At 41.2% G+C, this 127,657-nt stretch overlaps 4 protein-coding genes across 8 annotated transcripts; 3 read left to right on the top strand and 1 right to left on the bottom strand.

Annotated features, from left to right (window-relative positions):
• Positions 1 to 10,342: 10,342 nt before the first annotated feature.
• On the top strand, positions 10,343 to 89,941 carry LOC309703486 (protein NLRC3-like). 5 transcript variants are annotated; one of them, XM_082528345.1, is made up of 12 exons: positions 45,362 to 45,394; positions 65,511 to 65,613; positions 67,560 to 67,662; positions 68,679 to 68,816; positions 68,891 to 68,992; positions 70,647 to 70,725; positions 71,346 to 71,574; positions 74,157 to 75,960; positions 80,241 to 80,402; positions 84,655 to 84,828; positions 87,883 to 87,929; positions 88,105 to 89,941. In XM_082528345.1, exons 4-12 carry the CDS (start codon positions 68,728 to 68,730, stop codon positions 88,671 to 88,673), a joined length of 3,255 nt encoding a protein of 1,084 aa, XP_082384471.1. In that variant the 5' UTR covers positions 45,362 to 45,394; positions 65,511 to 65,613; positions 67,560 to 67,662; positions 68,679 to 68,727; the 3' UTR covers positions 88,674 to 89,941. The 5 variants fall into 5 exon arrangements, with proteins under 5 accessions (XP_082384475.1, XP_082384472.1, XP_082384471.1 ...); XM_082528346.1 differs by lacking the exon at positions 65,511 to 65,613 and having other exon boundaries at positions 45,321 to 45,394; XM_082528347.1 differs by lacking the exon at positions 67,560 to 67,662.
• Positions 19,048 to 122,920, top strand: LOC309703204 (NACHT, LRR and PYD domains-containing protein 3-like; the record flags this gene model as incomplete). Its single annotated transcript, XM_082527916.1, has 7 exons — positions 19,048 to 19,108; positions 21,885 to 23,673; positions 110,473 to 110,649; positions 117,599 to 117,772; positions 119,627 to 119,800; positions 121,583 to 121,759; positions 122,316 to 122,920. The coding sequence occupies 7 exons, from the start codon at positions 19,048 to 19,050 to the stop codon at positions 122,329 to 122,331; spliced, it is 2,568 nt and encodes an 855-aa protein (XP_082384042.1). The 3' UTR covers positions 122,332 to 122,920.
• Positions 51,391 to 61,555, top strand: LOC309703538 (protein NLRC3-like). Its single transcript, XM_082528443.1, has 3 exons — positions 51,391 to 52,556; positions 60,550 to 60,596; positions 60,745 to 61,555. The coding sequence occupies exons 1-3, from the start codon at positions 51,469 to 51,471 to the stop codon at positions 61,272 to 61,274; spliced, it is 1,665 nt and encodes a 554-aa protein (XP_082384569.1). The 5' UTR covers positions 51,391 to 51,468; the 3' UTR covers positions 61,275 to 61,555.
• An 856-nt stretch (positions 122,921 to 123,776) lies between the features above and the next one.
• LOC309703928 (macrophage mannose receptor 1-like) lies at positions 123,777 to 126,493 on the bottom strand. The gene is made up of 5 exons (XM_082528837.1): positions 126,484 to 126,493; positions 126,182 to 126,304; positions 125,622 to 125,993; positions 125,315 to 125,377; positions 123,777 to 124,570 (listed from the first exon to the last, which is right to left on the bottom strand). Exons 2-5 carry the CDS (start codon positions 126,249 to 126,251, stop codon positions 124,224 to 124,226), a joined length of 852 nt encoding a protein of 283 aa, XP_082384963.1. The 5' UTR covers positions 126,252 to 126,304; positions 126,484 to 126,493; the 3' UTR covers positions 123,777 to 124,223.
• Positions 126,494 to 127,657: the final 1,164 nt, after the last annotated feature.

The following is a 127,657-nucleotide window of genomic DNA, read 5'->3' as shown; positions in this document are numbered from 1 at the left end:
GGCCATCTGCTGCGACCGGTTGGGGTGAGAGAAGGAAGACAGGATAAAGACATGCTGTGGAAGAGAGACAGAGGTTAATAACAGATATGATTCAATGCAGAGAGGTCTATTAATACATAGTGAGTGAGAAAGGTGACTGGAAAGGAAAAACTCAATGCATCATGGGAATCCCCCGGCAGCCTACATCTATTGCAGCATAACAAAGGGAGGATTCAGGGTCACCTGGTCCAGCCCTAACTATATGCTTTAGAAAAAAGGAAAGTTTTAAGCCTAATCTTAAAAGTAGAGATAGTGTCTGTCTCCCGAATCCAAACTGGAAGCTGGTTCCACAGAAGAGGGGCCTGAAAACTGAAGGCTCTCCCTCCCATTCTACTTTTAAATACTCTAGGAACAACAAGTAGGCCTGCAGAGCGAGAGCGGAGCGCTCTAATAGGGTGATATGGTACTACAAGGTCATTAAGATAAGATGGGGCCTGATTATTTAAGACCTTGTATGTGAGGAGCAGGATTTTGAATTCAATTCTGGATTTAACAGGAAGCCAATGAAGGGAAGCCAAAACAGGAGAAATGTGCTCTCTCTTTCTAGTCCCTGTCAGGACTCTTGCTGCAGCATTTTGGATTAGCTGAAGGCTTTTCAGTGAGTTTTTTGGACATCCTGATAATAATGAATTACAGTAGTCCAGCCTGGAAGTAATAAATGCATGAACTAGTTTTTCAGCGTCACTCTGAGACAGGATATTTCTAATCACAGCAGTCACACATGTGTCCACTGTACCATCTGGAACTCTTCTTGTTTACACTCGTAATAACACAAACACTAAATCCTGCTTCTCTGGTGCTGTTGTGTAGCAGTGTGTACAGCTGAGACTGTCACCTGTCTGTCTGTCCTGCACTCTCTCTCTGTTTCTTTCTCTCTGATTGTGGAATAAAAGTATGAACATGTGTTTATGTGTGTAATAGTCACCTGCACACACAGATATCCCCCTAAAATAGCTAAAACTAAAAACAAACTAAAAACTACTTCCAAAAACATTCAGCTTTGATATTAATGAGTTTTTTTGGGTTCATTGAGAACATGGTTGTTGTTCAATAATAAAATTATTCCTCAAAAATACAACTTGCCTAATAATTCTGCACTCCCTGTATATTCTACGAGGATGTTATGTGTTTGTATACTTTGTGCCCAGTTTGACCCATTTAGCAGAAGTCAGCCTGTTTAAGGCTCTGATATCTATTCTGTATGCCTTAAAGCAGTTATGACATGGTATGATTTTCTCACCCAATAAAGGAATATTTAATATATCAGTCTACTCTCCATTCTATCAGAAACAGTTATCACAGCTTGTACATTTGCTTTTTACACATATATGTAAGCATTGAGCCAAGTTTAGCAATGCCAACATAATAAAAGAACAATATTTGTCTCTTATATATGATACATCTATATATTGACTGTTAAATATACTTGTCTTTGAGTGAAGACTTAAGTTTATAGGAAATATAAATAACTGCAACTTGACTCTTTACTGAAGCTTATTTGACACAGAGTTCAAGCTCACTGCTGATAAATATAATACTAACTACAATATTAGCCATATTTACGTTACCAAAGTGAGATGACTTTAGTCTCATGGATAGCATTAGCTAATTGTTATTTGCTACCTACTCTTAAAATGACTGTTCAGTACAGAAATGAGGCCCAACAATCATGTTTTTACAGTCCCGTGATCTTAGCCGCAGATACTCAACCAATTAAAGTGATGTCATGAAAAAAAATGAATGAACAAAACATTTTTTCTCCTTCATTTTTGTCAAACAATGCTGTATGAAACGTTTCTTGCGGTTAGATCCATGGTTGCTAGGCAACCTGAGCAGCGCGACGAAGGCTAGATTGCCCCATTTCACAAGCCTCTCACTTCCACACTTCTCGTACTTTCTAATACATGCCGTACGTAGTACGCGAACTGAGCGTAATCCGAAGCGTGTGGTCGCTGAATTAGGACACAGCCTCAGACAGTCTTCTCATGTCTATTCACACACAATAATGTTGCAGGTGAACATCCCAACTTATGATTGGGCTCTACATCGGGACACAGCAGCTAGAAGAATCTGAGAAATTCACCTACCTCGGTAGCGTGATTTCCCATGACGGCGATGCGGAGGTGGACGTCAAATGCCACAGTGAAAAGGCAGCTGCAGTATTTCAGAGGATGAACAGGATCTCGTCCTCCCCCACCATCTTCCTCAAGATCAAACTCCATTTGCTTAATTCAATCGTGATCCCAACTGCCATTTATGCCAGCAAGACTTGGAAGGTGTCGGCCTGCATCAACACCAAGCTTGACGTCTTTCAGCAACTATGTCTTCGCCAGATTCTTAGGATCTGCTACACCGACCACGTCACCAACGAGGAGATCCTGCGAAGGAGTGGCACAGTTAAACTTCACAACATCGTTGCACGCAAAAGGCTCCAACTGGCCGGCCATATCCTTTTCATTTCATTTCATTTACTTATTTATTTCACACTTGGTACAACAGTTTCCACAGTTAGTTCTTTCAGACAAACCAACTACACTTTCTATCAGTAAAGCACTGCAACCATGTGTGAAAAGGAGCAGGAAGAAGAATATATTCTTTTTAAACCCTGGCCCTATCTACAATCCAACTTATATTGCAAGTGTGCACCAAAAGTCAAGGAACAAACCAACATTAACATTTATCTCCAGTCCTAACTCAAACCAAACAACAAATTTACAATCAGAATATACCACTCCACATAGTAACAAGGAGAAAAGACAAGTAAATAAAATTAATGAAGTAAAAAATAAAAATAAATAATGGATCCTTTTTCAATTAATTTCATTCACATTCTCCATGTTGGGTTATCGTTTTAGACATGTAACACTTTTTAAAACAATGTAAATTTATACAATTCTTTAAATTATAATAAAGAGAGTTCCACAGTCGTATACCCCTAACTGTTGGACTCATTCATCTTTGTGTAGTCCTAGCTAGCTGATGCTTAAAATAAAATTTCTTTCTACTGTCTTCTGCTCCCGAACACATTAAAAATACTCGCATCTTCAACAGATCCCTGGAGCTGTGTGAAGTTCCCTCCTGCTTCAAACGCTCTACCACCATCCCTATTACCAAGAAACACACCATAACAGGAATGAATGACTACAGACCTGTCGCCTTGACGTCTGTGGTCATGAAATCCTTCGAACGACTGGTGTCAGCCCATCTGAAGGACATTATAGGCCACCATTAACATTAGACAATAACACAAACATTACAAACAGGACTGTTTGTGGACTTTAGTTTGGCTTTTTGTTCAGCGGCTGGTACTCTGGTGCAGTCAGCACAATCTGGAGCTGAACACTCTTAAAACTGTAGAGATGACAGTGGACTTCAGGAGACATGCCTCAACTCTGCCCTCCCTCACCATATCTGGCATTTTGTCTTTCGGGTGAACCAAAACACAGACTTAACAATGTGGTGTATGCTGTACAGTGCAGCGAGGAATGCCCAGACCTCTACATTGGAGAGACCAAACAGCCACTTCACAAGCGCATGGCACAACATAGAAGAGCCACCTCCACAGGACAAGACTCAGCAGTCCATCTGCATCTTAAGGATAAAGGACACTCTTTCGAGGATGCCAATGTTCACATTTTGGAAAGAGAGGACAGATGGTTTGAAAGAGGAGTGAAAGAAGCCATCTATGTCCACTGTGAGCGACCATCTTTGAACAGAGGCGGGGGTTTACGACACCAACTCTCTGCCATCTATAATCCAGTTTTGAGATCCCTTCCCAGACGCCTTAACGCCCACTCACATCCTGGGCCATCTGATCTCAGGAATTCGCATGATAAGGTGGGGCCAGGTTTCACAATGAACTCACCCGAAACTCTGGCTGATTGGGACCCACACCCAGTTTCACACCTTGGCTCAGGCGATTAGAGGATCATCAGGGGGTCCTTTTGTCTCTCTGTGGGGGGTTACTCCCACTAGGTTTATATCTGGGACTCTCTACCATTTGACCTTAGAACTGAAGAAGCTTCTCGGATGAGAGGTGAAACGTCTTCAAGTAACTTAAAGAAGTCCAGACGCTTTTCTTTGCAAGCTCCTTTGACTCACATGCATTATGATATCTGGATATGTCTGGAGTTTTGATCTCCTCCATACCTGCTTCATGCTCTGGAGGACGGGGCTGTGGCCCCCCCACACCCTCTAGCAGATCATTACATGAAGGAACCTTTTAAAAACAAGCGTGTTCATGCTCACAGGTGTACACACGGGTGCTCACAAACACAAACCACCCTTTTTGGCTCCTACCTCAAAGCACACTGTGCGCTGTCGATCTTACTTGCTGCACAATAATGTTCAATGTTTAGTATTTACTGTTATATCCCCATAGATCATCGTGATGTTGTTTATTATGTTGCTCTTTTTTTTTCTTCTGCTTGTTTTCTCTTTTTTCTTTCTCAACAGGTGATCCAGGTGATTGATATATGCATTTTTTGTCGGCTTATTTTGTTGGTTTTTGTTTTTTACCCTTTATCCCCATCCCTCTTCCCTTCTGTTTTTCTTTCCCTCTTTCTTTCTCCGCTTTCTTCTCCCCAGCCAAGTCTGTCCCGTATTTAGCAAGTGAAAATAAAATAAAATAAACAATAAAAGGTGAATCAAATGGACCATTACGGCAAGGCTGGGCTGGTCTATTTGGTAAAGTAAAACCGTTGGGCATCTTTCTTCACCTTTAGACAATAATTCTGATGGCAAAAGAGCCAAACGGGACAGGCAAAAAAAAAGAATGAAGAGCGGATTCTCACCCCTGCCACTTCACCAGCTCCAGTGCGAACTAGAGGCCATCAGTCATGGCTGCAGCCATGTTACGTTTCGGTGTTGTCAGTGTTTTGTTTTTTGCGTGACTGTCATGTATTTCCTGCTTTACTTTGAAAGTCTGTGTTATCTTAGTGTGTTCAGGTTACGTTTCCTTGTCTCGTCAGGTCTAATTTGCCCCAGCTGTGTTTCCCTCCTGTGGTCCATTCCCTAATTGCTCCTTCTATCTATTTAAGCCCTGTGTTTCCGTATGTCATGGTTGCGATCTCCCCCCGTGTTGTAAATAAAAAGTTTGTTGTAAATAGCTGTAAATGGGTTTTGTCAATACTTTCGTTTTGAGACACTTCTGTTTTGGGGATTTTGGTGGAGAGCCTTAGTGGGGGGTTTTTTTCGTGTGTTTTTTCCTTATTTATATTTTCCTGCATTGCACGCCGGTTGCCTAGGCCGGGGTGTAACAAGCCACCATTTAACTATGCCCAGAAATTCTAGTGATGGCCAAATGAAGCTTTCTGAAGCTTGTATTGAAAAACGGTTCATTACTCGAAGCTTTTCAACACAGTCCTCTCCGGTGACATCTGGTGGTGAAAATTTTGAAGAGCAGCTTGAATCTGCAAAATAAAACGGACTGCTCAATTATCACTGCTCACTCAAGAGTGGAGTTCTCTCTGATATTGGGCCACCGTTCCGTTGCTTTGAACATGTAATTGGTTTTGTTTTCTCGATTGGGGGGCTGAAAGAAATGTAATGCGTATTTGCGTAATACATTTTGATCAATAAACTTTCCCTATTTAAACATGCACTATGGTGGCCTTTCTTTGCTCATAACTCCTTGATGTTGGTAAATACAATAAGTGAGCAATATATATAATATACATATGATAATGCACAGCACATTATGGAGTATGCCCCTGCTGTGAAGTCCTGCCTCCATCTACTTGTCGTTTAATCACTGGACAGCTGGACAGGTTCATACAAAATATTAGATTAGGCCAATTGTCCTATACATATTTTTGACCTAGGGGTGGGATTGATTGTGAACTGGAAAGGGAAAATGCTTAGGAAGCTGAGTACGGCTGCATCGTCACTGATTTGTAGAATCATTTTGATTCGATACAGGATCCGATTCAATTTAATTGGAATCTGGAAAGTTTTGCCTCAGTCAGAAATATTACAATTCTGGTCATGTATCAGTATATATCCATAATTTCGTATCTATTAAAAGAAAGCTGACACATGTGAGACTTAATTAGAGATGTAAACAGAGAGTTATGAAACCTGCAGCTGCAGAAGCCAGCGAAAAAAAAAGAGGCAAACACAGCGCGGACCCGCCGACACATCAAAATCTGACTCTGACGCGTCGGGTCCGCGCTCTGTGTTCACGTTTGTATGCAGAATCCGTAAACCTGCTCCCAGTTACTGTTTTAGCTGCATGGTGTTTGACGACATGTTGTGAGGTTTAACCTGAGATGCTGGCGTTTCAGGCATAATAACGTTAATTTACAAATCGACACAGGATTGTAATGAATCAATATCACTTTATTCAATTTAGCATGGATTGTAATCAGAAAAGCGATAATCAAAACCCACCCCTAATCAAGAACTTGCAAAGTAAAAACATGATCAATGTAAGGTAGCCCTTTTGTTATTTACAGTTAACAAGAGGATTAGTGTTACTGTGCGCTGGCTGAGTCTGTTTCTTTTCTTAGAAATAGTTTCTCCTGCCCTGGAGAAAATCCACTTGCATGGAACAGAAGAGGCTGTGGAGTGCAGGAACTACACTGCAAGCTGGTAGATATGCAGGTATTCCTGGGTCCTGCAGACTATCACCTAAAAACAATAAACAAAATGATTTTCTAAACTGTGTAGCAATGTAATGTACGTATAGTGTCAAATACATTTTTGTAGTCTTCATCAGCTTTAATTCACATGGAAGTGTTCCTAAAGTCATATGCTGTAATGATATTTACATTATGAAAACATGATTTTGGACATTTCAAGTTGTTCACTTCGGCAGATAAAATGAATTGAGCAAAATCAACTCAAAATATTCCCACACGCCAGAACGTCCTCTCTTCCTCGCTGGCTCCATATCTGTCAGTGGAATGATCACCTCGTCGCTATCTGTCACCATCAACACACTCCACGAATCCCGTGGATGATTCACTTCCTTATATCTGTTTGAATCAGGTACCGAAGCAGTTACATGCGTAATGAAGCTTCGGACGTCACTGGTCACGTGACTTTTGCCAAACGAAGCAAGCCTCGACACAGTGCTTCTGAACCAGTGTGTTGTTTTTTTCGACACACGCTCCGGAGCGTCAGCTTCAAGCGGGCCATCACTAAGAAATTCTCTCACTGAAAATTATGAACAGAATCAGTGACTAAGAGCAGCCAACCTTGAATGAGTATGACTTATTGCTGGTTATGCAGAACAACCTCTTGCAAAGGTTGTATAAAGATCAGTTTTTTTCCCTGTTAGCTGTTATAAACTTAATCACTTCTCACACCCAAATAAGCTCCACCTCCATCTCATGTGTGGCACGTCAACAGAGCTCTTATGCCAGAAAAGTGGAGTTGTCTTTGTCTTTCTGGAATACACGGATTTCACAAAAGGCAAATGATATATTTGATACAATATATTAATGCTGATTAGTGATCTACAGTTTATTACTGAGATACATACTAATGGAGACAAAATGTCTGTACTTCTGACTAAGGGACCATCGATGTTAGAACCTGTAAATGCTAAAGCAAAGTAGTCAATTGTGTTACACAATGGAAGAGACTGGAACACGATATTATATGTATGCAGGAAGTCTGAGAAAAGGGTGAAAGAGAAGTCTGGCCTACATATTAGATGATTAAATGAGGATAGAAGTGATGCAACAGGAGAATCTAACTTTTAGAGAAATCAAGTCAAAGAATGTCAGAAGCTTCAAGTATCTTGGATACACTATTTCAAAATCTGAACCTACCTCATCCTCTATCTATGGACAAACTGAAGCACGTTATAGAACATTCCATTTCAACTAACAAAATCTTAGCTGGAACTTTAAGATAGCTAATACACAACTACAAAATATAACCGAAACAGTCCCAATTTATGACTTTTGTTGTTTAAAACAACTGAAATACATAGATCATATATGCTGACTGAAAATTAAGATATGGAACAGAGTGGAAAAGTTGTTAAACACTGATGTACAGCAGATCAGAATACAGAATCAACTTTATGTAACTGCTGGATAACATATTAAATCAGGAGCACCACAAAACCAGGTGAAATGTGCATAGAGAGAAAAGATGATGACCATTTGTTGAAGGTTAACTATTAATCTAAAGTCCCATAAGAGAGCAGCAGCTGAGCTTTGACCTGTGAGCTACAACTTCAGATTCTTTTATAGTGTGAAGTGTTTAATGTGTAAAGGGTTCAAGCTTGAAGTAACACCCATACACAGGTTATGTTTTTGAAAATTATTTGCAAATTGCTATAAAGAGTGAGGATGTTATATTAGAGTGTGGCAGTTGAGCTTTGACCTGTGAGCTGCGTCATAAGACTGTTCTATGGTGTTTTTTAATGTGTCGGCAGCCTGCAAACACAGAGGACTGACGGAATAGAAGCAGATTTTCTCTCTTTCAACACAGACCTTGTGCAGACAGCAGAGCGCTGCAGAGTGAAGAAGTTGATGGGAAGAAGCTGAGTAAGTGCAACTTTGATTCATTCCTCTTCATCACAGAGCAGCTGTTTGTTAGCTGCTGTGTTTGTTAGCGTTAGCATATTTCTGCAGAGAACACATGGAGACTTGTTTCATCTCTGGCGTCTGGTGTTGGATAAAGACTCCAAAGCAACAACAAAGTCTCCAACATCCAGACCAGAGCCTTTCAAACAGAGTGTGCAGTTACAGATTTGTTCTCCTCACATCATCACGTCAGACTAACAGTCTGTGTGGGTCTTCATCAGACTGTGCTGCAGGTCGGTACCAACATCATGAAACGTTCCTCACACATCTTCCACTGCTTGATCCTCTTTAACAGAGGAAGTGTGATTGTGCTGCGATGTTCAGTCACACTCAGTCTTCATGTGGACTCTGAACAGGCTCACAGTCAAACTGTAAAATGCTGGACTCCACTTGTTTAATGAATGATAATGACAGTCATGTCTGTTTAATGTGGAACCCCGCAAGGGACACGGGAAAAAAAATAACTTAAGATGAACTTTTGCGAGGTCTCGCAAAATAGGAATTCCAACAATGGCAGCAGCTACTTAGTTGTAATATTACTCTTTCTGGGTCACAAAATAAACTTTTGCGTTATATTTTGAGACGTGAATGTAGCTGTGTAAATGCTTGGCTTACAAGACATCACATATTTGCAAAAGTGCTCCGATGTTTTCAGAGATGCATGACACACACCATCTCGAAGCTAAAGGGAGGTCGAGACCTACTACAGTCGGTAGGAACATTGTACCTCGATCTTCTGGTCGGCTTCGAGCTGGCGGCCTCCGAAGAATGCGGCCAAAACTTTTGCGAGATACCGAATTAGATTTGCGAGATCTCGCAAAACTTCAGCTTAATTTTTTTTTCTCAAATCTCCCTCCGTACTTCAATGTTCTCCTGAAATCATGGAAAATATTTAACAGGACCTGGTGAGCGCCCCCTGCTGGTTCCTTATTAGTGCTGCTCTCAGACTCCAGTGATCCTGTTGGATGGATTTATGGAGGCTTTAAGGGATTACCTGCAGTCCCACTGTAGTTAGTCCCTCACAGCTACACTTATATGTTTTGCGTCAAGCTCAGTGTCATCTGTGCAGCAACATTTCTCATATATGAGTTTTCCTCTGCAAAGTGCTGTAAAGTGCTGCTACATGTCCTACACTTGGACGTGTAGCAGCACATGGCAGGAACCAGAAGGTGTGATAAGATCCACAACGTTATACAAGATCAGACTGAGCAAGATAGTGATGTAACTGTGCTGAAAAAAATCCACCCACTGTCAAAGAGTGGATGGAGATGGACAGATGACAGGAACACAGTGGTTCCCTCTGTTTATGGTGGATGTTGTAGTCAGCCAGAAACCAACCTATGAAAAAGAAATGAAAGGCGGAGATGCTCAGAAGATGGAAGCATGGTGTTTAATCAGCCAATCACAGCTTTAGAAACAAAGTGTCTGCCAAGGGAGATAACTAAAAAAAAAGCTGATAGAAGCAGTTAGCAGTTAGAGTATGAACATTGTGTAAGCAGTCAGCTTGGTCATGGACATTGTAACAACAATAAAGCTGCTCTCTGCCATTTCAACAGTCATGTCTGACCTGCTGCTTTGTAGGACTACAGTAATGGAGGGATTCAGTGGCTGAAATCGGGTCTTTGAGACACTTCTTGTAGTGAACTGATGTAAGCTGTGTCTCAGACGGAGTTGATGTTAGTACAATAACATGAGACATGACCTCTGCAGCACCTATTTGATGTGCACATGAATGATTTGTGTTTCCCCTTTAGGTGAAGGTAGAAAGTGTGTGTGAGCTGATGTGTATGTGAATTCAGCAGCATGGATCAGTGTGAGGACAGAGAGGAGGGAGTCCCTCCCTCTAAAACCACTCAGAGGTGAGATGACCATCTCTAGCTGTCCATGACTCTTCTCCATGTCACAGCTCAGCACTCACATCACGTCTCCATCATTACTCACAGGGACCGACGTAGACCGGAATTCAGCTATGAGAGGAACCGAGTGAAAGATTTCATTAACACATTTGAACAAAAACAGTCATCTGCGAAAGAGTGAGTTCATGTCAATAATATCAGTTTATATGTGATGAGGCTATCATTGATGATTTGAACTTTTTCAGGAAACACCAGAGACTCAAACCTGGAACTGAGCCCAGCTGCGTGTCATTAATGAGTGACCGGTCTAAAGATGCAGTCACGGGTTTTAAAAGCCAGCAGGCATCTGCTACAGAGAGGTGAGCAGTTAGTAACATCAACCTGGGGCTTAGGTTTGTGTCTGATTTCTCAGACTTTTTATCTGATTTAGTGCTCAGCTCAGATAAAATAATTATTGTGGGTGATTTTAACATCCATGTAGATGCTAAAAATGACAGCCTCAACATGGCATTTATTAAACTCTATTGGCTTCTCTCAAACTTTAAAAGAACCCACCCACCACTTTAATCACATTTTAGATCTTGTTTTAACATATGGCATAGAAACTGAACATTTAACAGTGTTTCCTGAAAACCCTCTGCTGTCTGATCATTTCCTGATAACATTTACGTTTACAATAATTGATTACACAGTGGTGGAGAGTAGACTTTATCACAGTAGATGTCTTTCTGAAAGCGCTGTAACTAAGTTTATGAGTATAATCCACCCACTGTTATCATCTTCAATGCCCTGTACCAACACAGAGCAGAGCAGCTACCTGAATGCTACCCCAACAGAGGTCGATTATCTTGTTAATAACTTTACCTCCTCACTACGTACGACTCTGGATACTGTAGCTCCTGTGAAAAATAAGACCTCAAATCAGAAGTACCTGACTCCGTGGTATAATTCTCAAACACACTGCCTAAAGCAAAAAACTCATAAGATGGAGAGGAAATGGCATGTCACAAATTTAGAAGATGATTATTTAACCTGGAGAAATAGTTTCTTGCTTTATAAGAAAGCCCTCTGCAAAGTTAGAAGATCTTACTAAATAAGAACAACCCCAGGTTTCTCTTCAGCACTGTAGCCAGGCTGACAAAAATTCAGAGCTCTATCGAGCCAACAATGCCTTTAACGTTAACTAGTAATGACTTCATGAACTTCTTCACAAATAAAATTTTAACAGTGAGAGAAAAAATAAATATCTTGTGATCATCTCACATATTTAATAATATGATACAGCTACGATCAGAACCATCAATATATATATTTAGAGTCTTTTTCACCACTGGAATTTAATTTAATTTATACAAATCACAACAACTGTCGCCTCAAGGTGCTTTATATTACACAGCAGACCCTACAATAATACATCCAGAGAAAAACCCAACCCCTATGACCCCCTATGAACATGCACTTTGGTGACAATGGAATGAAAAACTCCCTTTAAACAGGAAGAAACCTCCAGCAGAACCAGGCTCAGGGAGGGGCGGGGCCATCTGCTGCGACCGGTTAAGCTGGGCACACACAGTGCGATTGTTTCAGTCACGTTATCCAGCTTCTGCTCAAACTGTACGATTGACTTGCAGGGGTTAGAAGTTCGTAGGTCACGATGCAGGGTCTCACACTATACGGCCCAATGCTTTGATGCTACCTGAGTGCTCAAACTGGGGCGTTTTGCATTGTTTACAATTTGTACACTTTGTACAATTTGTACACTCCGTGCTTATTGTCCCTAGGGGTTTGCCGTAGTGGCAATGGGGTGAGTATGATTACGGAAGTGGAGGTGTGTCATAGATATACAGAATGAGCAGCAATAAAGAATAATGGTGGCTCATGAAGCAGTTTAAGAAGATGTTCTTTATAATAGTTAAGATTAGAATTACATAGGGGCCACCTGCAGTGACCGGTTGGGGTGAGAGAAGGAAAACAGGATAAAAGACATGCTGTCGAAGAGAGCCAGAGATTGATATCCAGTATGACTGAATGCAGAGGTCTATTAACACATAGTGAGTGAGAAAGGTGACTGAAGAAAAAAAAACCCTCAATGCATCATGGGAATCTCCCAGCAGCCTACAGCTGTTGCAGCATAACTGAGAGAGGATTCAGGGTCACCTGATCCAGCCCTAACCTTAAAAGTGAAGATAGTGTGCAAGAAGTGTCTCTCTCCTGAATACACACACACACACACACACACACACACACACACACACACACACACACACACACACACACACACACACACACACACATACTACTTTTAAATACTCTACGAACAACAAGTAACCCTGCAGTGCGAGAGTGAAGTGCTCTAATGGGGTGGTATGGTACTACAAGGTCATTAAGATAAAATGGGGCCTGATTATTATTTTGAATTCAGTTCTGGATCCTAGGTTTGTACGTCTACGTTTGGGCCTCGAAGTTTCCTTCTGCTCATGCTCAGCGTGCAAATCTGTTTCTCTTTGAGATCAGGAAGGTATTCTGTCTTCATCAGCTTCTGTGGCTGCAAATGAAAAACACAGTTTTCTTCTCTAACAGGATCTATGGGAGACCTGCTGAACCTGGACCCAGCTGCATTTCTTTAAAGAGTGACCGGTCTAAAGATGCAGTCACTGGTTTTAAAGGCCAGCAGACATCTGCCGCAAAGAGGTGAGCTGTGAATAGCATGAACTCTTTATTAGCAATCGCTTCGGTGTCTGACTTGAATGTTGATTTTTTTTGTTTTGTTTTTGTTTCATGGATTCTAAAATACAACTCTGTAGGACAGGTGTAGGCAACTGCAGGCCTTGAGGGCTGATGTCCTGCAGGTTTGAGACCACTGTGCCGGAGCTCATAGGTGTGTCGTGAGAAAATGATCAGGTGTCATGGAAAATTATCTGGTTCCAACTGATTAGCACTCTACACGACAGGTGCGAGTAACAAGCAGAACAATTACATTCTCTTCCATTAGAGGGCAGTACAATTACCCGCTCTAATTAAATGAGTTGCCAACTGCCAATAAAACAGAAGAAGACAGGGAAGAAATTACATAATAGTCATTCTGGAAGTGAGACAAAGCAGCAGGTGAGATGGAGAAAATTCTGACTGAGATCAAGTCATGGGCAGTTGTCCGATAAAAGCAAAAAATGTATAATGGGGACAAAACGAGCCAATTCCTCTATCCCTGGTGCACGGGGAAAAGTTATCAATGTGCTTTTTGTGACATTTTTGATTGGTGGTGTGCTGTTATTTTTCTAACTTATAGTATGTGCCGTACCTTAAAAATGTTGGGAAACACTGATGTAGAAAGTAGTAAAATAAAGGCAAACCATTAAATACACATGTACACATGCACACTGACTGACACTGTACACCTCCATTGCAATCAAACTAACAGCAAGTTTCCAGAACTGCTGGCACTTCAACACAGAACAAAGTAACTGTGGAGACTCTCACAGAGGTGATCTATTCAATGAAGTTCTCTTCCTGATCCCTAGAGATTCCTACAGGAAGTTTATGAATCCCTACATTTTGTCTGTCATTAATTCTCCACTTCTGATTGGTTATGCCCTTGGTTAGTTAGAAAATCAATCAATAATATTAATAATAATATTCAGTAATTAACTGGATGAATTTGTATCCATTCAAATTACATTAAGATATTATAGCTTAGTGGACTCGTTGTAATCAGAGTTTGAAATGCAGCTGAAGATATCTAGGTGAACCCTAAAGGTACCAATGCAGACTAACTTGCAGTTGACACAGCTCTGGATTAAACCTAAACCTTATTTTTTATTTTTTATTTTTTTTTGGCGGGTGTTTGTAGTTCAAACTGTCTGTTTTTTAGGGCATCCAGTTAGAAAATGCCTGTCTAGGTTTAGTTTTTGAAGTTTCCTTCTGCTTATGCTCAGCCTGCAATCCAGGTTCTCTTTGGGATGATGAAGGTATTCTAAGTCTTCCTCAGCTTCTGTGGCAGCAAATGGAAAGCACATTTTCTTCTCTAACAGGATCTATGGGAGAGCTGCTGGACCTGAACCTGAAAGTAGACCAGAACCTGGACCCAGCTGTGTGTCATTAAAGAGTGACCGGTCGAAAGATGCAGTCACAGGTTTTAAAGTGCAGCCGGTGTCTGCTGTAGAGAGGTGAGCTGTTAATAACATGAATTCTTTGAGAGCTTATTTAATTGCTTGATGTTATTGGATAAAAACTGCAGTGCAAACACGTCATTCCCAATTAAACTGTCTCTTACTGTCCTGGAATAGATCATGTTAGAATAGAAACAAATCTCTGCTTTGTAAACACCAAATAAAGTCATTAATGACTTTAAATCAGTCCTCTGTTCTCCTGATGTGTGTTTAAACATTGTTGTGACTCAGTGTTTGTAAATAAATCCTCCATCATGTTTAACGACAGCTCAGCTCTTTTTCACACAAATATCTATTTTCATATGTGAAGCGGTGTGTGTTGGAGTGTTTCCACAAACACAGCAGTCAGAGTGTAAAGAATGGATGTTTTAGGTGTTAGGCTGAGTGTCTCTAGGACTCCAGCTGCTCCAGCAGGTGTCTTCTTTGTACTTTGCTTCAAACACAGTGTAGGGAGGAACTTCCACTCAGGTGTTTTTCCAGAATAAACTGAAAAAAAAAATCTAAATATAAAAATACAATGGTGGTAATTATCAATTAACAGTGGCAGGATACCTGAGTATAATTTGAATGATAATTTTTGCTCTCTTGGGAAAACCTCTAAAAATACAATACAATAAGATAAGCATAAAAAACCTTTTAGTAAATTTAAACAACCAAACTGGCCACATTTATTGCAAATGTGTTTTTTCCATTTTTGAGCAGATTGTAAGTCTGGTACAGTGACAACCAATTCTTCATAATTCCTCTACAGTGTTGACCAGGAGAGCTCAGAGGTTCCCAGTAGTGATGCTGCTGGGCAGACAGAAACACACCTGGACTCCATATTTATGGTTTGTACATAAACAACAACTGCTTTTTATAATACATTTTATTCATAGTAACCTTTCAAAATACCGAAGAATATTGTACACTAGATGAACAAAAAAAAAGTGAAGATAGAAATATAAAAAAGGTTAAAATTTGGTTTGAGGTAATTTAAGTGTAAACTAGTGTCCAGAAAAGGAAACATCTGTTTTTAAAGGGAGTTAAAATACCATGTGGAAACCAGCTCTTCAAAGGTGGAGAACTCGTGAATGTCCATGAGGTAGTCGATGCTAGAGGACAGATAATTAAGATCGATGTCCTTACTTTTGCAGAATGAAAGATGATGGAGTTTGGTAATAAAGAATGAGTTTAACATTTAAGAAAAAGAAAGTGACCAGTTGTATGCAGTTCGTGTGCTGTATAATCAACAGGTGTTGGTTTTACATAAGTGATGGCAGATCACTCAGACAGACACTGTTGCAGTGAAAGGGGTTTATTTACAGTGAGGACAAATATCCAGCATAACACTGAGATGAGAAAGCACAATGAATAGGAAACTTGAAATATATAGAGGGAGAAGAGGAGAGAATGAAGTTAACGACTGATAGAAGCATAGTTCAGGAGATACAAAAATGTTCACAAGGAATTCGTTAGAGAGTTTGCTTGCTTTGATAACTCCAGACTGAGGGCGGCTGGTCAGAGAGCGTCATGAACTTGCAGGAAGCAGAGGAGGAGGAAGTCCTTGATTATCAAATTGGTAAATAAAAGATGGTTGATTAATTCCAACTTGAGGCTGAGACAACAATCCAACACCCAAGAGCTGCCACGCTGCTCCTTAAGTACTCCAACTGATGAGGTTGGAGTACAGATGCGTTGGAGAAACCCTGATGAACACAGCTACTCCCGCCACATTTAGTCTGGCTTTATGGGAGAACTACGAATGCCTTTTCTATAATCACAAGCAACTTTGTTTTGTCTTCAGTTAAACCAGAGCTGAGAAGTCACACTCACAGAGGTAGGCAGTGCTGAATGGTAGGAGGGCTTTTCCTGCTCGAGTGGCAAGGGAAGAAAACTTGCTCATCACAGAACTGAGAGATGCTTACCTCTTTGAATTACTTTTTCAGTGTGGGGTCAGCTCCATAAAAAGTCAAAAAGGTCCCCTACCCGTTCATTATATGTCCTATTCTCGGGAAAATCATCTTTAATGGTAAATGGCCTGATGAACATTCTGTTCATCATTTTTATGGACAGGATTTCTAGGCGTGGCCTCAGAATCTCATCTCTGCTTTTTGCAGATGATGTGGTTCTGTTGGCTTCATCTGGTGGAGGCCTCCAGCTCTCACTGGAATGGTTCGCTGCCGAGTGTGAAGCAGCGGGAATGAGGATCAGCACCTGCAAATCTGAGGCCATGGTTCTCAGCCGGAAAAGGGTGGAGTGCCCACTCCACGTCGGGGATGAGTTCCTGCCCCAAGTGGAGGAGTTCAAGTATCTCGGAGTCTTGTTTGCGAGTGATGGGAGAAGGGAGCCGGAGATCAACAGACGGATTGGGGCTGCAGCTGCAGTAATGCAGACGCTGCACCGGTCCGTCGTGGTGAAGAGGGAGCTGAGTGTAAAAGCGAAGCTCTCAATTTACCGGTCGATCTACGTCCCTACCCTCACCTATGGTCACGAGCTGTGGGTAGTGACCGAAAAAACGAGATCGCGGATACAAGCGGCGGAAATGAGCTTCCCCCGAAGGGTGGCTGGCCTCTCCCTTACAGATAGGGTGAGAAGTTCGGCCATCCGGGAGGGGCTCAGAGTAGAGCCGCTGCTCCTCCACATCGAAAGGAGCCAGCTGAGGTGGTTCGGGCATCTGACAAGGATGCCTCCTAGGCACCTCCTGGGGTTGGTGTTCCAGGCATGTCCCACTGGGCGAGGCCCCGGGGCAGACCCAGGACACGCTGGAGAGATTACATCTCTCGGCTAGCCTGCGAACGCCTTGGTGTTCCCCCGGATAAGCTGGAGGAGGTGGCTGGGGAGAGGGAGGCCTGGTATTCTCTGCTTAGGCTGCTGCCACCGCGACCCGGCCTCGGATAAAGCGGATGAAGATGGATGGATGGATGGAAAGTAGGATAAATAAAAAGAGAGGATGAAAACTTTAGCTTGACTGCTGAGTGATTAATGATGGTGTCAAATTCAGGCCCAATGAGAAAGAGAGGGCATTTATTCCTCACGGGGAATCTCATTCAATCCCCTGTAATAAATGCATGGACAGAGGTATCTGGCTTTTATAGCCACAAATAAAAAACAAACAGCACGTAACGGGGATGAAAACTGACAGATGTTACCAGCTGCCAGGGACTCCTGGATGTACTTCTCCATGGTGTCCCTCTCTGGCTGGTGTAACATGGGTTATATTCAGAGGTTGAGAAGAGGCGGCAGAAACTCTCAGTTCAATTCATTTCAAATTCAATTCAATTTTATTTATATAGCGCCAAATCACAACAACATTCACCTCAAGGCAGGACAATTAAAAACTCATGATCACATTGGCACTGGGAATTCTACAATGCTTGTCCTTTAATAATTACACTTTTCACCAACCTTACAAGGCTCAGTTGAACGGCTGCTGTCTTGTCATACATGAAGCAAGCAGTGTTCAAACAACACATAATGTTACTTTGAGTTAGGGAGGTAAAAATATGAGGTCCATCTCAGTGCACCCAACCATGTGCAAGCATGTTTCTCCCACATTCTACAGTCGTGGCCAAAGGTTTTGAGAATGACACAAATATTAGTTTTCACAAAGTTTGCTGCTAAACTGCTTTTAGATCTTTGTTGCATTTGTTTCTGTGATGTACTGAAATATAATTACAAACACTTCATACGTTTCAAAGGCTTTTATTGACAATTACATGACATTTATGCAAAGAGCCATTGGCCCTTCTTTTTCAGGACCTCTGCAATTTGACTGGGCATGCTCTCAATCAACTTCTGGGCCAAATCCTGACTGATAGCAACCCATTCTGTCATAATGCCTTCTTGGAGTTTGTCAGAATTAGTGGGTTTTTGTTTGTTCACCCACCTCTTGAGAATTGACCACAGTTCTCAATGGGATTAAGATCTGGGGAGTTTCCAGGCCATGTACCCAAAATTTCAGCGTTTTTTTTCCTCAAGCCACTTATTTATCGCTTTTGCCTTATGGCACGGTGCTCCATCGTGCTGGAAAATGCATTGTTCTTCACCAAACAACAGTTTGGTGAAGAACAATAGCGGCAGAGGTAAAATATGCCTCAGCCAATGCAAGCACCTTTCCCATCAGCATGCCCACAAGAGATGTTTTGACACCGTCATCTGGAAAAGAGCGGAGAGAATGGTCAGACACTAGGTAGCATTGGAAAAGGAACCCCCAACTTACTGTAGAAGAGCTCAGGTGCCAGGGAGATCACATTTCTTAAAAAAGGCAAAAGAAGAAGCAATGCGGTGGAGCTCCTTTGACAGCCGATGGGGCAGCTGGCATCAGCATGTGTTATGGAAACCATAACACATGCTGCATCGGCTTTGGGCTCACAAGAGATGGACCCAAAAGCAGACAATAGCCAGACAGAAATCAATTCTCACAGTTTTTATTTAGAGCACAGATAACAACACGTAGCTGACATGAACTCATACTGGGCACACTGGAGTGTCTCTACACAGGCTCAGGCAGGGATGCACAGGGGTGAGCTACGGTGGTCTGGCAGAGTGAGCGGCAGGCAGATAAACAATGAAGTTCCCTGACCTGAGGAGGTGGTGAACTGAAGGAAGCAGAAAGGCAGGCAAGTAAAGTGTGGGTAATCCATATTTTCCAGAGGAGGTGAGTGACAGGCTGGCACGAGGCTTTAAAAAGTCACGAGGGTGTGAGTTAGAGCAGCGCAAGCTGCGACCATAAGGAGACGAGGTAAGTACCCAATTGAGGAAGCGTTAATCACAAAAACTGAGGCCATATTGTACTGTACGTAGCTGATGGACTGGCGAAGAAGAGATGGTCACGGTGGACTTAAATGCATCCGCACTTATTACAGCTGATTAGCAGCAGGTGGGTATGAGTGGACCTGGCTCTGCTCGGTAAGGGATCCACACACACCAGCTGCTCACTTGAACCATTACACCAGTATGTCTTTCCACCTGTTGTGATAGATTATTGCAAGGTCCCCGGCCAGTTCCAAAGGGCTGATAGATGGAAAAAAAACAGGAGGAGTGAATTAATTTAATTGAGATAAGTCATGGGGTTGTTACCATTTCTCAGTTACGCAGAGAAAGTCAAACTTGCAGTCAGTGAAGAGATGCTGGAAGAGATGCCCCTCACTTGTAAAAGAGATTATATCTAGGAGATTGAAGTTGACAGTGGTGGTACCACAATTGGCAGGATGGTCAAGAACCGCACCACTACTGAGTGCTGAGCATTGAGCGTGGAGCCAGCTATATCTGACTATATACTCTTTTATATCCATTCTGTTCACAGTAATCTCTATCCTGCACTTTGTGAACCAATGGATTGTCAGTGTGTCCAACATGGATCTGATGTTTGGCTCCATGACATCAGTCTGATTGGGTCATTCATAAGCTATTCTGTTGCAGCTGCTGGAGAACAACATCATCACTTTTGTGAAGAACGAACTGAAGAAGATCCAGAAGGTTCTCAGTTCAGACTACCCAGAATGCTTAAAGAATCAGAGGGAGGATGATGAGAAGACGAGGAGCAGCAGAGAGGCATTTCTAAAGATAACACTAAACTTCCTGAGGAGAATGAAGCAGGAAAAGCTTGCTGACCAACTGCAGAGCAGTAAGGGATTTCTCTAAAGATTCAAGCTACACAGCAAATCCAGCATGTCCAAATTAACACTGTCGGATTTGATTTCAACACTATTAAAGTGTCTATATGGGTCCACACCAGAGAGTGTTAATTTAACTCTTTTTGGAGAGTTGGTACGTTAACTCTGATTTAGTGTTAAACACCAAATCTGTCTGGAGTTGATAATTTAACACTTGGTGTTAAGAGTTTATATATTAACTCTCAAAGAGTATTTTAGTTTAACTACGTAAGAGTTATCTTCTAATTAATTCTAAAAAGCGGGAATTTTACTGTTCTGAACTTCTAGAAATTTCTTTTGGAAATAAACATTTACTAAAAAGACGCAATGGTTTTTGAAAAAACATTTATTCTGAACTGTGCACCACAATTTCAAAACATTTTCTGAAAGATGTAACACTATACATATTCCCACTTTCATTAGAATTGTGTTTATCAAAAGGTCTGACATAGGTGAGCTGGTAAATGCAAATAACAGCATTCTCAACACTTATTTCTTTAATACAATATGCATGTCCTTCATTCATCCCTTTGTGGAACTTCAACGCACTTCTGCTCTCCCCCATATTCCTCTTAACAAGCGTATCCTGTGTGGATATTGAATAAAAATTAGTTGACACTAATTAATGGCACAAATAATCCAGTAAACAATTGCAGCACAGTAAAAAAAAGGAATCCTCTTTGAGCCATTACTTGTCTAAAGTATTTTCCCAAAAGACTAGGACACAGGCAACAGGTAATACTGAACTAAATGTAAAACCTCAACCTTTTTAACTTTTACCTAAACCGTGTGCACAAAACTCTGGAGGGATCTATGCTAACGTAGAATCCAGTCAGGACGTCTGCTACTGCTGTTTGCTCGTTTTGTTTTTATGGGCGATCGTTTTCAGGCTTCAAGTAGCACCATTATACCAACGTTTCACATTCTACACATTGTTTTAGGTGTATTTGACCAAAAGTTTGACTGAAAATTCACATGCAAGCTTTTTTCAAGGCTGTGGTATTTGCCTGCAAACAATACCTTTCAGCTAGCTAAAACAGAATATTATGCTATCACCGAGCAACATGGCTAATGCCTTTCACACAGCTTTGTCTCAACTCCAAAGAGCCACAGAAGTAAAAGCTAATAAAAATAATTGAAACAATCTTTGAAAAAATGACTTACCAAGCATGGCAAAAAACTCAAATATGTAGAGCAAAATGTTCTGAAACGGCTTCACTTCAGCTTCGATTCGAGCCGTGCTGGGGGCGGAGTCTGTGAATTTACTCTGTTGGTGTCATAGCCCCTGTAGGAGTTCAGAGTTAAGAGGTCAAGAGTTAATGTTTCCATTGTAACACCTTCAGATTTGACATAGAAACACTCATTTTTAACACTCGATTTTAACTACTATCATTTTACAGCTCAGAGTTACATTAAAAGAATGTGACTCTACTTAGAGTAAAATTAACTCTACTTTTGCAAGAAGACTATTAACACCAAAACATTTAACACTTTTGAATTTGCTGTGTACTTGATAAATGAAACGTTTACTAATGAAGATGAAAAAACTTGTATACAGTCATTACTATGTGGGATGGAAATTTTTGTGCCCACTTTTAAAAACATTACTTAATTGTTGATGTGTTTTTAATGTTTACTATTCAGGAATTCCTGCTTCAGTTTGTCAGCGTGAACTTAAATCTAAGATAAAGAAAAAGTTCCAGTGTGTGTTTGAGGGGATCGCTAAAGCAGGAAACCCAACCCTTCTGAATCAGATTTACACAGAGCTCTACATCACAGAGGGAAGGACTGCAGAGGTCAATGATGAACATGAGGTCAGACAGATTGAAACAGCATCCATGAAACCAGACAGACCAGAAACAACAATCAGACAAGAGGACATCTTTAAAGCCTCACCTGGAAGAGATGAACCAATCAGAACAGTGCTGACAAAAGGATGGGCTGGCATCGGGAAAACAGTCTTAACACAGAAATACACCCTGGACTGGGCTGAAGACAAAGCCAACTGGGACATCCAGTTCATATTTCCATTCACTTTCAGAGAGCTGAATGTGCTGAAAGACCAAAAGTTCAGTTTGGTGGAACTTGTTCATTACTTCTTTACTGAAACCAAAGAAGCAGGAATCTGCAGCTTTGAAGACTTCCAGGTTGTGTTCATCTTTGATGGTCTGGATGAGTGTCGACTTCCTCTGGACTTCCACAAAACTACAATCCTAACTGACCCTAGAAAGTCCACCTCAGTGGATGAGCTGCTGATAAATCTCATTATGGGGAACCTGCTTCCCTCTGCTCGCCTCTGGATAACCACACGACCTGCAGCAGCCAATCAGATTCCTCCTGGCTGTGTCGGCTTGGTGACAGAGGTCAGAGGGTTCACTGACCCACAGAAAGTGAAGTATTTCAGGAAGAAATTCAGAGATAAGGAGCAGGCCAACAGGATCATCTCCCACATCAAGACATCACGAAACCTTCACATCATGTGCCACATCCCAGTCTTCTGCTGGATCACTGCTACAGTTCTGGAGGATGTGCTGAAAACCAGAGAGGGAGGACAGCTGCCCAAGACCCTGACTGAGATGTACATCCACTTCCTCGTGGTTCAGGCCAAAGTGAAGAAGGTCAAGTATGATGGAGGAGCTGAGACAGATCCACACTGGAGTCCGGAGAGCAGAAAGATGATTGAGTCACTGGGAAAACTGGCCTTTGATCAGCTGCAGAAAAGAAACCTGATCTTCTATGAATCAGACCTGACAGATTGTGGCATCGATATCAGAGCAGCCTCAGTGTACTCAGGAGTGTTCACACAGATCTTTAAAGAAGAGAGAGGACTGTACCGGGACAAGGTGTTCTGCTTCATCCATCTGAGTGTTCAGGAGTTTCTGGCTGCTCTTCATGTCCATTTGACTTTCATCAATTCTGAAGTCAATCTAATGAAAAACCAAACAACCACCCAGAAGTGTGAAACAAAAGAATCTGCAGAGAAACATTTCTACCAGACTGCTGTGGATAAGACCTTACAGAGTTCAAATGGACACCTGGACTTGTTCCTCCGCTTTCTTCTGGGTCTTTCATTGGAGACCAATCAGATTCTCCTACGAGGTCTTCTGACACAGAGAGGAAGTAGCTCACAGACCAAGCAGGAAACAGTCCAGTACATCAAGAAGAAACTTAATGAGAATCTGTCTGCAGAGAAAAGCATCAATCTGTTCCACTGTCTGAATGAACTGAGTGATCGTTCTCTAGTGGATCAAATCCAACAGCATATGACATTAGGACTTCTCTCTTCACTGTCTCCTGCTCAGTGGTCAGCTCTGGTCTTCATCTTACTGTCATCAGAAAAAGATCTGGATGTGTTTGACCTGAAGAAATACTCTGCTTCAGAGGAGGCTCTTCTGAGGCTGCTGCCAGTGGTCAAAGCCTCAAACAAAGCTCTGTAAGTAAACATGTGTTCAGGCTTTTATTTATAACATAAACAGTGTAACCTGTGATGGCTTAAAAACTTAAATATATTTTATTAAATGATCATCAGCACTATGTGAAGTATATTATACTTGACGTTTTATAATCAACTCCTCAAAACTAAATACAAAAACAATGAAAAAAAAAATCTGTGACATTTTTTATTCATACCAAAATCACATGAGATGATCCAATGGGTGTGTGTGTAGGTCGGTCAAGATATGACCCTGTGAACGCCTCCTGAAAAACCTTCGCCAGGAGTCCAGCAGTCCACTTAAACAAAGGGCTCTTATACTCAAACAGTTACAGATACATCCTAAAATATCACTCTGACACAACTTTTTCACTTTGGTACTAGCCAGACCCACTAGTTTATTTCTTTTTTAAATTATTTTTTATGATTCACACTGTGTGATGATGCTCCTGCTTTATATTATTCAGCAGTTTATAGCAGGGTCCTAGATGCTAACAGGCAACTAGCATACAAACAATTTGAACACATGCTAATAAAAAATTCACACTGTTAAGGGCAGATCATGCATTTTAATCCAGGAACCTTCATCTTGTGATGCAACAGTGCTGATCACTGTGCCACCATGTAGTTGTAATAATGCGGAAAAAAAACCCACAAAGAAGATTTTCATGCTAGATTGAGCAAACTGACAATTTTTACCACAAAAACAAAAATGTCAGTACATGGTCTTGTCTGAGTAGACCAAAAATCTGGATTTTCCAGAAAGTATTCTAATTAGAACAGAGAAAACAATGCTGTTAAATATATGCTTTTATCTTGAATAGTTTTTAAGGAATTTAATGTTGGCATCAAAATTCATATTGTGAATACATATGCTGTAAGTTGGTTGATGGATATAAAATATTTAAAACACAAAGCAACAATTTCACATTACCATGAGATGAAAATCATAAATGGTTCAGCAGCAAGCACATAATAACTTGAGATGGAATCACCAACGACTGAAACAGGTGAATATTTAGAGGCTGCAGCAATTGCAGTTATATATTATTATTATATATACATTATATGTATAATATATATATTATTAATATATATTATTATATATTATATATGTTATAAATGAGGATTAGAACCTTGAACCTTGATTATGCAGAATAATTGCCGATCTTTATATTTGGAAACTAATCTACCAGCTCCTCGCCTGTTTCTGTTTAGGAGTATAATTGTTTTAATGAGCCAATTCCAAGTCTTTAATATTTTTTGTTTCTGTAATATACACTGACATTTGTTTTTCTTGTGAAGGTTCAACATACGAAATTATTTAATTTGATAACAAAGTTTTTATTTTGTTTATTTTTTAGGCTGAACGTCCCTTATCTCTCAGAGACAGGCTGTGAAACTCTTTTCTCAGGCCTCAGTTCTCAGTCCTCTAGACTCAGAGAGCTGGACCTGGGTATGAACAACCTGCATGAATCAGGGATGAGGCTTCTGTCAGCTACAGTGGACAGTCCACAGTGTACACTGGAAACAATCAGGTCAGATAAAGTAATATTTTGGATTCTTTATGAATTTACACAAGTAGTCAGATTTATCCAGTGTTATTTAAGTCTTTAGTTCTTCTTCTTGTTATTGTTATTGTTATTATTATTATTATTATTATTATTATTATTATTATTATTATTATCATTATTGTTGTTACTATTATTGTTATTATTCCTAAGCTATGGTAAGCTGCCACATTTCTAACCTCTTTAACATAAAAAAACAAAGATTCATAAAAATGTTTTTTTCCCCCCAGACTGAGTCTCTGTAACCTCTCAGAGAGAAGCTATGAATCTCTGTCCTCCGTTCTCAGCTCTCAGTCCTCTACTCTAAGAAAATTGGACCTGAGTAACTCTGATCTGCAGGATTCACCAGTGAAGCTTCTGTCTGTTGGACTGAGGAGTCCACACTGTAAACTGAATACTCTGAGGTCAGTGCAAGTGATATTCTGCTTTTTGTCAATTGTCAGAATTAACCAATAATAATATATGTCTTGATGCATGCTCAATCATCAGGAACTGGGGAACTGACCTCACAGCCCATTATTAATCCAGTGTGCTGGTTTCAGTTATTGTGTAAATATACTGTTTATAAGGTTGTGGAAACATGCACTGACCTGAGACTTAAAAAATTACTTGGATGAAAACAAAATGTTTCTCCCACTGAAAATGCTACTTCCACATGAACAGAATCAATCTTTTGGGCAATAAGAATACACTACTCGAAAAAACAAAGACATAAAATAGAGAAAGATTTTTTTAATCAGAATAAAGCATCATCAGTTAAACATCTCCAATAGTTTTCTGATCTTTTTAGTAGCAGAGAGAGTAATTAATGAATTTCAGCTGCAGTCAGCGTCACTACTGGTAGCCTGGGGCAATACCTGGACCCTACAGAGGTTGCACACTTAGTCCAACTTATCAAGGATGTTATCAATATATGCATCACTGGAAGGTTTTGAGTGTCTCCCAGAACAATCTCGACAGCATGGAGGAGATTCCAGCGAACAGTCAGTTACTCTAAGAGAGCTGGACAGGGCTGTATAGCTGAATGGGTATCTGCTCCTTTGTGTAAACAAAATGAACACAGCCAGAGCAAAATTACCTCCAGCAGGCCAGGTCTGACCAAACAATTAGAAACATGCATAATGAGGGTAGTCTGAGGGCACAACATCCTCTTGTGAGTCCTGAATCCACTGCCTGCCATGTGGACCTGGATTGGCATTTACCATAGAATACCATAATTGATCCACAACTATACTGAGAACCTTTTTTAAAAATGTTGTTTGTATTTTATGGAGCAGTGCATTTTACCTAGTAAATGTCAATGTTATTCATTTGTTGTTGTACCTTGTTTAGGAAGTAAGGATTACTGGAAAAAAAACACCATTAAATATTCTAAATCGAATAACTCTTCAGTGCACCCCCACTGCACTTTAACAAACGTGTTTGTTTAATATTGTATCTTTCATTTTTCAGACTGAGTCACTGCAAGTTCTCAGAGAGAGGCTATGAAGCTCTGTTCTCAGCTCTCAGCTCTCAGTCCTCTAGTCTGAGAGAGCTGGACCTGAGTAACTCTGACATGCAGGATTCAGCAGTCAATCTTCTGTCTGCTGGACTGAGGAGTCCACAATGCAAAATGGAAACTCTCAGGTCAGAATTAAAACATTTCCACTGATGATCATTTAAAACCGGATTTATATTGCTGCATAAAGAGTAACTTGATAAAAATTTCTTAACATAAATAGTAAGTTGAAACCACAATCAATCTCCATCGCACCAGCATCATCAGCTTCATGTTCAAGAGCCTGGATGGATAGTGATTCTTTCAATGGTGGGACATTAAGAGCAGAAGTAAAACAGAAATGAGAAATGAGAGACTCTATGAATCTGCAAATGACAAAATATAAATGAGGATTAAGATCCAGCAATGATTATTGAAGTCATTGAGTCACTGATGGAACATTTGCGGTTATATAAATTGAAAACAGAATGAACCATAATAGAATGAACCATAATAGAAGGTGAAATGTCAGCTACCCAAAGGCAAAGGTATTCAGTTTAATTTTTAAAATGGAAGATGGAACAACACTTTAAGCTACTGGACTAATTCAACATATCATGTTCTCCTCATAGAACCTGGATACATAAGCCCCTTTTCCATTAGTATCTACTTGGATCGACTTACCACAAATCAATTCAGATGAACTAGTTTTCCATTGCAATCGTACTATCTATCAAGCCAAGTCAAGTCAAGTTGGTAGCAGGCAGTAGGTAGGGACACTGTTGGGCCTTCTTAATTATGGAGCTGGTATTGAGGAACCACGAGAGGTTCTCTCTCAGGTGGACACCAAGGAATTTGGTGCTCTTAACGACCTCTACAGAGGATTAAGTGGACAGCGATCACTCTTCTGAAGTTGACAACTCATCTCTTTTGTTTTGTCCATGTTAAGAGAAAGATGTCTCCGCTGTCCTGGAAGTGGCTTTGGATTCTTCTGCCATGAACATGTTTGCTGCTCTGACAAAAAATGACAATAAACATTCCATCGGGGTGTGATTTCTACAGCTTGCTGATTGCTCCTTACTGCTCCCAGAATGCCTCTGTAGTGCTAGCACTGGGTGGGATGTACACTGCTATAACAAGCACAGCAGTGAATTCCTAAAGTAAATAAAAAAAGATCTGCATCTAACATTCATAAACTCGATGAGCAGTAATTAGAAACTAATAGATTTCTTGCACCATTTCATGTTGATGTGGGCACAAAAGCCACCACCACGAATCTTACCACACAGAGCTGCATTTCTGTTGGTAGAAAGTGAGGTGAGCTTTGTGTAGCTGAATGGTTGTGTCCAGAACTCTGTTACTAAGCCATGGTTCTGTAAAAACAAAGATGCAACAGTCCCTAAATTCCCGCTGTTTGGTTCACTGGAGTCAGATGTATTCCAGTTTATTGTCCAGTGAGCAAATGTTTGAGAGCAGGATGAATGGGACAGCTGGCCGGCTTGGATTTGCTCTTACCATAGCACAGACCCCTGCATGTTTATTGTGCTTCTGCTTCCTCGCACACTGCTTTTGGTGACCTGTCCCCCGGCCACCAGCATCAGGTGATGACGAGGACTGGAGGCCTGGGCTTTGCAGTAACTTGAGGCACTTGCAGCAGTTCCTGGTCAATATTTTTATAATGCTTCTAATTTAGGAGTGTTTTGGCGTTGGTAAAACTGAACACCGCTTGTTCTGGTTGTGTCAAGTTGTGTCAGGACAATTTACTATTTATGCACAATAAACAAAGGAGCATAGCGCGACAATTTTTGTTCAGCGCCAGACTTGCTTGTAACCTATATCACCAATTATGTTAAGAAAAATGAGGCATTAACTACAACAGCAGAATGACCTTTGTGGGAATGTCTGGAGCAGACTAACCTGTGAGCTGGAGTGTTCTGGGACGTTATATTTTGTCTTTGAATGGCTGCAATCCAGTCGCCTTTGTTACTTCGGAAACATGGCTCGAACAATTTCTCTTCAACGACGTAATCCGATAACAACCGATCTCTTTACCCGTCGGCTTTCCGTGGCTGTCATGTGACCGGCTATTGCAGTTAAGAATACAACAGCTTCTTGCCATTTTTTGTGTTTCTTTTTATCGCTGTATAACTGATTTCAATTGAAAGCCTGCGTGCGCTAGTACCTCTTGCCACGAGTTCCCAGAATTCTTTGCAGTTTTACCCCTGAGTGAAGTCACATTTTCAATCTCTATACAAAAAAAGCCTGGCAATGTTGAACTTGTTGTGGAAGCCACTCCCAGTTTAAGTTCAGGAGACAGACACCTTCTCTACTTTCAAGATCAGCTTCAAACTTTCCTTTTTGTTAAAACTCACAGTTAGAGCTGGCTTAGGTGATTTTGTTCATTGTTCACAAATGGTTGTTTTTTTGCGCATCTGCAGTCTGTCAGGCTGTCTGATCACAGAAGAAAGCTGTACTTCTCTAACCTCAGCTGTGAGCTCCAACCCTTCCCATCTGAGAGAGCTGGACCTGAGCTACAATGATCCAGGAGACTCAGGAATGAAGCTGTTGTCGGCTGGACTGAACGATCCATGCTGGGGACTGGACACACTCAGGTATGGAGAGAATGTCTGATATTTGCTTCATGCACGTGACACGAACTGATCAACAAGCAATATATATGTATGAGGTGTCTAGTGAGAGCATTTCCAGAAACAATTGGTAAATATCTCAATATATTTACAGCAAAAATTATATTAATATATGAATAGAGAGGCACAGGACATACTTATCCTAGATTAAAACAACTATTGGAACCTTTTGAAACTGTTAGCCTCACTTCATTTATTTATGGCAAATGGCCTGAATTTGTATAGCACTTTAGGCAAGGCAAGGCAAGTTTATTTGTATAGTACAGTTCAACAACAAGGTGATTCAAAGTGCTTTACAGAGACATTAGAAACACAAACAGATAAAAAGCATGATTTAAAATTGATTAAAACAAGCAAACAAACAAACAAACAAACAAACAAACAAACAAAACAGTATATAAAATCAAAACAGATAAAATCAGAACAGTAGATAAAATCAATAGTTAAAATGTAAGTTTTGAAATTTAAGCTTAAGTGCGCATTTGGTGCTTTATTCAAATGCAGCTGAGAGCAGGTGAGTCTTCAACCTGGATTTAAATAAACTGAGTGTTTCAGCTGATCTGAGGCTTTCTGGGAGTTTGTCCCAGATATAAGGAGCATAAAAGCTGAATGCAGCTTCTCCGTGTCTGGTTCTGACTCTGGGAACTGATAAAAGACCAGATCCAGATGACCTGAGGGATCTGGAAGGTTCATACTGGGTCAGGAGGTCACTGATGTATTTTGGTCCTAAATTCAATTCAATTCAATTCAATTCAATTCAATTTTATTTATATAGCGCCAAATCACAACAAAAGTCGCCTCAAGAGCTTTATAGACCAGCATTAGAACTTTAAAGTCTATCCTCTGACGGACAGGCAGCCAGTGTAAAGACCTCAGAGCTGGACTGATGTGGTCCACTTTTTTGGTCTTAGTGAGGACTCGAGCAGCAGAGTTCTGAATGAGCTGTAGTTGTCTGACTGATTTTTTAGGTAGACCTGTAAAGATGCTGTTACAGTAATCAAGCCTACTAAAGATGAATGCATGGACTAGTTTTTCCCGGTCCTGTTGAGACATCAGATCTTATCCTTGAAATATTCTTGAGGTGATAGTAAGCTGATTTTGTTATTGTGTTAATGTGTTTTTCTAAGTTTAGGTCTGCATCCATCATTACACCCAAATTTCTCGCCTGGTTTGTGGTTTTTAGGTGTATAGATTGAAGTTCTCTGGTGACCTGTAATCGTTTTTCTTTGGTGCCAAAGACTATTACCTCAGTTTTGTTTTTGTTTAGCTGGAGAAAATTGTGGCACAACCAGTCATTGATTTCCTCAATGCATTTACCAAGCGCCTGTACAGGGCCTCGGTCTCCTGGTGACACTGTGATATATATTTGTGTGTCATCTGCATAGCTGTGGTAGTTTATTTTGTTGTTCTTTATAATCTGTGCCAGTGGGAGCATGTAAATGTTAAACAGAAAGGGTCCCAAGATGGAACCTTGGGGAACTCCACATGTGATACTTGTCTGCTCAGATGTGAAGTTACCTATTGATACAAAGTATTTCCTGTTTTCTAAGTATGTTTTGAACCAGTTTAGTACAGTTCCTGAAAGACCTGTCCAGTTCTCCAGTCGTTTGAGTAATATGTTGTGGTCAACTGTATCAAATGCTGCACTGAGATCCAGTAAAACTAAGACTGACATTTTTCCACTGTCTGTATTCAGACATATGTCATTAAACACTTTGGTCAGAGAGGTTTCAGTGCTGTGGTTCTGTCTAAAACCTGACTGGAAGGCATCGTAGCAGTTATTCTGTTTTAAGAAGTAACTGAGTTGTTGAAAAACTGCTTTTTCAATGATCTTACTTAAAAATGGGAGATTTGAGATCGGCCTGTAGTTGTTCATTTGTGTCTTGTCAAGATTGTCCTTTTTCAGTGTAGGTTTTATTATAGCAGTTTTTAGTGATTCTGGAAACACACCTGATAATAAAGAAAAGTTGACGATCTGTAACAGGTCTGACTCTAAAGTCTTTGAGACCTTTTTGAAAAAAACTTTTTGGCAGGACATCTAAACAGCAAGAGGAGGAGTTCAGTTGACCTAAGATGTCCTCCAGGTCTTTGCTGTTAATCGGGTGAAACTGTTTCATGGTGTTTAAACAGTTTTTCGGTGGACACAGTACATATCCTGGATCTGCTGTTGATGTACCAACTGCTTGTCTAATCTTTTGGATTTTTCCTGTGAAGAATTTGGCAAAGTCATTGCAGGCCATAGTCGAATGAAGTTCAGCTGCCACTGACACAGGAGGGTTTGTTAGCCTGTCAGCTGTAGAAAATAAGACCCGAGCATTATGGCTTTTTTTAGTGATGATGTCAGAGAAGTAGGACCTTCTTGCACTCCTCAGTCGTAAATTATAATTGTGAAGTTTCTCTTTATAGATGTCATAGTGAACCTGGAGGTTTGTTTTCCTCCATCTGCGCTCAGCTTTCCTACACTCTCTTTTTTCATTTTTCACCAGTGTGGAGTTTCTCCATGGAGACTTTTTTCTTCCAGAGATAACCTTCACCTTAATGGGAGCAATTGTATCCATTACATTTAACATTTTAGCATTGAAGCTATTGACGAGCTCATTGACTGAACCTCTGGACCCTAAGCGCTTTACACATTCAGTCATCCACCCATTCACACACTGGTGATGGCAAGCTACATTGTAGTCACAGCCACCTGGGGCGCACTGACAGAGGCGAGGCTGCCGGACACTGGCATCACCAGGCCCTCTGACCACCACCAGTAGGCAACGGGTGAAGTGTCTTGCCCAAGGACATAGCGACCGAAACTGTCGGAGCCGGGGCTCGAACTGCCAACTCTTGAGCTACGATCGCCCACATTTATTTAGATAAACTTTTATATTGACAGCTGTGATAGAAGCTGACAACTATGGCATGCTCTCTATATATTTAAAGGTAGAAAAGCCAAATGGCTGCTCTCCGGGAGTTTAAGTAAGCAGCAGTGCAGAAATGCATGTATGTGTTTCTAGTGCTCCTCATAGACAAAAGTTGAAATTTGTTTTGAAAAGCCAATATGCAAAATCATAGAACTGAAAACAATGCAATAAAGAAATATAGTTAGAATAGAATAGAATAGAATTCAACTTTATTGTCATTGCACATGCACAGGTACAGGGCAACGAAATGCAGTTTGCATCCATCCAGAAGTGCTTTAGTGATATAGATATTACAATATATATTAGCAATAGTATAGATATGTAAGTATATTACAGAAATGGGTCTATTATGGTATGTTATAATGTACACAGTATGAAGTATGTTGTGAATATTCTATAACTAAGTATGTACAGGCTGTAGTGAGTACAAGCTATGTACAGGCTATGAACAGGATATAAATATGAAAAACTATACAGAAATCTGAGATATACAGCTATACAGAAATGGGAACTATGCAAGTTGTAAACAGTTGTAGGATTAAAGATTATTGAATGTAGAGAATGATTATTTACACAGAGCTATACAGTAGTGCAGTTAAGATAAGTGAGGGTGTAGATAGTTTCTACAGAGGTTATATAAAGTGTTAGTGGTTGTGAGTGGTGGTTCACTCCATGTTATTATTGTGTGTTTGAGGGTACAGTTGTCCATTGTGGGGGTGTGTATGTTCAGTCCATGAGTTTAACGTGGGTCAGATGTCAGGAGGCAGAGTTCAGGAGTCTGACAGCTGTGGGGAAGAAGCTGTTCCGGTACCTGGTGGTCTTAGTCCGGAGGCTCCTGTGGCGCCTCCCAGAGGGCAGGAGGGTGAAGAGTCCATGTGATGGGTGACTGGGGTCTTTGATGATTTTCCCAGCCCTTTTCAGACACCGCTTCCTGTAGATGTCTTTTATGGCAGGAAGTGGTGCTCCGGCGATGCGCTGGGCAGTTTTCACGACCCTCTGCAACGCCTTCCGGTCCGAGGCAGAGCAGTTCCCGTACCAGACTGTTATACAGTTGGTCAGGATGCTCTCGATGGTGCAACAATAGAAGTTCACCAGGATGTCTGAGGACAGGTGGTTCTTCCTCAGAGTCCTCAAGAAGAAGAGGCGCTGGTGAGCCTTCTTGACCAGCTTGGAGCAGTTGGTCGTCCAGGTGAGATCCTCGGAGATGTGGACTCCCAGGAACTTGAAGCTGCTCACACGCTCCACAGCCGTCCCCTTAATGTGGATGGGGGATGTGGGTCAGCATTCCTCCTGTAGTCCACGATGAGCTCCTTGGTCTTCTCGGTGTTAAGCAGCAGGTTGTTTGTGTCGCACCGCTCAGCCAGACGATCCACCTCCTCCCTGTAGGCGGCCTCATCGTTGTCACTGATGAGGCCAATCACCGTGGTGTCATCTACAAACTTAATGATGGTGTTGGAACCATCAGCAGGTCTGCAGTCGTGGGTGAAGAGGGAGTAGAGGAAAGGGCTCATCACACAGCCTTGTGGTTCATTGTGATGGTAGATGAGCAGTGGTTATCCAGCCGGACATGTTGGGGGCGGTTGGTCAGGAAGTCCAGTAACCATTTGCAGATGAGGGAACTGATGCCCAGGTCTGTCAGTTTCCTGATGAGTTGTGAGGGGTGGATTGTATTGAATGCTGAACTGAAGTCTATAAACAGCATTCTGGCGTAGGTGTTGTTGTTGTCCAGGTGTGAAAGGACAGAGTGCAGTGCGATGGAGACTGCATCCTCTGTGCTCCTGTTCTGGCGGTATGCGAATTGGTGGGGGTCCAGGGTGGGGGGGAGACAGGATTTGAAGTGTGCTAGGACCAGCTGCTCTAAGCACTTAGTGATGATGGGGGTGAGTGCTACTGGGCGGTAGTCATTGAGGCAAGATGGGTTGGAGTTTTTGGGTATCGGGATGATGGAGGTGGATTTGAAGCAGGCCGGTACCACAGCGTGGGCCAAGGACAGATTGAATATGTCTGTGCGCACTCCTGCAAGCACCCCAGAACACGCTCTGAGAACACGTCCGGGGATGCCATCAGGACCTGCAGCCTTGTGGACATTGATCCTGCTCAGCACCGCTCCTACATCGGTGGGGGAGAGAGTCAGAGGTTGGTGGTCTGGCGTCATGTCTGCTTTGGTTGTGGTTGTGGGGTTCCCTCGCTCAAAACGAGCATAAAAGTTGTTGAGCTCGTTGAGGAAGGAGACATCAGAGGATGCGGGGGAGGGTTTGGTGGTCCTGTAGTCTGTAATGGTCTGGAGTCCTTGCCATATGCGTCGGGGGTTGGAGTTGGAGAAGTGTTCGTCTACCTTCTTCTTGTAATGGTGTTTGGCTTTTTTGATGCCCTTCTTTAGATTAGCCCTGGCTGTGCTGTAGGCGTGTGCATCTCCTGACCTAAAGGCGGTGTTGCGGGCCTTCAGGAGGAGACGAACATCCCGGTTCATCCAAGGCTTCTGGTTGGGGTACATGGTGATCCGTTTCTGGGTGGTGACACTGTCTGTGGTTTCGGAGATGTAATCCAGTACAGATGAGGTGTACTGGTCCAGGTCTGTGTGGGTGAACATATTCCAGTCTGTGTTTTTAAATCTGTCCTGGAGCACTGCGTCTGTCCCCTCTGGCCACACTTTAATTGTCCTCACAGCAGATTTCACACGTTGGATGAGTGGTGAATACCTAGGTGCGAGGAACAGGGAGAGATGGTCCGATTGTCCAATGTGGGGGAGGGGTGTGGGTGAAACGACCCAGGTGGAAGATACAGAGGCAGGAAGGAAGTGATAAAAAAGGAGCTTTCATTGTTCGAAATGCAAAACTGTAAAATGATGAAACACAAAGTCCATCAAACAGAAATCCAAAGCAGGCGCAGGAAAAGACGACAGTATATACACTGGGAGCTACCTGCAAACACAAAGACAGGTGGGAGCATAGCACAGGTGCAGATGAGAGAGTTTGGCTGGTGAGAGATGAGCTGATTGGATTATGTGTATGTGTCGGGAATGGTGGCTTTTTGAATTGTTACTGGATGTTATTGCTGATGGTAATTATTCTCAGATTAAGGATTTGGTTTGAGAATTAAAAACTTTGGATTTGTGAAGGAACAGTGGTAGGGCTACTGACTGAAAGCATGTAGCCCTACACACTACACACTACAAAGAAGCATAAACAGAAGAGAAATATAAAGATAATGATGGTCACAGTTTGAATTTAATTCAATACAGGGTGTACTGACAGATCCAGGATCAGTCCAAATCATCAGCAGTTTGATCCATGTATGGATTGAAGTGAATTTGTGAAAATCTGTTGGTCTGTTATCAGTGTCTAACAGTATGTGTATGAGAGCCATGTAATGTCCATGTGTGCATGCTGACTGTGCTGCTCTGACCCCCCTCCTCAGGGTGGAGCCTGCTGGAGTCCGATGGTTGAGACCAGGTCTGAGGAAGTGTAAGTGTGTTTTTAATGGGATTCATGAAAACAAAGCAGCACACATTCAACCATCTTCATCATGTCAGGAGTCATCATCAAAGTGTCAATCAATGAACAGATGATGGATCAATAACTGCAGCTGGATTGTGTTTGTTCTCTCATCAGATTCCTGTCAACTCACAATTGACACAAACACAGTTCACACAAACATCAAACTGTCTGATGACAACAACAAGAAGGTGACACGTGTGAAGGAGGTTCAGTCATATCCTGATCATCCAGACAGATTTGATGTTCATTACCAGCTGCTGTGTAGAAATGGTCTGACTGGTCGCTGTTACTGGGAGGTCGAGTGGAGAGGAGACGTTTATATATCAGTGAGTTACAGAAGAATCAGAAGGAAAGGAGACAGTGAAGACTGCTTGTTTGGATACAACAATCAGTCCTGGAGTCTCAGCTGCTCTGATGATGATGGTCCTCGTTCTGTGTGGAACAATAACAGACAAACATCCATCTCCTCCTCCACCTCCTCCTCTTTCTCTAACAGAGTAGCAGTGTATGTGGACTGTCCTGCTGGCACTCTGTCCTTCTACAGAGTCTCCTCTGACACTTTGATCCACCTCCACACCTTCAACACCACATTCACTGAAACTCTTTATCCTGGGTTTAGTCTCCGGTCTCCTGGTTCCTCAGTGAGTCTGTGCTGAGTTGAGTGTAAAGAGTGTCCTTCAGTTAGAGAAACGCTCTGACAGTTGAGCAGATAGTTCAGTCTGTACATGTTTGTCTCTTTCACACGTTTTCAGATTCATGGATTCAATCAGTTGATGTTTTAAACTGTTCTAAATTATTCATTGTAAACTTCTTCCTCTTCTGTCCTTTAAAGATGGAAGCTTCACAGTGAATATCAGTATGTTGTGTTTCTCTGAAGCTCAGTTCATAACCAGCTCCTCTGCATTTTCAACAAGTCTGAGCTCAATAAAATGAATTGAAATATTTGATTTCTCTTTTTGATAGGATTTTTCCAATGTAATGGGAAAATTCTAGTTAACCCTCACATTTAGATTTACGTTGTTAGAACTTCACTGTATGATTTTTGTATAACCTTTGCATGCATGCAACCCACACATTCTTGCGTTCACCAACAGCCTGGGTTGGAGAAAAGACTGTTGTAACTGAAAAGACACATAGAGTTTGTGTGATGTTATAAAAGGGGCACTGCGACGCCCCGAGGTTGGAATGCTCATTACTATGAACCTGTTATACTTTGATGTGTGCGTGTTCTCTTGCACGCAGTGATAAATTGTTTGACTCTTTCCGTCTTGCAGACTTTATTTACAAAATTCTACGACACCAAGCTTTCTACATGCTCTTATTGTTTCAATCAATTTAAAAAATGTTTCAGATATATAAGCTGAGAATACTGGATCAGTAGTTTTTAATAGAGTTATAACCATGATATGTTTTGTATTGTGATATCATAATGCATGTGACTAATCTAATAAATGGCAAAGAGTGCATTAAACATGTGAAATTGGTCTTGTTATAAGTATGTAAATATTTCTGTATAGCACTGCATATATTGTGTATTTGCTTAGTTCATATGAAACATGAAAACTATCACAAAGGGTAATGGTGATAATGGTGTCATGGTCCCCGTGTCTCTCCAGCTGGCTAATGTTGGGCCGTAGTTTTGTTTTTGTGTGTGTCTCTCTCTTTCTTTTTAACATCGCTGCCTTCTACCTGCCTGGGCAGAGCTCATTACTGGGCTCTCGCTTTTGGCCCACCCACCTGCCACTGATTTGTTCCTATGTTTTGTGGCTACTATTTGATGTGGTGGCTCAGAGCAGCTCGTCGCTGGAACGGTGAATGCCCTGTGTTCGTAAAGCCCCGGCTAGTATCAAACTTATGTTTGTAATTTCTGGATGTAGAATTACTTCTTGCTTCCTGGACCTGTTAGTCTGTTTTTCCCTGGATCCCAGTCAATGTTCCCTCATTTCATATGTCTGAGCGAACACACAAACTCCCTGAGCGGTCCCTTGGACCACTGTGAGCAACATTAGATGTGTGCACTGTGGTCACGCCAGCATCGAATCCATCCAAGTTACATGGTTTATTAAAATAATCAAATTACAGCATTTACATTTATGTTAGACTATTTTTAATTAACTGCTTTGGCACTTACAATGAAAATTTAAAATCTTGTTGATGACCTTGTGTAGTATGTCAACACTATTGGAAGTAAAATAACTTGAACTTCCAATTTTGAAAACACAACTTTCTTTTTATTTTTAATAAAGCTCTTGTGACTTGTATTATGAGTCTGAGTCTGTGTTCTGGGAGAGAGTCTGTAACTCTGTCTGCAAAATACAGTATATATGGACCAATGTTGGGCATTTAATTATATAGTTACTTCTTCAAAAAAGTAACTGAGTTATGCAAACAACAAAGTTTTTTGCAGCTGTTTACCTAAAAATGCAGCAAAGGCGTTTTCTTAAATAAACGTTTCAAACTATTTACAGCACAATCAGCTGTTCTGCATCAAATTTGATGCCACACAAATTATTTGTGCCACTCCAAAAAACAATTTCAGTCCACTATGAGATAAAGCAGAACATCAGCCTGATACCTGCAGGCCTGACAACAGGAGATGTATCACTGCTGTAACACCTGTAACATTCAGCCGTCGCCTCATTGTTCTGGCACACACAACAAAACTATTGACTACACTACACACTAACTACACACTAACTACACAAGATTTGCGCTAAACGTCTCACATCTCTCACATCATTTTTATATATTTTATTTTATTTTTACTCTATTTAATTTGTAAAAATGTGTATATACACACACACACACACACACACACACACACACACACACACACGTAGAAAACATTTAGTATACACATCCAGAAATGCATACACTATTATATATTGTACATATATTTATTAGTTTCAGATGTAGCCATTCTTGTATTTTGCTTGTTTACGTTATTGTATTTTGCACAACTCTGTTGCTTGTGAAGCTCGCACACAAGAATTTCACTCACATGTGCTGTACCAATGTACCTGCACATGTGATGTGACAATAAAAGTGATTTGATTTGATTTGATTTGACATCTCAAAACACTGCCGTCACTCCTAAAACTTCCCCCTTCCTAAACAATAAATGCCATGTTGCCAGATCATTTTTTGATTGGTCCACATGGTACATTTTTCGACTAATAGGAATGGGTGGGGGTGTTTTGGTTTTGTCTTTGCTCACAGGCTTTCGAGCGTTTTCCTTAAAAAACGCCGTTTTTACCGTTTCTTCCTGCAGTAAATATAAACAACGACAGTATTCAGGAAAACAACCAAACATTGCAGATATTTTTTATGATAACTCCGGTTTTACGTGGCCGATCAACACAATTTAAAAACTGGTATAAAGACCACACTTTTCCCGTCAATTGTTCCGTCTGTCCTGCTCACATCTCCAATGGTTGTACACGTTGTCATTAACGTGGCTTCACTCCACATCAGCCGCTTTACTAGCTAAAACACCGGTGTCGGCACATAAGGACGCTGTCATAGCCTGTCAACCACGTTGATTAGCTGCGTATATACGAATGTGAATCGCATCATTGGCTGGACTGTGGGATAAGGTGGCATCGTTGTAATCCCATACTGGAGCAGCCAGTCACTGACTAACACTGCCAAACAGAATTGTTAAAGTATTAATTTTAATTTCAATTCAGCTTGGATTTTTTTTTTGTGCGCAACACAGATTTTCTCTGCGCAGAGACCGTGCCAGTAGTGCACAATTGCACACGTGCACAGCTTAGAGGGAACATTGATCGCAGTGTGCAGCTGTGTGGACTGGAGCAAGACAGTGAAAAGCGTGAGTGGCAGAAGAGGATTCATGGCAGACTGAGGAGCGTGTCGTGGAGTGCTTCTGAATGGAGAAGAGAGTAGACGAGCTCGCACTGAAGATTTGAGTATGTGGATTAACCCCCCTGTTGTGGAAGTTTTCCATTAAATAAAGCCTGCAGACGAGCGGTGAGCGGTAGCTAACATTCTTTAATCAAAAACAAAGAACAGACAAACCAAATTTCTGGAGAGCCTGCATGATCGCGGGGCAGATGGTCAGCAGAGTCTCTCTGAGCCTAGCATGGCTCTCAGTTAAATACCTTTCACAGGAACAAAAGGCAGTACACAGCTGTCTCACACTCCCTTGCTACCTCCCAGAGTCCTCGAAGAGACAAAAGACTTCCTGTGGAGCTGTCTGCTTCCCCCAACTTCCTTACTAGACCCCCACCATTTGTCTTACTGTATGAGTGTGAGACATGTTAAAATCCAGTGGCACCAAGGCATTATACAATAAAATAATGTGAATGATACATAAATAAAAGAAATTCCTTTCCTATCCCCCCCCCCCCGGATCCCTGGATCCTGCTCGTCACTTGTATTTACAGTTGCACTTTGGTGATTTGTGCGAATAAACTGTGAACTCTTGTTTTTCAGGCTGGGTCTGCACTTAAATCCATTCAGTCTTGCTTGACACCTGCTAGCGAATCTGGTGGATTTGGTGACAGATTTGTTTTGATGTAGAATATTTAGAAGCTGTGTCATTGTTGTGAAGAACTGTGAAGGTTCTCAGTCATCCAGGTCATCGTAGTCAAAGGAGCTTGCAAAGAAAAGCGTCTGGACTTCCTTAAGTTACTTGAAGACGTTTCACCTCTCATCCGAGAAGCTTCTTCAGTTCTAAGGTCAAATGGTGGAGAGTCCCAGATATAAACCTAGTGGGAGTGACCCCCACAGAGGGACAAAAGGACCCCCTGATGATCCTCTAATCGCCTGAGCCAAGGTGTGAAACTGGGTGTGGGTCCCAATCAGCCAGAGTTTCGGGTGAGTTCATTGTGAAACCTGGCCCCACCTTATCATGCGAATTCCTGAGGTCAGATGGCCCAGGATGTGAGTGGGCGTTAAGGCGTCTGGGAAGGGATCTCAAAACTGGATTATAGATGGCAGAGAGTTGGTGTCGGAAACCCCCGCCTCTGTTCAAAGATGGTCGCTCACAGTGGACATAGATGCTTCTTTCACTCCTCTTTCAAACCATCTGTCCTCTCTGTCCAAAATGTGAACATTGGCATCCTCGAAAGAGTGACCTTTATCCTTAAGATGCAGATGGACTGCTGAGTCTTGTCCTGTGGAGGTGGCTCTTCTATGTTGTGCCATGCGCTTGTGAAGTGGCTGTTTGGTCTCTCCAATGTAGAGGTCTGGGCATTCTTCACTACACTGTACAGCATACACCACATTGTTAAGTCTGTGCGCCAAAACGCCAAAACGGGATGGAGGATACAACACAGTGAAACAAACACATGTATTAAGGTGAATGTAGTTCTTGTTTTTGCTGCCATGCACACACTGGTAAAAACAAACACATATAGTGCACTTAACATGACCTATAATAACTCTGCCTATTTGGGGTTTTTTTTTACCAGCAGGGGGGTTTGTGTACACATGAAGCCCTCAACATTTGAACCTCCTTGAGGCAGTTAGCTGAAAGGCTTCAAACCCTGATGAAACTTTATCTTGCCATTACTAGGGAAACACAAACTAACACACAATGAACACAGTGTTTCTAGACTGCTGCCTAATTATTTATTACTGTAACACAGAGTATGCACTGCTCTGGTTTCACAATACTGCCCAGCCAGCTGGTGTTTCCTTTTGCAGTGTCTCTACTGTCAGCTTCACTCTCCTTCTGACACAAAAACCCTCAGTCCCAGAACACTGCTGTGAAATCAGAGGGATACAATGAAAGCTTTGAGCTTTTTCAGCATTTCCCTGCAGCTAAGCACTCATGTTTTAAGACTAAGACTCTGAGGAAGGAGAGAAGGACAAAGAAGGTGGGGACAAGGGACTGATGGAAGGAAAGAAGTAAAAGAAGGAGACAACCAAGGAAAATGAGTTGGTGAGATGGAGGGAGGAAAGGAGAGAATAGGAAGTAAAAGGGAGAATGGGAGGACTGAGAAGACGATGAAGGAGTAAAGGAAAGAGGAGAAAGTAAAGGTGTAAGGAGGTATGAAGCAGGGGCTCCTCTTAATGGAAGCATGGCGTTCAGATATTCCTGTCCTGCATCTCACAGGAACATCTGCTTCTCTTTAAAGTGGAGAAACACCTCTGAGCTTCCTCTGAACTGGGGACTCTCATAGAGGAGCGCCGGCTGAGCATGAACCTCAGCCTTCCTCAACTACTACACTGCTGTCAGACAGGCAACGTGAGTTGTATATGGAGCTGGCTCGTTTCTGGTCTGCTTGTTGTCACCTCAAGCCTCCAATTGAATGGAAAAACGTGCGCCATGGTAGAAAATAATCCTCATCAAAATCAAAAGAAATGGAGCTGTCACATCACGGCTGTGACGGCAGCAGCATCAACAAACTAAACTCGGAAAACTTATGAGAGCTTGTCACATTGAGAAATGTGGGAAGTGGAAAGGGGTCCTCTGTAGTGATGGGATTTCCGGCTCTTTTTAGAGAATCGGCTCTTTCGGCTCGGCTCACTAAAAAGACCCGGCTCTTTCAGCTCTGAACCGGCTCTTCAGGTTGTTTTGTTGCTTAATTAATTTATTATTAACAATAATATAAAATTATGCACAAAAGGAATTACTAATGTAAAAAAAAGTGGTTTTATTCATATATGTTTATATATAAATATATGCGGTGGCCCCTAGTGACGAAGCACGTACAAACTCCAAAAAGCACGTACAAATTCCAAAGCACATTTCTAGCGTTAACTGAACATCCAAAACAGTGCCTAATTACTATACCTTTCTAATGTGATGTTGTTGTCCCTGGCTCTCTTTCTCTCTCTTTCCCTCCTGCTCTGTTCCTGTGCTACTGCGAGTAGTGATGTGGGGATCGATCCTGAAATATCGATTCCTCTGATACCAATCATTTATGTTGTAGAATCGATTCTCATATTAAAATATTGATAGTTTAGTAATTTAGGGTAAATTTGTAGTTTATCATTAACAGGAACACAGTGGAAAGAAACTATAACATTCGGATTGTCTACATTCAAAGGAACTATTTCCTCTTCCGCCTTTCATAGTCATGTGCGAAACACGGCTGTATAAATGTCTCGCAGCCCCTTTGGTGTGCGCACTCACAACACTGGCTGAGCGTAATTGTGCGGATGTATTTTACCTCCACAAACAGCTGAGACGTAGTTTGTGATACATGTGGCAAAAAAGTGAAGTGCCATACTTGCCAACCTTGAGACCTCAGAATTAGGGAGACATTCAAAAGGGCTGTTGGGGGTGATAAATACATTTTACAGTGTTTATTTATCGGATAAAATACGTTAAATGTCACCCGGAAACAGCGGGGGTGTCCAAATTCAGAGGCTGCTTCCACCTGAGGACCAGGCCTTCGTGGTCTAAAGAAAGCCGGGTAGTACGTCACGAGCTCCCTCGGTGGAGTGAAACTCGGCCGTCTGCTCCTTGGTATCTAAAATATAACCCCGCGCTGGAGCAAACTCTCGACCGTCTCACACTTTGTTTAATGAGTTTTCTGTTTGACGTTTATTCAGCTGTGTGAAAACCCCGGAGGAACCCTCCCGATGGATTAATAAAGTAAAATTTAATTTAATCTAATCTAATAACTTTAATCTCAGTCAAACCGATTTACTCACAAACAAATGAAAAAGCCAAACAATAACATAGAGTTGTGACATTTCCTAAATTTTAGAAACATCAAAGTTCTTCACAAACCATCTTCATCTTTAAAAGAGGAAATTGGGGATGTGGAGTTGACTTTAAGAAGCTGAAGAGTTTCTTCTTCAGAGGAAACACTAATGCTCACATCTCCTCCACAGCTGTAGCTGTAATAAACATTTGTCCTCCATCTACAGGAGCAGTCAGCAGACTATTTGTAAGTTATGATGTTTGATATTCAGGCTGATGAAAGTGTTTGAATTTAAAATAGTTGTAATGTTGGAGCTGTGAGCTGAAACAAATTCAGTCTGATGTGTGGAAACCATCACCTGCAGTTTATTCATCGACTCATTTTCTGCAGACAGAGGTTGTGTCAGATAACATCAGTCCATCTCCTTATTCTACAGCTCAAAATACATCAGTCCTCCTGGAACACGTGCTCTTATTGTGAAAATCCACCTTCTTTCTCAATCAGAGGTGGAGCCCTGACACCTTCCAGGTAGCAGCTCACCTGTCTCTCTGTGCAGCAGGTTTGGACTTGGTTGGTTTGAAGCTGAATTTCAGTGAGGAGCTCAGACTTGTGAGACAAGAGGACTCACTTAAAAGGTTTTTTCATGGAAGTCATTCAGGACCCACAGTGGGCCCACAGACTACGAAGCCTTTGGTTTATTATTTATTGCTGCAGTCAGTGGAACATTTATATAATGTAATATACTATAATATATTATGCATTTACAGCAGTAAAATTATTTAAATGTTCAGACTGTCAAATGTGAAGTTTAGAACAGAACTCACTTACAGTTCATTAAGTTGTAACTGTACTTTTATGTTAATTTGAGCCTGGATTTTTCCATTTGGATCCATGTAGTTAATGACACTTGAAAATCAGGACTTTAATTAGTGATGGGCGATACCACTAATTTCCTTTCCGATCGAATACCAAGTAAAATTCAGGGCGGTATCGACGATACTGATCCGATACCGATACTTTGTACAAAAACTTTAATCTTTTATTATATCTCAAATTATAGCGTCATAATGATTACAGGACATCAGATTACTTGTTCTTATCACTTAATAATGCAGAATTCATCGTACAGGAATTTTAAAAAAAACTGAAGTTGTGGCTATTTGAACACCTTGCATGCCTGCAACACTAAAGGACTCCGTGAGAGACGTCTGTCTCGCGCTAGCAGCACTTGTCCCTGTCCACTCCTCCTCTTCAGTTCGCCTCAACATACACTTGTCATATTCTGTGATATGATTTACTCTGATGTGTTTGACAAAGTTAGTGGTGTTGCCACAACACCTCACTTTCTTGCCACATGTATCGCAAACCACGTCTTGGCTGTTTGTGGATGTAAAATACGTCCGCACATAACTACCATTACGCTCAGCCAGTGTTGTGAGTGCGCACGCCAAGGGACACATTTATACAGCCGTATTTCACACATGACTATGAAAGGCGGAAGAGTAAGTAGTTCCTTCCAATGTAGACAATCCGAACGATATAGTGTCTTTCCACTGTAATCCTGTTAACTATAAACTACAAATTTATCCTAAGTTATTAAAATATCGATATTTTAATGTGAGAATCGATTCTAGAACATAAATGACTGGTATCGGAGGAATCGATATTTCAGGATCGATCCGCACATCACTAACTGTAATCCACAGTGAGAACGTCTTCCATCAACATTTTTCTGAATCCTCTAAATTCCTGATTGTGATAGATTTAAGTCCAATCTGACCACATAAAGTTACACAACCACAAATTATCAGTGTGAAATTAAGTTCATTGAAAAACAAAGAGCTCTTACTGTGAAAATCTGCCTCCTTGCCCCTCCCACCTGCCATGCCTCAGTTAGAGTCCCGCCTCCTTCCAGGAAGCAGCTCACCTGTGTGTCTGTGTTTAGTGTCCAGGTGTGGAGTGGAGCTTGTTGTTGGTGTGTGTTTGAAGAAACTGTAAGTTTGCTTTATTTCCTTCTTTAATAGTTTATCTTTATGAACTTTACTGTTTGTTCTGCTCATGTTTGATTTCTTCATACAACAAACTGGTTTTATTTCCGTTCTCTCCAGTTTGTAATGTTTTCCTGGCTAACATCAGCTGTGTGCAGCTTAGTTCCTGCACAAACAGCACAAATCTGCCGCTCCATAGTTCACGGTAACGGACTCACAGCTGGACCAACGAGGCCGAGTGTGTCCGCCGTTTTGAGCTACGTTCGTGTTTGTGTACATATGTATAATTTGTACTTTGTTTGTACTTATAGTTTGTACTTTGTGAGTTAGCCTTTACCATCACTGTGATTAATATTTACAAACGAGACACCTGCCAGAGCTTGAACGCTAAGGTAGCCAGACAGCATCCTAATGCTAAGAGCTCTGAAAGACACAAGTTAAAAATCTATTTGAGCGCTTTGTGAATGAGAGCAGCAGAGTTAGTTAATGGTCAGATGGTTACAGAAAAAGCAGCAGACTTTGTAAATTATGATTTATTCTAGCTGTAACTTAAACATGACATGACAGGAAGTGATGCCTTAACGTTCAGCTGTCTTTGGATTTTCTTCAGGAAATTTAGTTGCAGCTGTGAAATAAGGCCGACTGTGAGGAGGAAGTGTAATATGAAACAGGAAGCCTGTAAAAGCTGAAGTCACAGTGTCAACATGTCAGCAGAAAACCTCACCCATGACTGCTTCATCAACATGGAGCTCTGAGTGTTTATTAAAGGATCATTGTGTGAAAGACGCTTTAACACAGCTTACTGCAGCCTTTAGCTGTGAGCACACAGTGTCTCACGTTCACATTCACTTTACTGTTAAATACACTCATTAACTTTAAACAGCTGCTGTTATCAAGTGAAAATAGCAAAGATGTCAGGACTGGGCTGAGTCCCAGTGTTTCAACATCCTAGTAACTTCTCAGACAGTCAAAACTCATCAGAGCTTCTCATTATCATCAGGACAGATTTGGGTCAATATCATTTCACATTTCTGTGTCATCATCCATCAAATGTTGACACATAGTGGGTTTGTCATTCTCTTAGCTGACACTGAGATGAAGCAGGAAAGAAGCAGCTGATATTTGGACAGCACACAGTTGATGTGCACATGAATGATTTGTGTTTCCTCTGCAGGTGAAGGTAGAACGTGTGTGTGTGAGCTGATGTGGATGTGAATTCAGAAGCATGGATCAGTGTGAGGACAGAGAGGAGGGAGTCCCTCCCTCTAAAACCATTCAGAGGTGAGATGACCATCTCTAACTGTCCATGACTCTTCTCCATGTCACAGCTCAGCACTCACATCACTGCACATCACTCACAGGGACCAACCTGGACCTCCACCCATTTGTGTGTCCTTAAAGAGTGATCCATCTAAAAATGAAGCCATTAGATTTAAAGTCCAGCCTGTGTCTGCAGCAGAGAGGTGAGCTGTTACTAACACAAACTATTTGATGTCAGTTTGGTGTCTGATTTAAATCAACTGCTTGTCTTTGTTTCCCGGTTTCTAAACTGGATCTCAAGGGAAGTCACTGAGCGAGGAATTCCTTTATTCTCTAAAACATGTGCAACATGTACATTTAAACTCCTGCTGCTCACAGTAAGCCCATCAATAGTCCTGCACAGTGTTAATGACTGTGTTTACCTCTGGGTGGCGTTATGTTCTTACACTGCCAACACTAGCTTGGCATTTCCTTCTGCTCAAGCTCAGTGTGCAAACCACTTTGTCTTTGGGATGAGGAAGGTCCAACGGACCGTGGATACACTGTTCTTTCAATTGTGTAACAGTTTTTATTGATTGTGCACTTGTATCAAATTCTCTTGTTCAGCACACATGCCAGCCAGCTTTCCATCTGACTGCACACTCCTCTCATGTCGACCTCACTATAGGAACGGACCACACCTCCACCACAGAAGGTATTCTAAGTCTTTATCAGCTTTTTTTTTTCTTCTAACAGGATCCATACGACACCCGCTGGACCTGAACCTGATCCCAGCTGTGTGTCCCTAAACAGTGGCTGGTCTGCAGATCGTCCCATTAATTTTAAATTTGAGCAGACATCTGTTGCAGAGAGGTGAGCTATTCGTAACTTGAACTCTTTGAGAGCTGATGTAACCGCTTGATGTTGTTGTATATACACTGCAGTGCAAAGACATCATTCAATCACTCAATCCCATTAAAACTGTCTCTTAAAAATAAGTCTTTGGTTTCCAAGCAACTAAAAATCCACTTTGGCGAACAGGAAGTGATCAGAGGGTCTGTCCCACCACCTGTCAGTCTCACCAAACATTGACCATAGATATTATTAATTAGATTAAATACAGTAAATAATAGTCTTATTTGGACACTATTGAAAGGGAATACTGTATAATACAAATTTTGGAATAAATGACATATATGATTGCAAAAAAATCTAAAAAAAAAAGAAAGAAAAACACATCTTAGAATAGGATCTTAATGCATATAAATGAATATTTGATTAACCCATTAATTAAATGCATAATTAATACATTGATATAGTTAATTAAATATGTGAACTATTGTTAATATAGTGACAAGTTCTTGACACCAAACTACATACTAGTTTCATTAATAAACCAAGCTCTTCGCATGAGGTTTTGAAACTGCTCAGAAAAGACTTCCTTAGCAGGGACAGTGAATTTATTTACAAATGCAGAAACATTGTAACCAACAGTTCCAAAAATGTGATGTCCACTAATCCCAGCTCCCAGTGCAGTGTTCCAAATGCAAAACACACTGCACAGATTCTCCTGCACTATTTACAAAAAGTTTCTTGAGCTCTCTCTAATTCCGATGGTTTCTTGGATTTAAAGCAAAACATAGGTAAGTACACTTCACACAATGAGGTCTTAATTTACGAGCTGGGTTTAAACTGACTGGTTGTCACACAACAATCCAGCATCAACTGAAGCTAAACAGAAAATAACTAAACAGAAATCATATTTATTGATCAGCTCTCCTATAAACCTGAAACTTGCTGAATGAAAAACTGCTGGAATCAGATGTTATCTGCCAAACAACAACTGCATCATGCAGACACACTCAGCTCCGTCAGTTTGCTGCCCTGGTCAGATTTTCTCCTGCTACATACCACAGCTCCTTAAAACTATTCACAGTGAAACTCTGACATCTGTCAGCATCACAGCTTACCTCTGCAGCCAGCGTCTATTGTTCTGTTGTCTCAGCATGTTCTGTGGATTTATGGGCTGGTGTTGCTGGCCAGATGTCCTCGTACAGGGGAGAAAATAAATTATTCTAACACCATCTCAACATTTCTGTTATGTTATATATTATTATGTCAGCAGATGGCATTCTTGTACTGCTGATGATCCACTGAGTTATAAAAGCTGCAGGTTCAGACATGCACAGCTCAAAAATAAATGAGCTCTACAGGAAAGATGCTAATTTTGTCTCCACCGATCAATCAGTTTTATACGTTTTATAGATCTGCTCAACAGCCTGCGAACTTCTGTTGGTCCAGATTGTGGTTCAGACTGTGCTTGAAAAATGAAGTTATCGTGAGACATTTATTCATATTCATGATTTGTTACATTGATGATCTGGATGGAGCATAAAAGTATTCTGCTAGAAACTCAACAATAAATATTGTGTGAATCTCAGATCTTCTAGAAGCTGACCTGGTCATCTCCTGAGTCCAATTCTTTAATTACAAAGTGTGTTTAAAAACTTTATCAGCCAAATCTGATACTAAACCTAACTTTGCTTTGACTAGAAGGAATATTATTTACATTAATATCAGTACTTTCTATCACATTTTCAAAACGCGCTTGCTACTTTTTATTTGACAGTCAGAGGAGCTATCGTTTGATGTCATTGTGCTCCTTCAAACAGCAAAGTAGTTTAGCCTTAACAGTAACACATGAAAGGGAATCATAATACTGCATTAATCACCAACGGTTATCACATATAGAGAGATGAGGCTGAAGAGTCTAAACCAGGCAGTGTCTGCAAGATTGAAAGCTAAATTTAGTTAGAGATGGGGACAAATGTAAGACAGACAGGACAGGAGAGGAAGAACAGAGGTTGTAGTTACAGGTAGGACTGCATTTGATGGAAACAGGAAGTTTAAAGGGAAAAGGATGGAGTGCCCACTACAGGTCAGGGACGAGTTCTTGCCCCAGTGGAAGAGTTCAAGTATCTCAGGTCACGGTTGGCTTACATCAGGTGTAGCAGATATTCATATGAATTTTAGCTGATGATGCTGAGATTCATTGACTGAATTCCACCTTTATCCCAAGTTTAAACCATCTAGAAAACCGACAGGATAAACAGTGTACTGTGAGTGTAGAGGATTAAATCAGCCAGAACAACTCATAAAGCATCTGCTTACAGCTGGTTGAATTCAGTTGTTTACATCCACAAAGAGCAGCAGGTCAGCTGATCACAGCCTGTTCACTAAGAAAATCTACCGGAGCTCTCAATAGAATTTATTGCAAGTTATGATTCTTTTCCCCGCATTGAGCCATACCAACCAATTTTAGGTTCCCCCACCTTCTGAATCCACTTTAACCTCTGACTGTGCTCATTTTCCATTTTAGGTGGGGACGCAACAGAAAATAGCTTTTTTCTCTCTCTGTTGATGTTCAATAACCCAGCGGTGGGTTCCTGCAACAGCCTCTGATGTTAATTGGCAGCCTTTTATACACTGCTGATAATTGGCCCTAGAGCCATTCCATTATCTTCGCTTACATACTAAACTAAACTACACACAATTCTGATGTAATAGCTTTTCTTAATGTCAAGCCAAAACTGTAGACATAATTACAAGAATTACTGTTTATTGAATAACATATTTTCCCACTTGGCTTACCGACAACAATCAACAATAAAACTAAAATGGCTATTCAATCCCCTCTTTGATCACTTGGTGCCACAAGGAACCTTAAAAGGATGTTCAGGATTCCTTGGGACTATTATGGCTGATAGGCAGAAAACTTCTTGATCTGTTCTGTGCTTGAAGTAATTCTTTATGATTCCTCCACAGTTTGGACCAGGAGAGTTCAGAGGTTCCCAGTGATCAGTCTGCCCAGCACCATCAAACACACATGGACTCCATATTTATGGTCTGTACATGTACAACAACTACTTTCACATCTATTCTGTTCACAGTCATCTCCATGATGCTCTTTGTAGACCAGTGGATTGTCAGTGTGCCCAACATGGATCTGATGTTTGGCTCCATGACTTCAGTCTAATTGGGTCATACATAAAGTATTCTGTTTCAGCTGCTGCTTACTTTTGTGAAAGACGAGCTGAAGAAGATCCAGAAGGTTCTGACTACAGATTACCCAGAATGTTTAGAGAGTCAGAGGGAGGATGATGAGCAGAGGAGGAGCAGCAGAGAGGCATTTGTGAAAATCACACTAAACTTCCTGAGGACAATAAGGCAGGTGGAGCTGGCTGACCGTCTCCAGAGCAGTAAGACAATTTCTATGAAGATTTAAGCTGCTGGATAAGTGAAACATTTGCTAATGTCTAAAAATATGTATTCAAAAAATATTCATATTGACTTTTTAAAGATGAACCAATATTTTTTATTTTATTTAGAACTTTATGGTGCAGTTTGTCAACATAATCTCAAGTCTGTCTTGAAGAAGAAGTTCCAGTGTGTGTTTGAGGGGATTGCTAAAGCAGGAAACTCAACCCTTCTGAATCAGATCTACACAGAGCTCTACATCACAGAGGGAGGGACTGCAGAGGTCAATGATGTGCATGAGGTCAGACAGATTGAAACAGCAAACAGGACACCAGACAAACCAGAAACAACAATCAGACAAGAAGACATCTTTAAAGCCTCACCAGTGTGTGAATGTGTGTGTGAATGGGTGGATGACTGGATATGTAAAGCGCTTTGGGGTCCTTAGGGACTAGTAAAGCGCTATATAAATACAGGCCATTTACCATTTAAATCTCATCAGGGGGAGAATGCTTCCCTCTGCTCGCCTGTGGATAACCACATGACCTGCAGCGGCCAATCAGATCCCTCCTTACTGTGTTGACATGGTGACAGAGGTCAGAGGGTTCACTGATCCACAGAAGGAGGAGTACTTCAGGAAGAGATTCAGAGATGAGGAGCAGGCTAGCAGGATCATCTCCCACATCAAGACATCGCGAAGTCTCCACATCATGTGCCACATCCCAGTCTTCTGCTGGATCACTGCTACAGTTCTGGAGGATGTGCTGAAAACCAGAGAGGGGGGACAGCTGCCCAAGACCCTGACTGAGATGTACATCCACTTCCTGGTGGTTCAGGTCAAAGTGAAGAAGATCAAGTATGATGGAGGAGCTGAGACAGATCCACACTGGAGTCTGGAGAGCAGGAAGATGATTGAATCTCTGGGAAAACTGGCCTTTGATCAGCTGCAGAAAGGAAACCTGATCTTCTATGAATCAGACCTGACAGAGTGTGGTGTCGAAATCAGAGCAGCTTCAGTGTACTCAGGAGTGTTCACACAGATCTTTAAAGAGGAGAGAGGACTGTACCAGGACAAGGTGTTCTGCTTCATCCATCTGAGTGTTCAGGAGTTTCTGGCTGCTCTTCATGTCCATCTGACCTTCATCAATTCTGGAGTAAACCTGCTGGAAGATCAAACAACCTTGAAAAAGTACAAATTCTTTAACAAACCAAACCTTCAATCTCTCCACCAGAGTGCTGTGGACAAGGCCTTACAGAGTCCAAACGGACACCTGGACTTGTTCCTCCGCTTCCTCCTTGGTCTTTCACTGCAGACCAATCAGACTCTCCTACGAGGCCTGCTGACACAGACAGGAAGTAGCACACAGACCAATAAGGAAACAGTCCAGTACATCAAGAAGAAGCTCAGTAAGAACTTGTCTGCAGAGAAAAGCATCAATTTGTTCCACTGTCTGAATGAACTGAATGATTGTTCTCTAGTGGAGGAGATCCAACAGTCCCTGAGTTCAGGAAGTCTCTCAACTGAACTGTCTCCTGCTCAGTGGTCAGCTCTGGTCTTCATTTTACTGTCATCAGAAAAAGATCTGGATGTGTTTGACATGAAGAAATATTCTACTTCAGAGGAGGCTCTTCTGAAGTTGTTGCCAGTGGTCAAAGCTTCCAACAAAGCTCTGTAAGCTGTATGTTACTTTATTGAGAGGTACCTTAGGGTTCTGTTGATCCCTGCAGACAAAGTGGTTGCTGGGATCAGTTAGCGCAGTTGTTTCCAAACTTCTTTTTCCTAGCCCCCCCTTTGTTTTACAAGAACCCCACCCTTGCCCGCTTCCCACCAAAAAAACACGAACACATCAACACACCCGTCCATATTTTGCAACTCCATTGCTGTTTATTTGACACCTCCAACCTTTTGTAAACAATGAAACAAATAAAAGTAAACCGACATAGGTTACATGTTGCAATAAAAAAACGTCTACCTATTTTTAAATAACAGAAAAACAAACCATGTTTGTGGTGTAATTATTCCATGTGTAGTTGTTTGTTTGTTTTTTATGTGTAATTATATTCAACATTGCTATCAGTATATTTTTCAAAAAATGCCTCTCTGTGCAAAATGGGTTTGAAAGCAGAAAACAACTATGGGATACTGTTTATCTGTGATTTGGACAGCCCATAGAATGCTCCCGATGCAGGGGAAACCAATTCTGTTGGGGATATCTAACTTGGTATTAGGGCTGGGGGTATCGTCACTGATTTCTATAATTAACTGGATTTCGATTTAATTCAAGGACAAACCACAGAAAAGCATAAAGGAGATATTCCTGTCCTGGCTTTTAATAGGAGATAACCTTAAAAATATTCTGCAGTAGAACAAAAACTGAAGAAAACCATGAATAAACATTTGAAAATTACCTGATGCTGCTGAAGTGAAGCAGAGCAAAGCTGTAGAGATTTTATTAGGGATACAGTGAAGGGTTTTGCAATTTTGCCTCATTTGAAAAAGTAAAACTTTCTTCAGTGTTGAACAGCAGAGATGTGGCTTTTTTTTTTTTATCAGAGGTCATTTAAAACAAACAAATAAACAAAAAACAGCAGTGGCCAACAGCTCTGAAGACAACTGTAGACTTGTGCATAATACGCAAGCAAATAGTGCAAATAAATAGAGATTTTGAGATTTAGGAAACTTTTCCTCAGGAAATGAAATGACTTTTTTGAGAGTGTCACAATCTGCAGCCATTGAGTCAGCCAATGTGCTATTGAGTCTAGACAGACCAAGTGATGAATGGGAGCTATGCCCTATTTACCCAGCATAGCATAGCACAGGTTGATCCTCTTCCTAATCACATTTTCAAAACCTTGGCTCACGTGATTAGGTAGAGGATCATTAGGCGGTCCATTGTCCCTCTCGGTACGTTACTCCCACAGGGCTTAAATTTGGGACTCTCCACCATTTGACCCTAGAACTGAAGAAGCTTCTCGAATGAGAGGTGAAACATCTTCAAGCAACTTAAAGAAGTCCAGACGCTTTTCTTTCCAGGCTACTTAGACTTGATGCAAAGTTGTTTCTTTGGTTTAACCCTGTGGGGTCTAGGGTATAATTGACAATTTTTGACTACTTTTGATTTTACCTTTATATTTCATCCTTAAAAACTGTTCAGCTTGCTTTGTTTGATATAATTATATTCAGCAAAACCTCAAATATCTGAATTTGGAGTTATTTTTTCATTTTGACATACTGTATTAACACATTTAAATTCAGACAAAAAACATAAAATCTGGGCAGAAAGAAGTTATAGTTTTTTCTGTAAAAGCCACAAACATGTTTATTGAATCATTTTAATAACTTGAAATGCAAATAGAAATTGTACATTTTTTAAAATTGTGCATAAGATTTGCAAACAATTAAGTTATATGGTACTATTTACCTAAAAATGCAGCCAAGGTCTCAAGCGTTTTTATATAACCATTTAAAACTATCTACAGAACCATCAGGTGTTCTTCATCAAATAAGAAAAAGACAAAATATTTATGCAACTCCAAAAAATTGTTTCTCTCCACTATAAGACATGGGAGACCACCACAGGCCAAAATCCTAGATGTCTGACACCAGGAGGTGTATCACACCTCCCATTTTCTAGCTGGAGACAGGGCTTACACTGCAGTTTGTCTTTGGTGGCTTTTTTGCACAGTCACAACTGTGACATTCAGCAGTATAACTGGCACACAAAACAAAACAACAACACTACATACTAACTATAGCCTCCAAACACACTGAATGTCTCTAATCTCTCACGTGTGAAAACTTGCTGTCTTTCGCTCGCTTGCTCTAGCTCACCGGAGCCACTCCTAAAACTTTCCCCTCTTCCTTTTTTTTTTTTTTTTTTTTTTTTAAGTTTTTTCCCCTCTTCCTAAACAACCAAATGCCAAATGTTGCCATATAATTTTTTTATTGGTTGACATGAAACACTTTAACACCAATAGTGAAGGAAAGGGTGTTTAAAAAAATAAATAAATAAATAAATAAATAAATATATATATATATATATATATATATAAATATATATATATATATATATATATATATATATATATATATATATATATATATATATATATATATATATTGTTTTTTTTACTCACAAGCGGAGCATGTTTGCTAGCGCTGTCTCTAGAAAACGCTGTTTTTTACCATTTCTTCCTGCTGTAAACCTTACTGTTTCATTCAGAAAAAAAACATTGCGTGTATTTTTCATCATAACTCTTGTTTTATCTGGCATCATGATGGCAACATGATTTAAAAACTGGTATATAGTTTGAAATCTGGACTTTTCACACAAGTTGTGTCGCTGCATATTGTTGCTGTGCCGTCTTTAATGGGTCATATGATTTTGACGTGCCGGCGCATTTGTCGACTTCAGAGGGTTAAGTATAAAGTAGATGATTAGTAGAAAAATGAATTCACTGATATCTTCTGGAATAAGAAATAATGTCCTCTTACTTCCTATCATTGTTTTTTCAGACTTAATGTCTGTAACCTCTCAGAGAGAAGCTGTGAAGCTCTGTCCTCAGTTCTCAGTTCCCAGTCATCTAGTCTAAGAGAGCTGGACCTGAGTAACAACAACCTACAAGATTCAGGAGTGAAGATTCTGTCCATTGGGGTGAAGAGTCCACACTGTAAACTAAAAAGTCTCAGGTCAGATGAATATATATGGAATATGTATGATATGGAATTGCTTTTTCTGTTAATTAAAAAGAATCACTATGAAATTGAGCTTCATATACAGGTGAAACTCAAAAAATTAAATATCGTGCAAAAGTTCATTTATTTCAGCAATTAAGCTTAAAACGTGAAACAAATGTAAGATATAGACTCGTGTAATATGCAAATTTTCCAAGATTTTACATTTGGGGTTTTCACAAGCTATAAGCCATAATTAGAAAAATTCTAAGTAACAAAATCTTTAAATATTTTGGTTTGGCTTTGATGAGTGTATGTCCTCTATTAGTTTCACCTTTTAAGTTGAATTACTGAAATAGATAAACTTTTGCATGATATTCAAATTTATTGAGTTTCACCTTTATGTGTTGTTTTATTTTTTTGTTTCGAACTTGGCTGGTATCCTTATATTAAATAATCAAGTGAGAAGTGAAGTCAGAAAACAATTCCTGTTACCAAATCTAGTAACTCCTCTATATACCATGAAGACACTTTAACACCAGCGTTGTGTGTCTCTGTGGTTTTTCAGACTTAATGTCTGTAACCTCTCAGAGAGAAGCTGTGAGTCTCTGTCCTCAGTTTTCACCTCCCAATCATCTAGTCTGAAAGAGCTGGACCTGAGTAACAACAACTTACAAGATTCAGGAGTGAAGATTCTGTCTGTTGGGGTCAAGAGTCCACACTGTAAACTAGAAACTCTCAGGTGAATTTAAGCATTAGATGTGTGTTGTTTAATGTTTTGTGTATTAGTGTATATTTCTAATTTTCTGACTTGACTGTAAATTTTACTTTTCACTTATGTTAAATAATCAAATGAGAATTGAATTCAGAAAAATACATATTGCCAAATCTATTAACTCCTCACTTATAGCTCCTCACTGCATCATGAAAGCACTTTTATAAAAATGTTATTTTATAATTTCACAATGGGTTTTATAATTGTCCAGACTAAGTGGCTGTAAACTCTCAGAAAGAAGCTGTGAAGATGTGTCCTCAGTTCTCAGCTCCCAGTTCTGTAGTCTGACAGAGCTGGACCTGAGTAACAACAACCTCAATGATTCAGGAGTGAAAATGCTGAAGAGTCCAAACTCCACAATTATCAGGTCAGAAATGCCATCATGCTTTCAGATCATCATTAGTACTCCTGAGATGTCTCAATGAGCAAGTCAAGCATTTTCATCTATTATATATGTGTGTGTGTGTGTGTGTGTGTGTGTGTGTGTGTATGTATGTATGTATGTATGTATATATGTATGTATATATATATGTATATATATATATATATATGGATATGTATATATATATATATATATATATATGTGTATATATATATATATATGTATATATATATATATATGTATATATATATATATATATATATATATATATATATATATATATATATATGTGTGTGTGTGTGTGTGTATATATATATATATAGGAGTTACATCATGAGTAGTGCACAGGTGTACCTCAGACTGCCCACAACAAATGACCTTAACGCCAAAGCCAAAGTCCTAGCAGCATCCCTGACTAACGTTTGCTTCGCGTCCATGTGATATTTTAAGCTGGAAGTGCTTTGATGAAAAGAAAATTTCTTCCTCAATAACGTGCATGTCACTTTATGTCTGCTGACTGTTCCGTTTTGTTATTTTTTTAATACTCAAATTTCCCATCGAGAGGGCCAGTGTATATTTATGTGCGATGATAACCCTACGTGGACAAACTGCCCAAAATGCGTTGACAGAAACATTTAAGGGATTTTGAGTCTGTCTGCGCTCCAGATGTGTTAATTGCGTTAAAAATTTTTAATCATGCTCACCGTGATGGCTGATTAATTTTGAGTGCTCTGATATAAATATATATATGTTTATAATGTCTTATGAATATAAATAATTTCTTTTAGGCACATCAGTTTATTTGTTGGCAGTTTTCTTTCTGTTATATTGTTCACATGCAAAGTAAAAAAAAATAGTTAAATAATACATGCCCACCATGTACACACACGCAGAAGCACACATGTACATACATACACCCATGTATATCTACCCATATATCAAAACAAAAGGAACAGTCAGTGCTGAAAAACAGGTACAATGCAGTGAGAAAATTGGTTTTAAGTTCATCAGGGCTGCAGGCTGGAGTTCTTTTTCCAAAGATTCCAAATAGAAGTCAGAGAGGCATCAAATAATATGGCATAGTAATAAGCTCTGTCCTTTTCTCTTCAGTCTTAGATAATTTGACATCCACATTCCACATTTCCAATTTCTTACTATTTTTGAAGAGTCTTGTATATTTGGGTTCGTTAGGCTTTTTTTTTAATATAACAAAAGGATCAGTCCAAATTATGAGCCGTTTGATCCACATATGGATTGAAAAGGTTGGGCTGTTCCTTTATGGGGTGGCTGTAGCTCAGGTGGCAGAGCAGGTCAGCCACTAATCAGAAGGTCGGTGGTTCGATCCCAGGCTGCATCCTGGCTGCATGCTAAATATCCTTGGGCAAGATACTAACCCCATGTTTGCCTACTGGTGGTGGTCAGAGGGCCCGGTGGCGCCAGTGTCCAGCAGCCTCTGTCAGTGCGCCCCAGGGCAGCTGTGGCTACAATGTAGCTTGCTATCGCCAGTGTGTGAATGTGTGTGTGAATGGGTGGATCACTGAATGTAGTGTAAAGCGCTTTGGGGTCCTATGGACTAGAAAAGCACTATACAAATGCAGGCCATTTACCATGTATCAGTATCTAACAGTGGTGGTGTCCAAATTAATAGGCTGCATCCTCCTGAGAACACGGCCTTCGGGGTCTAAGTTTACCGGGTCTTCAGAAGTCCAGGTAGGCCGGAAGTGAGTGGCTGTGAAATAGGACAGTCTAACCTTCAGATTTGCGCCACCAGCTGTCTTGGTGGAGTTTAATGAACTCAGCCATCTCCTACTTGCTTTCTAAAATATAACACGATGCTGGCGTAAATTCTCGATCATGCCACACTTATGTTTTATCAGTTTTCCGTTTGACATTTATTCAGCTGTAATCGCAGCAAAACTGATTTACTCACAAACAAATAAAACAGTGAAAAAAGCCAAACAATAACATTTTTAAGTTATCTAAGTGCTTTATACACTCAACAAAAATATAAACGCAACACCTTTGTTACTGCTCCCATTCCCCATGGGATGGACGTAGAGACCTAAAATTCATCCCAGATACACAATATAACCATCCCTCCCAAACAGTGGTCACAAATCAGTCCAAATGTGTGGTAGTGGGCACATCTGCCATATTGAGATAATCCATCCCACCTCACAGGTGTGCCACATCAGGATGCTGATCTGACATCATGAGTAGTGCACAGGTGTACCTCAGACTGCCCACAACAAAAGGCCACCCTGGAATGTGCAGTTTTGTCTCACAGCAAAATGCCACAGATGCCACAAGCAATGAGGGAGCGTGCAATTGGCATGCTGACAGCAGGAATGTCAACCAGATCTGTCGCCCGTGCATTGAATGTTCATTTCTCAACCATAAGTCGTCTCCACAGGCGTTTCAGAGAATATGGCAGCACATACAACCGGCCTCACAACCGCAGACCTCGTGTAACCACACCAGCCCAGGACCTCCACATCCAGCAGGTTCACCTCCAAGATCGTCTGAGACCAGCCACCCAGACAGCTGCTGGAACAATTGGTTTGCACAACCAAACAATTTCTGCACAAACTGTCAGAAACCGTCTCAGGGACGCTCAACTGCATGCCCGTCGTCCTCATCGGGGTCTTGACCTGACTCCAGCTCGTCGCCGTAACAGACTTGTGTGGGCAAATGCTCACATTCGATGGCGTCTGGCACGTTGGAGAGGTGTGCGCTTCACGGATGAATCATGGTTCACATTGTTCAGGGCAGATGGCAGCTGAGAATGTCCCAGTTCTTGCATGGCCAGCATACTCACCGGACATGTCACCCATTGAGCATGTTCGGGATGTGCTTGACCGGCGTATACAACAGCATGTACCAGTTCCCACGAATATCCAACAACCTCGCACAGCCATTGAAGTGGAGTGGACCAACATTCCACAGGCCACAATTGACAATCTGATAGACTCCATGCGACGATGTGTTGCACTGCATGAGGCAAATGGTGGTCACACCAGATACTGACCGGTTCTGGGTCCCCAGACCCCCAATAGCGCAAAAAACTGCACATTCCAGGGTGGCCTTTTGTTGTGGGCAGTCTGAGGTACACCTGTGCACTACTCATGATGTCAGATCAGCATCCTGATGTGGCACACCTGTGAGGTGGGATGGATTATCTCAATATAGCAGATGTGCCCACTACCACACATTTGGACTGATTTGTGACCACTGTTTGGGAGGGATGGTTATATTGTGTATCTGGGATGAATTTTAGGTCTCTACGTCCATCCCATGGGGAATGGGAGCAGTAACAAAGGTGTTGCGTTTATATTTTTGTTGAGTGTATATCATGTTTAACCTTAGTAGCAAAACACAGGGGTTTGAAAACAATGTGCCGGTAGTTTGCTGTTCTCGCCGGCTCTACTGAGCTATCGAGCTGGTGGGTAAAAGACGTCTCTGAAAATGTCAGAGCAACTTTGTAAATATATGATGTGTTCATAAACCGAGCAGATATTTGAAGTTTACTAAATTCTCGCCTGAAAATATCTTAAAAGTTTATTTTGTGACCCAGAAAGTGAAATGAGAGTAATATTAAAACTAGTTTGCTACCGCCATTGTTGGAAGCTGGAATTGTCAGGGCTACGCTATGAATTCTGGGATATGGTAGGCTACGAAGGATACACCTGACCCATCCTTCAAATCTGGGGAAAAGGAGACGTAATTGGCCTACAAATGCGGCCTCAGGAGGATGGAGCCTATGAATTTGGACACCCCTAACACGTGTATGAAAGCGAGAGACTGTGCTGGTCTGACCCTCCTCCTCTTTTCAGGGTGGAGCCTGCTGGAGTCCGATGGTTGAGACCAGGTCTGAGGAAGTGTAAGTGTGTTTTTAATGGGATTCATGAAAACAAAGCAGCACACATTCAACCATCTTCATCATGTCAGGAGTCATCATCAAAGTGTCAATCAATGAACAGATGATGGATCAATAATTGCAGCTGGATTGTGTTTGTTCTCTCCATCAGATTCCTGTCAACTCACAATCGACACAAACACAGTTCACACAAAGCTCCAACTGTCTGACAACAACAGGAAGGTGACACATGTGAAGGACGTTCAGTCATATCCTGATCATCCAGACAGATTTGATCATTATCATCAGCTACTGTGTAGAAATGGTCTGACTGGTCGCCGTTACTGGGAGGTCGAGTGGAGCGGATATGTTTATATATCATTGAGTTACAGAAGAACCAGAAGGAAAGGACGCAGTAGAGACTATGTGTTTGGGCACAATGATCAGTCCTGGAGTCTAGACTGCTCTGATGATGGTCCTCAGTGTGTCTGGCACAATAACGGACAAATTTCCATCTCCTCGTCCTCCTATGTCTCTAACAGAGTAGCAGTGTATGTGGACTGTCCTGCTGGCACGCTGTCCTTCTACAGAGTCTCCTCTGACACTCTGATCCACCTCCACACCTTCAACACCGCATTCACTGAAACTCTTTATCCTGGATTTAGACTTTGGTCTCCTGGTGCCTCAGTGACTCTGTGCTGAGTTGAGTGTAAAGAGTGTCCTCTGGTTAGAGAAACACTCTGACTGTTGAACTGTACATGTCTGTCTCTTTCACTCAGAAACACATTGTCAGATTCATGGATTCAGTTAGTTGATGTTTTAAACTGTTCTACATGTTGTTTTTCTGTCTTTTTCCACTCAAAGCTTCACAGTGAGAATCATTATGTTGTATCTTTCTGAAGCCCAGTTCACAACCAGCTCCTCTGCATTTTCAACCAGTCTGAGTGCATTAAAATGAATCCAAACTTTCCACATGCTTTTACTGTTTCACTCATTGTTGAAAATGTTTCCGACATATAAGATGAAAATGTTGGCGCAATAGTTTTTAATGGAGTTTGTTTGTTTTGTGATAACGCATGTGACTTGTCTAATGACTAGCAAAGTCTGCATTAAACATGTAAAACTAGTCTTGTCTTTGATAGTGTCATTTATCTCTGTCATGTCTTTTGAAAATTACCAGTGTGTTGTGCTGGTGCTCTATTAGAGACCCCAACAGAGCCACCAGATGTCCTTACTGTAGTGTAGTGAAGTAGATTTTGGGGTAGGATTTTACGTGATGTCTGCAAATGCAGCACTAACATCCACACCTTCCCAGCTGATAATTAGTGGCCTTATAAGAAACAGCTGCGCTTCACTACTACACAAAGGCATTTGGCAGTCTTTTTCCATCCAAGCTGAGTGCGTTAGGCAACTAAGCACTGCAGATCTCCTCAGGAAAGATGCTCATTTTAGTATTGCCCTTTAGATAGTGGTAAATGTGATGGCATATATTAGGGTGGACCTTGACGACTGTTTCCCTCTTTTGTTACAGGATCATGCCATACTGCTGCTGTCTTGTTTTATTCCGTTCTGTAGTGATGGTGAGATGAAGCCTCGTGATGAACTGAAGCTTTCCACCCAATTGGTCGACTCGTGGTTTGAAGCATTGTGATGATTCATTTGCTCTACTGCGCCATCAAGTGGACAATTCAAGTGAAGCGGGCTCTGTGATTATAATGATGTGTAAACCTCTAAACTGAATAAATAAATTGTTTTCATGGTTATTTCTCCCGAATATTGTCACAGTGTGTGTGATACAAAAGAGAAAGTGGAAACTATCAGGACAGAGTTTTGGTATGATTGTGTAACTGTTAGCCTTAGACAGTCAGTCAGTAGTATAATTCAGATCATAGATCAGTACATTTGCATATTTTTATAACTATAAAAATAAAGCTGACACTTTCGAGACTTTATCTATCAGCAGATGCCGTAAACGTAGCTGAGGCTAAAACAGAAAAACGATTATAAAAAAAGTAATCAGCAGTAGATCAAAAACAAAAGAAAACCATTAATCAACAAATGAACATTACCTGATGCTGCTGAATTAAAGCAGAGCAAATTACAGAGGTTTTATTAGAGACACACCTTGTGTGACGAGAAATAAAACCTGCAGCTTCAGAATCAGCGCAAAAAATGCGTAAACACGAAGCACGGACCCGCCGATGGATCAGAATCAGTGAGCTTTCGGCTTTCAGCCCCAACCGTGTCCGTGCCGTCTGGTGAGAAAGCCGACATCTCACTGATTCTGATGCGTCAGCGGGTCCACGCTTTGTGTTTACGTCTTTATGCAGAATCGTGTACCTGCTCTCATTTACTGTTTTAGCTGTTTGGTGGTTGTTGAAATGTAGTAATATTTATATTAAAAATCGATTCAGCATTTTAATGAATCGATATCACGTTATCCAAGCTAGAATCGATTTTAATCGATAATCAAATCCCGCTCCTAGTAACTGTGTAATTATGCTTATGTACATCTGGATAATGACACAAACTAGTGTTTGGTGCTTCACTTTTTAATAAGCTAAAATCAGACAGTTGCCAATTGACCAGACAGAAATCAGATTATAGAATCTGTAGTGTTGTTTATTTATATTATGGCGCTTATCATTTGTGATATTTATTACTGTGTGCACACTTTATTAGGAGAGATGAAATTAAAAAAATCTCTTCCTTGCTGGTTCCATCGAAGAAGAAATGCTCAAGTAACTATGTAACACGTACGTAATCCAATTCCACAACACAATGTGAAATCAGCTTCGTTTTGCTGCCCATTTTATTTCGAATCTGGTGCGAACCGGTGAACCGGTCCCTGAATCAGTCACGTGGTACGGACTGCCCGCGAGGCCTCGAGCGTCACTGCATACGTAATCAAAGCAAGCCTCGATACGCGCTTCACAAAAACGCCCCCGAGATTACCCGACACACAATTCGACGCTTCGACACACAGGACACATCACTACCATTCTGTCCTGTTTTGTTTTATTCTGTCTTGTTGTGGCCTGTTATCTTACAACCGTTTATGGACTGGCCTCGACTGACTCCTGGTTTTATGGGGTTTTTTTACTCTGAATTGTTTTATACATTTTAAACATGCTTTCATGAAGAACTGTAACTTAAGGTGTATTTGTTTTATTTATCTCTTTTAATATTTTTTTTTACTGGTTTATGCTTTGTTTTATTGCTTTAGTGAAAGGTTCTGCTTTTTCCTTTAATTTGTCACAGAGTGTCAGAGAAGCCGAGGCTCTCTGTCAGTCGTTTGAAGGAGACGGTCCCAGATGTGACTAAACCAGGTGTGGGCCACTCCAGGCCTCAATGTCCTGTGTCCTGCAGGTTTTAGCTGTGTCCTTGATCCAACACAGCTGATTTAAATGGTTAAATTACCTCCTCAACATTTCTTGACCTTATCCAGAGGCCTGGTAATGAGCTAATCATTTTATTCAGGTGTGTTGACCCAGGGTGAGATATAAAACTTGCAGGATACCAGCTCTCGAGGCCTAGAGTTTCACACTCCTGCTGTTGTGTGTAAAATGTGATGCCAATGAGACGTTTGAAGTGAGCAGGGAAACTGGAAAAGATCCTGCAGTGTCACAAACAGCTCACAGCCAATGAGCTCTGCACTTTATATCCTCCTTCAGGCGGCCGTGCCGATCAATAATTGGACGGATGCTTTCAGCTCTGCTCTCACTGCTAGCATTGTTTCTGGATGTGTGTTTAAAGCCAGCTGTCTCTGTCATCAGTGAGCTGTAGGCTGCAGCAGAGTATAGATGTATGATATTCATGAGTGTCTGAAAGAAACTGAGGACATTTATAGATCCTAAGGCCCATTTAGAGTCTCCTCAACATGAAATCCAGCTTCTTGTTTATATTTCATCAAAGCAGGAAGTGCTGAGCTCAGCAAATCCATTTATTATTGACCTGGTTAGAATCCCAATGAGGAGAGCAACATTTATTATGTTGATTATCAGCAGAAAGGAAGAACCAATCATTCCTCAGATTCATGTTTATCCACATTATCAATAAAAGCCAGAAGCATAAAAAGACATTTATCAATAAATATTCTGAACATTTGATTACAATGAGCAGAATTAAAGAGCTTTTTATACGTTTCACTTTTTTAGGTTCACAGAGTCAAATTTAGCTTGAAAGTCAAAACAAAGAAATCCCAGATTTCCATCTTAATGAATGAAATGACTTAAAGTCAGTCAGCTGTTTTCTGCTTTATACTTTTACTTGTTGTGTTAGTAAAGTAAATTCAAAAGTTACTGCACCAATGCGCTATGAATACTACTGTTACTACTGTTACGACTGCAGGGTGTTCAGAATGTTGCTGCTAGGCTTCTGACAAAGCATCACAAACACTCCCATGCCACTCCCCTGCTGATTCAGCAGCACTGGCTCCCTGTCAAGTTCAGGGCCCATTTTAAGATCATAATCATGACTTATAGGGCCCTGCACGGTGTAGCTCCAACTTACATAAGTGATCTTCTTCTTCCTTATCACCCCAGCAGGTCCCTGAGGTCTTGTGACCAGGGGTTGCTGGTTGTCCAGCATACAAGGTCAAAAAACAAAAGGTGACAGAGCGTTTGTATCAGTGGCTCCCAGACTCTGGAACTCGCTCCCTTTGAGTTTGAGATCTGTGGACTCACTCATGTCTTTTAAAAAGCAGTTAAAAACCTATTTGTTTAAACTTGGTTTTGGTTGATTTTGTTTTGTTTGAGATTTTAATGTCTGTTTTCTGCCTCTGTAAAGCACTTTGTGATTTTATCTTGAAAGGTGCTATATGAATAAAATTTTACTTTTTACTTTACTTTACTCAGCGTCACCCTGAGCCAGTCTGAGCAGTCAGACAACATATTTTGAGCCCAGCACATGAAGGTGTGGCTCTCTCACACTTTTCAGGTAGAGTCCCGCCTCCTTCCAGGAAGCAGCTCACCTGTTTGTCTGTGTTTAGTGTCCAGGTGTGGAGTGGAGCTTGTTGTTCGTGTCTCTGTGTGAAGAAACTGTAAGTTTGCTTTGTTTCCTCCTTTAACAGTTTGAATGTTGGTTTCTGCTCTGTGATGTTTGGACCAGATGTTCAGCTCTTCTTTCAGGATAAACTTTAATCACTCTTGTGTTTGAAGACAAATCCACATGATTATGGATTATTGATATTCAGTAACTCTGTACTGAAACATTTGTTACTGTGAACAACAATTTTAATCATCAGTCTGTGTGGAACACTGATCAGTAATCTGATGTAACATTGACCTTCCTTTAAATAAAATAATTTTGTTCTTAAGAAGTTGATATTTACGTTTTACTGAAGTGACATAAAAAACCCCACAATGAGTATTTAGGCATGTTTAAAATCCTACTATCCTACTGATAATATCTGCATGTGGAGGTTTACATGCATAATGTGCAGAAAACTCTCTGAGAAAAAACGTGTTTGAACTTTTTATTGTGTTCCATTGTTTTCATGCTCACTTTGTACTCAGTTCTCCTGGATTTGGTTCCAAACCTTTTCCAACTAATGCCTTGAATCTTATCTTAAATACAATTACAAAGTTCCATAATGGTATGTCAAGATGAATTGATACATGTTAAACTCAGTTCGTTGTAATTAAGTACTCTTAGTGAGTCATAAAGTTAAAGTTAAAGTTTCACAGCCTGAAATACATTTATAGCTCCATACACCTCACACATTCTTGTGTGAGGTGTATGGTTCAGAACCCTGATTCTATTTAAATTTGTTGAAAGGTAAATACACATTAACTTTTAAAGAAGGTTATTTTTGTTCCCTTTAAGAAAATTTATTCCACGGATAAGAGGAGATTCATTTAACCCTTTGTCTGTGCTCTGTAGCAACTTCATTATTCTATAAAAAATACATTTTTAGAGTAGGTATATGTAAAGGTTAACATCACCACACAGGACACAATGAGAAACACAAATAATCACAAATGAACATTACTCAGTGCTGTTATCTGCTATCAGAGTCCTTATGTATCAGGGACTCAGTGAACTCTGTCTCTTGTAACTTAGTTGGAAATGTTCAGGTGTGAAGGCCTAAACCACTTTAACAGAATCGGACGGATGTGTCCAGATGATCAGGTCTGAGACCTGGTTGTCTCCTGGTCAGCAGAGTTGAGGACCTATAAAGCAGGAAGCAGCCTGTTGATGTTTTCATGTAACAAGGACTCAGATTTTTTAATAACAAACAGAAGGAAGGATTAAAAAACGGAAAGAACAGAGTGGAATATCATTTTAATAACCTCATCAATAGTCAGACACTCTCAGACATGAGGAAATGTTCAGGTAAACAATCCCCTGCTGGCAGCTGATGATTGAGGCGTCACAGAAACTGTTGGAACAGAAAGAGCAGAACAGGACATGAGACATTTTTATTTGCTTTACCTACATAAAACAAATCTGATGTATGATTTAACATATAAATCAAATATACTAATATGTGTTAGTGTTCAAACAGGCCTGTTAAATAACATGTTGTTACTGTTGGTGCCTCACAAAGATCAGCTGTGCTGCAAACTGAAACTATGCTGTGTGCAGTTACCAGTTTTTCTAGTTTAAACTTCAATGAAAATTATTACCTTGGCTGAAAACACCAAACATCATAAAAAGTAGTTTTGTTTCTTACAAATATGGAAAACAAAGGAGGGAAATAATGCTGACTTGGAAAGTTTTTTGTTTGTATCACTTTGAAAGACAGCCATTAAAAGTTAAAAAAATTAAATGTTGTTTTACCACTACCAAGCTATGTTAATTTTAACAATGATGTATTTTTCAAAGAACTTTACTCATAATTATAATTTTGGAGAAAGACACAAAGTCATTTCCTTATGTTAATAAAATGAAGCCACTTAGAGAGAAGAAATTTAAATCTGACATAAATGATCAGAAATTTATCTTAAAATCTGCTTCCTCTTCCTTGCACCTCTCCTGCTTCAGGTTGAGTCCCGCCTCCTTCCAGGAAGCAGCTCACCTGTGTGTCCGTGTTTAGTGTCCAGGTGTGGAGTGGAGCTTGTTGTTCATGTGTGTGTTTGAAGAAACTGTAAGTTTGCTATGTTTGCTCTGTAAAACAGTTTGTCTTTAGTAGTGCAACAGGCAGTGAGACATTTCTGTTTACTTCACATAACGTAAATCTGATTTATGATCTGAATTAATGTGTAAATGAAATAAACTGATGTGTTAGTCTTCATATAATTAATAAACAGAAAAACAAATATCCAAAATCTGCACCAGATGTGATCAGAGAGCTGCTGAACATGTTTTCATGTTAGTATCTGTATCATCCATGGAAAAAGTACTGATTCAGTTCACCAACAAGGTTCAGGGGAATGGCTGCAATATTTCCCAAACAGAGCCATCCAATAACAAAAGAGAGAATTATTTCTCTTTTTGAATTTGTTTCTGCTTAATTAGCAATCAATAATTGAACATAAGTATACACTCAAGTAGGTAATAAAGCCATCAACCTAAATTTACAAAATTAAACACCATCAAACAAAAATAGAATTAAATGAGTGTTTGCACAATAAAAGCAATGGTTTTATGTTAAACTAGAGCTATGTACTTATGTATGTATGTATGTATGTATATATATGTATATATTGTACTATTCTTAGTTAGTGTATTGTCTGTCTTGTCTTAATGTTGGTTTAAAATGGAGCACTGTAACAAAAAATAATTTCCCCCAGGGATCAATAAAGTATTCTGATTCTGATTCTGAACACCAATGAGATTGAGCAGGTTTTTAAAAGTTTTTAAATTAATGAGAAATTGGGCTGCTCATATGATAAGGGGCAGGTTAAAGGTCAGAAGCCAACACCAAAAAGACTCTATCAAAATAAAAACAAAGTCTTCTTATTTTGAAAATTTCTGCACACATTATTCCTGAATTTACATAGACAAAATGTCACTTCTTATTTATCTCATTAGCAGTAAATTGGAGTGTGTGTTGTTCTCTGCACATTCAACAGGAATAATCAGTGTGTGTCAGTGAATGCATCTTGTGTGCTTCATGATTTCAGTTGATGTGCACATGAATGATTTGTGTTTTCTCTGCAGGTGAAGGTAGAAAGTGTGTGTAAGCTGATGTGGATGTGAATTGAGCAGCATGGATCAGTGTGAGGACAGAGAGGAGGGAGTCCCTCCCTCTAAAAGCACTCTGTGTGGGGAACATGAGAGCCAGACCAAAGCTCAGAGGTGAGACGACCATCTCTAACCATTCTCCATGTCACAGCTCAGCACTCACATCACTGCTCCATCATTATTCACAGGAACCAACCTGGACCTACACCTAGCTGTGTGTCCTTACAGAGCAGCAACTCTAAATATCACTACGTTGATTTTAAAGCCCAGCAAGCGTCTGCTGCAGAGAGGTGAGCTCTTTAAGTTCAATAAATAGTACAATAAATAGTTCATGTACAATAAATAAATAAAACAACTGACTGTGGATTATCAAACTGTACAAAGCCTGGTTACCTCTGTACAGAAGTCCCTGAGCCTCTGATCCTTAGGATATTATCACGATAGGTTAATGAAAACTTATTTAAGCCAGTGGTAAGCAGGGTTCCCCAACACATACTACCTCGCCTGAATGGTTCCCCCTGAAGTAAGGGGGAAGATACAATCAACAGCCATCTTCATTAATGGTAGGAGCAACAACTGAGCACAAGATTGATAAATTACATTGAATTTCAGAGAGGATACATTATAATTTAATTTAGCAAGGGCAACGCAAACAGCACAATCAGTTAAAAATAATCAAATCATTGTGAAATTGGGGTGGTGCCCAGAGTACAACGTCCTGTTCCTGCATACTGTGGTGTTTTTATGTAGCTTATCTGAAAAAAAATTATATAAACAGCGTTTATATAACTTCTTATTTCATTGTGTATTCCTTACGTATCCAAAGTGTCTTTAGGGTTTCGCCAGCTTAGTTTATCTCATAGCCGACTTGCTAACAGCATGGCCTCTTCAACTGTCCCCCTACACTTTCATGCTCATTGTGTCGGATATTTAGTTACTCCTCTGCCTTCTTTAGCAGTATTGATACTTGTAATAAATGTAGCCTATTTACAGCTCTGGAGACAGGAACACTGAACTGGACACTCGGCTTCGCACACCCTGAAAAACCTGTAGCTAGCCAGGCCCCTGTAGTAGGTACAGCTGAAAATAGAATAGGCCCCACTAGCTGTCCCTAGGGATACACTCCCCAAGTGACCAGGGAAACAGGATGGCTGGGGGACAGTGAGGCAGAAGCATAGTCTTAAACAGAAGCCTTCTAGGGGGATCTACATAGATGCTAAAAATGACAGCCTCAACATGGCATTTAATCTGTTATTAGACTCAATTGGCTTTTCTCAAAATGTAAAAGAACCCACCCACCACTTTAACGACACTCTAGATCTTGTTTTAACATATGGACATTTAACAGTGCTTCCTGAAAACCCTCTTCTGTCTGATCATTTCCTTATAACATTTAAATTTACAATAATCGATTACACAGCAGTCGGGAGTAGACTTCTTCACAGTAGATGTCTTTCTGAAAGTGCTGTAACTAAGTTAAAGAATATAATCCACCCACTGTTATCATGAAGTCCAACACAGAGCAGAGCAGCCACCTGGACATTTCTCCAACAATAAACATGGCCAACACTATTGCTGTTGTGTGTGTCACCCATGATACTCGTTTCCTTCGCTGTCTCTTAGTTCATAGTTTCCATTTTAAATTTTATTTTATTTTCTTGTTTGTTTTGTTTTGGGTTTTCTGCATCAATAAAGCTGCCGTTTTCAGTTACCTCCTGTGTGTTCAAGTCATGTGTTTGTGCCCAACCTTTGCCTGCCACACATCACATTCATGAGAGTTTGATTATGATTTCATTTCCACTTGATTCTGCGCTATTCTGCATTAAATGTTCAGTGTAACTGAGTTCTGACTGATTTTTCTAATAATAATAACATTAAAATAATGTCTTGTCTTGTTGTTATAATGCCTCATTATGTTAATCTTATTCTTCCTTATTCCTCCAGAGTTGACCGGGAGAGCTCAAAGATTCCCAGCGGTCAGTCTTCCCAGCAGCATCAAACAGATCTGAACCCTATATTTATGGTATGTACAACAACTACTTTTTTTTTTCTTTTTTAATGTTGTGGCTCGGGAAGTACAGCCACTTTTCCATCAAACACAAGGTTGGTGGTAAAACCTTTGGTTTTTATTTATTCTGTAGTACTGGAAATGAGCCAAGGCAAGGCAAAGTGAGGCAAATTGGGAATCCAGTTCTGCACCATTTAAAGAAAATGATACATTCTGGCAGCTGGGCATGCCCGAACAATTTGACAGTATGTCTTATTATATGTACCATTTACTAATTTGACCAATCTTGACCTCAGCAGCTGCATTTTACCCATAAACTGTTTGCTGTATTCTGATTGTCCAGCGTTAGGTCTAGTGTCTAGCATTAGGCTCCAAACATTCCTTTTTGATAAAGCTAATACTTAAGGATGGATCAGGTGATCTGTCTATCTGTCTATCTCTAAAGAGACAGATATCTGTAGATAGAGAGTGAGAGATAGATATCTCTTTACTGTGTGCATCTTCCATTTCCCGTTTTATTTTTTTTGTGTTTGTCATTCTTGATCTCCCTGTTTTCCTGTCTTGTCTTTCACCAGCCATTGAGTCAGTATTATTGGGTGACTGTGACATTCACATGGTGTTCTGTTCTGTTCAAGGTCCTGCAGGACAACATCATCACTTTTGTGAGAAACGAACTGGAGAGGATACAAAAGGTTCTAAGCTCAGATAACTCAGAATACTTGCAATGTCAAGGGGGTTGTGCGGATGTTTTGGAAGATGAGGATGAAGAGCAGAGGAGGAGCACCAAAGAGGCATTTGTGAAGATCACACTGCACTTCTTAAGGAGAATGAAGCAGGAGAAGCTGGCAGCCAATCTAAAGACCAGTAAGGGGATATTTCCAAAAAAGCAGGCATTTCCAAAGTCAAGATAACTGCGGCCAACTTAAAAACTAGAAAATCCAGCGGCACTACCCAATCTTAAATCTTCACCATTATAAAAATACAATAGAAAATGATGTATTTCTTCGGAATTGCATTTAGAAAAATGATAAACCACACAGGATATTGACTATGAATTGCTAATGCAACCCAGCACTCTGCAAAGTGTTAAGCCAATGTGTGACCCACCTCCCGCTAGGACAGGTTAAATACAAGAGCAGTATATTTAGACAAGAGTAATATTGTTTGAACTCACTTTATATATATATATATATACATCTAAAAACATTTAGATATATACATTTAGTATATAGAACTACCGTATTTTCACGACCATAAGACGCACTGTACTAAAAGGCGCAGTCTCAGTTATGTGTGCCATTACTGTATTTAACACACACATAAGGCGCACTGGATTATAGGGAGCATACAAGTGTGCGTATTTAAAAATAAAGCAGGAGCAAAACAAAGTTTGGTACTCACATTTTTATCATCAATCAAACCCATCGAAGTCCTCATCCTCTGTGTCTGAATTGAACAGCTGCGCTAAATCTCCATCAAACATTCCAGGTTCACTTTCTTCACCGTCAGAGTCACTTTCCGTGCCGTGCGGCTCCTCGGAAATGATGCCGGCTTTTGCAAAAGCTCGAACAACAGTGCCAGCAGACATGTTAGCCCAAGCATCTACAATCCATTGGCAAATTGTGGCGTAACTCGCCCGGCGCTGCCTTCCACTCTTGGTGAAACTGTGGTCTCCATCGGTCATCCATCGCTCCCAGGCCGCTCGCAGCCTTACTTTGAACGGGTGGTTCACACCGATGTCCAGCGGTTGGAGTTCCTTTGTCAGGCCTCCCGGAATGACAGCAAGCTCACAGTTCATTTGTTTCACTAGTTTTTTCACATTGGCTGTGAGATGGGCACGCATAGAGTCACAGATTAAGAGCGATAGTGATGCGTGGAAAAAACCACCTGGTCTCCTTACATACACCTCCCTCAGCCACTCTTTCATCATTTCCTCATCCATCCAACCCTTTTCATTTGCCTTAATGATGATTCCTGTTGGAAACTTCTCTTTAGGCAAAGTCTTTCGCTTAAAAATCACCATAGGCGGCAGTTTCTGTCCATTAGCATGGCAGCCAAGCACAACAGTAAAAGAAGACTTTTCGTGCCCCGTTGTGCGTATCGCTACCGTGCTGGTCCCCTTCTTCTCCACAGTGTGACTCACTGGGATGTCAAAAGTGAGCGGGACCTCGTCCATGTTTCTGATGTGGCTGGGCTGGATGTTTTTGTCGCCAATGTGTTTGCTGCAGTAGGAGCGGAAGATGGCCAGCTTTTCATTATAATCCGCTGGAAGTTGCTGCGCTACCGTAGTCCTGGTCTGGATGGAAAAATGGCACCGTTTCATAAAAAGTGAAAGTGAAACTGCTTTTAGCCGAATGGTGACCGTCGAAACGCTTCTCCCGCTCGTTCTTTGCTCGATGATCCACCGCTCGAGTCTTTCCTCCAACTCGGGCCACCTCGCCTTATGTCCGCGGAAACTCAGCTGCATTTTCTTGACCTGCCGGAGCTTGTTTTCTAGCTTCCTCCATTTGCGAACCATCGATTCGTTAATCTTAAATTCTCTCGCCGCTGCTCGATTTCCATGTTCCTCCGCGTAGCTGATGGCCTTAAGTTTAAACTGTGCTTCGTAAGCGTGTCTCTTTGCCATTTTCAGGGTTGTTAAAACAATGATGTCCTGCATAACGCACATACCTGTTCTTTTATACAGGTATGTGCGATAAAGTCAACGTCCACACTTCACCCTTTAGCGTTCTCATGGTGTTCTCTACTACGTCCTCATTACAACACACAGGGCGCACTGCGCTATAGGGCGCGCCATACTTTTTGAAGAAAATCTAAGACTTTTAAGTGCGCCTTATGGTCGTGAAAATACAGTAACAGTTGTAGTTCAAAAACATTTAGTGGGGCCCACTATGGAGCCCCAGCCTACACTTTAGGAATTACTCTTCTAAAGATATAAGCACATTGATAAATTGGGCATTTACTAATGCAGTGTTTTCCAACCACTGTGCCACAGCACATAGGTGTGGTGTGAGAAGTGATCAAGTGTGTTATACTCTAATTAAAGGTGTTGTCAACTGACAGTAAAAAGAAGTCGAAGAAGAAATTACATGGTCATGCTGAGACAACGCAGAGTATAATTGCAACAGATAAATATCTGAAAAGTAGTTAACCGGTCCCTGAGAAAGTTCTGACCCAGATGAAGGCCCTAGCATGAGTAGTGGTCAGAAGAAAGATTAAAAAAAAGATATACTGGGAACAATTCCGCTATACCTGGTGTGCAGGAAAAAATTATTAATGTGTGATATTTTGGTTTGGTGGTGTGCTGTGGGATTTTTCTAAAGTGAAATATGTACCATAGCTAAAAAATGTTGGGAAACATTGTACTAACGTTTCATGAAATTGAAACGTCATACCTTCAACTGACTCTATCACTGATTTTTTTGGTTTGTTTGTTTTTTGTTTAGGAACTTCCATTAGGAACTGGCATTGGAGTCAGCATGAACTTAAGTCAAACCTGAAGAAGAAGTTCCAGTGTGTGTTTGAGGGGATTGCTAAAGCAGGAAATCCAACCCTTCTGAATCAGATCTACACAGAGCTCTACATCACAGAGGGAGGGACTGCAGAGGTCAATGATGTGCATGAGGTCAGACAGATTGAAACAGCAAACAGGACACCAGACAAACCAGAAACAACAATCAGACAAGAAGACATCTTTAAAGCCTCACCTGAAAGAAATAAACCAATGAGAACAGTGCTGACAAAGGGAGTGGCTGGCATTGGGAAAACAGTCTTAACACAGAAATACACCCTGGACTGGGCTGAAGACAAAGCCAACCAGGACATCCAGTTCATATTTCCATTCACTTTCAGAGAGCTGAATGTGCTGAAAGACCAAAGGTTCAGTTTGGTGGAACTTGTTCATCACTTCTTTCCTGAAACCAAAGAAGCAGGAATCTGCAGCTTTGAAGACTTCCAGGTTGTGTTCATCTTTGATGGTCTGGATGAGTGTCGACTTCCGCTGGACTTCCACAAAACTACAATCCTAACTGACCCTAGAAAGTCCACCTCAGTGGATGAGCTGCTGATAAATCTCATTATAGGGAACCTGCTTCCCTCTGCTCACCTCTGGATAACCACACGACCTGCAGCAGCCAATCAGATCCCTCCTTACTCTGTTGACATGGTGACAGAGGTCAGAGGGTTCACTGATCCACAGAAGGAGGAGTACTTCAAGAAGAAATACAGAAATAAGAGGCAGGCCAGCAGGATCATCTCCCACATCAAGACATCACAAAGCCTCCACATCATGTGCCACATCCCAGTCTTCTGCTGGATCACTGCTACAGTTCTGGAGGATGTGCTGAAAACCAGAGAGGGAGGACAGCTGCCCAAGACCCTGACTGAGATGTACATCCACTTCCTCGTGGTTCAGGCCAAAGTGAAGAAGGCCAAGTATGATGGAGGAGCTGAGACAGATCCACACTGGAGTCCAGAGAGCAGGAAGATGATTGAGTCTCTGGGAAAACTGGCCTTTGATCAGCTGCAGAAAGGAAACCTGATCTTCTATGAATCAGACCTGACAGAGTGTGGCATCGATATCAGAGCAGCCTCAGTGTACTCAGGAGTGTTCACACAGATCTTTAAAGAAGAGAGAGGACTGTACCGGGACAAGGTGTTCTGCTTCATCCATCTGAGTGTTCAGGAGTTTCTGGCTGCTCTTCATGTCCATCTGACTTTCATCGACTCTGGACTCAATCTGCAGGAAGAACAACAAACAACCTCCCAGAAGTCTGAAACAAGAGAATCTGCAGAGAAACACTTCTACCAGAGTGCTGTTGACAAGGCCTTACAGAGTACAAATGGACACCTGGACTTGTTCCTGCGCTTCCTCCTTGGTCTTTCACTGCAGACCAATCAGACTCTCCTACAAGGTCTGCTTACACTGGCAAGAAGTAGCTCACAGACCAATCAGAAAACAGTTGACTACATCAAGGAGAAGCTCAGTGAGAATCTGTCTGCAGAGAAAAGCATCAATCTGTTCCACTGTCTGAATGAACTGAATGATTGTTCTCTAGTGGATGAAATCCAACAGTCCCTGAGATCAGGAAGTCTCTCCGATGAACTTTCTCCTGCTCAGTGGTCAGCTCTGGTCTTCATCTTACTGTCATCAGAAAAAGATCTGGATGTGTTTGACCTGAAGAAATACTCTCCTTCAGAGGAGGCTCTTTTTAGGCTGCTCCCATTGGTCAAAGCCTCTAACAAAGCTCTGTAAGTAGTCAAGTCAAGTCAACTTTATTTATATAGCACATTTAAAGGACATCAAGTGACGGCCAAAGTGCTGAACAGAGGGATAATATAAACAAATAAAAATAATTAAAATAGATAAGATGAAAACGTTATAGAAAACATTGTGAGACATCCATATATCTTTGTAAAAATATATGTGTACATGCAAATATGCACATATCTATACATTAAAAGGGGAATCATAGTTTCTCCATTTGATCACAAAGCCAAGTTAAACTGCGTTAGCCAGCATGCCACTGGGGCACGATTTACAGTCCAGTGCCAGAAAAGTAGCTGTGATTACCTACCTGGCACTGTGCACACCGTCGACAGCTTTAGAAGACAGATACTTGAATGCGGTTGTCAGGGTTCCTGGGTTGTATTTTCAGTTTGTTCATGTTCGTTCACATTTCCTGCCTTGTTGTGCCAGTTCCTTTCCTGTGTGATGTTAGTTTGATTAAGTTCAGCTGTGTACTCACCGGTCTCTCATTATCATCCTCATCAGTGCATTTAAGTCCTCAGTTTCCACTCGCTCACTGTCTTGTCATTGATGTTGTTTGTTTTCAGTTCAGTCAGTCAGTCAGTCAGTCCAGTTGAGTTCAGTTGAGTTGAGTTCAGTTCAGTCCAGTCCAGTCCAGTCCAGTCCAGTCCAGTCAGCCAGCCATTCATCTCCTGCTCTCGTTGTGTCATCCTTTCCGATAAACACCATTATCCTGCACCGTGAGTCCTGCGTTTGGGTCCTCTTCTTCTCATCCACACACAAGACCCTGACAGCGGTGACAGGCCAAACAGTAGTACATGCAGAGGGCAGCAAGGGCTCGCGTTAGGCTGGTAAGTCAGGTCCCCAGGAGAGTCAATCACAGGAAAAACGATAAGATTCAGTTTTTCCAGGGTCAAATAAAAAAGCCATGCTCTAAGGCTAAAACAGTAAAATTAAATACTAATTTTAATATGATAATCTAGATCAGATCTCTAATCCTTAAACCTAACCAAGGAAGAAAAAATGGCAGATTAGACTGAAAGTTTAGGCACATAACGATGTGTGCTACTGGGAAAGTTTCTGGGCTGCCTTTCCTTTTAACAGCCTTCCTTCATTGAAAGCAATGCATTATTAGGGACTGTAACATCTAGTCCTTTTTACTGAAACTTTAGCGAAAAATTAAAATGGAGCTAAACAGGGAGAACACACACATGGAGAGCAGCGGCAGACAGACACGCCAGCATACGCTCACCCGGAAGTCTAGCCCACAGCTTGTGTGTATAAGACATAACACATAAGTCCATTTTTCTTTTTTAAAATTGTTTATTAAAAAAAAAGATAATCAGGTACACAATATTTAAAACCGACACAATGTAATTTCTATAGGCCCCTCAAAACATTGGCAGCACTCATCAAGTATATGATACTTTCTTTTAGTTATTTCATAGCTGCAGAAATTGTCACAATTTCTAGAACATTTTAGTGTGACCCTTATCAAATGACCAATATTGCCCACCTTATGATAATCAATAACTTTTCAAACATGAAAAAAAAATCCTTACCAATTTTTTTTCATATCAAAAGCATGTAGACTTATCCGATGTTCTCTTCAATTCAGTTTGTCTCGGATGTTTGAAAAATGTCATAATCAGTGTTCTTATTGCAGAAGTATTATGCCTTACCACCCTAACCAGTTTACGCTCTCTACAGGGTGGGCCATTTATATGGATACACTGTAATAAAATGGGAATGGTTCTTTTTCTTGTGACATTACCAATAAGTTTTGATGTGTCACATAGCCCTCTTCCTATTGAAAAAACAAAAGTTGTGTCCAAGATGGCCGACTTCTAAATGGCCACCATGGTCACAAACTATCTTGAGGAGTTTGCCCCCTCACATATACTGATCTGCCACAAACAGAACTTTAATATCACCAACCATTCCCATTTTATTACGGTGTATCCATATACACCAATGGCCCACCCTGTATAATTATTCAGCTTTTATTACCAAGCAGTCAGCGTATCCATTTTACCAAATTAAGAACATAGGACATAGGACTTAGGTTTACCAGCCTCAGGTTTCTAACACAGATTTCTTATATTTATTTTTTTTCTGGCTGTCAGTTGGTTTGTAACTTACTGTTAGTTTTTTTTTTCTTTTTCTTTTACATCTCTGATATGGCAATCATCATGAAATCCAAGTTAAAGGAAAACTTGGACTTCACCTTATTGGTCATTTAAGTTTTGAAGGTTTTCCAAGTGTGTTCAAAAGTGGGCTGCTAGGTATCAGAAAATTACAGCAAAGTAATAAAAATTATGTCTTCCTTGAAGGCTTCCATAATTGGAGTTCCCACTGAATTACATTTTACTCATTGCTTTTTTGGTATTTTAGAGCAAATGTTTTACAATTAATTCATAACATTTTAGTTTCTCTCACATTGAAAGGAGTGTTTGCAGGCTGCAATTATATCCTACACTAAGCAAAATATTATCGTACTGTTTCCCAAACAAATGCCCTGGTGCAATATTTGTGTTTGTTTTCACTCCCTCCTGTCATATTTTTTAAATCCATCCATCCGTCCATCTTCATCCGCTTTATCCGAGGCTGGATTTTTTAAATCATGTTCTAAAATATATATAATTGTTTCTGAAGAAATTAGCTTTCCAATAATAAGGCAGATTTCTTTTAGTATGGTTACAGTTTTTACTAACCTCTAAACCATAAGTCATGGAAAGTGGATTTTACAAGAACTGAGGGCTTTCCTTAACCATACTTAAACAGCTTATTTTAAATAAAAGATGAGCTGATTGTCTATAGCATTGTTCGGTATGTTATTATAAAAAAAAAAAGATTATTTTGAACTGTATCAAGGAACAATACTCACAGATTTTAAAATTAGGAAAGTGATCAGCAGTACTATATGACTGTACCTGCAGGTACTGAACTAAATTGGTAAATGGTAAATCGCCTGTATTTATACAGCGCTTTACTAGTCCCTAAGGACCCCAAAGCGCTTTACACATCCAGTCATCCACCCATTCACGCACACATTCGCACACTGGTGATGGCAAGCTACATTGTAGCCACAGCCACCCTGGGACGCACTGACAGAGTGCTAGACTAGAATCGCTAAATCTAACAAGTCCTTACTGGTTTCCATTTAAATAATGTGGTATATCTGTGTTTTAATGAGGAAATGTAATATATATGTATTTTAAGTTATTTTGTTATGCATTAGGTGTAGGGATGGGTATTGATAAGATTTTCACAATTCCGATTCCATTTTCGATTCTGTTTAATGATTCGATTCTTTATCGATTCTCTTATCGATTCTTTTTAAAAAAGGAGAACACTAAGGTCGATTAGCTTAGAACTTTGTTTTATATCTTCTCTTTGAACAAGATAGAAATTTAGGAGTAACATGGCCTTACAAACCCAGCAGTGAGATCTTAAGAGATCCAGCCTACGGCTCTTCAATGTGGTGTCACAGGGACCCCGGGGAAAAAAATTGTAAATGTAAAATAATAAAATAAATATTCTTCTGTAGCAATAACAAAGTATAACATAAATTATTCTGTAGCAATTACACAAGAATATCCAGTAATGTCCCTGCCTACAATTAAACACATTCACTTACCGATCGGGGGCATCTGCTGTGGCAAATGGGTGCAAGCCTTTTACCATAAGCTTAGTCACTGCTCGGTAACATTAGTCTATCCTGGCTTGAAAGGAGACGCTACCGGTAGACTGCAGCAAGAACTGCCAGCGAGCGCCAGCCAGACTCTGTCTGTGTCTCTCATCATGGTCACCTAAACGCACAGTAATGGCAGTAATGGCAGATAAGGCAGATCGCGCTAACATAATATGCACTGTTAGTTGATTATTTACCTGCCGCATTAACGGGAGAGGACGTGCAAACGTTACCGCTGCTGCTGGGTTGAGATTCACGAGTCCGGAGCGGAATTAAAAACACGACATTCATTTAAGGTTATCACGTGTTTTGTGAGCAAATGCTTTTGCATATTCGTAGTGTTTCCTGCCAGGTAAATTACGCTCCGCAACGTAGTGACGTCATTCAGGGCGACTGGAATCGATAAGGGAATCGTTTGCAAAAATGGCAAACAATTCCAAGGAATTGAAACAGTGGGAACCGGTTCTCAAATAGAACCGGTTTTCGATACCCATCCCTAATTAGGTGCATATTAAACTTTTTATCTTTCTTGTTTGGGTTGAACACTTAAATTGGTTTCATTTGATCCTAAATACCTTTGTTTTTCAGACTGTCTGGCTGTAACCTTTTGGAGAGAAGCTGTGAAGCGCTGTCCTCAGTTCTCAGTTCAATGAGAATGGTGGACCTGAGTAACAACAACCTGCGGGATTCAGGCGTTAAGCTTCTGTCTGTTGGACTAAAGAGTCCACACTGTACACTGGAAGCTCTCAGGTCAGGATCCAAACTTTTCCAAAAATTATTAATTCAATTATATTCGTGTAATTAAACCCTTATGAAGGTAACATCGAGGGAACAGTTTACCCTGCCCGGGATAGGGTTACCGGGGCCCCGCCCTGGAGCCAGGCCTGGGGAGGGTGCCCGAGGGCGAGCGTCTGGTGGCCACCACCCGCAGGAGGCGCCATAGGGGTCGGCTGCATTGTGTGTCGGGCGACGGACAGGAGAGGAGGCCCTGGCGGACTGATCCCCAGCTGCCAAGACTGGCAATTGGGACATGGAATGTCACCTCTCTGGTGGGGAAGGAGCCTGAGTTAGTGCGTGAGGTTGAGAGGTACGGGCTAGATATAGTCGGGCTCACCTATACGCATGGCTTGGGCTCTGGAACCAGTCTCCTGGAGAGGGGCTGGACTCTGTCTCAGTCTGGAGTTGCCCCTGGTGAGAGGCGGCGGACTGGGTTGGGTATTTTAATATCCCCTCGGCTTGCTGCCGGTACGTTGGGGTTTTTCCCGGTGGATGAGAGGGTTTGTTCCCTGCGCCTTATGGTCGGGGAACGGGTCCTGACTGTCATCTGCGGTTATGCGCCGAGTGGCAGTTCAGAGTACCCAGCCTTCTTAGAGTCCCTGGGTGGGGTGCTGGAAGGTGCGCCACCTGGAGACTCTGTTGTCCTGCTAGGAGACTTCAATGCTCACGTGGGTAATGACAGTGAGATCTGGAGGGGCGTGATTGGGAGAAACTGCCTCCCTGATCTGAACCCGAGCGGTGTTTTGTTATTGGACTTCTGTGCAAATCACAGTTAGCCATAACAAACACGTTGTTCGAACATAAGAGTGTCCATAAGTGCATGTGGCACCAGGACGCTCTAGGCCACAGGTCGATGATCGATTTTGTAATCGTATCACCAGACCTGCGACCATATGTTCTGGACACTTGGGTAAAGAGAGTGGCTGAGCTGTCAACTGATCACCACCTGGTGGTGAGTTGGATCAGGTGGCTGGGGAGGACGCTGGACAGACCTGGCGCACCTAAACGCGTAGTAAGGGTGTGCTGGGAATGTCGAGCAGAGGCCCCAGTCCGTGAGATCTTCAACGCACACCTCCGGCAGAGCTTCAACAGCATTCCGAGGGAGACTGGGGACAATGAGTCCGAATGGACCATGTTCAGCGTCTCCATTGCTGAAGCTGCTGCATTGAGCTGTGGCCGCAAGGTGGTTGATGCCTGCCGTGGTGGTAATCCCTGAACCAAATGGTTGACACCAGAGGTGAAGGGAGCCACCAGGCTGAAGAAGGAGTCCTATTGGGCTTGGTTAGCCTGTGGGACTCCAGAGGCAGCCGACAGCTATCGACAGGCCAAGCGTAATGCGACTCGGGCAGTGGCTGAAGCAAAAACTCGGGTGTGGGAGGAGTTAGGAGGGGCCATGGAAAAAGGCTTCCGGACTGCCTCGAAGAGATTCTGGCAAACCGTCAGGCATCTCAGGAGGGGAAAGCAGTGCTCTACCTGCACTGTGTATAGTGCTGGCGGAGCGCTGCTGACTTCGACTGAGAAAATTGTCAGGCGGTGGAAGGAATACTTCGAGGACCTCCTTAATCGCACTGACACGTCTTCCGAGGAGGAAGCAGAGTCTGTGGATGAGGGGAATGACCCGCCAATTTCTGGAGGCGAGGTCACTGAGGTAGTTAAACAACTCCTTGGTGGCAGAGCCCCTGGTGTTGATGAGGTCCGCCCTGAGTTCCTGAAGGCTCTGGACGTTGTAGGGCTGTCCTGGTTGACACGCCTCTACAATGTTGCGTGGAGATCAGTGGCAGTACCTGTGGACTGGCAGACCGGGGTGTTGGTCCCCAGCTCTAAGAAGGGGGACTGGAGGGTGTGTTCCAACTACAGGGGGATCACATTCCTCAGCCTCCCTGGGAAAGTCTATGCCAGGTTGCTGGAAAGGAGAGTTCGTCCGCTAGTCGAACCTCGGATACAGGAGGAACAATGCGGCTTTCGTCCTGGTTGTGGAACACTGGACCAACTCTTTATCCTCTCGAGGATACTTGAGGGTGCATGGGAGTTTGCCCAACCAGTCTACATGTGTTTTGTGGACTCGCAGAAGGCATTTGACAGTGTCCCTCGGGGTGTCCTGTGGGAGGTGCTGCGGTAGTATGGGGTGTCTGGCCCATTGCTATGGATCATTCGATCCCTATACAACCGTTGCAAGAGCTTGGTTCACATAGCCGGCAATGAGTCGGACTCATTCCCGGTGGGTGATGGACTCTGCCAGGGCTGCCCTTTGTCACCAATTCTGTTCATAATTTTTATGGACAGGATTTCTAGGCGCAGCCAAGTGGTGGAGGGCTTTCACTTTGGTGGCCTCAGAATCTCATCTCTGCTTTTTGTGGATGATGTGGTTCTGTTGGCTTCATCAGGTGAAGGCCTCCAGCTCGCATTGGAACAGTTCGCAGCCGAGTGTGAAGCAGCGGGAATGAGGATCAGCACCTCCAAATCTGAGGCCATGGTTCTCAGCTGGAAAAAGGTGGAGTGCCCACTCCGGGTCAGGAATGAGTTCCTGCTCCAAGTGGAGGAGTTCAAGTATCTCAGGGTCTTGTTCGCGAGTGATGGGAGAAGGGAGCTGGAGATCGACAGACGGATTGGGGCTGCAGCTGCAGTAATGCGGACGCTGCACCGGTCCGTCATGGTGAAGAGGGACCTGAGTGTAGAAGCGACGCTCTTAATTTACCGGTCGATCTACGTCTCTACCCTCACCTATGGCCACGAGCTGTGGGTAGTGACCGAAAGAACGAGATCGCGGATATAAGCGGCGGAAATGAGCTTCCTCCGAAGGGTGGCTGGCCTCTCCCTTAGAGATAGGGTGAGAAGTTCAGCCATCCGGGAGGGGCTCAGAGTAGAGCCGCTGCTCCTCCACATCGAAAGGAGCCAGCTGAGGTGGTTCGGGCATCTGACTAGGATGCCTCCTGAGCGCCTCCTGGGTGAGGTGTTCCGGGCATGTCCCACCGGGAGGAGGCCCGGGGCAGACCCAGGACACGCTGGAGAGATTATATCTCTCGGCTGGCCTGGGAACGCCTTGGTGTTCCTCCGGATAAGCTGGAGGAGGTGGCTGGGGAGAGGGAGGTCTGGGCTTCTCTGCTTAGGCTACTGCCCCCGCGACCCGGCTCCGTATAAAACGGATGAAGATGGATGGATGGAGGGATGAATGGATAATTAAACTTTCATTTCATGTTTTTAAGAGGCAAAGCGTGAAATGGACATGGTGAACCTGCGTGTCTATTGCATGTTTTGCCATGATTCTGAGTTGAAGAGGGAGAATATAATACAGGAGACATAGCATGATGGAGATTGTGAAAACAGACAGAAGGAGACAGAGCGCTAAAATCATTGAAATCAGGAAGATGGAACACACCAGGAAAGATAAATAACCTAAATCTGACTAAGACAGGAGAAGCAAAACTGAACACGATGTACACAGGACAAGTGACTATCACAATAAAATGGACAGAGACCCAGGCAGAGACCTAAACTTAAGAGACACTACTAAACATACTGAAAAGGTAAACAAACACAGAGATATAGGTGAGGTGTGGAAGAGGGCGGAAAAGAGAGACAGAAAGAAAGGGACAGAGAGAGAGACAGTATAAAGAGAGAGACAGAGAGATGCAAAGCAACTAACATAACAGAGCAAAAATTAAGAACCATAACAGATTTCAGATGCAGAAGAGAATAATATACACAGAGACTAAGACCAATATTTAATAATTTCAAAAAGTCCAGAATCAATCTCAATATACTTGGTCAACGAAGATACGATGAGGATAAATATAAAGAGATAGAGCTGTCTAGTTAGTTATTGTCATGGTCTTTGTTCTTTGACCTAAACCCTTCAAAAATGGCAGATTACCTTGGGTAAAAGACTGACAGTTGAGGCACAAATAAAAAAAAAGTTGCCTCAACAAAAGGACACTTTGGGCACCCATCAGGAAAGGGGCGGGTGCTCCCCTCTGCACGTGCCTGAGCTGGATCCAGAGCAGCTGGGTCCACAGCAGCTCAATCCACAGGTTTAATCTTGTAGTTTTCCTGACCCAGCCAACCCAGGAGCTGTTCACAAGCCCCCCCACCCTGAGATGCACTGGCATAGGTTTGGGATCTAAGAATGCATCTTTTTTGTTTTTTTACATATCGGTTATTATATTAATAGTTGATTTATTTATAAATTAATGTATTAATGTAACGTATTAATGGCACATTTCTGTAGGCTGTCAGGCTGTCTGATCACAGAGGAAGGCTGTACTTCTCTAACTTCAGCGCTGAGCTCCAACCCCTCCCATCTGAGAGAGCTGGACCTGAGCTACAATCATCCAGGACACTCAGGAATGAAGCTGCTGTTGGCTGGACTAAAGGATCCAAGCTGGAGACTGGACACTCTTAGGTATGGGGAGAATGTCTAATAGAGGAGGAAGAGCTGGAAACATTTCCAGTGAAAACTGAAAGCCTTTTCACTGGAACATTTACTGTGTCCTTCACTCACTTCCTGTTTGTTTCTCAAAACTTAAAATGTACAGCCCTTAGAACACATATGCATCAACACTACAATGAGCGGGTGGAGGGAGGTTTGGAGTCTTCTCCCACCCCCATTCTCTGCGGCCTGCTGGAGCGGGAGGGCTAGTAGGAGGAGTTGGCCGTCCGACTGCGGTCTGGGGTGTGGGTCCTCCCTGCTGCTGCGGAGTCGGGGTGGTCTGCCTCTCCCCACCGCAGGGAAAAGGGTAACACCACCTGGGTCTGGGTGCAATTCCCCCCTCCAGGGGCAAGGGTACCTAGACCCGGTTTGTAGAGTACGCTTGGGGAGTGTGATTGTGTGTACAGCGTCTCTTTATGTCTGTCTCCACGTTGGTTGAGTGTGGAGTGAGTGCATATGAGAGCATGAGGGTGGGAATGGATGTTTGTGTCTGTGTGTGCCTGTATGTCTGTGTCTATATGTCAGGTTGGGTATCAGATGCCACCTCTCTGGGGACACCTCAGGCCCTCCAAGGTTTGGAGGCCTATCTCCACCCACCACCACTTCCCCTGCCGGTGGCGGACTCCCTCAGGTGTCGGTGTGTTGGTGGTTCTTTGTGTCTGGGGGTGGGCGTCCGGGTACACACCGGCTCACTCCTTGGCGGCCGCTTCTCGGGGCATGGGGCCTGGGGCTCGCTCGGGCCCCTTTGGAGGTGGGGTGCCCCCGGCCTCTCGGCCTGGGGCTCGGTCACTCAGGCACAGCTGGGGGCCGGCGGAGCTCACGGGCGCGTCACTGCAACTCCCCCTGACTTCTGCTCCGCGGCTGCTGGGCGAGCCCTCATCTGGGACTCTCCTCAGCTCTTACTGGAACAGTGGCGCGGCTGCCCCTCTGTTGGTCTTCCATGGTCTCTTGTGTTCTGGGGGCCTCTGGATGTCTGGAGTTTTGATCTCCTCCATACCCGCTTCACACTCTGGAGGACGGGGCTGTGGCCCCCCCACACTCCCTAGCAGATCATTACATGGAGAAACCTTTGGAATGCAAGCATGCTGATCCACACAGGTATGCACACATGGGTATTCACAGACGCGGACTAAAGCTTTCTTGGCTGCTGCCTCAAAGCACACTGTGCGCTGTCTATCTTGCGTGCTGCACAATATCGTTTATTATTTAGTAAATATTGATATCTATGACTAGCTAGTTTATTGTGATGGTGCTTTGTTTTCTCTATTATTATGTTGCTCTTTGTTGTTTGCTGTCTCCTCTGTTTGTTTTTTTTGTTTGTTTGTTTTTTTCTCCATACAGGTGACCCAGGAGTTCTTTTTTTTTTCTCTCTCTTCCCCCCCCTTCTCACCGTCCCCTCTCCCCTTTGGTTTTCTTTCTTTCTCTCCCCCTCTTTCTCTCATTCATTCCCCCTGTCCTATTTATTAAAAAAAAAAAAATGACAAAGGATGAACTGAAGCTCTGCCATCACGTAATGTCGCATACTGCTGTTTCTGATGTCATTTAGAAAAGAAAAAAAAATGTACAGCTCTATCACTTCTGACATAAATGAAGTAAGAAAACCTAATTTTTCTTACTTCAGGAATGTTTATAGGGTTACTCAAGTTGGGCTAGCTGGCATCTAACGATGTAAACACAGCAAAGACAAGCTGGAGAATAAACGCAAACTTTTTTTGCCTCAATAAATCTGAACTTGAGGGTCTTTGATGGTCAGAGACAAATGCAATTTAATAGCAGGAACAGATGCTGAAAACAGGCCAAACTTCAGTCAGAAGAATACCTGAAGCGATCCGTTCTCAGCACGAGGTCAGTCATTTATATACTGTGGCATAATTTGGATTACTTGCTACGAAAAATTCCTTATCCTCAGCTTCCTGCACCCATTGATATGTTTGTTAGCCTCAGAGTGATTCTTTTTATGACTTTATAAAAAATTTGCTGTCTGGTAAACCATGAGCTGATGATTAGTACGATTGATATATAAAAAGAATTTGGTCATTAATTGGTTTCCAGCACTGCATACAAAGATATTTTCCTGTTGCACTTCGACACACACTTGACTGCCCATATGGAAAAGAAATAGTAAAAACATATATGATTTACTCATGAAAGTGGCCACTTTCTCATTACTTTCATATATTTTTTTAGTAAGTATATAAAACATACAAGTTTCATTATATAATTTTTCAAGGGATCTTATATGTGCTTTCACTCCTGTATGCTTTTCATACAAGTTTCATACAAGACAGATAAAAACTTTATAAGATTTATATATATCTTTTCCATATGGTTGACATTAGAGGGGAGATCTCACAGGCAAGGAAAAAATTATGCTTCCTGGGTACTAGTCGTATCTTCATCATAAACGAAAGACAGCCTCACAACACCCCCATGTGACAATAATAAACAATAGCTTTAAATGATGAAAAGGGGTTTAGAAGCCCTGTAACTCATGGGATATAAACGCATCACAAGTTAAAAAAGAAAAGGGCATAAATTAAATCTGTCAATGCTGACAGAAAGGACTCTGGTGCAGACTCAGATTTTAGGAAAAGAGAGTTCACAAGTTTATTTACAATCCAACAGTGCAACATATATACAAGGTGTCTCCAGGGAAAGGAACGCAGGAAAATAGTCCACACTCTCGCTCCTCTTCAGCCACTTATGCTCATGCTCCTCCAGACTCCATACCACTGGAACAAACAGGTATCCAGGAAGTACAGGGGATTTGTATTGAAAAGACATGAGTTCACAGTTTGAGTCAGTCATATTTCATTCAATACAGTGGTGTACTGACAGATCCAGGATCAGACCAAATCATCAGCAGTTTGATCCACGTATGGATTGAAGTGTATTTCTGAAAATGTTGGACTGTTTCTTTATCAGTGTCTAACAGTATGTAGACACTGATAAATATGAGAGCGATGTAATGTCCATATGTGCATGCTGAAAGAGACTGTGCTGCTCTGACCCCCCTCCTCCTTTCAGGGTGGAGCCTGCTGGAGAACGATGGTTGACACCAGGTCTGAGGAAGTGTAAGTGTGTTTTTAATGGGATTCATGAAAACAAAGCAGCACACATTCAACCATCTTCAAACTGTCACATCACTCATTCACATCTCTGATGTCAGGAGTCATCATCAAAGTGTCAATCAATGAACAGATGATGGATCAATAACTGCAGCTAGATTGTGTTTGTTCTCTCCATCAGATTCCTGTCAACTCACAATCGACACAAACACAGTTCACACAAACCTCCAACTATCTGACAACAACAGCCAGGTGACATATGTGGAGGAGGTTCAGTCGTATCCTGATCATCCAGACAGATTTGATATTTGCCCTCAGCTGCTTTGCAGAAATGGTCTGACTGGTTGCTGTTACTGGGAGGTTGAGTGGAGAGGAAATGTTCGCATATCTGTGAGTTATAGAAGAACCAGAAGGAAAGGAGAGAGTCCTGACTGTGTGTTTGGATGGAATGATCAGTCCTGGAGTTTGTGGTGCTCCAATTATATTCCTCTTTGTCTCTGGCACAATAACATAAAAACATCCATCTCCTCCTCCTCCTCTGTCTCTAACAGAGTAGCAGTGTATGTGGACTGTCCTGCTGGCACTCTGTCCTTCTACAGAGTCTCCTCTGACACTCTGATCCACCTCCACACCTTCAACACCACATTCACTGAAACTCTTTATCCTGGGTTTACAGTCTGGTCTGGTTCGTCAGTGACTCTGTGCAGGTTTGAGTGTAAAGAGCATCCTCCTGTTAGAGAAACAGTCTGACTGTTGAACAGACTGTTGTTCAATCTGTACATATCAGTCTCTTTTACTCAGTAACACGTTTTCAGATTCATGGATTCAATCAGTTCTTAAAAAGTTCTTTTAAACTGTTCTAAACGATTCCTTGGAAACTTCTTCCTCTTCAGTCCTTAAAAAATGGAAGCTACCATTATTCCAGGGTCCAGATGTTTTTTTCTTTCTTTTTTCACTCAAAGCATGGAATTTACAGTGTCGCTCATGCTGTGGTTATTTGAGTCATTTTTGGAAGCAGGACAGGAAGGAAGGTCTGAACAGAGAAGATAAGAACACAGTTTTTGAGAAGACATTTGGGAGTTTCAGAGGTACACCTAAATTTAGCACAGCAACTCTACTACATCATTTCTGTGACCGGATTGTTCAATAACAGTACAATCATGTTGGTTTATGGAAAGATGTTCCTAAATAGATTTCAGTCTAAGCTGCTGTGGTTAAATTGATGTTTTTTTGTTTCAGTAGGAGTGAAATCTTCAGCTTATCCCCGTTTATGAATAGTAAATAAAGAATAACGCCCAGTCTTATTATGGTAAATGTAATACAAAGGTCTACAGATGAGTATATTTACATATGATTTTGCAAATGATGTTAAAATAGTCTTTTTTTTTTTTTTTTTTAATGTAATCAAATAATGTAATCTGTGTGATGAAAAGAGCGTGCTCTTTAGACTTAGTGTTGATTCTGAATCAAATAGAAAAGCCTGTACTGGTCTGGTGTCAAGAGAAGTGGAAACTCATTATCAACTTTCTCAAGAGAAATCAGAGTGGTGCAAGCCTGTGAAGAGGATGTAAAAAATGTTGTCTGAGAATATTTAGTTTTTATTTCTTGTAGTTTGGTGCAGTGATAAGAGATAATATTTGAGAATCTATATTTTAACCAAATCACTGTGGAGTTAAAATTTGGAAATGTAATTGTTGTTTTTCTCTGCTCACTTGTGTGGAGTTGATTTGAAGCCGAGAAGACTTGGATTACTTTCAACTGAGTAACTGCTTCCATATGTGGGTTTGCGCTAGCAAGACTGGGAGAAGAATGCATTACTGGCCAGGACTTGACTCTCTCCCTACTCTCTCAACCATCCACAGACCAGTAGATGAAATTGTAATCACCATAGGGTAGATTAGGAAGTTTATGGAATTTTTTTAAATTAATCTGACTGTATAATTGAGATCATCTGATTAAGCGGTTTTCTTTGTTCCTGCAACATTGCTTAAATAAATATTCCATTTGGATTTAAAGTCTATATTGTCGAAATTCCCTTTATGGCTCTAATAGTACAGGTTCAAACTTCTGTTTGAGTATTGCATCTTTAAATGGCTCTTTCCAAAAGAGAACCCTTTTCATGTCTTTTTCCACTCAAAGCTTCACATTGGATATCAGTATGTAGTGTTTCTCTGAAGCTTAGTTCACAACCAGCTCCTTTGCATTTTCAACAAGAAATCCAGCTTCATGTTTATCTTTCATCAAAGCAGAAAATGCTGAGCTCAGCAAATCCATTTATTATGGACCTGGTTAGAATCCCAATGAGATGTAGTCAAAGGAGCTTGCAAAGAAAAGTGTCTGGACTCCTTTAAGTTGCTTGAAGACGTTTCACCTCTCATCCGAGAAGCTTCTTCAGTTCTAAGGTCAAATGGTTGAGAGTCCCACTATCAGATGAGTCATTTTTGTACTGAACGCTTTTATTTCAATCTGCTGTTTAGCTGTAAAGGACAAGAAAACTTAAACAAAATGCTCTCAGTTTCCTCTTGGATTAAACTGATTATTTTGTTTGTTTGTTTTTTAAAATTATCTGTTAAAGTTCTAATTCAGGAAATAAATTTAAGTGACAATGCAGATAAAATTAAATCTTAAATGACTCAAAAAAAATGGTTGTTATTGTCTAACTTCTACAAAAAAAAGTCACTCGACACTTTTCTGAAAATCCCGTTCAAAACAAGCTGACAGTGACACATGAAAGTGTTACTGGAAAGAGCTTCTGTTGTGTGTTTCTCCGTGCGTATTGTTAGCACAGAATTAGTTGATGGTCAGATGGGTAAAAAAAAATCAAGAGACTGTAAATTATTGTTTAATTATACATGTGACATGTAAACAGTTGGCTATCCCCATACAGGAAGTGATGCTTTCACATTGAGCCATCTCCATTTTTTTGTTTTGGGGGGGTTTTGTCTTTTGATTTTGTATTTACCTAAATTTTGTTCCTTCCGTTTAAACCTTCTTTCTTTTATTCTCTTAAAATACATGACTGAGAAATTTGTTAGGTATAATCCAAAACAGCAGCAGCTGGTTTAACCCTTTAAAGCCGGTCGGAGCGGACACGCTCCATTTTGCGTAACTATTTTAAAATCCCGGTAGCTCTGCAACCACGTAAGCTAGCGCAATAATTTTTTTTGCATATGAAACCGGAGGAGTTGTACTTAGATCTGATGACATCAGCTTGTCCTTGGTCACAGTTTCCTTCCACATATAGCTTTGCAAAAACTGCATAAAAAGCACTTGCAGCAACAAAAACATAATATTCCAGAAACACGCTTTGCCGATCAGATCAGCTGTTTGTAACACTTCCTACGTCCATCAGCGCGAACTATCACATGACCGCATGACCTGCCCGGAACCGGAAGTGACGTTATTTTGCGGAAATGTAGTTTTTTACCATTATGAGCCTATACTGGTGTTTTTAAAAGTTATGTTTGACTTCATGACTTTCTGTGTCGTTTCTGGGATGCTGAGGACTCATATTGCACTGCTGGAAATAGTTTATTTTGATGCACATGCTGTTATTTTGCAAATTTGCACTATAATATATTTTTTCGTTTTTCCTGCAGTATATGAAAATTGGTGTATCTCAAAAATAAAACTATGAAGACACTTAAAATAAATTTCCTTTGGTGGGAAACTAGTTTGTGCAACATTTTTGCATTTACACTTTTGAGGGATAAGCCTCTTAAATTTCTCTAACTAGAAATATATGTTAAAAAATCAAAAACGATTTTCAATTTTTTTGTAGTTTATTGCACTTTTTTGCAATTTATGTAATTACTATTGTTGGGATTCAGAGATTCTTTTATTGCTACCATATAATCTGCCTTATGAAGAATGTATTAATAACATGTTTCACAGTATCATATATCAGTAATATTTCCTACAGGGTTTATATTGCATTGAATATGTCTGTCATCACATTGACCTTTCTATTTCTATAGGTTGAGTTCATTGTATACACAATGCATAAATGTGCTTGGTTAAGAGTTGATGTTCCATTCTAGAAGGTTTTAAGCTTCACTGGTGAGAGTGTCCAGATGATACATGCTGAGGGGAGATGAGAACATAGCAGGTTAATTGCATGCATGCTTACAATACACATATTAATCTAGGAATAGGCCTGAGCAGAGGCCCCAATGTTTCCAGTTTCTTGTTGCAAACCTGTTGCATTTTATTCTACTTGGTAACAGATGATCAGAGTCAATAATTAGCCTCAGAGACCCTGAGGGCTTAAGATTATTACCTTGTATGGAAGGGGTTATAGAAAAGAGAAGTTCTATGTCTGCTTATAGCTATTAAAAGATGTACGAGTAACTGTGACTAATGTCTGGAACCTATTCTAATCTGTCATTGACGCCATGGGGGGGCGTGTACCCCACTGCTTTATAAGTATCCACAACATGTATTTTGGTCAGAAGACATATGTTGATGTTTTCTCCAGGCTGTTAATAAACTCATCGTTTGATTGCACTTTTCCGGAGCCTCCGTAGTTTGATTGTCTGGTCTAAAGTTGATCGATCTCGCAGCATTACTATGCACTTAATGCTATTAATATTATTAAAATTTGGGCTATAATGGTTGTATTGATGTATAGCAACTTGAAATGCTCCAAAAAATGGCTCCACAGCATGTAAAAATATAATATAAGCTCTGGCGGACTTGGTTCTATGGTAGGTCTTAAAGGGTTAAATAACAAACTGTTGAAATGCAAAACTAGAGACTGCAGGAAGGCACATCATTAACCAGAAATCTACTCATGGTAACTAGTTTACTTTTTTTTCTTTTTTTTTTAATCAGTCAATCAAATAAGTCAACAAATAAAGAAATGAGTTTAAAAGGAGAGAATTATTGGAAAAAAGAAAAAATACATGTATAAAGAGAAGTCTTGTCACTGTGCAGACTGGTGTCATTAAGAGCTCAGAGTCCAGCAGAAACAACAGCAGCAGAAGGCAAACGATGAACATTAAACATCAGCCTGTATCTGCAGCAACAGTGTTGGTATCCAGCAGTGACCTTTGACCTTCAATCGCATCAAATGATTTATTTTGCTTTTCTCCAGTCTGATATTTGCTAATGTGTTCAGATAATTGAGTCAATGTATACAATAAAAATTTTAACAACGTGTTAAATATCTGATGGCGTTATCAAGTTTGAGTTTGAGAGAGGAGCTGAAGAGAGCAGCATATTAAGACAGTGGAGAAGAGGTGAGCATGCGACACAGCAGACACAGGAGAGTTTAAAGGAGCCATTATGGCTCAATATAAGCTCTGAGATCAAAACCTGAACTCACACTGTCAACATGACCGAAGCTTCCAGTCACAGTGAATCTGTGTGTCAGGGACACTGCTGTCTGACTGCATACAGCTGACAGTGAGATGAAGCAGGAAAGAAGCAGCTGATATTTGGACAGCACACATGATGGAAAAGTAGTTAAAGTAAAGGCTGTAAAACCAAGTAAACGCTGAAAGTACAAAAATCGCTAATTTCATATAACTTTGCCGACATGTGTCCAACAGTAATGTTTTAATGTTCTTCATTATTAAACATTTGCACATAAATAAGAACCATAATATTCAGTACTTACTTTCAAAGTTTACTCTTCAGCCGCCCCTCTTCAGCTGCCCCACTTCAGACGTGTTTTTTTTCGGCAAAATTATCCACACCCACCGCCGCGCTATGAAGTCTGGGATATGTTGGGTCCATGAAGTCTACACCGCCACATCCTTAAAATTCAGGGAAATGAAAGACGCATTACAGGGCCGCATTTCGAGCAGCCTTTGAATTGGGACAGCCTTTGTCACGTTGCTGTGACGTATTCGCCCTTAAAATGCAGCCTTCAAGGCTGCAGACCCTGAATTGGGATACAGCCAGTGAATCAGTGTGTATCAGTGAATGCATCATGTTTGCTTCACGGCTCCATCTAGTGGACTGATAGTGGAAGTAGAGCAGCTGATTGCAGCTTCCTCTGCCTCACACTGCTGTCTGACTGCATTCAGCTGACACTGAGATGAAGCAGGAAAGAAGCAGCTGATATTTGTACAGCACAGTGATGGAAAGGAGGATTTCAGTTGATGTGCACATGAATGATTTGTTTCCTCTGCAGGTGAAGGTAGAAAGTGTGTGTGAGCTGATGTGGATTCAGCAGCATGGATCAGTGTGAGGACAGAGAGGAGGGAGCCCCTCCCTCTAAAAGCACTCTGTGTGGGGAACATGAGAGCCAGACCAAAGCTCAGAGGTGAGATGACCATCTCTAACTGTCCATGACTCTTCTCCATGTCACAGCTCAGCACTCACATCATTATTCACAGGAACCAACATGGACCTCCACCCAGCTGTGTGTCTCTAAAGAGTGATGCATCTAAAGATGAAGCCATTAAATGAAATTAAAAAGCCCAGCAAGAATCTGCTGCAGAGTGGTGAAATGTTACTAACATCAACTCTTTGATGTTAGTTTGGTGTCTGATTTAAACACTGATTTACACTGCCAACACTAGTTTGGGATTTCCTTCTGCAAAAGCTCACACTGCAAACCAGTTTCTCTTTTGGTATGAAGCAAGGCCTAAAGGACAGTGAACTGACACACTATTCTTATAATTGTGTAGCAGTTTTAATTTATTGTGCAGTTGTGGACGATCATGGCTCAAGAGTTGGGAGTTCGCCTTGTAATCGGAAGGTTGCCTATTCGCTCCCTGGCTTGGACAGTCTCGGTCGTTGTGTCTTTGTGCAAGACACTTCACCCGTTGCCTACTGGTGGTGGTCAGAGGGCCCGGTGGCGCCAGTGTCCGGCAGCCTCGCCTCTGTCAGTGCGTCCCAGCTGTGGCTACAATGTAGCTGCCATCACCAGTGTGTGGATATGTGTGTGAATGTGTGTGTGAATGGGTGAATGAGTGGATGTGTAAAGCGCTTTGGGGTCCTTAGGGACTAGTAAAGCGCTATATAAATACAGGCCACTTACCAGTTGTATCAAATTCTCTGGTTCGGCACACATGCCAGCCAGCTTTCCATCTGACTGCACACTCCTCTCATGTCTGACCTCACTATAGGAATGGACCACACCTCCAGCACAAAAAGTATTCAAAGTCTTCAACAGCTTCTGTGGCTGCAAATGAACAACACATTTTTCTTCTCACAGGATCCGTGGGACACCTGCTGAACCTGATCCCAGCTTTGTCTCCCTAAAGAGTAACTGGTCTTCATATCGTCCAATTAATTTTAAAATCCTGAATTGTTAAAGTATTAATTTTAAATTTCAATTCAGGTTAGTTTTTTATGTGCGCAACGCAGATTTTCTGTGCGCAGAGACCCTGCCAGCAGTGCGCAATTGCGCACGTGCGCAGCTTAGAGGGAACATTGCCTCCCAGTCTCCTTTTTTGCTAGCGCACATGGTGTCTGCATGCTGCAGCTCACAGTTAGCTCCACACATGGAGAAAATATCATTCAAAGAGTAGAAATAAGTGAGAAAGAAGATGGAGAATAAGGCAATAAGGCCCTAAAGGACTATTTAGCACCTCCTGGATGTCAGCTCACGAGGTTTGTGTGTTTTATTTTCTGTAATTAAGGATTTTTGATTGATTGACACTACGTACAAGAGCGCATTTTGATGTGATGTTTTTGTTTTATTGTTTTGTCTGTGAGCAGTTCTCACGGGTTGCCAAGACCAGAATAAACCCTCTTCTATAACTACATCGTGCGTACGTCAATCCTTGAGGATGCTACAGTGTAACTGTTCATATAGAGTGTTATTAAGTTTATTGGTAATGCAATCATATGGCACACTGACTTCTGAGGAAATTTTAAATGGCACTCGCCATCAGAAAGGTTGCCTACCCCTGCTATAAACCATTGAATCAGATACCGAAGCAATTAGGTTCTAAATGAAGCTGAAAATGACATCACTGATCACAAGACTCTGACCAAACGAATCAAGCTTCAACACGATGCTTCTGAAGCAAGCGGGCCATCACTACGAAAACTCATTTCAACTCTGATGTCTTCTTAAAGTCATTGCTTAGTAACATCTCGTATGATTTCAGATCCTTGCTGTTCCCCACCTGCCCTGTAGGTGGCCCCAGTGTGTTCACCCTGTTTCCAGTCCATCAGCACACCTGTTCCCTGCTTATTCTCCTACATGTACAGAAAGTCTGCACACTTAGTGGAAAATGACTTTAATTTAACCACAACACTACCAATGACCTTTACATAATTTCACTCATTTCATTCACAAAACAACATCTTCAAGAAAGATGTTGGTTCCACTTTAAAGCTTTGCTTTTGGGAAGGAATATTAGGAAGAAGGTTTGTTAGGAAAAAGTTCCCATTTTGATGGGATTTACGAACAAAGATACAGTAGAGTGCATCCCTTCACAGCTCGTGGGTTAGTGTTGCTTCTTTGTGTATTTGATAGTGATAGAGATATGAATCTCTATGGGAACATTTTGACCTGATCTTGTGCAACAAGACATGAAAACTCTTCAGCAATGTCATTATTCATGTTTGTAATATAATCTATTGTGTTTTTCACATATTTTATACTAAAGTGTTTATTGTCTGGCAACATAAGTCCAAATCTCACAAGGCTGGCCGGCATGATTGACAGTGGCTAGAGCCACGAGCAGTCAGACTTTGTTTATTGAGCACAATATGGATAAAATAATTGAGAAGCTCACGGCTCTGCACCCGGAGATCTAGAGTTGGGACCAGTGATGGACATTAGAGCAACTGCAGAAGGGAATGCATTTCTTCGGCCTAAACCTAACCTAAAAAAATCTTCATGTGGCCTTCCCTCACCAGATGGAAGCTCCAAGGATGAAGCTGGAACAATTACCCCAGATTACAAGACTGGTTTGACTCTCTGCCCTATCCTTCTACTTCCTCAAGGTCACCTGCGTCAACTACGGGATTGTTGACTTTTGCTTAACTGCCTGAAAGGACACTCGGGAGTTGGATACACACACACACACACACACACACACACACACACACACACACACACACACACACACACACAAAGATTTACTCAGACACAGATATACAGTCACAATATACAGTAAGTTGTGAGATTTAATGAATGAATGAAAATCAGCTCGTCTATCTTGGCTAAATGTCAAACTGCATGAAAATGAGGAGAAGTGAAGTTATTACTATAACAACACACTTGGGCAATGTATTCATATTTGTTAATTTTAACTACCAACATAAATAACAGAACAAACATGGAACTTGCAAAGTTTCTCTATTTTCTGCCGGTGAACAGGGAGAAGGAGCTCGACGATTCCTTAGTTTGCACGATTTTTAGTAACATACAGTCTTTCAGTATCACAGAAGAGAAAAATAGTATGGAATTTGTTGCAAAATTAAATAAATAAGAAATGTTTGGTGAAAAAATATGACAGCAGTGTTAAATTTAAAAAAATGTTAAAAATCCTAGGAGAGACAAGGAGACAGCTAAGGTCCAGAAGGCTGCAGCAGTTTCTTTAAAATCTGACAGTTTGACATCTGAATAAGTTCTGTATCACAAGTACTGCATTTGCAAAATCCTGTAATAATTGTGCCTGTTTTTTTCTTTTTCTTCTATTTGTTTAACAGCTGTTGACAACCAACATAAAAGAGCATTACAGCCTCCTACTGTTCCAGAGTATGGGTCAGAAAGCGAGCTTACAATCTGTATCACCAAACAAAAACAAACAAACAAAAAACCTACACTCTTTCATATCCTTCAAACCCCACCAGTTCCCTCACCTGTGCCCTACTCTGCAGTACTCCTCTCCACATCATAACTCTTGCATGGCAGTATTAGATGCTCTACTGTCTCCTCCTCCTCCTGGCACACTCCACAAACTCCTCCTGTATTTGTATAGCACTTTACTAGTCCCTAAGGACCCCAAAGGATGACTTTATACATTCAGTCATCCACCCATTCACACACTGGTGATGGCAAGCTACATTGTAGCCACAGCCACCCTGAGGTGCACTGACAGAGGCGCCACCGGGCCCTCTGACCACCACCAATAGGCAAAGGGTGAAGCGTCTTGCCCAAGAACACAACAACCGAGCCGGGGCTCGAAACTGCAACCTTCCGATTACAAGGCAAACTCCCAACTCTTGAGCCACGATCGCCCTGATAACTCCTTAACAACCTGCCCCCAAACAATACCTTTTGCTTCAGATTTGCTGCTTTTAATTTCCATCTCAGTCTTATTTTTAGTCAGTGCTCCTTTAGCCAACCTATTCACCTTTTCATTTCCACTGATTCCTACATGAGCTGGCACCCAAAGAAAGTGAATACTGCCTCCACAACACCTCATTCTGCTTATATTCTCCAGAATGGTATACAACATACCCTGCCTTGTCTTTAAACAAAATGAATGCAAACTTGAAAGAGCAGCTGCCTGATTTTTGATCACTCTACCCATTTCAACGGTGCCTGTTTTTAAACAGCATGTCACTGCGAAATATGAGGGACAAAATTACATGGCATCTAGCAGCTGCTCCACCACTCCCCTGCAGCTGTGCAAATAACCACACCCTGTCACCACATTTAAATGAAGTTCAGGTGTGGCTCCTGCTCATTGGTTGAATTGTTGGTTTCATCTCTGCTCTCAGTCTTTACAATGCAGGTAAAGATAGAAAGACTGGCTGGCTCTTTAGTCTGTAAACAGAGAAACTCTCTGTTTACAGTATGAATATTTTTATTCCAAACACAAAGTCACCAGTCTGGGTGTGGCTGTGTTTGATGTATTAGTTGTCTGCTCACACAAGCAGATACAACAAGGTTTCATGTTAACAAGTGAACTTTAATCTGAATCATCTTGCCTGAAGTCAGACTGATGAGGGTCAAAAAATTTACATTACAAGATACCAAAGATCTGTTTATATACAGACACAAATCTGTACAAGATCATGATCCAGTAAAACCGTCAGACTATTTTCACTTGTCAAGATGAAATGTTTTTACTTTCCATAAATCTTGTTTTATAAGTTGGAGAAACTGATTATGAGTCATAACAGGATACTGCTTGTTTCTGTATCATGACACAGATTATAGATGACCTCTGTTTTTTCTTATGCTTGTGATAAAGAAAATAATCTGTGAAGTGAAACCAAAACCATTACATTTGAAGAGAGGCGATGTTAGCAGGCCCTTTTTAGCTGAATGGAACAGAAATGTGTCCTGTTAGTGTCTGACTGTCACACTCTGCCTGCTACACAAAACCAAAAGAGAAGACGGACCAAGCAGGCAGAGTCGGAGTTTCATCACAGCTCACTCTGATTTGTTATATTCCAAAACATGTCAGAACTAAAATTAGGGGACATGAAGAAATAGATCCTAAAGTGCCTTTGAGCTGGTACGGGGAAAAGGACGAAATATATACAAGTGACTCACAGTTTTCTTAACAAAGCAGAACAGCAGTGAGAGCAGCAGTTCAATGAAAAGCTGTCAGCATAAACAGCAACCTGACATCAAGTGATTTCCACACTGCTTTCTTCCCACATCTTTGTGTCCACGCTTTATGAAACCAAGAGTGGAGACACTTCATGTCCCACAGCACAATAAAGTTGTGCTGTGGGACAGTTTGGACTGATGTTTCATATACATGCAGATTAAATTGTCCCATGTCTTTACAGATTAAATATTAAAGAATTCTCTCTGAAACAGTGTTAGTCAGTTACACACGCATCATTTTTAGGTCTTTAATTACATGTCCCCTCCACCGATCAGTATTTTCATGAATGTTTGTAGATATAGTGAATGTTTGGACTGGAAACAATCCCAGTCTCCTGTTAAAAGTCAGGTACAAATTATTTTACTGCCGTATCCAACACAGTGGTTAGTTAGAGAATGAGCTCCACTCATCTTTACTGTCAGCTATGTTTGTTTCTCACAGTTTTTTACTTTTACTCCCTACATGTTTAAACAAATATCTGTACTTTCTTACATTTTCAGAAAGGCTTGTTAAGTTTAGTTTGACACATTTAAGGATGGGTGGTTATTTCATGTCCCTGCAAGCCTTCACACATCAAACAGATCCGTGTTTCTGATCCTAAACAGAAACACTTGAAAGTCAGTTCCAGCACAGGTGTCCATAAGTTGTGGAGCGGTACTTCAGCCTTTAACCAGAGATGCTAAAGAGGAGCAAGCATAAAGGAACTTATGTTTTTTAAGTATCAGGTGATTTGAAATGTAGCGTTACTATGAGCTCAAAAGACACCAACAGACACACAAAATGTTTGTGTGCAGTTTGTCTCAAATGTCCTGTATTTGATAGGAGAGAAAAAACAAAGAGAGCTAACTTCACTCAGAGATGGAGAAAGATAAGAAAGACAGGGAGAGGAAGAAGAGAGCTTAGATTTAAAGGTTACATGTATGTCCTCATGTTTTTAATTTAATCCAATTAAATTTTCAATTTAATTCAGTTTTATTTGTACAGCACCAACTCTTATTTTTTGAAATCCTGCCATTGAGCTGATGAATCAAGCATTAGCAATTTGTGAAATGAGCAAGAGCATGAAGCTTCTTATGCAGCACTTGTAAGGAGCACATGCTGACTGAACAGACCTAAACTTACCAGCACACAGTACAGATCAAACTGGCCAACGGCTGCTTGAGCTGTTATGAAGTTTTAGTAAGGCCCTTTGTGTCATGGTCCTGGATCTATGACCCAGAGTTTGTGGTTTCTGGTTTAATATATATTCTGTGATTTAGTATTATTCATGGTTCTCTCCTTAGTCAACATTCCATGTGTACTCTGTCATGTCTCCGAAGAATTTTAAGGTTCTGTCTATATTTGTATTCATCTGTTTCCCAGTCATTGTCTTGCTCCCATGTTTCCTTGTCCTCAGTCCATGTCTTAGTGTGTCTCATGTGTCCTGTTTTCCCTTGTCCTGTGTTCAGAGCATTTAGTTTTGGTTCCTCCATGTCTGATTACGTCTGATTAGTTCCAGCTGTGTTCCCCTCCTGTTTCCCACCCCCTCATATCCTCTCTGTATTTAGTCCTCTACCTATTGGTGAGCTGTCTCATGTTGCTGTGTGTTTCCTGATGTGTCTTGGTTTCCTTGTGTTTTCTCATCTCTTCTACATCGCTGAAGAAGTGGATGGATTTTTTTTCACATCACTACGGTGGAATCTCTCCACCTCCATGTCACTGCAGTATCAGCAGCTGAACCCTGAGTCCTGTTTGCCTGTTGGCTGAAAAGCTGCAGCCAGGGTTCAAAGAAAGCAGTAATCAGCTCTGACATTCCTGTCACAGTGTATTTCTTAGCTTTTTCCCTCTAATGTCTCGTGAAGGACCCCACTTTCACCATCACACAGCTCTGCCCTGGCACCTTTGTGTTTAAGGCTCAGTTAAAATGAAAAAAGGGAGAGAGAAAGCTCTCAGGACGCCAGAAGGTCCCTGAATGCAATAAATTGATCAAGTGTTTGGAGCTTGATGACTTTGTTCTGTTTTCATTCTATAAACAAGAAGATGAGCCCTTTTCTCATTTTCTTGATTTTAGTTCTCATTTCAGTTTTTGAGTCTCATATTTGAAGCTACGTCTACTCAATGATGGGAGAGAAACAATGAATATATTTAATACTGAACTTGAACAAATGTACGGAAAAGCACAATTTTGAACAAAATCAAAAAAATTAAAAGAATAGAAATGGAAAAGAGATGGGAGGGAAGCTTTCAGACATAAAAATCTGTTGTTCACCAACTTTAAGGATGTTTTTTGAAATGAAGCTGAGTGCTGCTCTGCTCAGCCTCTCCCACCTGTCTTGCTTCAGGTGTAGTCCCACCTCCTTCCAGGAAGCAGCTCACCTGAATGTTCATGTTTGGTGTCCAGGTGTGGAGTGGATCTTGTTGTTTGCGTGTCTCTGTGAAAAGAAACTGTAAGTTTGCTTTGTTTCCTCCTTTAACAGTTTGTGTTTAGGAACTTTACTGTTTGTTCAGCTCATGTTTGATTTCTTCACACAACAAACTGTGTGTCTTTTTTATTTCCGGTCTCTCTCTCTTTAAAGTCAGTGTGTAATGTTTTCCTGGCTAACATCAGCTGTGTGCAGCTGAGTTCCAGCACAAATCTGCCGCTCCATAGTTCACGGTAATGGACTCACAGCTGGACCAAAGAGGCCGAGTTTGTCAGCCGCTCTGAGCTACGTTCGTGTTTGTGTACTTATAGTTTGTACTCTGTGAGTTCCATCAATAGTTCACACAGAGTCCACAGAGACACAGCGTACATGATGACATCACAGCTCAGCTGCATTGTTTTTATCGCCTTTACCTCCTTTACTGTCACTGTAATTAATATCACACCTGCAGAGCTGTTAAAGACACAAGGGGGAGGCTATTAAAAGAAAATATAGATTTTTGAGCACTTTGACAAAAAAAAATGTAGAAGAAAAATTCTGTCAACAAAAAAGAGCATTAATGAGAAATAGAGGAAAATTACATAAACATTTTACTAATGTTTTTATTAGAATGAATTAAAAAGGTGGAAGAAAGAACTGTGCACCACTGTACTGAAATTATTTTTGTCTAGGCGGAGCAGGGCAGACTCAAGCGCAGACTGCAAATCACAAGAAACAGTTCTTTATTTTCACAACTGCTAGTGTGTTATGTACTACACTTAAGCTGCTAAACTCTACAGATTCTGGGAAACTGTCTAAGGGCCTGGGAGTCTATATACAAGGACAAGGTTTTTAATACTGAGAAAAGCATAAAGAGAACTCAAAATATTGCAAAGGCCAGGATTACACTGACGCGTGTTACACAATAGTCCAGAGAAGATTACAGACAGGATGATGACTCACAGATGAGTTATTACTTGCAGGTGCCACGACCAAAAGTGGGAGCCTGCGATGAGCTCCACCTAGGTAGAGTGTTGCGAGCAGGGAGGAGAGAGAGAAACCAAATCAAAAACACATGCAGCCTCACAGGGCTGACCGGGCAGACACAGGGACCGTGACAGATTGAATACACAGTGCCTTGACAAAAGTACTCATACCCCTTTGAACCTTTACACATTTTGTCTCCTTGCAACCACAAACTTAAATGATTTTGTTGAGATTTCCTGTCAACCACCACAAAGTAGCACATAATTGAAGTGGTATGAAAGTGATACATGGGTTTCAAAATGTTAAGCAAATAAAAATCAGAAAAGTGTGTCATACAATGCAATAGTATTGCATATACATACATATAACAGCAAAGTACATAAAATAGTAGATATGGTGTATAAAGACTGTTATCTCATTCTGCTGTTTAGCTCTAGCTGCCTTTATGATTTAATGATTTTATGATTAAATATGTTCTCCTAATATCCAATAAAGTGACAGCCTGCTTTCAGTTCATCCTTTTTTCCTCAAACTGTTTGAATTCAGTCTGTCAGGGAAACATGACAGAAACATGGAGGTGTGTTCATGACAGCGTTTGATTCCTGATGTCATAGGAACATAGATTATTCAGCAGAGCTGATGTGGGACTGAGATTTGCATCAATGTGACGTCACCGATTGTTTGTGGTTTACCTTTTAGACTGACATCCACAAGAGGATCATGATGGAGGAAGAGGAGAACAGAGCAGAGTGCGGTGAACCTACACCAACGAGGTCAGAGAACTAAACTCACCGAGTTAACAGTATATCTGTGGGGAAAGTCTGTACTGAGCGGGTTCCATGTTTGTCTTTAAAGAACAGAGCTGCTCGGTCTCTGATTCTCATGTCTTTGTGTTTGATCTGTTAAACAGTCTGAGAGGTCACAAAGAGACCCAGGGTAATTTCTAAGAAGCTAAAGCCTGGATCATACTGGATGCTGTTAATGAAACCTCCATCAGGACAACACTGAGCAAACGGTGGTGTTCATGGAAATCAATAAATTAAATTCAGTGAAACTATATTATATTACCAAAAGTAACATAGTAAGTTTTTTCTTTAAAACTATGTAAATCTTTAATCAAATTTACTTTTGGAAAAGTTGTGATTAGTTTGGTTAAATTTGGACAATCCCACTTATTAAGGACCACACCTACAGAGCACGCTGTGAGGTGTGGTGGAATTTTTTTGTTTGTTTGTTTGTTTGGGGGTTTTTATTACTATTATTTGTTTGTCAAATGTCAAGGGGGCAATAGGAAGGTTTAGAATGTTTTTGGGTTTTTTTTTATCACTTTTTGAGGTTTTGGAATCAGATTAGGTTAATTTTTGTTTATGTTTAAGATAAAAAATAAACACCATATATTTTTCAAAGATTTAATTCAGAAGTGAGTTCTGAAACAATCCATCCATTTCCACCCACAACCTTTCCTTGGACCATTTTCTTTTTTGGAACTTAAAAGGCCATGACATTTAATTTAAAAAAATCATTTGAATTGGATGTCACCTTGGAAGTTGGGGGATCTTGGAAGACTGGATGGTTGGACTTGGATGATTGGATCGTCACAGAATTGGCTGAAAGAGGATGCACAAAGTTCACCCAGTAATATTAGTAAAGCCTATAGTCTAAGCCAGTAAAATCTCCCAAGCAGCTTTAATGGTGCTAATTGAAGCTGAGGTGGAAAGAATCACTTTGAAGACAAAGTTGGACGCATTGCAAGAAACATATGCGCCCAAACTGGAAGAAGTTCCGTTTAAAGCAGCATTGGCTTTAAGAACTTAGTTGGTTATGGTCGATGCAAAAATGCTAATTTTCACTTCTGTTCAGGATCAGCAGAGTCTGGATTCCAGGGCTTTATTATTTAGAACCATTTACCACAGTCCACTGAGGATTTTAGTGAGAAGGTGCATGCACATGAGTCCACAGAAGCTTATGTTGAAGCAAAAAAGCAGCTTGAGTTAAACTTTGATAACAGAGCAAAAATAAAATCTGCATTTATAGATAAGGCTCTGAATTGGTCAGTTTTAAAATCTGGTGGTGCTTCAGCATTATGAGCTTACACATTCTTTTTGAGAAGCTACTTTAACACAATGGATGAAGCCGGGTTTACTGATGAGATGGGAAATTCAACCAATATCAGGATTTTGTTTCAAAGTTACCTTTTAGACCAGGGGCCGGCAACCCTAGGCACGCATGCCACAGTTGGCCGTGACATCAGGGTTAACTGATGGCACGGCCATAGCTGGACTGGCCATCGGGCATACTGGGCATTTGCTCGGTGGCCCGATGATTTATTTGGCCGTTGTGTAAAAATAACTCAGTTGTTTGGTGGTGGCATCGCGGAGCTTCCACAGATTCAGTAAAATTAACAAGTGGTGGAGGCCAGCAGGTGGATGAGGGAGATAGGAGGCAGGATGAGGAGAGACCCGAGGCAGCCGCCGGTCCGAGCGTCAGGTGAACTGAACTTCAGGTAACAAGTTATGACCTGCAGTCTATCTGGGTCAGATATAAACTACATTTAGGTGTCGTTTATTTTCGTTGTGCTGACTTTTTACAGTCAGTTACAATAACTCGCGTGCTAGCTAGCATGATGGAGTTTCTATGCAGCTGGGTGGGTGCTTTTATGTTACTGATGTTGAACTTTATTTAATTCATAAGGTTAGCTAGTAGAGTTGCCAACCGTCCCGTAATAAGACGGAATCCTCCCGAATTCAGAGAAATTATTATGTGTTTTGTGTTGAGCTGAGAGGGGACACAGTTTGTCCCGGACTTCAGCTAGAATGAAAAAGACACAAAGGTGGAGTTATTCTGCGTCTTTGCTGCACAGCTGCCTCTTCTTCTCTCATTCTTTCCCCTGTTGCTTTAATCATGAAACTGATCAATGATCAGCTGATTGGCTTTTCTCTCTTGTTTGTTTATCGCCTACTTCGAGCCAGAAAGAGGAAACCAGCAGATGTCGCACTAAACAACAGCAGCAAGTTTTAAGCTTGATCAGCTGTTGTTAGAATTTATTTAATATTAATTTCTAGTATCAGCTGATGTTTGCTGGAGCCACAGCTGTAAAAAGTGCTGGTCATGATGTCAGTTTGTATATCTGGTGAGAGGGAAACATGAAGATGAAACCAGGAGATGTCCTTACTGAATCATCAGAGCTGAACAGGTGATGGAGAAACAGGTTTACCTCTTAGGTGACATGAATGAGTTGAAGGGAAGTTATGAACTGTTTCTGAGAGACAAATAACACCAAGAACATTTTTTAAGTAGCTGACAGCTGGTAACTGTGCAGGGGCGGGTCTAGCTAAGTTTTGCCAGGGGGGCCAGGTGGGGCATTAACAGGGAAAGGGGGGCACAAAGAAATACTTTCTTATTTTCATTTAAAATGTCTGGAAGCTTACAACCAAAGTTTTTATCTGATGTAAAATGTATAGAAATCATACATATACCAACAAGACTGTACATCACTGTCACAACAGCATTTGTTTTCATTCAAAGGCTTTATGGCTTTAATATCTGGTGGGCCGGTCTTTAGTCAAAATGCCCGGGCTGTTTTTTTGTCCCAGTCCAGCCCTGGGCACGACATGCAGTGAATTAATCTGAGAAGGTGCATCAAAAAATAAATGGCCACACCAGCGGTGCACATCACAAATCAGCTCGCATAGACACATTAGTTGTGCCGCTTCTTAATGACGGTATCTTAGCTAACAACCCCAACTACCAAATTCAACTTGTAATTGGCTAAAAATAACTTAGCCTACTGGTAAGAGGGACGTTATTAGCTTTCCACATTCTGACACTTCAAAAGCTTCAGGAGCTTTCTGCTCAGCACAGCATCAGCACCACGGAAATACACGGATACATCCGTAGACTCGAGACAACACAATGCATTTTTGGGACTTTCAGGTGTATGGACCAATGTTTTATTTTCTGATCAAACCAGAAATCTTTAATGAGCAGCTAGATTTGTCTCGCATTAATGTGCTGAGTTAATGCCAGTGTTGCCAGTTGCAACATCGGAGCAGCTGGAATCCACAGCTGTGCGTGTTCATGGAGCTTGCATTTTCAATTGCTGGACATCACTACCTGACAAGTTTAACTGTGTTCAGAACATTGCAGAGGCCTTATTGACAGTACTTGGCTCTACATATCTGTGTGAACAGATTTTCTCTCACATGAGTGTCCTCAGGTAGCCGTCTGAATGCTAGACACTCGGAGACCTGTGTGTCTGAGTGGGAGACCAGAGATCATATTAACATGTGTGTCTCTGTATTAACAGACATGCCATATTGGCTTAGTTTATTTTTCGTATCATTCTTGTGAGTAGACCATAAATAGCATTTGTATTTTTTGTTGTACAGTCCATTTTCTGTTATGGATAAAAAGTGTCTTTTTTTGTTTCAAAATAGCTGATAACTATTCGCTGAGAGCTGCCAACATCTGCGAACAAATATGATTCTATAAAGTGGTTCTATATAGTGTGTAAATGTTAATATAGAGCGTTATTAAATTTATTGCTAATGCAATCATATGGCACACTGACCTCTGAGGAAATTTTAAATGGCACTCGCCATCAGAAAGGTTGCCTACCCCTGGTCTACACTCTCCCCGTTGTCCCGCAGGGTGTTAGAGATGATAGGACAGATTAGGGCTGTGCGATATAACGAAATATACCGGATGACGATATAAAAACGTCTATCGTTTCCTATCACGCTATCGTTTGTTTCATGGTGTTGTAAAATAAACTGTTTACAGCAATATTTTTTTCATCGTTTTGATGGTCACTGTAGTGGCTATATTAATTTTTTAAAGTTCTCTCTTTCTCTTATATTTTATATAACCACACTATGGACGGACAAGCACCTGTTTTTACGTGTTGTCGTTAGCAGCAATGATGGTAAAACCATCACATGGCTCCGCTGTCCGCTTGTTTGTTTTCCACGTAAACCTTTCACAATAAAGCTCAAGATCCTGTTGAGACTTTTCAAAATAAACTGAATCACGGGAAAGAGTATGCAGTGTTTATGGATGAGAAGCAAAAAAGAGCCGTCAGGTGCTAAAAAATAAACCTTAGACTCAAACTTTGAAAGAAAATGGTGGCCGTTACAACTTATGTCTAAAAATGTATAGTTTCATGCATCGGAGAAAACACTCGACTCCAGGTAAAGGACACTCAGCTGGAAACACTTCACGCAAGGTGAGTTACCCGAGATACACAGAATTTACAGAAAATGTTACATTTTTATGATTTATATCGTTGTCAGGACGATAAATGTCTTATATCGGGATATGAGATTTTGGTCATATCGCACAGCCCTAGGAAAGATGTTGTTAGTTATATGTATAGTTTATTTGGCAATACTGAAGCTTAAATAATTCTACGCTACCATTCTCTTTTTTTTTTTTGCCAAATCTCCGGCGTCTGACGTCACCTACAACATGGGTCGCTTAACTTTTCCCGTCACTTACCTCTGTACTTTCACTTTTGATAGTTTTTTATGACTGTTGTTTTGGGTTTCCCAGGGTTTAGTTGTGTTCCCTCTGTTTGGTGTATCCCCTTAGTGTAGTAGGTCTCTGAGTCTGTGTCATTACGTGTATGTGTTTCCATTTTTACTTTGAAGGTCTCCGTCTTATGTCAGTGTGTTCCGTTTACATTTCCCCTGCCTCATTTGTATACTTTGGTCTTTAAATGTGCCATACAAATAAATATGATATGATATTACATAGGCAAACTTAATTATTACATCTGAGAACAATGTGGATAAACAAGTGCTCATGGAGACTTATTTTATAAATCTGGATAATAGTCTAGATCAGATCTCACTGACAGACTGGACATTATGGAACCCTTAATGTGACGCCATCTTCCCTCCTTATCTGCAGATTAAAACTAAACAAAGATAGTTATTAAAAGTCTGCAGGTCTGCGAGAGAATGAATCATTGTGTCTTGTCAAACACAGTAAGAAGCTGAAGCACAGACGCGAAGAGTAGATGTTCATCAGATTATGATGTCACTCTTTTTGTCTTCATACATTCATACTGTGTTTATGATGCAGATTTTCTTCTTTTATAATAACACATTTTATTTTCTATAATCAAAGACAGACTAGTTCGGAATTCTCAGAAACTCACTGTGAAGTTATCGCCCCATCTCTGTCCAGCCCCTCCCATCTAACAGACCTGGACATGAGCGGAAACACCCTGCAGGATTCAGCAGTGAAGCTTCTGTGTGCTGGACTGGAGAATCCAAACTGTCGACTGGAAACTCTAAGGTGATTTCACTAATTGCAGCTCTTATCTTTATTTATATTTCATATCTTTGATTGAATTCTTTAGTTCATAATTGTTCGGGAAATGTCTGAAGACATATGTGAAGAATTTTGAGTGCTTAAAGTCTTTCCAAATGACTGAACAACAGTTTTTCCTTTCGACTTCAAAAAGAAGTCACAGACTTGAGCAGGGTTTATTTAAAGGCTGACAGTGGAGTGGTGATAGGGAGATGTTTGACAATCAGTACATTCACATTACAGCTGATGAAAGAATCTGTGTATATGATTAAACAGCTGATTGCTCACAGCTTGTGCACTGTTGGATCACGAGATGTTCATTTGGCTGAAATCTGTAAGTCATGATGCAGCCTCAGAATGGACCGAGTTCCCCAGATCACTGCAGCATCCTTAGCATGGAGGTTTCTTCCTCAGTCTTGGAGCCCCTAAAGGGTCCATCCACACCACCAGAGTCTTCTCCCTCGCCTTTCTCTTTGTCCTTGTACTTCAGTGGCTGTGCTGTGTCTGTTTGTGCAGTGTTGCTCTCCCATGGAAGTGCTAATGTCCCTGCCTTGAATAAGGTGCTGGTCTTTCTTCAGGTGGAAAAGCATCCTTCACTGACCAAATGAACAAAGGTCTAGAGCAGGGGTCCCCAATCCCAGTCCACGAGGGCCTGCAGGTTTTAGGTGTCCTTGATCCATCACAGCTGATTTAAATGGATAAATTACCTTCTCAACATGTCTTGAAATTCTCCAGAGGCCTGGTAATGAACTAATCATGTGATTCAGGTGTGATGACCCAGGGTGAGATCTAAAACCTGCAGGGACACCGGCCCTCGTGGACTGGGATTGGGGACCCCTGCTCTAGAGTTTGATCCCTTCTAGTATGACAGGAAACATGCTGATTAGAGTTTCAAAGTGTCTTTGCAAGCAGAAATTTGTCAAATGAGCCAGTATACCTAAGCGGTATAAGCAATCACCCCACATCAGTATTTAAAGGCTATACTGAGTCCTGAGTGTTGTTGTTGTTGCTTTTACTGTGCGTTTGCGAGCTGCAAAGCTGCAGCCATTTGTATGTAGCAGCAACTGTAATAATAAAAGTTTGCTGGAAAGCATGCGTACATGGTCCAGTCTATCATGCATCTATTACTCAAACTTGTAGTGAAGAGAAGTTGATCATCAGTGACACTGTCTTTAAAATACTCCTGTTAGAAATGTACAAGTTTAATATGAAAAATTATTTTCTCTTGTGTTATTTTCAAGCTGCTTCCTGTTGGTTGTTTGGAGTTTCCATTTTCTAAACTATAATATTTTGAACGTTCTTCAGCTCTGGACTGATTATGAAACACTGAATGACTTCAAGCACAGACTTTGTCTAATAAACTTAAAACTTTAATTATTTATACAGATTGGTGAGCTGTGGTCTATCAGAGATCAGCTGTGATTATCTGGCAGCAGCACTAAAGTCCAACCCCTCCCATCTGAGAGAGCTGGACCTGAGGTTGAACAACAAGCTGCTAGATTCAAGAGTGAAGCAGCTGTGTGGTTTTCTGGAGAGTCCAGGATGTGGACTTGAAACTCTGAGGTCAGTCTCCATGTTTTAGTTGTGGTGAGATGAATATTATGTGAAAGTTGTGCTTACACTAAACTGCAGACATAAGACTGATATTATACTGATCTACACTGAGGAGCTTCATGGTAAAGTCGGTTTTCTTCTTTTCTGAGTTAGTCCATTGACTATAGCAGAAAAATGTTCACATTTCAAGCACTTATACTCAATGCGTGGCCGTGGCCCTCCACAGGGCGCCAACCGGCCTGCAGAGCTTTCCTAATTCAAAATGAGGGGACCCTGACTAACTGTGTACCATTCTTCCTCACAGTTCTAGGTATCAGACACAACAATGAATAATCCACAGTGGACTTTCTTTAGCAGGTCAAAGGTCACGACACACAGCAATCTGTGAAAGTGAAAGAGATTGGAGCAGGAATCATTGCACATTTGCAAACTCACACTGCTGCATGGCATGCTGGGCAATAGTAATGTTAAACTGGGACTTGTCTCTGCTGAAGTTTGTGTTGATCATTATAAATTGGAGATAAGGAGCTAATTAATGTGCAATCAAAATTTGTCCGGGAGTTGGGTTTCCTTCTATCCACCTCAGTGTGTTGAGGAAGCTGCCACCACTGCTCTGTGAAATAAATAAAGTTATCATTGGATTCCAAGGTTGTTCAACATCAGCAGGTTAACCTTAAGCAGATGGTTCAGCATGTCTCAGGGTAATTGTGTGATCACAGTCCACTACCTCTAGCTGGTATGTTATTCACCGAATTGTTACGACCCCCTCTGCTAGGCGACAGGAGGAGAGTAACATACACAAGACCCACAGGAAAACTGAGTAAAGTTAAAGGTTTTATTGCAAACTTTAAACAGAAACCCGACAGGGTTGTTCAGCAGACCATTGGGCAAACAATTAACAAAAGGAAAAAAAAAGTCAAGATTAAAAGCTAAGGGTTAACTTGGGCAGACCGGCATCACAAAGCTCTACTAAAACCAAGTTCAACAGTATACCGAGTTTAACAAACAAAATCCAAAACTGCAAACAGATTTAGCAAACAAAGTTCAAAAGCAAGGCAGAAGAGGAGGACACTGCATGTTCATTTCTGAGCAGCAGTCCCAGTAGTGCTGCTTCTTCTTCTTCCTCCAGTTTAACAGCAGCTTGCATCCATCGAAGATGCATTACTGCCACCGTCTGGTGTTACTTAGCCAGTCAACCACCTTTTCAAACGTGACTCCCCCCCCCCCCCCCCCCCCCACACCCATATCATTCTCCGGTGGTTACCATACCTTCTGCAGTTAATAAATACATGTTCAATTGTTTACATAACACCACACCAATTACATATCCCCATTAACCCTTTAAAGCCGGTCGGAGCAGGCACGCTCCATTTTGCGTAACTATTTTTAAATCCCGGTATCACTGCAACCACGTAAGCTAGCGCAATCATTTTTTTTGCATATGAAACCGGAGGAGTTGTACTTGCATCTTAAGCCATCAGCTTGTCCTAGGTCACAGTTTCCTTCCACATACTGTATTACTGGAACATCTAGAGAGCTGGGCCGGACTCTCTGGTACAGCACTCGACTGGTTCAAGTCCTACCTTAAGAACAGGAACGTCTATGTGTCAATTAGCCAATTTTCATCACAAAATATAGAAATCACATGCGGGGTCCCCCAGGGTTCCATCCTAGGGCCCCTCTTATTTAGCATTTACATGCTCCCGTTAAGCCAGATTATAACCACCAATAATATTATGCACAATTATGTAGACGATACTTAACTTTATATCTCAATGTCACCAGGTCATGTTGAACCTATCCAAACTCTTAATAAATGCATTGAGCAAATTAATTACTGGATGTCTCATAATTTCCTTCAACTGAACAATAACAAAACTGAAGTACTTATCTTTGGACCCAAAAAAGATCGATTAAATATCAGTAATCAGCTCAAACTGGTCCAACTAGAAACTACCGACCAGGCCAGAAATTTAGGTGTAATAATGGACTCAGACCTGAACCTCCAGGGCCACATAAAAGTTATAACAAAGTCAGCCTTCTATCACCTGAGGAACATTTCTAGGACTAAAGGACTTATGACACAAGGAGACCTAGAAAAACTCATGCATGCATTTATCTCTAGCTGCCTTGATTACTGTAACACAGTTTTACCCAAAAAATCAATTAGACAACTGCAGCTGATTCAGAACGCTGCTGCTCGTGTTCTCACTAGAACCAAGAAAATAGAGCACATTACTCTAGTTTTACAGTCACTACACTGGCTCCCTGTAGCTCAGAGAATAGACTTTATAGTGCTTTTATTAGTTTATAAATCCTTGAATGGGTTAGCACCAGAGTGCATTAGGATTCTGCTATCATGGTACAAACCATCCAGATCAGTTAGGTCCTCTAGATCTCCTCTATCAACCGTCCCTAGAACCAGAACTAAACATGGAGATGCAGCTTTTAGTTTCTATGCTCCTCACATCTGGAATACACTATCAGGAGAATGCAAAGCTGCAGAGACACTGAACTCTTTTAAGTCTAAAATTAAAACTTACTTATTTAGACTTGCTTATGAGTAACTGATCCTATTATGGCTCTCTATTTGCGAATGCTTTCTTGTAAATGTTTTCTTGTATTTTACTTTTATAGTGTTTTGTTTTATCTTTTATGTTTTATTTTAATCATGTAAAGCACCTTGAATTGCTTTGTGCTGAAAGTGTGCTATACAAAAAAAATTTGCGTCACCTTGCCTTGCCTTCCCTTAAGATAGGAAAAAAGTAGTAAACATGATTTAAATTCCTATATTATAGACTGAATTATGGATCAACTTATGTAATGAGGGGTCTCCAGATGTGACACAGACTGTGGACAGAGAGATCACTGACAGCAGTAATACCTCAGATATATTCCATCAGGGCCAAATTAGCAGCACAGAGGGAGTGTGGGTTGGCCCTGATCTCAGTACTGCTGAAATTAACATCCAGGTTAAAGATGACATGAAAATTTGGGGTCTCTGAATCAATGGGAAATACTGCTGTGAGTCAAACAGGTCCAAGAAGGAAAGTGAAGGGAAAGACGAAGTCTGGAGATGAGCGAACAAAAACCCTGATTGCGAAGTTGGTGTGAAGATTGTTCAAAGTCACACTGTGCCCAGACTACATTCTTATCAGCTGTTTCATGTGTTTGAGTGAATCTGTGACTGAACTGTAATAGTGTTCAAAAGTAAATGTGAGGAGGAAATAAATGAAAACAAAGTGTGATTAATGATGAAGAATGAGAAGAAGCTGAGACTCAGCTGTCATGCTGCTAATGTTTCTCAGGACCAGCTGTACATGTTGCATTTACCGTAAAGAAACTGGAAATCTGTGTGGAGCTGAGCCAGGGGAATTCTGAGGATCAGCAATAATCTCATGCAGCATAAACTCAACCATGTTTTAATATGTGTTGATATAGATGTGACTGGATCATATTCTGACTTTAGATATCCAAATATGGTTGACTTTAAACAACAGGATTATCTTGCTGATTAAAGTCCTTTAAGATGGCGCAGGTGAGGTCGGCTGCCGTACTGGATGCTCTGCCCCAACTTTTTCACTTTTTTTCTTTTTTCGTCACTTTTTCCTATATCTGCCATAATTTTGCATGGGCATCATGCAAAACACACAAATTCGCTACAGTAGAGACACCCTGGTTTCTATTGGTCTACAATACACAAACATTTCACCATGGAGATCCTGAGAGAGAACAAAGGACGCAACCCTAAGCGACGGCCTCGAGGGAAACGAGCTGGCATCAGGAACAGGCTACGGGCTCGCGCACACCGCGCACCCATGCCCAGTATCCTGCTAGCCAATGTTCAATCCATCGAGAACAAGCTTGATGACCTCAGAGCCAGAATTAAGTTCCAGAGAGACATTCGGGACTGCAACCTCCTCTGCTTCACCGAGACTTGGCTGAACCCAGCAATACCAGACCACGCCGTGCAGCCGGCGGGGTTCTTTTCGGTTTACCACATGGACAGGACAATGGAGTTGGGGAAGAAAAGAGGTGGTGGAGTGTGTTTGATGGTGAACAACAGATGGTGCGACAGCACAAACATCTCCCCACACACATGCTCTTGCTCGCCAATCTGGAACTTTTGATCGTTAAATGTCGCCCTTTCTATCTCCCTCGGGAATTCACTGCGGTCATTGCCTGCACTGTTTACATTCCGCCTCACGCGGACTCAGACACTTCCTTATGTGAGCTGCATGAGGTTCTCACATCAACAAACACTTCAACAAGATGCCACACTCATTGTTATGGGAGATTTTAACAGATTAAATCTCAAACGGACATTTCACAACCTTCACCAGCACATCAACTGCCTCACCCGGAGCACTAGGACATTAGACCACTGCACCCCATTCAAGAACTGTTACAAGGCTCAGCCCCTGCCGGCATTTGGAAAATCTGACCATGCCGCCATCTTCCTCATGCCTGCTTACAAACAAAGGTTAAAGCAGCAACCATCAATCATGAGGGAGGTCGCTCGCTGGACGGACCAATCAGTGTCCGCGCTGCAGGACGCACTGGATGACGCAGACTGGGACATATTTCGGCGCAGCTCTGATGACATCAACATGTTTACAGAAGCGGTTATGGGATTCATCGGGAAACCACCAGAAAGATCTATCATCAGAACTTTTCCCAACCAGAAGCCGTGGGTGGATAAAAACATCCGCGACGCTCTGAGATCACGCACCGCTGCCTACAATGAAGGGCTCGTCTCCAGTAATATGGACCTATACAAGGCTGAGTCTTACAACGTGCGCAGTGCAGTCAGCAAAGCGGAGCTACGGGGAAAAACTAGAGTCACAGCTATGTCAGTGTGACTCTAGGAGCCTGTGGAAAGGACTGCGGACAATAACGGAATATAAACGACCAGCTTCTTCAATGATGAATGCTGACGCTTCACTGGCTGATGAGCTGAACACGTTTTATGCTCGCTTTGACGCCGCAGCAATTAAAACTACAAACAGCTGCACGCGCACGGAGTACACCAGTTAAGAAAATGCATTCATCATCACAGAGCATGCCATGAGGAACACCTTCAGGAGGGTGAACACCAGGAAGGCAGCAGGACCTGATTCAATCCCTGGCCGGGTCCTGAGAGCCTGCACTGACCAGCTAGCACCGGTGTTCACGGAGATCTTCAACCTGTCCCTGGCCCAAGCTGTGGTTCCCACGTGCTTCAAACAGTCCATTATTGTTCCAAAGAAACAACAGCCCGCTTGCCACAATGACTACCGTCCAGTAGCACTGACTTCAATTGTAATGAAGTGTTTTGAAAGACTGATGAGAGATCACATCACTTCTTCACTTCCTGCTACCATCGACTCACTTCAGTTTGCTTACCGGACTAATCGTTCCACAGACGATGCCATATCTCACCTGCTCCACACATCCCTGAGTCACCTGGACACTGGAAGAGGGAAATATGTTAGGATGCTGTTCGTGGACTACAGTTCAGCATTCAACACAATAATTCCCTCTAAGCTTTTCACCAAGTTGACGGATCTAGGACTCAGCTCATCACTGTGTCAGTGGATCCTCAACTTCCTCACAGACAGACCCCAATCAGTGAAGGTGGGAAAACAAGTCTCCATCTCACTCAGCACTGGAGTGCCTCAGGGCTGTGTTCTAAGTGTTCTAGTAACATTGTGAGGAACCTTGGATTCATCTTTATACAGGATATGTCCTTCAATGCACATATTAAACACATATGTAAGACTGCTTTCTTCCATTTGCACAATATCTCTGAAATTCAAAATATCCTGTCTCAGAGTGACATAGTGATGCACAAATCATGAACGAATCGTTCACTGCTCGAGAATCACTTTACTGACTCATGAATCATGATTGACAAGCCCAACTGACTCACTGACTCATCCCTGTTGCTGTTAGCAAACTAATTCCATTAGTAGAAATATATCTACCTTATAATTAAAATTGTGGGGAAAATACCAACAGCCAGTTTTTTAACAAAAACATTTCTGCCCTGAACTGGAAGAAAAAACCCTGTGCACACATCAAGACAATAGCTGCTTTCTCTGCTAACATGCTCACAGCACATTTTAGCTACTCACCCCCTCCCTCCTGTGCTGAATCATAGCATAAACAAATCACTTATTATTACTTATTTTTCCTAGAGTAAAAGTAGAATGGGAGGCAGAGCCTCCAGTTTTCAGAGCTCTCATCTATTGAATCAGCTTCCAGTTTGATACAGGAGACGGACATTATATCTACTTTTAAGATTAGGCATTTTGCAAAAGCATTTAAATTAGGGTTGGATTAGGTGACCCTTAATCTTCCCTTAGTTATGCTGCACTAGGTGTGGGCTGCTGGGAGATTCCCATGATGCGCTGTTTCGTCTTCAGTCACCTTTCTCTCTCACAATTTGTTAATAGACCTCTCTGCAGGGAATCACACTTGTTATTATTTCTGTGGCTCTCTTCAACCACATGTATTTTGTCCTGTCTTCCTTCTTTTACACCAGCTGGTCACGGTAGATGGCCGCCCCTCCCTGAGCCTGGTTCTGCTGGAGATTTCTAGCTGTTAAAAGGGAGTTTTTCCTTCTTGCTGGCATCAAAGTACTTGCTCATAGGGGGTCATCAGAATCAGAATCAGAATCAGAATACTTTATTGATCCCTGGGGGAAATTATTTTTTGTTACAGTGCTCCATTTTAAACCAACATTAAGACAAGACAGACAATACACTAACTAAGAATAGTACAATAAGAATAGTCATACGACTGTTTTTCTGTTTATGTATTATTTTAGGGTCTACCTTACAATATAAAGTGTTTTAAGCTGACTGTTTTTGTGATGTGGCACTTAATAAATACGATTGAATAAACTGAATTATGAAACACTGAATGATTCCAATCACTTTTTCTAATTAACTTACAGCCTTCATTCTTTATACAGATTGGGGAGTTGTGGTTTGTCAAATATCAGCTGTGATTATCTGGCAGCAGCACTGAAGTCCAACCCCTCCCATCTGAGAGAGCTGGACCTGAGTAACAACAGCCTGCAAGATTCAGGAGTGGAACAGCTTTGTAGTTTTCTGGAGAGTCCAGGATGTGGACTTGAAACTCTGAGGTCAGTCTCCATGTTTTAGTTGTGGTAAGATGAATATGATGTGAAAGTTGTGCTGACACTGAACTGCAGACATAAGGCTGATATTATACTGATTCACACTGAGGATCTTCATGGTAAAGACTTCTCTGGTTTAGTCCATTGACTGTAGCAGAAAAATGTTCACATTACAACCCTTAAAAGAAGAAGAAAATTTTTCCACTGGATAATTAGCTGTAAAACTCTACTACTCTCCATTCCACCTTAATATTTGGTGGAATGGCACTGACACTGAAATAAAAACCAAATGGCCATTTGCTTTACAAACAGCAGTCCAACATAAAACATACACACATCATACAAAACACAGTCCGACATCCAAATCTCCAACACTGCCAGCATGAATCATGGGTAAAGGAAAGGAGTAACACTCTGATATTCAGGGTTAGAATGACTTTCATAAACCAAACTATGAAGAACAAAGCTGCATTAGATAGCTTATATGAATGAATGAGTGGACAAAAGTGGACAGAGATCATTTTCCCAACCTACAGCCTTCTTTTTTCTTTCTTTGAAATTCCTAGGTGTTATGGTCCTGGGTCGGTGACCCAGTGTTTTTGTTTTTTGTACTTTTACTTTTGATTTCATCATGGATTGTGACTATTGTGTTTTGGTTTCTTTCCTAGTTTTTCTAGTTCCCTAGTTTTGTGGTACTTCCTGAGTTCAGATTTTTAGGTTTTGTTATTTGGTTTCTGAGTGTAAATTCTGTGCTCCCTCTGTTCTGTGTCTTCCTTGCCTGTGTATCCTTTCTAGTGTAGTCAGGTCTCTGTGTAAAGTCAGCGTCTCTGAGATTGCGTCTTCACGTATGTTTTGAGTTTCCTGTTTTATTGTGAAAGTCTGTGTCTTATGTCAAGGTGTTCAGTTTGCATTTCCTCTGTCTCGTCTTGTCAATCAGAATCAGCTGTGCCTCCCTCCTGTGTGTCATTTCCTCGTTCCCATCAGTGTATTTTTAGTGTGTGTTCTCTCATGTTTGTCACTAGTCCGTCTGTGTTTCTTCCCTGCACTTTCTACCGGAGTCTTCCGTTCAGGTTCGCTTTGTTAGTCATTCCGAGTTTAGGTCACCTTTAGGTTTTGTTTTACTTGCTGTATTTCTGTTTGTGCCACCAGAGTGTAAATAAAGCTCGCTCACATCCAAGCCAGCGTCTGGTTCCCCTCTCACACTCACCACACATCTGCCACCATCACATTCATCTTTTGTCCTTGTTCTGCATCCCCATCATGGACTTCACTCCTTTCCAAACCAGCCTCGAGTGTCCTTTAATAAGCTCCTCCTCTGCTTACTTTATCTCTCTTCGAACAAGTTTATATGTCTCAGTCTTTTTCTTATCTCCCTCATAACAAGAAAGCTTCTTCTGACTGAGAACATGTTTGAGTGCTTTACTAGTCATTGGGGAAAATTGTTCCTGTTTTCAAAGTAATCCTCATTTTTCCCGTGTGCTCAGTTTGAGCTCTCTTCAGTACTGTGATCTGATAGATCCAGAGGGGCCATCACATTTAAAAGCTCCACTAACGGAGCCACAACACATCCAATACTTAGTTTGTCATGTTGAACAAACTGGAAGAAATGATTCAAGGACTTAGTCACAGAACAGAGATTAAGATCTCCAAAATAAAACTCGCTGCATCAGGGCATGTAGTTAGTCTGAAAATTCTGCAGTTTCCCGTTTGAACCGGCTTCATGTTGGCTTCAGCTCTTTGGAGTTTCCATTTTCTAAACTTCTACATTCTGAACCTTCTCAGCTCTGAACAGATTATGAAACATTGAACGATTTCAAGCACACTTGTCTAATAAATGGGTATCTTTAATTCTTTATACAGATTGTGGCGCTGTGGTTTGTCAGAGATCAGCTGTGATTATCTGGCAGCATCGCTGAAGTCCAACCCCTCCTATCTGAGAGAGCTGGACCTGAGTAACAACAGCATGCAGGATTCAGGAGTGAAGAAGCTGTGTGGTTTTCTGGAGAGTCTAGAATGTGGACTTGGAACTCTGAGGTCAGTCACCATGTTTTAGTTGTTCTGAGATGAATATGACATAAAAGTTTTGCTGACTGCAGACATAAGGCTGACATTATATTGATTCACAATGAGGATCTTCTTTTCTGCTTTCTACTTCTTTGGGTTAGTCCATTGACTGTAGCAGAAGCATGTTCACATTCCAAGCAGTGATACTCAATGTATGGCCCACGGACCTCTACAAGGTCCCAACTGGGCTACCGAGTGGGCACGCTCTTTTTTGTGTAACTATTTTTAAATCCCAGTAGCACTGCAACCGCACAAGCTAGCGCAATCATTTTTTTTTTTGCATATGAAACCGGAGGAGTTGTACTTACATCTTATGCCATCAGCTTGTCCTAAGTCACGGTTTCCTTCCACATAAAGCTTTGCAAAAATTGCATATAAAGTGTTTGCAGGAACAAAAACAAGCGCGAACGATCGCATGTCCACCATTTCCTGCCCAAAACCGGAAGTGACGTCATTTTCGCGGAAAATGTAGTTTTTTACTTGTAGGCCTCAAGAGCATATACTGGTGTTTTTAGAAGTCATGTTTGACTTTATGCTTTTCTGAATAGTATCTGGGATGCTTAGAACTCGAATTGCACTGCTGGAAATAGTTTATTTGCTGTTTTCTTTGCAAATTAGCATCATAGGATTGTTTTTCGTTTTTCCTGCAGTATATAAAAATGGTGTATCTTAAAAATAAAACTATGAAGACACTCAAAAAAAAATTTCCTGTTGTTGTAAACTATTTTTTGCAACTTTTTTGTATTTAAAGTTTTGAGGGATAAGCCTCTTAAATTTCTCCAAGTAGAAATATATGTAAAAAAAACCAAAAACGATTTTCAATTATTTTGTAGTTTATTGCACTTTTTTGCAATTAATGTAGTTACTATGGACTTAATGCATACATATTATTAAAATATGGGCTATAACAGTTGTATTGATGTATAGCAACTTGAAATGCTCCCAAAAATGGCACTACAGCATGTAAAAATATAAAGTAAGCTCTGGCGGACTTGGTTCTATGGTAGGTCTTAAAGGGTTAACTGGGTACTGTTCTTCCTCACAGTTCTAAGTATCAGACACAACAATGAATATTCCGCAGTTTACTTTCTTAAGCAGGTCAAAAGTCATGGCACACAACAATTTAGAATAGAATAAATAATAGAATAAAATTAGGTATTGCACCGTGGTGGTGGTGTTGTGTAGTCTGTTAATGGAGTGCATGTGAGAGTTCAGAGTGGTTGTGGCTTTTGGGAAGAAACTATTTTTGAATCTGTCTATGTGCTCATGCATCTGTAGCCAGGTTGAACAGGTCAGAACCAGGTTGGGAGCTTTCCTAGATGATGTTTGTAGCTCTGCTGAGGAAGTGGGAGGAATAGATGTCCAACAGGGAGGAAAGAGAACAGCCAATGGTCTTCTGTGGTGTCTTGACTACTCTGTAAAGCCTCTCCCTGTCTGCCATGATGTGCTTCCGGAGGACTCTCAGCCAACTTTACAACTTTTAAAAGCGAAGCCATGTGATTCCTTGAATAAAAAACACTACTTGTTTTTAAGTCTTTTTATGATAAATGCACAACTTGAATGTGAAAAATTACGAGTTTTTTCTCATGATTTATTTGAAGCTGCTTCCTGTTGGCTTCAGCTGTTTGCAATTTCCATTTTCTAAGCTTCTACATTCTGAACGTTCTTCAGCTCTAAACAGATTATGAAACATTGAATCATTCCAAGAACGCACTTTGTCTAATAAGCGTACATCTTTCATTCTTTATACAGATTGAAGGACTGTGGTTTGTCAGAGATCGGCTGTGGTTACCTGGTAGCAGCGCTGAAGTCCAACTCTTCCCATCTGAGAGAGCTGGACATGAGTGGAAACTACAACCTGCAGGAACCAGATGTGAAGCAGCTGTGTGAGCTTAAGGAGAGTCCAGACTGCAGACTGGAGGTGCTGTGGTCAGTAGAGTGTTGGATTGAGTTTGTGGTGCTTCTGCAGTATTGTACTAAACAGTCAGCATGAAACAAAGATCCAGTGTTTCCTGTAAAGCTGCAGCTTCTCAGTGAAGCTGTGAGAGGAAAATGGTGACAAGCTTCAGGATTGGACACAAACACTTCCTGTTTCTGCCTGACCTTCCTACCTCTATGGTCACTTTATAGTAACGGCTCACATGCTCTGATCAAACACTGTCAACAGCCAATCAGCTCTCTGAAAAAAGCAGCATGCAGACCAATGACTGCATTCATTTCCAAGTTTAAAGCAGTGACGAACACAATGTGTAGGTGAGGAAGAATTTAGTTAGACCAGTTGTTTGGACAGAATTCCTTCAGTGAATAGCAGGAACCATTACATCTGGATTGTTGGGATTGTTTGGGGGTTTCCTAAAGAGCTCAGAGTGGACAGACCGAGGTTATTCTAATGAATGAAAGTCCAAACTAAGACTAGGAGTGAAAAACCTTTTCATGAACTTAAACACTTGTTTATATCCTCTGCTCTTCCTTCTTCTCTCTGCAGGTGGAGGTCATGGTAAACAGGATGGTGTGTGTGCTGAGAGAGGAGGAGCTGTGTCCTGGTGATCTATTGAGGTTGAAGCAGCAGTGCAGAGACACTCTGACTGGGCCATGTTACTGTGAGGTGGAGAGGAGAGGAAAGCTTCATCCAGCAGTGACTAACAGAGGAATGTAAAGAAGTGCAGATGATTGTCAGTGCTGCAGACTGATGTGTGTATCTTTTTTGTGGTGAATTTCCGCAAAGTGGTTGGCTCGCCGTCTGTCACGACCATAATCTCATCCAAAATTTTCTGAAATATTTTGACCCTTACGAGCTTCAGCAACGAAGCAAAAATCACCTAATGCAACACACGTATGTAAGTCCTGGACCAAATTCCATGCAGCATGTTGACTCCTATAACAAACTGAAGCCTTTTGGAATCTGTATAAATGGAGCCATTGATGGCTTTTTGAGAGTTTTGATTTGGCTTCATGCCTATTCAACAAACAGTGATGCCAAAATCAACACACATGCACACACACAATGACTGATTAAAAGAATATAAGCATGGTCACATAACCCAATGCCATTCAGACACGTAAACAATATGAGCTGCTTGTCCAAAAAACATCCAGAAAAGCAGTCATTGTCTTTTAGTTCCTGGAGACGATTTTTCCAGTGCTGAGCATGATGTTGTCTCAGAGAGGCTAACCAGCCTTCAATACACTGATTCTGATTGCTGGACCCAGTAATAAGAATTACAGAGAAAGAGAGACACAGAGCGAGAAAAAAAAGTTTGCTTTAACACCCACCATGCACATAAACCATGCTCATTATCATTGTGTTCAGGATATGAAAAAATGTATATTTCATGCATGCATATTAGGCAGTATAAAATCATAATGCCTAAAACAATTCATGTTCAACAATTGCTTTAAATTTTCCACAATATCATGCATCGACCACTGTTCTTGTTGTTGAGTATTTCTGATAAACTCCTCAACAGTCTTTGTGGATGTTCATGTTTTACAAACTGTCTATGAGAAGCTGGAGACGTTTCTGCTCCACATCCACTGAGTAGCTGCTCACTTTTGTTTTAGCCCAGGAGCCCACATACAGGTGACATCATTTCAAAGAAACAAGGCCTCATTTGTCTTTGGTCTATGGGTCTCTTTGGGCCTCAACACAGGCTTCATTTGGACACGCCCCCTGTGCTCAACACAGAAGATACATTTCATCATTACATTAACTATGTAATGCCACATGGAAAGCATTAGCTGCAGTTAATATAACATACTATGATGTATGTGGTTTGTACCTGTAAATCCAGGTAGTTGTGGTGTTGCATGTGTTGGATGCACATTTGCTTTTACTGGCTTGGAACCAGCTGTAAAAATGCATCATGTTGACTTTGCTCTTAACTGGTCTTATCATTAAGAGGCGCTGTTTGTATTAGCTAATGTGAAAGCTGTAACAGTGACAGACTTGGTTAAATGAAGGTTTATTTGTCTTCATGAACACATGATCAGATTATAGAGCTCATATGGAGTCATGACACAAACATGGTTTTACCTGCTTTTAGTGACAGGCTTTGTAATTCAAGCTGAGGATACAATGGTGTGATACAAAGATTTACAGCACATGAAGCAGAAACATTAAAACCTTCACCTTATCTGAACTAAATACAACAAACATCCTGCTACAGTTTAATAATGAACCAATCCAGCAACAATGAAGGAAGAAACCAAGATGCTCCTGACTCTGGTAAAGGAGAGGACATGAAACACAGACTGCTCTCTGCAAATGTCTAAGCTGCAGGTAAAAATCTGTTGGTCATTTTCAAACCCAGAGACTGTAAACACTGAGCAGAAACACAGAGTTCACCCCAGAAAATCTACATGTGCAGCTAAGAAGTGACTTTAGGTTTAAACTTTAGTGTTTTATACAAATAAAATTAAATGTCTCATTTCTCCTCTGACTGACCCACTCGTGCTGCCCTCCTGTGGTCATGGCTGCAGACATGCCACAGGCTTCAGTCCTTCCCCCTGAAGCCCACCTCTCATAGCACACTACATAATCAGTGACCCAAAGCCACAAACGTGCAGCACAGCTGTACTGCAGTCCCAGCCACACGAAAGGAGTCGAGGCGTTTTTGGCTCTTTCCTGGACCCATCGCTGCTCCTCAGGGTTGCTGATTGTAACCAGGTCATTGTGTTTCTGTCTGCAGTAATTCAAGGCTTCCTCCCAGGTTTGGTTTTCCCTGATCAGAATCAGCTTATCTGCCATAAAATCACAGAAAACATGAAAATGAGTTAAAGCTGAATGCCATTGTGCACTCTGTGGCAGCTTCGAAAGAAACAGCTTTATTTGTTGGAACAAAATATGTCAAACAAAATACTAAACAAACAAAGGAAAAACTAGGAAACTTGAAAGATCCAAGGTAAAACAGATATACAAAGCAAGATGGCAGGCCCCGTGGATAAAGGAAGCAAAACTGAAGTCAGCACAGGCAGAAAACACAGGGATGGGACTAAAAGCGTAAACAGCCACAGAGACAGAACACAAAGAGAACAGAAAGGGACTGAAAGAATCATTGGGTAGGTTATTGGACCGACTGGAAATGGTGGGAACAAACATGAAAAACAAGAAATATAGTACTAAAAATGTAAATACTGGAATCTCAAAAGCAATTTAAAGAACTTATACAAAGCTAGAATATGCAAATCCCCGAAATCCAAAAGAACAAGTCATAAAACCATAATAAACACAAAACCCGGACAAAGACCCAGGACTATGATACGGTATGGTAGGTCCAGTTTTAGACAAAGAACAAAGAAAAAACATTTCGGTGATTCTTCAGATGAATCAGTCGCTCTACAGAGAAATCTCTGTTCCAACCATCAGCTAAACATCTTCACCTGCAGAAATAAGTGGCTGAAGAAACACACTGACCTAAATCCTCTCAGAGACTCCAGCAGTTCATCTGTTGGACAAACAGCTGAGATAAATCTGTGTAAACTCACCATCATAGCAGAAGAAAGGCTTTCTGTGGTCACATCCAGCAGAGCTCCATCTTCCTGATCTCTCTAACAGAGTCGTAGCACATGTCCTGTTGTTTAGTCCATCATTAAATGAGTCCATGTCCCAGTATCTGAAAGAGAAATTACTCCCATCTGACCACCTCCAGCTGTCTCTGAACATCTTTATCAGCTAATTTGTCTCATTCTTAAAACTGCCTCTTTCAGGAACATGTGATATAACTCAGATTATAAACTAGATTATAACATTATTAAATATTGTATTATCATATTACTGTCCACATATTCTCACCGTCATAGCAGATGAACTGCAATGTGCGAGTACATTGAACATCTGCCCACTTGTCTACTGTCTTCACACAGTTCTCAGGGTATGCTTTGTCATTTGGCTCTTTATCTCCCCAACAGGTCTTATTTTCAGTGTATTCCTCCCCCGGCAGAGACCAGTGCCACGTCCTGTTGTCTCCTGGCTTGCTGTACAGTCCAATCCAGGCTTCTGTTTGATTCTGTGCAGAGTCTTGAAGTCTTCTCATGTCTGTCAGGTCAAACACTTTGGCCAGGTCTGTGTACTTCTCTCTGCAGTATGCCCGTGCTTCATCCCAGCTCATCTCTTCTTTAATAAAGTGGTACTCATACAGGTGACATGTGATGAAGACACACTGACCTGAAACAGAAGAAATACTGTTGAATATCTGCTGATACAAGCAGGAAACTCATGTTCCCATCAAACTGTCCAGTTTACAGGTCAATCCTTGATTGTCTCAGTAAGAGTTCATTTGTTTAATGAGTCCTGATCAAACTAAAGGATTTCAGGTGGAAACAATCAGGAGCCCTGGTAAAATGATCACTCACCCATCAGCAGAAGCAGAAACAGACTCCACTGCATCGTCGCTCTGTCACATGAAAATGACTTTTCTGTCATTTGGAGGAAACAATGAATCCAGCAGCTCTTCAGTGTTTGATGGACACGCAGCACTTTATATTAAACACAGATATCTAGTTTGTCACACACTGCTGTAAGAAATATATGATTGTTCTTAATAAATGATCATCTGTTTAAAATTGTCCAAGAACAAAAAAGCAACAGTTCAAATGTGGTCCACACAGCACCTCTGTACACAAACATGAAATGAGCCTGCAGGTTTGAAACTTACATCTGGTTCTTCTCTGGTGTTCATGCAGACAGCTGTGCAGTAAATAACCATCTGTACTAACACACTCTCTCTTTGTACTCAGCATTTCAATATTAAGATACAAATTTCCCTCTGACACAAAGACACAGTGTATGTATGGCTTATGACTTGTTCATGGAAAAAAGACACAAAGCACCTCACTGTGGACTGTCCAGCAAGCAGGAACAGGAAGTTTTATTCTAATTTCTAAAAAGTATTTCCTTGTTTGTTGGGGTGATTGTGTTTATAGTGGGGCAAAAAAGTATTTAGTCAGCCACCGATTGTGCAAGTTCCCCCACCTAAAATGATGACAGAGGTCAGTAATTTGCACCAGAGGTACACTTCAACTGTGAGAGACAGAATGTGAAAAAAAAAATCCATGAATTCACATGGTAGGATTTGTAAAGAATTTATTCGTAAATCAGGGTGGAAAATAAGTATTTGGTCAATAACAAAAATACAACTCAATACTTTGTAACATAACCTTTGTTGGCAATAACAGAGGTCAAACGTTTACTATAGGTCTTTACCAGGTTTGCACACACAGTAGCTGGTATTTTGGCCCATTCCTCCATGCAGATCTTCTCGAGAGCAGTGATGTTTTGGGGCTGTCGCCGAGCAACACGGACTTTCAACTCCCGCCACAGATTTTCTATGGGGTTGAGGTCTGGAGACTGGCTAGGCCACTCCAGGACTTTCAAATGCTTCTTACGGAGCCACTCCTTTGTTGCCCGGGCGGTGTGTTTTGGATCATTGTCATGTTGGAAGACCCAGCCTCGTTTCATCTTCAAAGTTCTCACTGATGGAAGGAGGTTTTGGCTCAAAATCTCACGATACATGGCCCCATTCATTCTGTCCTTAACACGGATCAGTCGTCCTGTCCCCTTGGCAGAAAAACAGCCCCATAGCATGATGTTTCCACCCCCATGCTTCACAGTAGGTATGGTGTTCTTGGGCTGCAACTCAGTATTCTTCGTCCTCCAAACACGACGAGTTGAGTTTATACCAAAAAGTTCTACTTTGGTTTCATCTGACCACATGACATTCTCCCAATCCTCTGCTGTATCATCCATGTGCTCTCTGGCAAACTTCAGACGGGCCTGGACATGCACTGGCTTCAGCAGCGGAACACGTCTGGCACTGCGGGATTTGATTC

Source organism: Aulonocara stuartgranti, assembly GCF_965226115.1.
Source record: "Aulonocara stuartgranti genome assembly, chromosome: 3".
NCBI lineage: Eukaryota > Metazoa > Chordata > Actinopteri > Cichliformes > Cichlidae > Aulonocara > Aulonocara stuartgranti.
The sequence above is the reverse complement of the archived record's forward strand: the minus strand, read 5'-3'. Positions and strand labels throughout refer to the sequence as shown.

Bases quoted from the DNA above. Each gene is read 5' to 3' on its own strand.
- LOC309703486 (XM_082528349.1), top strand. From the start codon at position 68,728: ATGGATCAGTGTGAGGACAGAGAGGAGGGAGTCCCTCCCTCTAAAAGC. The intron at 70,726-71,345 runs GTATGTACAACA...GTTCTGTTCAAG, and splicing joins ATCTGAACCCTATATTTATG to GTCCTGCAGGACAACATCAT. The intron at 80,403-84,654 runs GTCAGGATCCAA...ACATTTCTGTAG, and splicing joins TGTACACTGGAAGCTCTCAG to GCTGTCAGGCTGTCTGATCA.
- LOC309703928 (XM_082528837.1), bottom strand. From the start codon at position 126,251: ATGACAGAAAAGTCATTTTCATGTGACAGAGCGACGATGCAGTGGAGT. The intron at 125,994-126,181 runs GTGAGTGATCAT...CTTCTGTTTCAG, and splicing joins GTTTCTGCTTCTGCTGATGG to GTCAGTGTGTCTTCATCACA. The intron at 125,378-125,621 runs GTGAGAATATGT...CGACTCTGTTAG, and splicing joins GCAGTTCATCTGCTATGACG to AGAGATCAGGAAGATGGAGC.
- LOC309703538 (XM_082528443.1), top strand. From the start codon at position 51,469: ATGGTGACAGAGGTCAGAGGGTTCACTGATCCACAGAAGGAGGAGTAC. The intron at 52,557-60,549 runs GTAAGCTGTATG...TCCTCTTTTCAG, and splicing joins AAAGCTTCCAACAAAGCTCT to GGTGGAGCCTGCTGGAGTCC. The intron at 60,597-60,744 runs GTAAGTGTGTTT...TCTCTCCATCAG, and splicing joins GAGACCAGGTCTGAGGAAGT to ATTCCTGTCAACTCACAATC.